At 38.7% G+C, this 136,102-nt stretch overlaps 1 protein-coding gene across 3 annotated transcripts; it reads left to right on the forward strand.

The window, feature by feature from the left end:
- Positions 1-3,509: 3,509 nt before the first annotated feature.
- NUBPL (NUBP iron-sulfur cluster assembly factor, mitochondrial) lies at positions 3,510-92,803 on the forward strand. 3 transcript variants are annotated; one of them, XM_052782575.1, is made up of 11 exons: positions 3,516-3,694; positions 4,714-4,861; positions 9,836-9,870; positions 21,375-21,465; positions 35,995-36,034; positions 36,125-36,215; positions 59,401-59,494; positions 71,877-71,962; positions 77,686-77,806; positions 81,738-81,820; positions 91,874-92,803. In XM_052782575.1, the coding sequence occupies exons 1-11, from the start codon at positions 3,569-3,571 to the stop codon at positions 91,934-91,936; spliced, it is 978 nt and encodes a 325-aa protein (XP_052638535.1). In that variant the 5' UTR covers positions 3,516-3,568; the 3' UTR covers positions 91,937-92,803. The 3 variants fall into 3 exon arrangements, with proteins under 3 accessions (XP_052638537.1, XP_052638536.1, XP_052638535.1); XM_052782576.1 differs by lacking the exon at positions 81,738-81,820 and having other exon boundaries at positions 3,515-3,694; XM_052782577.1 differs by lacking the exons at positions 77,686-77,806; positions 81,738-81,820; positions 91,874-92,803 and adding an exon at positions 73,351-76,469 and having other exon boundaries at positions 3,510-3,694.
- The last annotated feature ends 43,299 nt before the right edge of the window (positions 92,804-136,102 follow it).

The raw sequence follows: 136,102 nt of genomic DNA on the forward strand, positions 1-136,102 counted from the left end.
TGCCAAAGGGAGGAGGTGGCAGCCATCCTGAGACACAGTGCATGGGCTGAGCCAAGAGGTAATACTAACGAGCCCGAGGCTCAGAAACGAGGGCAGAGCAGCAAGGCTCCCTGCACCAGTGGTTGTTGGGTAAGAGCAAAAGAAGTCACTTTTGAAACTAGGCTTAGCTTTAAAAAAGCTTGGGAACAACTGCTCCAGTTTAAGATAGCATGGAAAAAAGGGAATGTGATGACCCCCCAAGTTTTCCTGGCTTCTCCAGAAGTGCCACAACTCCCATAACTCTTTTTTAGGGCATTGTATCTTATTTTACTGTATAACAATATATGGAAGATTATCTCATAATTAATGTATTCATCTATATTTCTTAATCATACAACATCAGTCTCATTGTCCATCACATGAGCTTTGGTAACTGGCCTAAAACTTAACTATCTTAGACTTCCTTTCTTCATGAACCAACTATTCATCACTATGTGAACAAAAAAGATAAAAAGCAACATTTTAACCTTATTTATCTTAAATGTGCCAGGGCTGGCTGACCAGCCAGGGAAAAAAAAACCAGAATTGCTGACCCCCATGCCACACAGTCTCCCTGGTATGCTATTGTATACCTCTGCGGCCAAAGACTAAAGGCTTGGTCATGAAGCTAAAATGACTCCTTAGTTTTGAAGAACATTTATTTAGCCTTTCTTTAATATAATTTCTAGTTTAACTTGTGACCAGAATGGATGACTCATATAAGTAAGAGTTTGCAGTATGTCCTTAAATTACTATATTATTATTATGGTACTATACAGACACCCAGAAATGAGAATGGAAACACACAGGGCTCCATCAGCCTTGAAAGCTTAGAGTCTTGATGATATACTCTTTTTTTTTAGCTGCCTACTTCCTATTGCACACAAATCAACCTAATTATCTACCAAGTCATTTTTCAAATGTTAATTCATTTTTAAAATTTGGAGTCATTTGGCAACAAATCTCTCCTAGCTATACCTGGATACCTTTAACTGATTTTGGGTGGAGAAAGAATACATTTAAACACAAGACAATATAATTTCAGACAAAAATCAATTCTATTTTTATGATGTTAGTGTTCAGGCTGAATAGCAATTTAAAGTCTTTGACATATTTTCTTACACTTACTTAAAGAAAATGTTATCAATTTGCATTAAAATTAAATATTGTGTTTTTCATTTTGTTGAACTATTGAAAAGTCTGGAGTGGAATTTTCTGAAAGATGCAGAGATTGCTCGTAGTTTCCATAAAGACTCAAGTCTGGCAGTAAAATCCTTGTTAATTTTTGATTGTGTTTTCCTAGACTCATATTTTAGCACTGTATGTGGACTGCAATGACATGTCAGGCAAACAACTTAGACCAATACTTTCAAATGTTAAAATTTAAATAGGAAGCCAAAAGCAATTATGAGAAGTGTATAATCCATAAAACTGTCTTCACAATTAGTAGAGATGCTGGAATACTACTCGATCAAACTGTAATCAATGTATTCCAGTATTAACAATCAAGGTATTCTGAAAATGCCTGCTTTGTTGCTGAGCAAATTTAATCCCTTTCTAACGGACAAATTCTACTTTTATATTCACATTCAGTACAACCTACTGCCATACTAGCTCCCCTACTATTAACAAACCAGTGCTAAAAGAAATCATTAAAACTAAAAATATTGAGAATTGTTCTTTCTTAAGTGACAGTTTGGAAAACTCCTTCAGCTTACTTTTCTAAAAATCACTTCGTGCTAGATCAGCTTTACAAAAAAACGAATCCACAAAAATATTTGTGAGGGTTGTTCCAGTCAGTGTCAGAGCTGTTCTCAGAACCAAAGAGTATATGATGGAACTTTTTTGCCATTTTCTTTTCTTTGTATAGACATTGAAGTGATGGATATCTAAACTGTATGCCTACCAGTGATCCTGTGGTACCGATTTAAATTCTGAGAGATGCATAATTTTTGCGCTTGAACACTGCCTCCATCTGCTCAAGGTAGGAAAACCAATTATGCAAATTTATTGCAAGGCAAAAGGTAACATGGTTTCCTGAGGCAGTGATAAAAAGGCTCTTGAGGCAGATCTATATTATAGTTTCAAAATGAAGTGGCTCATTGGTTTTCAGTATTCTTTTGCATTTTGGTTTGGCAGTAGGGTAAATTATTGGGAAACTGACCTCTTCAAGTGTCTGTGCTAACTATGCAAAATACGCTCCTGTGGATACAACAAAAATGAGAGGTTGAATGAGAATCACTTAAAGGATAGCAAAAAATTTTATCATTGTAATTTGTGTGTGGTAGCTGAGCACTGGAATAAACCTTTGAAAATGGTGGGGTTTAGCAGAATGCTTCGTTAGCACTTTTAATAATACAAGTCAAAAAATAACATTTAAAACAGTGGTGAAAATTCTGCTCACTGTGAAAGAGAGGAAATGTTTATTATAATAACCCTTTAAACCGACATAAAATCCTCTGATCCATTACTTATTGCAACAGATACCGACAAAGGACACTATCTACACTGTGTTTTATCTTTGAAAACTAATGGCCTGAAACTGCCAAGATCTGAATTACTTCTATAATACCACTTAGATGAATAAGGACTATTCGTGGAATTGTCAAGAGCAAATCATGTCAAACCAATCTCATTTCCTTCCACAACATGGTTACAAGCCTTGTAGGTGGGAGAGCAGCAGTGGATGATATGTATCTTAGAGCTTTAAACAAATCTCACATGACATAAGGAACAAAACGTGGTTTTGATGAATATTCTACAGACTGGGTGTAAACTGGCTGGAAAACCAAGTCTATAACCAGAACATTTATCAGTGCTTCAATATTAGTAGTATTAAAAAACCCCCCCAAACCAGGTGGCACCTGTCCTGGCAACAGGTCTCTTTGTTTTTTTAGTTAATGACCCAAACGATGAAATGGAATATCTTATATTTGGAGAGGACACAAGCAAAGGAGGGACCAAGCTCTTGGCCAACCGTTCTGCAGGCCAAGATGAGCAATTCGTAAGGCACCGACAAGCTGAAGGAGTGCCACAGAGAAAACCAGGACGAGGTTCAGCAGGGCCAAGTACAGCACTGTGAGGAATAACCCCAAACCGATTTGTAATGCACGTGGTCACTCGGTATTTTCCCCTTGGGCTCAGTTTTCTCGCAGACAGCGGCAAGGAGCTGTTTTTTTGTGCTGCTGCTGCTGCTGCTGCTTCACGGTGCCACCGCTCGGCCCTTTATCCGGGAAGGCCTCGGTCTGTTCCGCCAAGGTCCGCAGCCGCAGCAGTTCTTTCAGTACAAAATCCTCCATCTCCAGCAAGTTCTCCCCGGGCCTGCTGGGGCCGCCCGGTCCCTGCCGCGGCCCCTGCCCCTGCCCCTGCCCCAGCCCCAGTCCCGCCGCCGGAGCCCCGGTCCTTCCGGGCTGCGCCGGGGCCGGGGCCCTGCCCCGGCCCCGAACGAGCAGGGAGAAGCGCGGCCCGGCCCGGGGCGGCGCAGGAGGCGGGCCGAGGCGCGGCGAGACGGCGCCATCTCAGCGCGCCCGGGGCGGGGGAGGCGGCGGGCATGGGGGCTCCCGCCTGGCGTTGGGCGCTGCGCGCCGCCCGACTCCCCGTCGGCGGCGGGAGGGCTCCAACGGCGCCGCGGCGCCACCCGGGCTGCGGTCCCGCCGCTCCCTTTGCCGACTCCGCGGTGAGTGAAGCGTGAGCTCTCCGCCGTGCGGCCGGTCCGCCCCGGGGCGGGAGGGGAGCGGGACGGCCGCGCCCGCCGGCCGCGGAGGGTCGGTCTGTCTGTCTGTGTGCTTGGGGGGGAGCTGCGGGGGGGTGGGAGGCAGGAGGGCCGCCGTGGCCTAGACGCGGTCGGTGTCTTGGCGGGCTGTGTCCTGGCGCAGCCGGTTCAGCCCTTGCTGTGCGGCGTGGGGACACGGTCGCTGCAGGCGCGGGGTGGTCCGTGGCGGCGGGCGGGCGGAGCAGAGGAAGGCGAGTCTCTGCCCGGTTTTTGGCTGGAGCCGAGTCAGTTCTGTGGAAGTAGCGCGCGGTCGCTCAGCGCCCGTGGTGTTAAAATCGGGCCACCGGGCAGTAGGTGGGACGCTGCCTGTGGAGATGCAGGCTCCTGCCTGGCAGTCCATCTGTCCTGCTGCGAAGGGCCCGCAGGGTGCAGAAGAGCCGTCGCGTACCTCTTCTTCTGAAATACCCCGGCTCCAGCCAACCGGCACTTGTGCGGGTACCTCTGAGGCGGCCCCGGGGTGGGCCGGCCAGCCCTCTGGGCAGCTGCCGGTGCTTCCCCGGCGCCTCAGCACCTCGGGTTTCGCTTCCTTTGCTGTTAGCTGTAATCGTTGTGCTCGAAGCGACTGTAACGTAAAGGACCACTAGGTCTAGCCTATTTTTAAAGTTCCCAACTTTGAAAGCGGTGTTTCGGTTTACTTTAACACAAGCCCTCATTCTTTTTTTCTTTTACGTGTTAAGATCGATCATATTTAACTGTTTGTCTAAACAAAATGCCTACTGGGGTTATTTTTAAGTAGGCCCCGTTCCTGCCAGCCTGCCTGCCCGTGAGGCAGGCTCCCTTTGGGAGAGCCTGCGTGCAAAATGTTTTTTTTTGGACCAGTAGTGAAATTCTCTTGGCGTGCAGGTGGGTTCATCCCTGTCAGCTTTCTCTGCAGAAACTGCAGGTTGTTGCATACGCATTTGCTTGCTTTCTGTTTTTGTTAGTCTTCAAGCTCCAGGGATGAGGCTTTAAGGGACAAACGTGTCCGGATCCTGTCACGCGGGCTGCCGAAACAGAAGCCCATAGAAGGAGTTAAGCAGGTGGTGGTCTTGGCTTCCGGAAAAGGAGGAGTTGGAAAATCAACAACAGCAGGTAAGATTTTTTAAAATTATTTTTATTGTTTACTTTGCACATTTTATAATACTTTGTAAGGAATATTTGGGCACTTGTGTCATTACCTTGTAAGTGAGTCCCACTAACACAGCTCTTCACCTCTGTCAATCCCATTGCAGCCATTGAGAATCTATGTGGGTACAGAGGTCTTGGCTTTAAATGAGGTGCAAACTGAGCAGAGAGCTTTGAAATAGTATCTTTGTAATAGTGCCATGGTGTCCTGGGACAGTCTGCTTTCTTAAGAGGTGATGTAAGCTGAGGTGGGAAGGATCATATGCCAGTGCAGCGATACTGTTCCTCCTTCGCTAGCAGCATAGGTGTGCCTGTACAGTGCTCCTCTGTGCTATGTTGGCATAGTCATGTGCTCTGTAGAGGACAGTAACATTTAGAAGGTTTCAAATCAGGTCTCTGTCCAGTTTTCTCAACTACTTGTGTAGGCATTTCATAAACAAAAGCTGAAACAGTAGTTATGAACCACACAAACTGACCAGAGCCTTGTGAAGCACCTTGAACTCTTCTCTCAGGCCCACCATTAGGTTTTGAATTAATTTTTCTCTAACTGTGCAGTTCCTAGGTGGTAGAACAAGATAGTGCATGGGTTACCTGTACTGCAGAGATTCACTTGAACTTAAACAAAGATGACACTGAAGGTAAACCTCTTTCAGAAGATCTCTGTAAAGTGTTAGAAATTTGTTTAAGGATCTCTTCCTTAGCATCTAGATTGGAAAAGGGTCATCCTTTAGTTGAATGTTTTCTACTGTTCATTTGCTGTGAATAACACACTGATGTAGCTCTTAATTTCTCATTTTGTGGTTCGTATTTCAGCCATGCTTGAAAAGGACTGACTGTCTAATAAATACTAGAACATGCAAACATGATAGTAAGAATAACTGTACTAAAAAAAAAAATATTTTTGAAAGTATTTTTTTCTGTACATAGGATACACTTATATACTATCCTATAAATAGGACACACATTCCTGTACAAAGACATGCAAAACAATCAACACTTGCATTTCGTAATGTGATGTAGCTTTTGGTTGATGGTTATAATTTATAGGCTGGTTGTTTCAGGTTACTGAAAATACCAAATATCTGTAAATCAACAATTTACAAAATGAACATAATTTGAATAGTAAATTCAGATTATCCTCCTCATGTCTGCAAACAAATGTGCTAATTTAAGTTCTGCTAACTGGCATCTGTATGTAATTTGTACACATCTATGTAATTTGTACATGAAGTATGACACATACATAAATAATATTTAGAGCTGGGAGTTCATACCCATGCATTTAAAAATAAAAAATCAGGGTTCAACAAGCATTAAGTAAAAGAGTTGAAATGTAAAGGAACCATTCAAATACTGGTATATTGGACAGCCTTTTTTTAATGAATTTATTCATTTATAATATTGAGAAGAAAAAGGAATCTAGGTTCTTGTTTATTAAAATGAGAATAAATATCATGGTTCAGATGAACAATTGAAGATAAGGTAACTCTGATCAAAATATTGCATGGCATCATTGCTGAATTATGTCCTTTAAAATGATGTTCTTTATAATGGAGGTTTGTGGGGAACATGTTTGGTGACAACTCTGCTGACTCATTTTGAGAGAAGGAGTTGAAAAGGAAGGAGGATAGTACGTACCTCTAATTCCTAAAGCACCACAGAAAATATCATCAGTCTTATCGTCTGCATCTCTTTCAAGGACTCTTAAGGCTCTTCGTATTCTTTCCCCCAGTGTGTTTATGTTTCAGTTGCTCCGGATCTCCATTTCAGGACAACTGGATATGCATTCTGGTCAAGTTTGTCAGGACCATTCCTTAACCTGTTGAATAACTCTTTCTGTTTGTTGCATATAGCTTTCATATTGTGTTCTCTGTTGCTTCTAGCACTTTTTGGTCTTCTGAAATCAGTGTAGTCAATCATTACAAGAAGAAATTGTGATACAGGAAAAATATTTTTCAATGCATGTTTAAATACTTGGTTGTTTTTTGGTTTGGTTGTTTTTGTTTGCCTAGTGTAAGTGTTGGTTTGTTGGTTTGTTTGTTTGCTTCCTATGTCTCCTATCTCTTTCCTGTCAAGTTTCTATCTTTTACCAGCGTTCTGCTGTATTTACTCTATCTGGCCAAAGTGGTGGTTGGGTTTTATTTGTTTCTTTGTGGTTTTTTTTTTTTTTGTCTCTTCTGTCCCCTCTTTCGCATTATCCTGAAGATGAGAGTACTGTAGAAAATTGATCCTGGCATGAGAAGAGTTCAAAGTGTGGTCTTTAAAGAAGAGAAGTTTCTAATTTATTGAAACTCTTATTGTTTTCAGCTATGAAGGTGGAGTAAAATTCGTGGCTGGTGTTCTTGCTCACATTTTGCTAATCCTGCATTTTGAGGAAAATAAAACTACTGATACGACCAACTACCTTGGCCTTCAGACATTTTTAGTGAAGACTAAAGGACTGAGATTTTTCGTTATTGGTCAGGAGAGCTGATACATTTGACCATGTGTCGACTTTATCTCAGTTATATTAACTGTGTTTTAATTTTTTTTTTCCTCTCGCATGCTTCTATTCTGCATGTAAGATGTACTATTATTGAAACTCACCCTTTCAAGGTAGAGGCCAAAATCCATCTATTTGCCTGACCAACCCGGACATGGGTCTGGGCTTTGGCAAAGACGGTAATAATGTTTGTTCATGGTTCTTTTCCAGGATCAATGTCATGGTTTTTGATACTGGGCTGTCTCTACATGTTAAAATATTCTGATAAATAGTCATAAACCGGTTATTATATTTCTAAATGCCACTTAAATTCAGATGTAATTATTGAAAGTTATCTTTCAGAGAAAGTTCATCTTAGTTATCTGTAGGTATTTTATTGATGATATATATTAACCATGTCACAGATACAGACACACTCATCTGGCTCTGTACTTTGGGCGCAGAAGTTTTATTTGTATTGTTAGCTCAGTGTTCTGAGAATTCAACTGTGCTATTCCTAGGGCCAGTTTGGATTTGGAAGTTACGAAGTCCAAACTAATAAATCTTCCCAGGCTTGTACTGATTTCAAGAAGACTAACTCAGATCTCCTTGTGCATTGTGCTTGATGCTGGTTGGCTGGTTTAGCATTGGTGGAGGTATCATGGTGACTTTTCTTGGAGCCTGCTGTGAAGTTATAAAGAATAATAATAAAAGAAAGTTGTATTGAACTTCTGGAATGTGTCTGCCCTGCTCTCTTGCGTTATGGGAACTTACTAGTTAGGGCCAACATGAATGCTTAGGGTCAGGTTAGGTCCTACGCTGCATCTCTACACCCTCTTGGAACTGATGATAATACAAAGACAATGGAATGCAAGAATAATCAGCTGGGATTCAACAGAGAACACGAGGTGTCCAGCTAGATATCCAGCTAAAAAACTCGGGTTTTCCCACTATATTATTCCTACTGTCTCCCTTTTTTCCCTTCAATAGTCAAGTAGCCTTTATTGAAGAAGCGTTGCGGATCATACCTTAATTTTCACATATGGTAATTGTATAGGAAGGAGATAGATGTATAAAGTGGTTCTAAGACAGTGTGTGGAGTAACTTGCTGCTTCTTTGTGCCTCTTCAGACATGAGCTGCGGTTTTGTTTTTTTTTTTTTTTTTATTTATCATTGGTTTGCTTATTTTTTCTCCTTATCTGTGATTTGTAGATTGATTTCCAAGTTTCAGAGGATGAATTTTCCTCCGATTGATTCAGGGAACGGTTAATCAAGCATCCGTTTAAATAGCAAACTGAAAAATAAAATCTATATGCTGTATCAGCTTAGGAGTAAACAAAGGCTGTGTGCTTCTTAGGGAGAGCTGTACAATTTTCCATGTTAACCTCCTCACCGTTTTGTTTAAAGGAACTAACCTTTCTCAACACTAAGTTCTTTAAGCTGGGAATCTGGCTCCCCAGCTTGTTCTCAGTACCTTCATACTTTTTCAGTAGAACAAGGCTGACCACAGCTTATTTTTTTAAAAAGGCTCTGTGGACTGACATACAGCAATGCATAAAGAAAGCAAGAGATGTTGCCCAAGAAAGAGTTGTGTGTGTGGTGGGTTTTTTCATGTGTGGTTTGTTTGGTTTTTTTTCTTTTAAAACATGTTACTGCTTGGATTATAACAATTACTGTTTGGTTATACTGAAGCTTCTAGGAGGTTTCCCAACAGAATTGAAGCTGGTGAGCCATTAAAAGATACCATTTCTTGCATGTGCTTTTTCGTTATGGGAGTTAAGTATTGATGGAAATGTAAAAGCTGTAAACAAACTCACAGTCTTTTTAATTGCTTCATCCTGTTTTTCTGTTTCTTTAGTTGTTACAGATGCTTTCAGGGTAGATGAGACTTTGTTTTCTGACGTAAAAATCAAGTGAAGAGCATGCATTGCACCTTCTTCCAGAAAATATCCACATTTAATATATCACAAGAAATCAAAAAAAGGGGTATGATCATCTTTCTGGTCACTGTACTTTAATAGTTTAGGTCAATACTTACCTAATCTCTAGCTTTAAGAAAATTCACTAGAGACTGTGGTGAAGCTTACTGATGGGAGGGTTATTTTAGTTTTATAGTACGGTGTCCACTTTTGAAAAGTCAAAATTCTTTTCTTAATGTTATCCTTTGGCAAAATACTTAGATTGTATTTTTATTTTGCAGTGTCCTCTAGAAAGTTAGAGTTTGCAAGTTTTTGCAGATTAGCTTGAGTTTGTTAGCCTGTTAGCAAAGATGGACTGAAATGTGGGTGCTGCTGTCACTTAAGCTGGTAATATTGTAGAGGTGCAAGAAGCTAAGAACCAAGATAATGAATGCAATTATTAAGTAAGTGTGATGTATTTATATTATATTTTTTCTTGTGAGTAACGATAAAATTATCAATATTTAGGAATTAAGTTTTCTTGCACTTAATCTTTTTTTTTTTTCTTCCTCTTTCTTGCAGTGAATATAGCCCTCGCCCTAGCAGCAAATGATTCGGTAGGTGAACATCTAATTATCAGCCTTAATGTGAAACAAGCATGTGTGTCATAAATAAAATGGTTACTGCCAGGGGCAGTCACATACATTAAATCTAAGTATTTACTGTGACAGTTAATTTCTTTATTTGTTTTTCATGGACTTTTGAGTTTATATTAATTTGTTTATATTTTATCAGTACCATGAATGACTTAGTAGCTCTCATCCTTCATCTGGGTTTGGCTGTGTCCTTTTCCTTGTGTGTCTCTTGAGTGCAAATGCAATTCTGCAAGGATGTGTAGACATAGTAGAGGATGTTTGTGCAGGTTGAAGACACATAAATAATTAAAGTCTATCACTTCAGAGCACTGACTTGGAAAAAATAAGAGTAAGTGCTTTATGGTGTCCAAAACATTTTTTTATAGCTCTAAAGATTTACTTTTTCTAGAGAAATTAATATGTAAAAATTCTTTATATATAAAAGCTGAGGAAACAAAGGAGCTACATATCTTCCCTTAAGCTTGGAAATACATTTTTTGAGTGACAAAATATCATTGCCCAGTTTGGTATTGCTCAAACTGTTACTTGGACTATAAATAGACAGTGAGAACCATTCAAGTGTAAAAACAACAGGTCTTCGTTATGTCCACCTGCTGCTGTAAACTGGGAGTAGTTCCATTGTGCATGTTTATTGCCACAGAGGTAAACTCAGAAGCAAGCTTCGCTTCCTATGTAAAGGTGTATAATGCAGGTTTTGTACTCCTAAAGCATTAATTTAATACAAAGTATCCACATGTACTTTAATCTGGTGAATGCAGTATCTTTTTCTTGTTGTAAAAGATGAGTAAAATAAAACAACAGGTAGAAGGAGCGAGGTTTACATGCAATTTGCACGCTTCTGGTAGGAATTTTGTAAAAGATTAAAAAAATTTCCATCAACTCAGTCATGCTTGATATGAAGAGAGTGTTTAAAGCTGTTATATGAAATATGTACTGTTTGTAATGGCATCTGATGTTGATATTTCACAGGTTTTAATTCTGTGTTTTAAATAGGTTGCTGGAGTAATTTGATTTCAGAGAAAAATCTGTCATCTTGAAAAGCAAAACTACTTGAATGGTTTCTTCTAATTAACTTTAAAACATGGCATTGGCTGTAATACTTCTCCAAAACGAATGTGATCCTGCAATGTGATCTGTGTTGTGGCATGGTCATTGAGTAGCTCCATGGAAACCATGTCAACTAATTGCACATAACTTTCTGTATCAGCTTAAGTGTTTTTAAGATTGTGCCTGATACTTTTCAAACATACAGTTTTGTGCATTATTTAAATTTATATTTAGATAAAGCATCTCTTAGTAATTCTGACATACACAAGTTTTGGGATTATGCCCTTTTTTAGGAGTTAAACGTCTGGCTTTAAACATAATAATGTGATACACCACTTCAGTAGCCCATTAAAACACTTGTAAAGCACACAAATAAGAGAGACCATAGTCTAGAGTGATTGAAGAGCTTGTTGCTGGAATTATTTGGAAAATCAGGGACAGAGAAATAATTTTAAATTAAATTGAGCCAAGAAAGTTAAGTAAACATAGAATGTGCTAGTAATTTCTAATGCTATGGTTATGTGGTAGTGTAAAATTGGAGGCCAGCATCTGGTGGATGTTAATCAATGAAGAGCAGCTGAAACTGATGAAATAGCTGTGACTTGCATGAACTGATGGTCACAATTTAGCAAGCTGCTGCCACAGTGAAATTGCGGATTGATACAGTTACAGGTTAGAAAATATGAAATTAAGGTGGATTGAATAAACTCAACTCTATGTTATTTGTTCATGTGTTAATTTATTCTTTTTTTTTAAGATAATGATGGCATATGTCATGTTTATGTTTAACCTTTGGGCTTGAATTTGCTGGTATGTTTGTTTGTGTACTCCCATTGATTTCAGTTGACTAGTTTTGTGAGTCAAGGTTATGAAATTAGTATCCCTGGGACCTTGATCCAGGCTGGGATTGTCCAGTGCTCTGAATTGTAGGGATCATTGCAACGTTCAGTTTTGTTATAGTGAAATAAAGGTTGTTTTCCAGAGTCCATTGGTGCCTCCTGCTGAAGTTTATACTGAATTTCTTTGACCCCCCATGTGCAGCAATGGACCTCTTCATTTTACTTTTAATAAATACTGATTGTGCATCACCTTCCCATGGTTTCCCTTCCCTTCATTGCTGTTGTAAGTTCATCTTTTTCTGAGGAAGCAGTAATGATTCTGTTAGTAGATCAGAGATTCAGCAGCCTCCTGCAACTTCATTACAGTCCTTATGTCTCTTATAAGCAAAATACAGATTTATAGAAACTGATGCTTGAACTTCATGTACTGTTTAAAGGAGGAAAGAAAGGACTCGTGAAGTAAGATAGATCACCACAACAATAAAGGTCTGTGCTTCCTTCATCAGATACAGTCTGTATCTGTTACACGTTCAATGTTTGTAACTAGATTTTCAAAGCAAGTAGTATACTGGAGCTAAATGACTTTAAAAATAATGTTTTCTTCTGATCTTTCAAGTGTTCTTTTTCTAAGATTATACAGGTCACAGACTGTTGAGAGCAACTGTTTTCTGGTGAGGGAGATCAGTGGAAGATGCTTTCAGAAGAGATTGGATTAGGGTAGATTCTTGCTGCTTTCAGTAACAGCTGTGACATCTTACTGTTGTTTGATAGTGTCATAAGCTGGAAGAAGATTAACAGTCAAAGCATAAAGGAATTTTTTGTCCTCTTGATAAAAGAAAGCTTCCTTCCATCTTTTCTTAAAAGTCTACTTTCTATAGTTAAAAAACCAAACCAAACCCCCGCTGTTTCTATGGATAGATTTTTTTTTTTTTTTTTAAATGTGGTAGCTTTTTTGGTTATAGTGATTTTCTGAAGTATTAAGGCATCGACAGAGCCTTGGACATTGTCATTGGCGCACAGTGTTGTTGGCAGAGCTGGGATTAGAATTCAGGAGTTCAAGTGTTGCATGCTGGTGCTCAGTCTGTTTGGCATATTTTTACCTCATGGTTACAGAGTAAATAATTCAGGACAGGATTTCATTTAGATGCCTAGATACCACGTCCAAGACAGAGTAGGGTTTTTTTGAGTTTTGTTTTGTTTTGGGTTTTTTTGATGCAAAGCCAGGGAAACAAGCAGGGCAGCCTCTTATCCCTTTCTGAAATATTAGGCTTTTGGTACCCCGGCGTTACCAGTTGTAGATGGATTCGTTAAGAATTGTATAAGCTCTTGTGCCTGTACCAAGACCTATAAATCTATACAGTGTTCTTTTTGTGCTAAGAAATAACTTAAAGTTTCACCCTTGTGTCCTATTTTTAATTGCTTGCTTAGTTTGACAGCTGATTCTTTCGTTCTTTTGATGTACCAGCAGTCAGTTGTGCTTCTCTTGGAGCACTTGGGAAGAATTTTTGGGTTTCGTGCCAGGACGATTCATATTCAGACTAGAATGACTATTTATGAAAGCTGCCTGGCCAGAGATGATTTATTATAGTAGAAACAAGTTGAATTAATAGATGGCAGCAATAATAGGATAGAGATTGCTTGTTTATGAACAGAGTATTTTAGTGAGCAAACACCAGCTGTGCATGACTAAGGATGGCACAAATCCAGTTGGGAGGCTGCATGCTTGCGCTGTCACTATGAGGCAAACTCCCCAGTCAGATTTCCTTTGACTCTTCTTTTCTTTCCAGGAAGATTTACATTTTTCACTATAGGACGAAATGGTTTTTATGTTGCGAAGGACAGAGGAGCAAGAAGTAAAACGGTATGGAACAAATTAGCATGTAAGCATAAGCAAGCGGCTTCTGCCTGCGGTGGTGGGGGCGCGTGATTAAAGGCATCGGTTTTAACTATTCTAGCCTAACTCTGTGTCAGGGGATTATTGGGTCAAGCAGACCAGGACCAAAATTTGAAATACATCAAGCAAACCCGCTGATTGCTGAGCAACGTATTATTTTAAATAGAAGACTGTCAGTGTTTGCGTACGGAGGGTGAGAGCCGGCCGGCAGAGGGAGCGCCGGGGGGCGAGCAGAGTGCTGCGGCCCCCCCGCCTTGTATTGCAGCTAACCTCAGGCAGGAAAAGGCCAAACACCTTGTCTTGTAATGTAAACAAAGCTGGGGAAAGTTGATGATTAGCTAAAGGAAAAAACACTTATTCAAACAATATCATAGTCAAAATGTCACAACGCAGATTTTATTTATTTTTTTAAAGTGGAAAACTTGTGGATATCTGCCTATTATACACATAGGCAAGCAGGACGTCTCTGACAACTATGTAGTAAGTTATAGCATAAGAACTATGTAGTTATGAGCAGAGTCTTCATGTGCATTCATTGTTGTGATAATAAAATTAGTTTTATTTATTTCAAAATGTGTATTTAATCAAACAACACACATTCATTTTAAAACTACCCAAAATCTACCCAGCCTATTTTCTTTATACTCCAGCTTTTTTTTTTTTTTCCTCAAATATTTGGCTCCTGTAATTAAGCTATTTGTCTGCAGGATAATATTTGACTGCTACATTAATTGATGACTTCACAATGTATATACATTTCTTTCTGGTAAGGAGAAAATTCCATGTGGGGGGAACAAACAAATCTAGAAGAATTTAGACAGTAATGGGCTCCTTCACTGAATAATTACAGTGTGAAGGAAAGTTTTGACCTGTTTTGTCCCCTTCCTATGCAGCTTTCCTAATTATTAGGGTTTGATTTCTATGCATCTTTACCTTTGTTGCTTAGAGAATCAGAAGACTTTAGTTGCTATAGATAAGGTGTTCATGCTTGTTTCTTAATGCTAAAAAGTGTCAATAAAGCTGGAGATGCCAGTTAGGATTGATTTGGGTTATCTTGCAGTGACAGCTCAGCTTCTAGACCAGCTGAGAAAATGAGAGAATAAAGCTTTAAAAAATCACTGTTTTTCAAGTAAAAAATGAGTGAAATTAAAAATATTTTTAAACATAGGCCATGTAAAATGTTTTATTTTAATCAAATGACTATATGCTTAATTTGAAGAAAATGAAAATATTTACTTTTTTTTTTTTTTTGAAACATTGCATGTAGAGTTAATTACCTTCATGCTTAGTCTTCAAGTCATTGAAAGCCTAGTGCAGATGTCAGAGAGACTTATGTGAAAGGTGGAGCAGGTTTAGAATAATTTGGCATACTGTGAAAGCAGTGAGACATCTTGTAGGGATGTAGTAATGTTTGGGATTCTGTTTTGGATTTTGGTAATTTATTTTTAAAATGGTGCTGTATTGAATTTTTTTTCAATAGGATACATAATGTTGAAGAAGGACAAACAAGGTTGAATTACTGGTATCCGATTATTTAGAAATCTGACTAGGAGCTACTGCAGACTGTTGTGGAAAAAATTGCCAGAAAAGTTCTGTAGCTGACTGAAAATTAGAAGATCTTCATATGAAGGAAAAGGGCTTTTAAACCAGTAGAAGACTGAGTGTTTAAAAAGTCTGCATTTCTAGGATAGAGAGTGAGAAGACTGCAGTGGTACTTTTTTGGCTTTAATCCAATTTACAGCTAGGCACTTAAATAGTGTGCAGCTGAAAGAGTTAGAGAATTAGGGATTAAAAGATGGCTATTCAGTGTGTCAGTATGTCAAATGAGGAATCCAGAGCCTATCCTGATTTTAAGTTCCCTTTTGTCCTATGTGTTGCTGCTTGCAGTTTGGGATTAGCTCTAAGTCTATAATGACATTAAAAGGGTAAATTGAGAGTCCTGGTGGTAGATTAAGAGCACCAGCTTTAAAAATAACTGGCATCTTCACTTAGCAAAGCTGGAATTTCTGTCTTCGGAATGGGCTGCAGCAGCTGAATATTGGGAGCGCTTCTAATGTAGGGAATCCTTCACCATATAGAACAACAACAGCTCATTAACCTGTGCCTCCATCCCTCCCAGGCTGAACACCAGGGAATTGTGGTGGTCTGCAGAGTTAACTTCAAAGTAAAATATCATCCGCTAATGGCTAGTGGGAATACATATGTCTTACCAAGTATGAAATAAAGTCTCAGAAAAGATGAGCAAAAATGAAATTAATGCTGTCAAAGAGTCTCTGGATGTTTAGTGGTAATGTAGGCTATGTTGATTAACAACTATTTATAGCAGCTTTTTGTGAGCTGATTTTTTTCTTTTTTTTTTTTCTTCTTTCTCTCTGTTGGCATGAAGTCTTTTATCAGGCTTGTTCCTCAATAAAGCATTTGGCAACTTGGAAGAAGTCAGTGAATATCACTAGATTGTCCACTGAACACAGAATTGTGTGTGCAGGGGTCCTCTGTGGTATATGAATGAAACTGGTTGCATTTGGTTAAAAAATCCGTTACTTGAAAATGATTGATTTCATAGTTAATATTACCTGAAAGACAAAAAAGGGAACCTACATAAAGAAAGTGTATTGGAGAGACTAAACAACTCTGAAGTGTTTGCTAAAATAGTTAACAGGATGAGGAAAGATATGGATCATTTTGTCATTAGCATGGACCTATATCAACTGTACAAGGACCATGTGTAGTAAAACTCACCTGCCTAAGAGAACAAACATAATGGCAATTGAATAATTTTGAATTTGTGTAAGGAAAAGCAAAGGAAGCAAAATTTACTGGTTTTTTACAAGACCTCTCTCTGCCAGTATAAAGAGGGACTGTGTCTAATATGGCCTTCAACAACTTTATTTTAATTTTTTCCCCCAAAGGATTTATTACAACTAAGTTTAGAACTTGAAAATCATTAATTCAGAATACAGCTATCTTGCAAATCTCTATTGCTCACAAGGCAGTGGCCAAGTTAAAAGGCTAAACTGAACTTTAATTACGTTGAGAATCTTGCCAGAGAAATTAAAGGAAAGGATCTTTTTAGTGAGGCTGTCTTTGCCTGTAACTTGTACACTGCACAAAGTGAAGCTGTAGAATTCTCATCTTTCAAGGATGTATGCAAGAATATCTTCTTTATCTATTGATGTAGCATTTGGTTTTCTTGTAAATACAGAATCTATACCTGGTCACTGTGAAAACTTGTTTTCATTTCTTAGTGTAGATGAGAGAAGTTTCTAAATTGGAATGAAAACTTTACTCTATTTGTACTGGAGTAAGAGATGCAGTGATTGTATGGATGTACCTTATGCTGAATATTTGTCAGAAATCTTTAGAGAGGTCTAATTGGGCAAATTAATATTTTGTTGAGAATATTAATGGTAGTAAAGTAAAAAGGATGATGTAGTCAGTGATGTAAATGCAGATGGTGAAGAGGAGTTATAGTTCTTTACCACAGTCCTTTATCCTGTAAATTTTTTTTTTTTTTTTGTGGTCTTGAGCTCAGCAATGATCGGATGAGACCATGACAGCTGGCACCAGTACTGCAGCAAGAGCAAATCCTAGCACTAGTTAGTCTATGCTAGAGAGCATTTAGCTAGAGAGGGGGGAAACCTTAAAAGCATTGGTAAAAAGGTAAATTTGAACATCTGTGAGTGTTTAAGTATACTTTTTGCTGAATACACCAAGAGAGCACTTCTGTGTTTTCATGTGCTGACAATATATAGATTTCTACTTTTGTGTTCTCTCTGCCCGATGGAATATTGGTAAGGATCTTACTCTGTATGAAGAGGTTGATAATTCTGCATGTGTTAGTTTAGTATATTTTTTTTCAAAGTAGCTTCCAGTGACGTGGAAGTACATGATTAAATCATATGGGAATGGTTATATTGTCAGTTATATCTTCAGAGTTTAAGCTCTTCAGAACTTGCAGTAAGGCAACAAAAAAATTACAGGTCTCTAGAAAAGATTTTCCAAGTGTAGTAAACTTGAAGATTGATTCAAACTTTCTTCCATAGCTGGGCAGGTGGAAGGAAAAGGGCAAATGTTAACTTGAGAACAGCTGTTTTGAACTTGGTTATTGCTATGCCAGCTGGAGAGATGGAATCCTGTTTGTTTAATAGCACAGAATAGAAATATTTTTATAAGGAGAAAATGCAGCCATAAGAAGATGATGGAGTTGTATTACCTGAATCCTTTTCCTGCAGTGTGCCAAGAGTGGCTGTAGCTGTGGTGTGTGCTGTGCTCTGAAAACACTTAGAACCAGGGGGACTTTGACGTGCTTGGATGTGCTCCGAGTGCTGCGTTTCTGTCTGCGTAATGCTAGTATTATTTAAGAAAAAAAATGATTCAGCATCGACATGAGATGTATATGCGTATGAAAATAATGTCAGAGGACATTAGAGGAATCCTGGAGCTTTTTTCTTTTTCTTTTCCTTTTTTTTTTTTTAAGTTGCCTTCTTGGTCCTCCTTGTAATCTCCTGTGCTGATTTATATGAGGTGTGGGTTATATGGGTGAAAACACAATTTATTAAAATTTGATTTTTTTAAATTATTGTAACTCATGCATCTGGATTAAACTTCACTTGGCATGAGAAGTATCTGGTGCTGGTAATACTGATTAACAGTTTCATGTGGTAGCATCCAGGTGTGTGCAAATTATTTCATCTCTTGGGGATTTAAAACATTGTAAATGCAGGAAGAGATGATCTGGACTGTGCTGTGCCTGTCTTAAAAGATCCCTTGGTAGCTGCCATAATGCTTTTCCAAGATAATTAAACCTTGAGTAAAGGATTATTATTAGTATTCTAGGGATGCTTACATACTGCAAATGCAGGGATAGTTGGGAGAAACAAAAGTCAAAACCTTATTTTACTGGGCCAATGCTTTATAAGCTGCTACTTTTAGGCAGTATGAACTCTTTTTACCCAACATATTGAATTGCTTGGTGAAGAAAAAAAACTTACCTTAGGCTATCTTCAGTGAGGCTCTGCCAGTTATTTAAAGATTTTCCAAAAGACCTTTCTCCTATAATCCTGTAGAAAGCACCACGCTTACAGGAGCACTTTTGCTTTCATTAACATGAGTTGTAGAAACTGGAGAATCTGTTAATTATTTTTCTGTTTGAAGACAACCGTTTTATTGAACCATATCCACGAACAAAAGCAGTGCATCTTGGAAACAGGCATCTTTCTTACTTTTGAGGAAGTGTGTAAATTTTTTTGAGAAACTGTCAGGTTTATTGTATTAGCTTGAAACAAAGATGAGCTTTGTAATTTGGAGTAGCAGCTGAATTTGCAAAGTCCTCCTAGGTAATCGAGGGATATTTTTCTCCAGTGTGCATGTATTTATTCTTCATTTGAGGAAATTTGGTACACTTGTAGATACATTCCTGCTGACTCCTAGGAATAAGTGGCCTGTGGTGAAGATCTGACTATGCCCAGGAGGTCATAAAGTCAATCTAATTAATTTAGATCATTCTAAATCTTCAGTCCCTTTAGGCTGAAAACAAAACTGAGTTGTAAGATTATTGTAGTTACTCAGTCAGTGGATAGTCACAATCCTTGTAGGGGCAAAAACCCTCAAAAAGTTGAGGGAAAGGATGTCAGTCAGGTTTAAAACACTATGTAGGTTTTTCTGCAAATATTTACTTTCATTGGAGAAGGAATTAGGTGGCACAGCCCTTAGATGATGTTTTGATGGGTTCGATTAGCTGCTGACAGATAAAGGGACGGAGTCATGAATCTTTCTAATCTGTTAAAATATGCATTTTGTACAAGAACAAAGAAGCTCTAATACTGTTGTTGATGTCTGAAATCTAACATAAAAGTGGGTCTTTTCAATCTTTTTGAAATTACAGCTTTCATATAGTAGGCAAGAAGTAGAATAATTTGTCAGAGTAACTCCTGAACTTTTTTGTAATAGCTTTCACAAGATGTTATAAAGAAAGAAATGTTTAAAAAAATCTAAATTAAATAATCCATGTAATTACATATGCTTTGCTCTGTTTAATAAAAAAGTACATTGAATGACTGAAGCCAAATTTGGTTGTTTTTTGTAGTAAAAACTTATTTTTCAAAGTACATAGTAGATCATGTATGGTAATGCATTTTTTTACTTCTCAGTTGTAAAATTTAAGATGCATTTGGCTTATATTAGGTAAATTTAACACTTTAAATTGTTCAGCTGTTAAGGGTGTCTGCAGGGTTCAACATCAACAGCTTAAAGAGAAGAAGAAAAAAAAGAAAGCAACCCCCACAGAAAAACAAACCCCAAACTCAGATTATTCTGCATGTTATGAAAAGGGTCAGTCTTGCTTCTCAGGTATCTAAGCTTCTGTTAGTTTCTTTATCTTAACTGAAATTCAGATTTATTTAGAAGTAGTGGCCTGAATACGTAGGTTTTTAATCCAGGTGCATTTCTGTTTTAAAACAAACAAACAGATTGTGATGCCACAGAATATGCTTCATGTTTAGAAATCCTTTTCAAGGGTAGAGATGCTGTATACTTGCATTAAAAGCCTTGTTACGCTCTTCTTCTAACCACAAACTTGATAGCTATCACTGAGCCTTTATCTTTCTCTCCATCTTTCCCATCAAAACTGTGATAACAAAATGGCTTAATATTTGATATCAAATTACAAAAGCATCATCCAAAAAATGAAGCACACATTTTGAAATGCTAACAGTGAAAGTCTGATTCAGCATTGTTGGAAAAGCTCCCATTGCTGCCTTAACCCTTCAAACAAGCCCTTAAACATACTTGCTTGCAATTTTGCAAAATGTTGACTACAGTTAGCTTTTTATATTAGAGAAGCTTGACATTCAGCACTTTAAAGGGCTTGCTCTTTACTACTTAATTTGCAGAACTTGGTAATTAGTAGTGTGTCTTACCATCTGTAGGAAGAATAGTTTTATTTCTACAAAATGTGTATGTATGTCTATAAAAAGCATATAGAAATGAATCTTACAAGTCTAGACTACATAGTTGAAATAATTTTTATTTAAAGTTTATTGCCTAATGTACCATGTGTAGTTGAATAAACCCATTTTTTAGCTTTCTTTTGTGTAAATGCATTTGATTAAAATGTTATGCCTGCTTAATTGGCTTCAGAGACTTGCATTTCAGTATTATCAAAATGTCTGCAAAAGTTTATTCTGGCCACTTAAATGAAAGATAAAAATATGTTTTTTATGTTTTTCACATTCCTTGTAGTTGCTAGTATAATTCAAACAGCATTAATTTGAATAGATTTACAAACATTGCTTGTTTTTTCTAACAATAAAATTTGATACCTTTTAAAAAAAGTTAAAATATTATTTCTGCATAAATGTACATGGAGTAGAGAGAACATGGCTTATAATGTTTGTTAATATTAAGTCTGTGGTCTACATTATATGTAAGAAAATGTGCAAGTGAGGATTCTGTGTTGAAAATCTAGATTTTGTGAAGACATCTGGCTCAACTTATAGAGACATTGTTATATTTCATGCTTCAATTGCAATTTAGAGAGCAAGGAAAAGGAAACTGATAACTTATGTCTAAAATCAAGACCATGTTTTTATTTCTATAGGCAGTTTTGAAATTTTGCTCAACTAATAATTCATAAAGGAAGACAGACATTTTGACAAATACTTTTTTTGTTTTGATTCCTTACACAGACAAAAGAAGTTGGTTTACTTGATGCAGACATATATGGACCTTCAATTCCAAAGATGATGAACTTAAAAGGAAACCCAGAATTAACAACAAGTAAGTGGAAGTGATTTTTTCTGTCATCTTTGTACAGGGATGAGCATGGACCACTCATTGGTGCTTTGTTGGTGTGGCACAGAAGGGATGCAAACAGAAGATGAAGACTTAGTATATTTTGCTAGCTTGTACAACTAGGAGCATATTCAGGGTCTTCTTTCTTTCTGTGTTGGTCCACAGACTTTGGGAGTTTCATGGATTATTACTAGAGACACTGGAAAGGGTAGCTAGGAAAGGAAGGTTATTGTCAGTAGTTTTAAACTTGCTATACAGGATCCCACTATAGAAGACCTCCAAATTAAAAAACAAAAAACACTAGTCTGGGAAAAAAAAAAAAGACTATTCTAGGAAATAAGAGAAGGGTCATTACAGTAGCTTGTATAAGATGTCATTGAATTGATTGTGTTTGATCTCTCTTTCTTCAGCCAAACATGCCAGGCCACTTGATTCATTTTTATTTGAAGTTGTGTGTTTAGGAATGCAGTGGTGGTGACTTCACTACTAGAAGGTAAAGACAGTAGAGAAAACTCCTAATTTTCCTTTTGGTAGGAAGGATTCTGGTCTGGGGGAAAGCAAATTCAGGTAGGAGAGTTTGGAGAGAAATAAGAAAGACCTAAGGTAGAAAGGTTGCATCAAGTCTGTTTACCTTTGAGAAATTTAACTTCCACTCAGGCCAACCAAGTGTGAAAGTGAAGAATGGCTTTATCCTGATATCCCGTTCATGGGATGCTTGAGTGTAAGCGAGTGTGCTTTTTTGGGGGTGGTAGGGACACTGAGGTGATAGGATTTGTTTAATGCTTTGTTTTGCCTGTCCTGTGATAAAGTGCATATAATTACAAAAACTGAAAACATGTAATCACAGACAAAACCAGTCTCACACTGTAACACTTGGCCTACACATTGAGAAGTACTAGGATCCTACTGAAGAAAGTACAAGCTGGCAATACTTGTTGACAGGGAGGGATCAAGAACGTGTACCAGTTCAAATAAGACATAAAAGGGCTTGAGTGAAATAATCAACTGTAAATACCCATTAACGTTTGTGGGCAGTAATTGCTGGGTAAAATGGAATTTAAATATTCCTTCCACTTCCTTTCATGCCATGATCTTTATTTATCATAGAATCATAGAATAGTTTGGGTTGGAAGGGACCCTTGAAGGTCACCTAGTCCAACTCCCCTGCAATAAGCAGGGACATCTTCAACTAGATCAGGTTCCTCAGAGCCCTGTCCAGCCTGACCTTGAATGTTTCCAGGGATAGGGCATTTACAACCTCTCTGGGCAACTTGTTCCAGTGTTTCACCACCCTCATTGTAAAAAATTTCTTCCTTATATCTAGTCTAAATCTACCCTCTTTTAGTTTAAAACCATTACCCCTTGTCCTATTGCAACAGGCCCTGTTAAAAGTCTGTATCCATCTTTCTTATAAGCCCCCTTTAAGTACTGAAAGGCTGCAATAATGTCTCCCTGGAGCCTTCTCTTCTCCAGGCTGAACAAACCAAACTCTCTCAGCCTTTCCTCAGAGGAGAGGTGTTCCATCCCTCTACATCTACTGTGTTATAGTTGTAGAATGTCCATTTGTAACTGATATTAATTTGTGCACATGTATGGGTGTTGTGGTGGTGGTTGTTCTATACGTTCTCACTTGGTATAAAGCATGCAGAATGAAACAGCGCCAATACCTTTAAGGGGTGGCTATTGAGCTTGCAACGTTAGCCTCTGAAAAATTTGTAAGTGGCAAACTTAGGATTTCTCATATAATTAAAATTCTGTCTCCTTATGCTTATACCCTCTACTCTGGATAAAGTAATGTATTTTCATATATGGATGCACTGCATGTGCTTATACAGGCGACTGTCGAGTACTCTCTACATTTAAGTACATAGCTTACAAATACAGACTTTATTTAGATTAATTTCTAAGAGAGAAGGAGAGTACTTGGTTTGATTTGTTAGGTTTCTGTTTTATTTTTTGAAGTCAAAGGATAATTCTGTTATGTAATAAATAAATAACTGAACCCTTTCATGTATCATCAGTAGAGTTTGACTTCCTGATACAGATTGAAGTATTCTCGCATTCTCTTGTATTTTGGACCCTGTTGAGGTTATATGTCATACAGGCTGTGTTTTCCCATAACAGATTTTTTGCTATCAATTTTGCATTTGAAGTGCATTATGCAATATGAACACAAAAGGGACTATGTTGTGGTGTTCTTCATATCTCTCCTCTTTTCCTTTTTATGTGATGTTGACTTTTTCCTTTCCAAAGGAGATTGGGTAAAAATTTGATTCTCCTTTTTTCTTTTTTCTCATTCTCTGAAAAATTGATTAGATAACTTTCAACAACTTCTACATTTTGCTGTGTATTTTGTCAATTCATACCAAATTTAAATCCATGTCATGAGCCACAGATAAGCTAGTTGCCCAGTCTATTTCGTATGGTCATAAAAATTAGCTTGCTAGGAATGCAAGAACTTAGGATTATATTCAGTCAGATATTAGGGCAGCTCAATTTTGTTTGTATATAAGTTTCAGTGACTGTAGGTATTTTGGGTATACAGCTGAGAATTCACTGTAAGTTTTTGTCTTAACACATTTTGAGTGTTGTTAAAAATATGGAATTCAATGTATAGAAATTGGAGGATTTCCCTCAATTGAAATGGCTGCTGTTGACTTGTAAGCACTGCATTTTGATTGCTAAAATGTATTCTTTCTACTTGTGTGGAACGTACAAGCAAATATTAGGATTTAAGAAGATACCTTATTTTTTAACTGACAGAAAATAAATTTGCGTATTTCAAAAGCTTGGCACATTACACAAGTCTGCTGAGAAACTCATGTAGTAATTCAGTATGAATGATAACAGGATAGAATTTATATTCAGGAATTCCGTTCACTTCTCTGTGCACTTTTAATTCTTGAGTTGATGAAGCTGTAGAGTAACAACAATGAAACTGTTGGCAAAGTAGCTGATATTAAGATGATTTCATTGTGAAAATAGGAATTTGGAAGGCCAAGGAAGCTTTAGTTGTGAACTTCAGGGATTCCTTTAATGAGTGACAGATAAGATAAGCTTGCAAGGAAGTGATCCATCAAAGGTGTATGTTATGTGGTGTGGATACATAGGTTTATATATACAGGTATAGGTATAAAAATATGTGTGACCCTTGTATTTTGGTATAATGAGGTTTAGTGTTATTTTTTGATTTCTTGCTACATTTTCAAGAGTAAAACATAAACTCTGAACAAATATTGTTTTGTACAGTATGAGCAAACCCAGGCAGTTCTGTGTTAGAGATGTGCATTAACAAGGTATACGTAACACTAAGTCAATTAAAAACATTTTTTTAATAGCATAGCAATCAAAAATTATGTTTAAAGTCTTCAGTGGGAGGCCTGGATTTGAAAATGAATCTGTAGAGGCATCCTAGGAGGTTCTGAGCACTCTTGCACTCTTTGATTTCTATTTCTTTTCTCGCATGTAGCAGTTGAAAAGGGATTAGGGATGCCTGGTACCATACAGAATAAATCTGTGCAGCAATTATTAATTCTGAATAGAAATTATTATAGTTATGCTATAATTTAAGTTTTCAAAATTAATTAGGAGTTCTTAGTGAGGAGAGAGTCTGTATAAATGGAAGATACTCTATTAATTTTGCAAACTAGTACGCTGGAAAGTCTGCTAACATTTAATGGGGTGTCATTCAAAATACTTTAAATGGTCAGGGAAATATTGGTTAATAAGTTCAACACTGAATTTAATTAGTTAATAGAGGATTATCTAACTATGGAATAAATATTAAAATCAACTACAATATATACACAGGGTAACGCTTATAACACAAGTAACAAAAGCATTACTTCTATTCTTTCCCCAAATAATTTACTATAAAAGCCATTTTCTGGCTTAGTGAACTGCATAATTTCATTGTTTTCCTTTTTTTAAAAATCTACCATTGAAACTAGTTGGTAGAAAGTAAAAGGTATTATATTGCCAAAAAGATACTGCCATTTTGCCAGATAAAGATAATGTTTCTTCACTTAATTTAAATGATTATGAAGTTTTTGGTGGGCTTTTTTCTTTGACAGTTGAGTGCTCTCTTAATATTTCAAAGCTTTGTTGCCATTTTATGATATCCTCAGTGTCTTTTTTATTTCTTAATAAAATAGTAAATTCAGAAGATCTGTAGTGGGCATCTGTCTTCAAAATCTGGAATAAAAAGTAATTTCTGAGAGAATGCTAACAGTAGTTGTGGCTGGCCCCATTGAGTCTATACTGCAGGAGCTATGGAAATCAAATTACTGAGAAAATTCTAAAGTCAGAAATGGACACTTGCATTTTTTTACTGGGACACACTTACATGTCTGCTATTCTGTAGACTGTGATAGCAGAATTTTGTAACAGAAAGTGATAATTTAAAATAGAATCTGTTGTGACTGCTTAAAGATGTCTGCTGGAAATAGCCATATCAAGGGATTGTGGTGCATCCACTTGAAGGTTACAAATAGAAAATTTGGAGTGAACTAGTTAAATAAAGAAAATGTTACATAGGTAGTTATTGAGGTAACCATGAAGAATTTTCTTGATCTTACATAAGAGTTTAATTTTAAAGATACAGCTTGTTTTCTCAAAGTTGTCTTTATCATGCTTTACCAGTGGAACTGCATCACGATTAATTTAAATAAAAACTAAATTTGATTCTTTCAAAAAAGTCGTATTAGCTACTGCCATTACCTCTTGATTTGTGAACAAGTGATTCTGAGATTGTGTATAGTCTGATGATATGCTTTACGATTCTGTTTTGAAAGAAGTCTGAACTGAAACCCTGTGGTTTACTTTTCGTGATGTCTTATCCCAGTTTATCTGGATGGCTGAGGTAGAGTAGTCCCATACACCTTGCATGTTACAACATTCTGAATTATTATTTTGTCAGTAGTTGTGGTTTGTATTTTGGAGGCTCTTTCATATGTGATGAGGTAGTTGAAAATGAGAAGAATACTCAAGTGTTAAATAATTTTTTTTTCTGGACATTGACTATTGCCCTCAAGCCTGTAACAATTAACTTCAAACTGGATTAATTCAGCTATTGTTGAGTTCACTTGTGGAAAAAATTTATGACCTTTACTTGGAAGGGAAAGGAGGTGGAAGATACCCAACTCTGTGAGGAATTATTTATAGCCATGCAGTTGTTAGCTGCTGTTTAAAAAATAAAAAACCTCTAGATGGTTAATTTATTAAAATTTTATTCTTTGTTATACATACTTTTTTTTGTAATTTTAAGTATGAATTTAAGGCAAAAGTTATAAAATGAGAAATATAATGTAGTAATTAAAGCCTCTTACTGAGAGCAATCTTTTTTGGATAAGTGGCAAATCAAATTTTACTAAATGCTATTGCAATATAAATTACTGAAACACTGTAGCCTGAAAAAAATACATTTCAAGTACTTTAAAGCGGAAGTGTATTACTCTTCATGTTAATCCTGCAGTGCTGTAATTATAAATGTTTTGCTATGGATTATGGCTAGCAAATATTCATTATGTTATGAAGTTTACTCTTAGAGATAAAAGTGGTTTGTCTGGTTCAACTTTTATACAAATTGGAATTAAATTGCAAAAGGGTTTTATTATAGTAACATGATAGTTACGCATTTCATTGTACATACATAAACAAAAGAAATTATTCATTTTTTGTTTGTACACTGAACACATTTACCTTTTTGCTTATTTCAGAGGAATAAGTGTTTCCATCCCTATTCTCTGCTAGAAGTAAAATTAAAGAATTGTAAATAATTCTGAATTTTGTCAATATTTTTACCTTGCAATTTCATTTCATGTATTTTTCTCTGTGGGTTTCTTGCGGTATTTTCACTTTTTTCCTTCCCCTTCTCTACAGCACAATGGAGTGGCTTTTCAGAATAAAGAAATGAAGCGGAATACATAAAAAATAGAAAAAATGTATTTTAATCCTTTCCCTATAGTGACCAGAGGTTAAAAGTGACAGTAAGAGTTTAAAAGCTAGCATCTCTTTCCTTTGCTTTAGTTGATGGTTGCAATCTTGCAAAGTATATAGAACTTCATTTTACAAGTGATGAAGTTACAATAAAATCACAGAAGGATGTATGACGGGATTCATGTGAAATGCAAAAGGGAGTATTTAATGTACACAGAAACACTTTAAGTGGACAATCAGCAAGTTGACTGTAGTGTTCATCTATGTCATCAGTGTCCAGGTGCCTCTTTTTTTTTTTTTTTTTTTTTTTTTTTTTTTGAAATTACACATAATCCTTTGAACAGTGTTTTCTTCCATGTTTTTTCACCTACATCTCTTTTTTGGGTCTTGATTACAATATTGAGCCTAAAAAGGCTGAATTGACTCAAATGTATTGAGTTCCATAGTTTTGCTTTGAAAGCAATGAAAGTCCTTAGTTAACTGGAATGTTTTTTTAAGTTAGATCTTGAATTGAAGGTAATGCGTAGGGAACATCTGCTCTTCAGGTTCCTGCTTCTCCCTGTTCTGCTTTACTGTTGTCTGTCACATTGTTATTTGACTGACCTGGGCAGTCCCGCTCTCACAGAACCAAGTCAGTGCTTCAGATAACATGAGCCTTCCCAGAGGTTTTGTGTGTCAGGACAGAAGCCTTGAACTGGATGTTGTATTGGTCTATTTCATTCCCACCCAAATTAGTCTAATAAAGCTTTTGATCCACTATAAATAAAGTTTTTTGGTTCCATGGGGGTCTGAGGGCTTTTCAAAATGCAGGTTATTTTAACAATTGTAAGGAAGACATTTGTGATGGAAGGTAACTGCAAGATACTTAAAACTAGTCCTGTGTTACTATTCTAAACCTAACAAGTCAGCAATGCTTTAAAATGTAACAAAGATATGACTAGATCACTGTGCTGATCACTTGTGCTGGACTTGCTTTTGAAGTATAGTCTTCCAGCAAGCAATTAGTTCTTTTGCTTTTAGGTAGGACTGATGAAGTCATATCTGCAAAACAGTTCCATTAATGAAAAAGCTTTTACAGAGCTTTGTTTCCTCTGCAGTCTATCAGGAGGAAAAAAAAGTGGAAAACCTACTCTGGTAATGGGATTGGTAGACTGACTGAATATGAGAAGCAAATCTTTTGGGAAAAGCTGCATTTCTTTATGCATTTGTTTCTTAAAGTTGAACTGTGAGCATTGAATAATGCTCTTTGAGTCTCATTGCTAGTTTGCTTTGGTTTAAGTTATTTGTGATGTGTTCCTGGTTAGATAACATTGTTAGTGCAGGGTGTAATGGAAAATCACAGCCTTCCTTGTGTGGAGCTCTTCAAGCTTAAAATACAAATTGCAGTATTTCTGGGGCAATACTGCAAATGAACTTATAACAAGGTGTGAAATCAAGCTTGAAGTCTCAATTAGTCTGTCACTTGCCATAGAATATTCTGGGCTTCTGGCATAAGCAGTTAAAACAATGATTTAAAATTTGTGACTGACAAACCTCCTTTTGGTGACAGCATCCTTTCCTCTCTGACGTAGGTTGGTGTCTCTGTGTTTTATTGTGGGATATCCTGGGGCCCTGTTGCTATTTGTCCCCCTCCCCTCTACCGCATTGCCTTTCCCTTTGCTGCCCTGTCAGTGGAATTCACTTGCCTTTGCTTAGGAAACTAGTACTGCTTTAAACACGCTGGACTATGGTGCCTGCATCTAGCAGCCCCTTCAGAAGTTGTGGCTCTCTCCTATGTCCTCTGTCAAATCTGCTAACCCTGTACAAATCTCAGCACCCTAAGGTATCCAGAGTGGCAGGAGATACCTATATTTATACAAGTAAAGCCCAACCTTTTTGCTACTCTTCCTGTCCTATGTCTCCTCTCTCTGCTTCCTTCCTTCCCTCTCTTTGCTTCCCTCTCTTTGCTTCCTTCTCTCCCCCTCCTGTTGCTGGAAACCCTGTATAGTCTGAAGCCTTTGTGTCCTTGACTGGAACCTGGATCCCCCCATTACAGAACATTGAACTTGGGAGGTGACTTCCAAAATAAAGAGCAGGTAAGTTCCTCATACTTCTACATAGTGACAGCCAATGAGAATTACTGTTTACTGTGATTAACAGAAGGTGCTGTGTAAGTTGGAGTCCTAACTTACATTGTGATAGAGTATTCTGTAGTCTCTGCAGCATGAAATTCTACACAATTAAAAACCATATGATGCAAAAATTTTTGAGATTTTTACAAGTGACCATGCTGAAAATCTGTTTCAGCTTGCCTGTATGTATGGCACATTAATTGAGTTTGTCTCAGATAATCTTGTTTAATGTACTGGAATCCGCAGACTATTCTGCAGTGTCTCTCTGACTAGCATGGTGACTGTGTGTTTTGTTGTGCTATACATCTGTGTTTCAGGCAGTGAGATGCCACTGAGATGTGAGGAGGTGGAAAATAGCAATTTGTCATGAAAACCTCAGGCAATGATGGGCTGTGCAAACAGCAGCAGAACCTTTAGCTTTTGTATAAACTATGAAGAAGTATCAACTTGCTCAAATTTTGATAAATGTATGCAGGGGAATTACAGTATGGGTTTTATTTAAATAACACACTATGAAAGATGAAGGAATACTTAAACTTATGTGCTATTCAGAAACACACTTTTAAATCTGCTGCTTTGATGCTTAAATGTAAGATGGTAAAATTTTATTCAGAGAGCCAGGTATTACAGACAATATGTAGTGTAACTTTCTACAGCTTTTTCTGTTGTACACTGTTTGTGCCTCAGTTTGCTTTTTAAAATTTTAATTCTTTCAGACATATTTGGGAATTTCAAGGGAAAATACATAACTTCAGCAATGCACCTAAACTGTTTAGATCTCCTAGATGTTTATCAGTTGTGCGTTACATCCTTTCCAACTTTGGAGATACTGTAAGTGGAGCCATGGCTCTGTTAGAGCATCAGACCTTGGGGGAACACAGCATAGGTCTCCAAATCCACAGGATTCTTGAATAACCTAGAGCAAGTTTCACAGTCCAGGTCTTGATTCCCTCATCTGTAACATGAGATAATAATTCCCCACCTCAGAAGCATGTTGTTAGGTAAAAATGTTCATTTTGGGTGCATGGGTGTTATGGAAATGGGGCTCGTATAAAAATTAAGAATCGGGAAACAGACACATTCAGAGCATAGCCCAGAGCTTGCAGTGGCATCTGTGCTGGCAAACACTTCTGCATTGGTAGTGTCTGTGGAAACACTTGGAAATCTGCATGCAAAGGTCAGTAGGATGTTTCTAACTGGAAAATCATACAATTGTTCTACTTTTTGATAGATTTAGCTATTGATGTCCCATCTTAGAACAACTTAAAATTGCCACTTTCCTGCTTGATGACCAAAGTCCAGTTAGGACAGACAGGTGACTTCCACTATTAAGATTTATTGAAGATAAACATTAAAATAATTAGTTGTAATTCTAGGAAGTCTCTGATCTTCCATTATATTGGCAAGTTCCAAAAATAGCTGAGTACAACAGGAAATCTTTAACAAGGAGAAAAATCTGAGCTTCTAGTGTTCTCATCTCATGTTTGGGTATTTGTTTTGCCTTTGAAATGGTAGAAAACCCCCAACATACCCCTTATCTGAGATACTTGAAAACTCTGAGCAACTCCTCTGCATTAGTGCTCACTCAGTCAGTGAGCTCAAAATAGATTTGCTAGGGTGTTGCATGATCCACTATACTCATATTTAATAATTATAAGCTACCTTTGCTTTTCCTAACCTAAGGAGGTGTAGTGTAACATCACGATCTCCTGGAATAATGATCTTTACTTACCTGATGAGATAAGACTAAATGTAAGCCTTTGCTTGCTATAATGTATCAGTCAGCAGACCTCTTCTGAAAACTAAGCCAAGAATTGAAATTGTCTCTTTGGGGCTTAACCCCAATGGGCAACTGAGCACCACACAGCTGCTCACTCACTCCCCCCTATGGGATGGGGAGAGAATCAGAAGGGTAAAAATGCAAAAACCTCATGGGTTGAGATAAAGACAGTTTAATAGGTAAAGCAGAAGCTGTGCACACAAGCAAAGCAAAACAAGGAATCCATTCACCACTTCCCATGGGCAGGCAGGTGTTCAGCCATCTCCAGGAAAGCAGGGCTCCATCACATGTAACGGTCACTTGGGAAGACAAATGCCATCACTCCGAACATCCCCCCATTCCTTCTTCTTCCCCCAGCTTTAGATGCTGAGCATGACGTCATATGGTCTGGAATATCCCTTGGGTCAGCTGGGGCCAGCTGTCCCGGCTGTGTCCCCTTCCAACTCCTTGTGCACCCCCAGCCTGCTCGCTGGTGGGGTGCGGTGAGGAGCAGAAAAGGCCTTGGGTCTGGGTAAGCACCGCTCAGCAACAATGGAAATATCTCTGTGTTATTGTCACTGTGTTCACCACCACAAATCCAAAACATAGCACCATGCAAGCTACTATGAAGAAATTGAACCCTATCCCAGCCAAAACCGTATATATAGCTCTCTACGTACTTTCTGTGCTGCACTAACCTATGGGCACTATTGAATGGGCTATGTTAGGCTTTCTAGAGAAAAAGAATGGAGTAACTCACCTTGTCAGGACAGTCTGCAAGGCTTGATTTTTCTGGAGGGAAAAAAGTTAAAAAAAAAAAAAAATTACAAAACTCAGAAGATCCATACTAATGACTTCAACATCGTTCTTCCCCATGTGAGTAGCAATCCAGCCTTCAGACCAGTCCTAGAACTCTTTTAATCAGCAATCTGCTGTAATGCTGTCATGAATTTGCATGTGCCTGCCTTTTCCAGTGCCCTACTTGTATCCTACCAGAAAAGGCATTTGATTGACATGTCATTGGTGCTCTGTTGATCTTACTGGTCTGATTTTGTATGTTCAGAGAAAACACAGCACCCTTTTATTTAGGGCCATCAAGCTTACTGAGAAGTTGTAAGCAGGGATATTTTGTTGATGTCTTAGTGTAGGTGGCATGGTATTTCTCTGTGTTGCGATTTTAAGAAATCTGTTTTGTTGTGTGTTGGATTTTTGGAGCTGTATGGTAGGCATCTGATAACAGAAGAAAGTGTTAACTGTACTCTGAAAGCAATGGAAATTAGAGATGTTACTGAGATCTCATTAAGCTAAATCTTCTTTACATGTTATGTTTTAGAAAATCTTCATGAGACCCAGGGCGAAGGAGGAGGAATGCCTGTTGCTTTTGATGAGACAAGGGTGATTACCAGAGCCCACTGAAGCACTTTAGATTTGAGATAGTCTTAAGAATGCTTTTTAGCAGTAGGCAAACAGTGGGGTGCTCTGCAGTATTTTGTATTACTTTGAGAATATGCAGAACATTATAGCCAGAATATACAGCAGGTTGTGAATTGTTGTTGTGCATTGTATAAATTTGATTAAATCTTGCTGCTCGGAGCAGTTTATAGTCCTTGTTGTTAACCAAAGAAAATAAGATCCAGTTTTCATAAAATGAAACTCTACTGTTGAGAAATAAACAGCGCACGTGTTTTAACAACAGAGAGGCCCCTTTGGCTACTCTCTAGGTCAGTGTATGTGTACTCACAGCAACTTTTCTATTTTGCCTACTGAGGTGGAGAGGGAGATCTCTGAAGGTGCGTCTGTTCTGTAAGATTAGTATGTCTTCCTGGGCTCTATACAGAAGAAACTGTCCATGCAGGTAGTGGATGTTGAGATGTTAGCCTCTGGATATTTGACCGACATACTGTAGAGCACTTGGATTGGACTGAGAAGTGGCATAGTATTTTGGTGAACTTCCTCAGAATAAATGCATCTTTTCCATTCTTCTTACCTTCCAGTTCCTGGTCCTAATGTGCTGAGCAGTCAAGGATTGGCCTCACCTTTTTGTTTTCTTTTGTTTTTTTTCTTAAAATCATTACTATTTCATGGTAAAAATGAAGCAGACTGTGAATCTGCAGTGATACATGCTGTTGCAGATACTTTTTTTCCTGTTTCTTTTTTTAAAACCCTCTCATAGGTAAATATGTAGTCATTTTTCTCAAGACTTCTAACAGTATTATAACTTGTGGTGGTACATATGTTGTTTACAAGGACAGCAAAGCAGTGACTAGAGATGGCTCTAGGCTGAAGCTCAGATGTCATCAACCTCTTCATAACAAAACTATCTTACTGCAGGGGGGAGAAGTAAGACTGTGATTCCTAGAAATGATGTTAGACAGTGTAATGCCACCAAAATAAGCCCTAACTAAACACTGAAAAGAGCTGCACAAGTAGAGAAGAATTCCATTACACTGGTGCAGTGCATCAGTCCAAGGCCATCTCTTTTCCAGTAGTACTTCCATACTCATTCTTGAATGCAATAGTCATGCAAGTGATTTATTTAGCTTCCTATTTTGTTCTTTTTGATTTGTAAACCAAAACATCCAATTTATTTTCAGCCATATTTCTACAAAATTACATGGCTTGAATGCTGGCTTACTTGATTGCTTGAAAGCTTTCATCTGTAGAGTTTAACTGTTTAATTTGCGTGCTCTTGGGTGTTATTTTGTCTGAATTTGGAGTTCAACTTTGAATGCACTGCATTATATTCATGTTGTTTTTATTTTACTATATATATTTTACTTCGGGTGCGTCAAAAGTTTCTGTCAAAGTACATATTATAATATATTTTTTATTGCTTAAAGTATTCTTTCTGTTTTCTGCTGGTTCCTGCCTGTGCATGCTATTAAAATAAACCGGCTAGACCAAATAAAATTCCTGTTGTTGTTTTGTGTGTGTGTGTGCGCCATTTTGAGATAAACTGTGGATTTAGATGGCAGAGACTATAAAGTGGAGTTTTTGGCTTTTGCAAGGTTTTCTTTGGAATGCACTCTTTTTTTGTTGTTGTTTACTTTCTGCTTGCTTGCCCCTTTGCCAGCAGAACAATTACAATATTTCTCCCCCCGCTTTTTTTCTTGACACTGGAAAGCATAGGAATATGGAGCATCACAAGGACATTACCTCTGCAATGTTCAAATAAGCATCTTTTGCTCCTACGGAAATTTTAGAAGTCCTGCAGACTCCTGCCAGTCTGAAGAAATCCAGGACTTCTTACTCGGACCTGTTGACAGCATGTAGTTTAGGGGTGGCTTTATTTGGTACCTCTCCTCTGGGGTTCCAAAGCAGACTTAATACAAGAAGAATTCCCCAAAACACTGGTGTGTTAATGGGAACCATAGAATCATAGAATCATTTCGGTTGGAAAAGACCTTCAAGATCATCAAGGCCAACCATTAACCATGCCCCCTAAACCATGCCCTGGAGTACCCTGTCCACTCGCTTTTTGAATACCTCCAGGGATGGTGACTCAACCACTTCCCTGGGCAGCCCATTCCAATGTTTGACAACCCTCTCAGTAAAAAAATTTTTCCTAATATCTAACCTAAATCTCCCTTGCCTCAACTTGAGGCCATTTCCTCTTGTCCTATCTCCAGACACCTGACAGAAGAGACCAACACCCACCTCACTACAACCCCCTTTCAGGTAGTTGTAGAGAGCGATAAGGTCTCCCCTCAGCCACCTCTTTTCTAGACTGAACAACCCCAGATCCCTCAGCCGCTCCTCATAAGACTTGTGCTCAAGGCCCCTCACCAACTTGGTTGCCCTTCTCTGGACACGCTCAAGCAGCTCAATGTCTTTCCTGTAGTGAGGGGCCCAAAACTGAACACAGTACTCGAGGTGCGGCCTCACCAGTGCCGAGTACAGGGGAACAACCACCTCCCTGTTCCTGCTGGCCACACTGTTCCTGATACAGGCCAGGATGCGATTGGCCTTCTTGGCCACCTGGGCACACTGCTGGCTCATATTCAGCCGGCTGTCAACCAGCACCCCCAGGTCTTTCTCTGCCGGGCAGCTTTCCAGCCACTCTTCCCCAAGCCTGTAGCGCTGCATGGGGTTGCCGTGACCGAAGTGCAGGACCCGGCACTTGGCCGTGTTAAACTTCATACAATTGGCCTCAGCCCATCGATCCAGCCTGTCCAGATCTCTTTGTAGAGCCATCCTCTGATTCATGAGATTAGTGATAGCATAGTTTAAAAAAAAAAAATTAAAATCCCATTGTGTTGTAGGACTTTGATTTTTGTTCTGATATCAATGACTCAGCATTTAGCAAAGTATTCCAAAGGTAGAGGGCTGTCCGATAGGGGTTTTATGCCTCGCAGCGTGGGGATTTCATACAAATAGATAAGGTTGCTTTCAAGAGCACAAAGTGACATTATATTATGGGCAAATGCATTGTTATTCTGGCAGAAGCTGAATGGTATCAGTAAAATGTAACAACCTAAGAAAAAGTGAGGCCAGGTTCTTGGGTAGAATAGATAAATGTATATGTATATTGAAGGTATGAGGGGGGGAAAAAAAATAGACAAATGCTTTTAACAGAGAGAGAAAACTGCTCTTAAGAGGAAAAAAAAAATGTGTAAGCTTATTTCTTAAAAAAAAAAATAATCTAAAACCAAACTGTAAAACCAACTCCCCCCCCCTCAAAAAACCCATTGTTTCCTTCTGTTTTAGAAAATCTAATGAGGCCCCTTAAGAACTATGGAATTGCATGGTGAGCATATGTTTTAATTTAAATCAAGCTTCTTTAAAGGTGTACTTGGTATTGTGCTGGAAAGCTTAAGTTTTTGCTTTGTTGTTTCAGCATGTCTATGGGTTTCTTGATAGAAGAGACTGCCCCTGTTGTGTGGAGAGGGCTCATGGTAATGTCAGCTGTTGAGAAGTTGTTGAGACAGGTAAGGACTTAGGTATGTATTTGTGTTTCAAACTAGTCAGTTATTTTAAAACGCATTTAAGTGATAACATTAGTGTCCATGACATTATTTCATTTATTAGTGGTGAGCATTTTTGTATCTTGGTGGTCATAAATTCTTAAGAATTTAATCTTAACTTCAGGTAAGAGGGAAAGTTGACGCTTTTTGCATTTACCTATCCCCTTCAAATAAAGCTGTTGTTCCATGCATTTGATGAGTGAATCACCCCAATTTCCCTTCCTTCTCATTCCTTTCTCTGTTTCTTTGTCATTGTTAAAAAAAAAAAAAGGCATTTTGAAGTTGTCTAAGGATTTGAATATATAGCTGTCTATGCATATTGACCGCTGTATTCCCTTATGTGCTTGTTAATTCACCAGCACTAAGAATTCTTGGATGGCATTTAACATATGACAGGTACACGAAAATCATTAGATACCATCTCTGTGTAATGCAGATAGATTGTTAGTTAATAAATTTCCTGGCATATGGAAGCAGGGTGGCTTTTTTTAATTCTTGACAGATTTTTTTTTCCCCTCTTATTGTGAATAAATCTGTGAAGTGCTAATGAGACAAACAGCTGAAAAAATGCATTCGGTTTGCATGTTTAGACATTGAAGTGACCCAGATTGTTCACGACTGACATCCATTCCAACGTTTTAATGTATACAGCTTGGAGATCACTACATTTCTGTATGTCTTTTGTGAATGCCTCCAAGTCTTGTGCTCCCTTAATGACTGAAAAGAAGATTTTTTTTTTTTTTTTTTTCCCCCAGCCTTTTTCCATTTTTACTGAATTCTCCTCTAACACAGACATTAGAATAGTGGCAATCATTGCCCTAGTCAACAAAGCCATGTATCTGCCAAAATTTCAGGAAGAACATCTTTGTCTAGATCTGGCCTTTAAATATAAGGGGTGTCCATGCCAATAGCTGTGGAAAGCTGTTCTGACCTCTTTGTGTGTTGCATTGCATTGGCCAGGCTCACAAAGACTAGAGCCTAAAACCTCGAAGGTAGAGCTAAAGTTAGCACCTGCTGTATTGGCATACTCCATCCTGGGAGACTGGAGACTGGCAGGCACTCCAGTGCCATTACTTCAATCAGTAGTATCCCCAGATGGGAAGCATGTGCCAGTATCCTTGTGGAGGGTGTGGATGATGCCGTGTAATGAGCTCGTTGCTCCCTAGCAACCAATGAAGCAGTAACGTGCTGGCTGATCGTGCTGTAGAACGAGACAGAGTCCATTAATGCTCGGGGCATCAGTGATTTCCCTGAGAGTGGAACCTGAATTCTGAAAGACGAAGGCTTTACAGCTAAATTTCTTCTCCCCACAAGCATTTTGCTTCTGCATGATGACCAGGGTAGTCTTAAATCTGTGCTGGAAAAAGTTGTTTGTATCTCCTCCTTCGAAGAAAGAAGCTCACAGGTCACACAGAGAAACAGCAGGTTCTATCTAATGTACATATACCACATGTAATGTGGTTTTTAGAAAATAACTGGTAAATTTTCCAGCCTAACACATGCTACTTTTGTTTTAAAAACTATAATCTCCCTTCTGACATAGTTACTAGTCAGTCTCAGGAAGGGGTTAACTGTAGAACCAATAGTGTTATAGCCTTGGACACCTAAACAAGAGATGACCACAGCATGCAATGATGTTTTTAAAGATACTGTCATTCCATTTTATATTAGAAATAGTTTTGTGATCTGTTGGGAGCTTTGAAATTTTTCCTTATTTTTTCTTTATCTGTTCTGGTTGATCTTAGCTATTACCTTTTGTTTGACAGGATAAAGTTGCTTGCAAGAGTAAAATGCTTCTGCTTGTATTTAACTTTCTAAAACCATGTTCTTAAGAAATAGCTGCTTTACCTCTATAGCTACATATAAACCACTTAAATTAGCTCCCTAATTTAGATTTATAGTATAATGTAAGGAGCTTGTGTGCATTCAGACAAGCTGATAAAATATTAAGTTCTTAAAATAATTAAGTCAACCAGAAGACACAGAGGTTCCCAGACTTTTGTATCAAAAACTCTGGTGGTATTTTATAATGGTGTTTATTGTTAGATGGTGGAGGGTTTTTTTGTTTAAGATCATCAAGACTATGTGTTCACTCTGTAAATAACTGTGGATGCTTGTTTGGTTTTTTTCTGTATGAACAAATCTCTTTTCCAGAGTTTATCATGCTTCAGATACTCCAATAAAGCATTGAAGGGCCTAGCTTCCAAATTCATTAATGGGGACTTGTTAACTCATTAACTTGTTAACTCATAATTGGTCTGTGCCTGTAATGAGTATTTAAATACTTCTCTTACACTTGCAACTTAATTAAATTTCTGGAATTCTTACTTTGGAAAATACATTTGTTAAATATATACATTATGTGCTTTCTTATATACTTACTGCATGTAACCTCACTCTTTGTAATATGTGTATATTTGTCCTTCTCTAGTTTTACTTCTTTGGCAGATGAATGGCTTTTCAGCACAGTCCAGATTCCATCCTCATTTTTGTCTCTCTTCACTTCTACTTGCATATGGCCAGGATGTACATCACTTTTCAGATGTAACACCACCTTTTAAATCCAGGCTCTCCTTTTGCCACATGGCTAGTCTGACAAGCTACCTTTGTTCTTGTGTGTTCTATGGTGTCAGACTGGTAGATAACAGGCAATAATATTGAAGACCAAAATTAGTGCTTGCTGTTTGTCTGGTAATCCATATCTCATGAGCAAATACAGTTTTCTGGAATACATCATATCATTTTCCTTAAACAGAGTTTGAAGGAAATGTGCCTTATAATACAAAATAGAGTTAACAGTTTAGTATACTGTACAGCTTCTTTGTTCACATTATTAGATGTACTGTAGGCCTGTTCATCCTGCAGGGTGATTTTTTTTTTTTTTTTCTCTCTTATCTGGGTTTTAACTCTTCCCATGTCCCTGCCATAGTTACCTTCATGTAAAAATTCTTTCACCTCTGTTAACACTTCCTTTGAATCTTGCTTGCCTGTAGGTGAGATAGAAGAGAGTATTTTTTTGTTTACTTCAGTTTTTTAAAAGATAGTTCTTTTCTCTGAAGATATTGTTAAAGCCCAGGTAGGGAAGTTTTGATAGTTCTCCAGTGTTATCTGTAGCACTAGCCTTTTCTATTCAGTTTTCACTTAACATACACTTCAGAAGCTGCCTACTCTTTTGTACAGTCCCATTCAGCACTTGTTCCTTTACTCTGTGTGTGTCTTGACTCAGTGCTATGGTACTTGGTTTAGATTAAACAAGCTACCTCAGAATGCATCGTCTTGGTGTATTTGTTGTGGGAGTGACTTCTGATTAAACTTTAGGCTAAGTACAGTAAAGATACAAATTTTTTTGAGTTACCTAAAGCCAGTACTTGAACAGTAATGTGTCTGAGAAGCTCTGTTGAAATAAGTATCAAGTAGACAGCTAAGAACCTTAGAAATAGAAAGATTATTAAAAAAAAAAAACAACCCAAAAACACCCAAAAAACCAGGCAAGCAAAACTTGTTTGCTGGTTTAAACTGCTTTTGCAACAAGGATTTTAAATGGTCATCACCACTGTCCCATACAGTCTGCATGGTAAGTTTTCTAGCACCATTCTCATTTTTGTCTGAGGACATCTTGACAGCTCAGTGGCAAAGGAGCAATTAGAAGGGTGCAGGCACAATTCTGAACTGATCCAGGAGCAGCATGACTGGCTGCTGTATGTCCTGGAGTATAATGTGGCAATTGTTCTGCCAAAAGGTTGGGGGAGAGGAAATGGCATGGTGTTGGCTGCCAATTTAATAGCTGCTATAGTCATAGCAGCAATACGAATGGAGGGGGTTTCTTGTTTAGGCAGTAATCAGTAAAACTTTTAATATGAAGGATAGTAAGTGTTGGTTTCTCTGATCTTGAACGCTCTATCTTACTTTACGTGCGTTATCAAGTTGAAATACCAGCAGAGAAGGAAGAAAGTTCGATATGTAGTGGACATGTCAGCTTTTCTATTAAAAAAAAACCAAATTAAAAAATGGGACTACAGGTAAAATATGAGTGCATATTTCAGCATGTAATGTTCTCCTTGTCTTTGTCATATCAATAGATAAAGTTGTATTACTATTAGAAGCAAGCATTACCTACACAACATGGATTACAGAAGTCAGCAATTCTGTTAAGTGCAAACAGTCCCCTTGGAACTAGCCCCCAAATCTGCTCTCTTTTCAAGGTGGGGATCTGTGGTTGGTTAACATCCTTAACAGGATTTCTTACGCTGACATGACACTTTAACCTACGTTTTTGCAGGCTAGTTGGACCTTATATGGCAAGACTCTTGTATTTCTTCCTTATCATGCTCCTCTAGAGTATCAAGAACATTTTGTGCATTGGCAGCATCCTTGGTATAGTATGGCTATAAAGTAGAGCCTCAGCACTGTTAAGTGTACTGTGAGCTCTAAAGGTTCCTTAGATGTACCTGTCGTGGTTTAACCCCAGCCAGCAACTAAACACCACGCAGCCGCTCACTCACTCCCCCCCCCCCCCCAGTGGGATGGGGGAGAAAATCAGGAAAAGAAGCAAAACCCGTGGGTTGAGATAAGAACGGTTTAATAGAACAGAAAAAGAAGAAACTAATAATGATAATGATAACACTAATAAAATGACAACAGCAATAATGAAAGGATTGGAATGTACAAATGATGCGCAGTGCAATTGCTCACCACCCGCCGACCGACACCCCGCCAGTCCCCGAGCGGCGAATCCCTGCCCCCACTTCCCTGTTCCTATACTAGGTGGGACGTCATATGGTATGGAATACCCCGTTGGCCAGTTTGGGTCAGGTGCCCTGGCTGTGTCCTGTGCCAATTTCTTGTGCCCCTCCAGCTTTCTCACTGGCTGGGCATGAGAAGCTGAAAAATCCTTGACATTAGTCTAAACACTGCTGAGCAACAACTGAAAACATCAGTGTTATCAACATTCTTCACTCTGAACTCAAAACATAGCACTGTACCAGCTACTAGGAAGACAGTTAACTCTATCCCAGCTGAAACCAGGACAGTACCTGATAAGGATGAACACGTTTTCCCAGAAAGATGATGAAGCTTTTCCTGGCGTGGCTCAATTCTAATGAGTTCCTAAAACACTTTTATTATTATCTAATTGTAATTCTTCCATCTCTTTCTTGCTGCTTCTTTTAGAACAACTTTAGTGCCTCTGTTTTATAAAAGGTACGTATTGAAAGAAAATTAAAATAAACCAAATTTTCACTGGGAGGGATATAATTGGAAAGGAAAGAATACAGGGAAATTAGCAGGAACCAGATTTCATAAAACTTCCAATGCAGAGCAGTTGCACGTGAGCAAAAGGAAATGGGACCTTGTACTTTGAAGCAAGGACAGGCTTTATCCCCTGTAGATTCATGTTGAAAACCATAAATTCAGCAGAAGAATGATCAAAATTATTTTATTAGCTCAACCCAAAGTTGAATAGGGCTGTAGTCTGAAGATCCAGTCTTGTCCTTTAAAAAAACTTTAACTCGGTTTATGCAATTATAACAATTGTATGTAATTTTGAAAGTTTGGCTAGAGATGGAGATTTTGTGTGCTGCTTTCCTTCTGAAGCTGTCCTCTACTAAAAGAACTGCTTCGAAACCAGCACTTGTCAGAGGTAATGGTGATAGTGTGTGTGTGTGAGTGTATATATATATATATATATATTAGAGTGTGTATATGTGAGTATACATATATGTACTCAAACCTTTTTTGTAGCATAATTCTCTGATGCTTAGTTATCATACATAAGTAGTTGTAGAGTATCATATGTTATTGGGAATAGGGAAGATGCAGACAGATGGATAAATTGTCTTTGAAATATTGAGCAGACTGTGGGTTGTGAGGTCTAGGATATTTCAAGAGCCTCTGTGAAAAAGCTGCCATAAAAGCAACAGTGGAGTGAATGGAACAGTAAAAAATTATGTTTAAAGCTTTGGGATTAGATTAACTTGGAAACAGTAGTAGTATTTAATTCTTGGAGAGCAGAGACTATGGAGGCTATATTGTTGTGGGTTTTTGATCATTGCCTGAAGTGGCCCATCTCTATAGAGGAGAATATAAATGTTCAATACTATTTTTGTTTGACATACATTAGTTAGTAAATTATTATGTGCAGTTGCTACTGTTTGAGAAGTGTGTATGTAGTTATTGGTATTCTCCTTTCCACCATTTAAATTAGAGAGGTTGCATATGTGGATTCGGGGACAATTTTTCTTTAAATGTGGTTTATTTTAGGTATACATTAATGCTACACTTGGGAGGACCAGAAAAATACATAAGGTATTGAGGGCAAATAGCAGGTATTTATACCTGGTAAAATAGCTACCATGCTGACATTGACTGTTTTACTGTGCATGCTCAATGCAGCAGAATGTTCTGTATCTGGTGTCTGTACACATCAGTCCAGTGTCATGTATCATGTGTGTTTATAACACACTGTGTTAAATCGCATAAATTCTTCAGCATATAAATTTTCACAGTTTTGTACCATCTAGTTTGCCTGTGTGTATGAATAGATTTCTTACAAATGGAACAATGGAGAAATTGGGGGAAACCATTCCAAATTAGAAGGAATGATGTGCATTTGATTTGGAAGCAATATACGACAAGAACATTGTCAGTAAGGTAGTTAGGTACCACACGCTAAGCTGTCTGCCTGATTGATTAGTGTAGTTTACTAAGAGTTGTCCTTCAGCTTCTGTTTGTGTCTACATACTCTCTTTTGCCTTACATTTTTGGAACCATGCAAATTTCATTCTGTTTATATACCATGTTCAGCACTGAAGTGAGTTATCGCTTCTGAAGAGATGCACAGAAATAAAGACTAGTATCTACAACTTCCAAGTAAATCTAAACTTCTTCCTTTGATACTTTTTTCATATTTATAAAATAAATTTATTATACATTTTTTTCTATTGAGCACAATATATTTTGAGTTTCAGGTTCCCAAAGTATGTGTGTGTATCAATGATATAAAATCTGTTAAGAATGCCTAACGTGAATGTAAATGTGTCACTGGCATTCACCACAACTGGTATTCATCAGAACCTAAATGTCTTTTGCAGACGTACACACAATTGCTTAACTTCTGATGGTGCATGCTACCTTGCATATATATTCTCCAGCAAAGAGCCATCCAGGTGATAAAGGGGATGGAGCATGTAATATGTGAAGAGACACTGAGAGAACTGGGGTTTTTTTGGCTTTGAGAAGGTTAAAGGGAGATGAACTGCTGTCTTGAACTACCTGATGGATACGTACAGAGAAGATAAAGGTAGATGCCTCCTGAATGTGCAGTGATAGCACAAGAGATAATGAATGCAAGTTGCAGTAATAAGAAATGTGAGGGGGTAGGGGGGATTGGTTGGTTGGTGTCGTGGTTTAACCCCAGCCAGCAACTAAGCACCACGCAGCCGCTCACTCACTCTCCCCCCACCCAGTGGGACGGGGGAGAAAATTGGGAAAAGAAGTAAAACTCGTGGGTTGAGATAAGAACAGTTTAATAGAACAGAAAAGAAGAAACTAATAATGATAATGATAACACTAATAAAATGACAACAGTAATAATAAAAGGATTGGAATGTACAAATGATGCACAGTGCTATTGCTGACCACCTGCCGATTGACACCAAGTTAGTCCCCGAGCGGCGATTCCCCCGCCCCCACTTCCCACAGTTTATATACTAGACGTGATGTCACATGGTATGGAATACCCCGTTGGCTATTTTGGGTCAGGTGCCCTGGCTGTGTCCTGTGCCAACTTCTTGTGCCCCTCCAGCTTTCTCACTGGCTGGGCTTGAGAAGCTGAAAAATCCTTGACTTTAGACTAAACACTACTTAGCAACAACTGAAAACATCAGTGTGTTATCAATGTTCTTCTCATACTGAACTCAAAACATAGCACTGTACCAGCTACTAGGAAGACAATCAACTCTATCCCAGCTGAAACCAGGTCAGTTGGTTTGTTTGTTTACAGTGAAAGCAATCACACATCAGAACAGGGTGCCCGGAGAGATTCTAGGATCTCTCTTTTGGAAGATATTCAGAACTCAGCTGGGCAAGACTCGCTGAGTAACCTGCTCTAAGTTGGTCCTGCTTTGAGCAACAAGATGGACCAGACAGATAACCTCCTGAGGCCCCTTCAAACGTAAGTAGTTCTGTGAATCTGGGATTAGTTCTAGAATTGGCCTATTTGACTGTTGGTATATAACTCCATTAAAGCCTAGAGGTCAGAGAGAATGGTTCTGCTTTTCACAGAGATCACTGCTTAGAGCACTCAGTCAAAACCTAAACTGAAATGCATGTGTCTCTCTAATACAAGTGCCCTAATCACCAAGCTATACAGTCATGCTAGCTCATCTCTCTTGCTCAAATTAATATACAATTAAGTCTTGCAATCAAATGAGCAAGTTTAAATGTAATGACTGAGAGCATCCTTTCCTCACTAGCATTTCCAGTCATTTGGCCAGTCTTTTTAGACTTTAGAGGTGCTGATCAGATCCCTGTAGGCAGAGACATAAATGTTGAACTCGAATAAGCCTGATCTCTTGAATAAGCATCCCTAATATGAACTATGAAATAAATTTTTTTTTTCCTGTCATACCTCTTGTTTTGATAGAAGTACCTTGATCTAGGAGAGGTTTAAAAATGGTGATTCTAGGCTTGTGTGCATTGATATGCTCTCAGGCATCTTAGAATTGAGTAGCAATGCCATAAAGAAGGTTGTGGTGGAGACTTATGGCAATTTTTTGCTTTAGCTTTAGTAGCTTACTGCCTAGGATGCAGACCTTTATGAAACTCAGTCTAACCATCTGGCCCTCCTCTGTAGTGCATGGAGAACCATAGGTTGATTTTTTTTATTTTTTTTAAATCCTGCTATCAGTGTTGGCCTTGAGTATTTTACAGTATAAATTGGACAAAGAAAAATTAAAAAATCGCAGCAAAAGACATCTTAAAATAAGTTACACATGTAGAACATATTTTTTATGTCCAAATTTTTTAGAAGAAAGGTTGAAGAAAGGCATTCAGGAATGAGTTCAGGAATGGACTCTGGAGACACAGATTTGAAGGCTAGCATGTTTTTAAGTGTTTGCTAACAGGAATACTGGTGGTACTTATTTACATGAAAAATTTCAAAATGCAGACTACAGTAGACACCTAATGCCACTCTTCTACTTTCTCTATTCTTCTCCACTAATAAGAGCGTCTTTCTTTCTAGCTGCTGTAGGTTAGATGCAAAAAGGGACGTGGGTATTGCTGTGCTGAATGTTGCAGTGCCTAAGAGGTAGGTGCCCTGCCTGCAGGAATGGAAAGCTAAACTAAAGCCTAGGCTGGAGCCACTGCATACCTGGGATGGTGGTAATACATCACTTGGCATTCCCAGTGGTACTATCTGAGGGGTTACTTTCCCCTCCTGGATTTACCTTCATACTCTTTCGCACTGTCTTAGGAGAATAGGTGCAAGCCTTGGATTTTAAGGGTAGCAAAAACTTCTTATCCTTTGGATCCATCACTTAAGCAAATTGGTATAGTTCCAGTTTTGCTGTGTTTTATCACTTACATGGTAAATGTTATAGGGGGCTTGCTCAAAGATGAACTTATTATTAGTGTGGGCAAAAACCTGTGTCTCATCAGTATGAAATTAGTGAGAGAGTGTATTGGTGGATGAGAGGGAGCAGCGAAATGGGATTTAGCAGAGAATGACACGTATTGGGTCAGGAGGAAGACGACAATAACAAGTTGATGGCTCTGATTTTTTTTCAGCTATATTTTGAATGCATTGAAAGGATCCCCAGAATAGTAATAGTGAGTCAATGATGAAAATTATTCTTATTGTAAATGTAAAGAGCAAGTGAAGAAAAAGCACTGCAGTGAAGCCAGAAGATTTTTTTTTTTTTGAGTCTAGATTTTATTTTTAACGCTTTTTGGTTTAGGAAGGGCACTCTATCAAGAGATTACCATTGAAGGCATTTAACTCGCATTATGGCAGTAAATTTTCAAGACTGGAAAAGAGTGAGATGCTGCAATGGGAAATTGTAGCAAAGATGGTCAGAAACATGAATAGCTCTTAGTATTTTTTATTTCAAACTTTTATCATCTTTTTGCCTTTTAATACACATTTAACAGTCTGTGCACACTTGTCTGTTTATCAACAGAGTAGATGTAGCTAAAGTGTATGTGCTAAATGCATATTAATATTGTTTTCCTCTTTCTATGTTTTGTGTTTTGGCAACATCTTCCATTTGAGAATTTTCGCTAATATCAAAATTGACTTGTATTTCACAGTATTCGTGTATTTATCCAGTCTGTAAGTAATTGAGGAATTGAGGCAGATAGTCTGTAGCAGGATATTTACAGTTTACGTTTCATAGAGCTAAACAAAGCTGTGCTTGTATTATAAACTACAAAGATGTGTTTATACTTTGCCGTGCATAATTCTAAAATACAGTAGTCTCACCAGGTGTCACTACAGTGAAAAATTTGCCAGCATTTCAGCAATTACAAAAATATTTCTTCTGTTTTGAGTTATCTTAGCCTGAGGTGGGCATAGAGGTTGCTAGTTCATGCTAAAGTCTGCTACTTTCCAGTTTGGAAAAAAAAAAAGTTGAGACATCAATGTTCTTCAGAACAGTAAGAGCAGTTCCATTTTCAGGGAGTTGGGATGCTTTTCGATTTTTCTTTTTGTGATCCAAAGTACGAAAATGAAAAGATCCAGACATTTCATCCCTACACATAAGATCATTGATATTATGTATTTGTTCTATTTAGAAAGGTCAAGATCTGCTATTGAGATATTTTGAAAAGAGGAACAACACTCAATAATAAATAGTGGACAAACTTTGCAGTGCTAAGACTGCACTTTCATATGCTACTAAGACTATGTCTACAGCTGGCAGGCAGTAAACAATAACTGAATGCTTGTGAGATTTTTTTTTTCTTAAATCTTTAATAAGCTTTCATTCAAAGCAAGGAGGGTCAATTAGCATCCCTCATTTTATTGCTGAAATTCAGGAAACTGTTTCAAGGGCAAGATAAACAGATGACCCACTCATACCTTATAAAAGAATTTGTTTTAAAAAATGCTTATACTGATTTTTTGTTACATTTATTTTGCTAAGACAAAAGGACGAATAAACTAATTTCTTCTCATCCAGAGCCCACTGAAATCAATGGAAATCTTGACACTAACTTCTACACCATACATTAGTCGTGATGTTGAAGTTTAGAAAAACCTCTTACAGGAATTCTTATAATCATCACTGATTTGCTTAAATGCTAATAATCACCTTGAAAGGTCCTGTCTGTCCAGAGAGAACCGCCTTAACTGGTCCCAATCAGTATGTACATATTTAAAGGAAATGATTGTACTTCCTGCAGATTAGAAACTAAACATAGATTCAGAGATGTAGCACCCAAAAGTGTGGGAGATGACAGAAAGCTCCTTCTTTCCATCCCTCTGCCTGCCAGCTTAACTCCTTATGGAGTTAGAGTATTCCTGCCATAACCCTTTGACTCGAGTGCTCCTGTATGTTTTGGGATGGGTATGATTGAACAATTATGAGCTTGATTCTTTCTTTTCATTTCTGGCTGCAGCTACAAAACCTGTTCTGTTGCCTTTCTTCCCTTAATGAAGGAAGCAGGATCTATACGGATCCCTGTTGCTTTATTGGCTCGTGTTAGCAGCTGATACGAAAAGGGATTATAGTCTCTGAAAGGAATTGACAATCATAGAAAGAAGTGTTAGGAAAGCCAAAAGAAAACAAAAACATTAGCCGACAACTTACTGCTGAACTGGAAGCATTTGCAGTAAATGTATTTTAACTGTCTTTGAGGATTAAAAAAAAAGGCAAAAAAAAAAAAAGCCTAACAGCATAGTGAGAATGTATTTACAGCAAACATTTCTTGGCCTGGTTCCTCAGCTGTCATGGTTATGACTGTGCAGCTACTGCTGCTGTGGGAACAGGCTGTGTGTTTTCTTTGCTCTGCTTCCAGTAGTCTCATCTCTCGCCCAGATTACACAGGTATGCATGTGTCTGCCCTCCTTTGCATAAAACAAAACAAATGCAAAACATGCAACTGTTTTGCTGGGTTTGTTGACTAGACAGGAGGCAATGGCAGAGAGCTCATGGTGTTTCAAAATGGCTGCACTGGGGCTAGAACTGATTCCCCCCCCCCCCCCTTTTTTTTTTTCCTTTTTTCCCCTTGAGCTTTTAAGGGAAACTGTGCTGACGTTTAAGGTTTCTCTGCAACAAAGTTCAGAACTTTGTGCCTAAATGGCATGCAGCTTCATTCTTGGAAAGAGGTGGTGATTTAAGCGTGTTCTTAAGTGTTTGCTAAACAGGAATACTGGTGGTAGAGGAAGTAGGAAAGGAGATGGCACTATTTGTTTTCTAAATGAAGTTTCCATTATTTACGTGAGACTTTTCAAAAAATAGTAGACACCTAATGCCACTCTTCTACTTTCTCTATTCTTCTCCACTAATAAGAGCGTCTTTCTTTCTAGCTGCTGTAGGTTAGATGCAAAAAGGGACGTGGGTATTGCTGTGCTGAATGTTGCAGTGCCTAAGAGGTAGGTGCCCTGCCTGCAGGAATGGAAAGCTAAACTAAAGCCTAGGCTGGAGCCACTGCATACCTGGGATGGTGGTAATACATCACTTGGCATTCCCAGTGGTACTATCTGAGGGGTTACTTTCCCCTCCTGGATTTACCTTCATACTCTTTGGCAGTGCCTTAGCAGAATAGGTGCAGTATCTTGGAGTGCTGAAGTTAAGAGCTTGGTGTGGAGTAAGTGGAAATTAATGGTGTAAGTCATAGGTTCACTGGCTGGAAATGAACAGTACTGAAGGTGTTGAGCAAGAAGGCTATTAGGAAAAAGCCTATGGGATGTGTGTCACTTTCTGTCCTGGATTTCAGCACCTAATTGTAGCCTGTATCGGACAGCTCTGTGGAGCAGAGATTTAGAGCCAAAATCAAGTATCTTCTGTTACGTGCCAAGACCTTTCTTTTGGTTTAGCTTGACAAACTTATTCTCTGTTCATAATAACAGCCTGGGAAGTTTCCATAACTATTCAGCCAGGACATGGGAGCTGCAAGTTCAGTTACTTTCTTAGTTTAGCATTTAAGCCCGTTTTTCCTGCTACCCAGGAGAGTGCTCTGAAATCATGTACAGCAGTCAAAACCTTCTGCTCTACAGCTAGGGATGCAAGATTCCTGGGGCCAGGACTAGACATGTGAGCAGGGAGTGTGACCAGTGCTATGCAGCAAATTCAGTTAATCCGAAGTTTCAGCTTTCCAGGTGAATATCTCAGCTACTGGCCTTATATAGGGTCCTGGTTGCTTCTATGTCTTTTGCATTCTTGGTTGTACAGTGGCCCAGGTAGGTGCCACCTGCCTGAGAAATTGAAACTTACATCTTCCAGTTCATAGATAGGTTCTGTCATATGTCTAATTATGATATTAAACATCCACAATTATAACAGCAGAACCACAGGCTTTGGTTGGTTTAGGGGTTTTTTTGTTGGTTTTTTTAATGGCTACAAGTGCTCAGCTTTGTGTTGGATTCAGTGTTATCACTGGCAGGTGCATTTAGAGCATTGGGCCTGTAAGACTTGCTCCTTTCTCGCAAATGTGTTTATAATTAATGGATCCTAAATGGGCTTCTGGTTGAAACTTGGTGCTCAATGGAGATTTTGGTATTTCCCTTCCTGAGTAGTCAAGATCTTTGAGGGAATTTTTAGGGATGCTTCTGAATGTGTAGGTGGAGCTCACCAAAGCTGCTTTTTTAGGTATGTTTTTCCCATTTTTTAGCATTTCTTTTTCATCTTTTTGATCAAAACAAAATTGGAACCTCCCCACCCTGAACATTGATACATTATTTAGCATTACACACTAATTTTACTTAGTAAATAGACTATGAATATAACTATATGAAAAGCTTTTTAAAATTAATATTGAATTAATTAGATGTTAAACTGATTGCACAGATTTGGTGTTGGTTTTTTTTTTTTTTAATAATCCAGCTTGCATTCTGACTGTTGGAAGCTGACAGGCTGATCTTTCACTCACACCATCCTCCCATATCTCTTTTGCTCCCAGAAAATAACTGCAGATATCCAAGAACAGCAGCAGTTTTTGTACCAGTATTCTTTGTAGGAAGTGATTATTTCTCACATACCAAGTGATTGACACAAATGTAAAGTAATTGTGCTTAAGGTACCAGAAATTAGTGTCTGTGTGTCATGTCCTGCTCCCGCCCGCCAAGAAAAACCCACTTTTCTGTACTATTTATGAAGCTGCGGTAGATGTTTTAGATGTTTCTCCTCTTAACAGCGTTTTGCTCCATCAACAGTATCTTTTAAAAGAAGGAATATGTTGTCCCAGCAGAATGATGCCTTTAGAATACTGCTTTTTTGTTATGCAACTAAAGTGGGTGCCTATTTTAAGTACTTTTTCTGCTAGATATAAACAGTTTCTTCTGTATAAAAACCATTAACTAAGAATTGGAGCTAAACAAAAATCTGGGAAGCAAATGAAAATATGAAGACTCTTCCTTGCTTGGCAGTAATCACTGAATGTCCCCGAAACTCATGGTATTGGCACCTTCAGCAAATTATTTTAATTAGGTTTAGAATACAAGTTACACTTTTAATTTATTGTTACAGATTCATAACTGAGGGCACTAGTGAATGCAAAAGCATGGTTCTGTGGGCACAGCAATTATTTTGGCAATCTATATGCGATGCTTTCACAGATTATCTGTTGCCTAATTCCTAGTAAATGCTTTTATTACTCTAGGAATAAGACATTCAGCACATCTTTAAACTGGGGGAACGTTACGTGTGCAACTGCAAAATGTGTACAATATTAAAATCGTATTTATTTTCATTTCTACATCTTGTCTGTGTCTTTAATGAACTTTCTGTGTTGCACTTTTCATAAGGACAACCTATATGCAGTTGTTCTTTCTCCTTTCTGACCTAAAGGTGGCTCTTTTAACAGAGAACGTATACCAACCTCACAGTCCCATGGTGAAGAATCCCAGCAAGTCACTGATCTGCTTTGCTTGCTCTTGCACATGCTCTAGCTTACATTCTTTTTTCACACTCTCTCATCCTCTTGAATCTTCCTGTGGAGTTGAAAGGTTCTGTATTTTGTGCAGCCTTGTTGTGACTTCTTGTTGGGAGTATTGATTGTTGTGCTCTGAGGTAATTCAAGCAGACTCTCCAATGCTGGTTTCATTAGCAAGGGTAGACTATTTTGAATTCAGTGACTGGAGAGGATGTGCTTGTGAATTTTAAGTACGGAAAGTTTGGAGGATGTATTATTGTCCATATGTGTGAAAAACAGGTTATTTAAAAAAAATAAAATAACATTTTAATATTGAAATTTAATGTTTCACCCCAAGGCTACTTACTCTGAAATCTGATAACATCTCACCAGGCAAAAACCCGTCCTGTATTGAGATTTACTGTCTTTTGGCCTCAGTTCAGTGGTCTACATCTAATTGATTCCATTCCAGTTTTTATATTGCACAATTTATGGTAAAATTGGAGGGTTTTCTTCAGCAACATTTTAAGTGACTTGAATAACATCTGTCATGTTACTTTTTTCTGTAATTCTTTTTCTGAAGGCCTTAGACTGGCCTCTGTAGAAGTTCCCTTTTCTGTACAAAAAAGTGTTACATGTTGTACTTAAGAAACTGAATTTTCTGACCTTTTTAATCTAATGATTTTTAGTTTAAGCGCTAATTTAAAATCAGTGTCTTGATGATGGGTGTGAAATGATGCATATATTAGTCTGTTGGTACCCCAATAAGGAATTGATTAATTTTCTTATTGTACCAGAATATGAACTGAAGCTTAAGGAAGTTAAATAACTTGTGAAGAGAATTAGGAACAGTGCTTTCCGTTGCATAGTTTCAGCATTCAGTCTTAAACTATATATCAGCTTTTAACATCATGACAAAAATATAGGCTACAATACATATGGGGAGTGGGCTTAATAAGCTTCTCCCTTTTGATATTTGTCATCAACACTTGTAACGTTTCCTTCTGTTATTATTGTAGGGAAAATCTGAATCAGGCAGCATATATAAATTGTATGAGCTTAAACTGGGTCCTGATAATACTGCCTTAAAAATGTGTTGTTGGCTTTGGGTTTGATAGCTAAATAATGCTTTTGCCTTTGTGTATTAGTTGGGAGAGCTCAAAGAGAATTTATAGTTTAGATGATGTGCTTAACATAGCTGCATCAACCTGGTGATTAGTTTGATGATGTGATGCTAGCCCACTTTATTCTGATTTGTTTACCTTTATATTACCTTATTTTTGTGCTTACTTTGATTGTTAAAAGACATAGGAATAGAAAGTTGCATCGTTCTGTATTTCTTTTCCAGATGTCATTATTAGGCAGCTGAACTACAGACAGTTCTGTATTATAGAACAAGAAAAAAAGGATGTGTGTTTCGAAGAAAAGTTTCTGCAAATTATGTAGTGCAGACTGTTTGTGGGTCAAGGGTAGAGAGCAGCAGATCAATGATCAGTCTCAAGACTGACTGCATAATAAAAGTTTGCTTCTCAAACTGTTGTCTTTTAGAGAGTAAGTGCTTTGAATCCCTGAGAAATGGGAATCTCAGCTCACGAAAACTCTTTGTAGTAACAACTTGAACCTAGTGGAAGAGTCTTTTAGACATGGTAGTGCTGATGCAAGCTCCATCAGTTGTGCTGGGAATGCACAGAAATATTCCTTTTCAGTCATCCCCAGAGATTGTCCCCAGAGTCTTGTGGATGTGCCCCACAGCTGTCTGCTGTCTTCCCTTCAGGATGACATGATGTTGACTGGGCTTTCTGAAGGTAAGTAGGAGCCCAGTCTTGAGTGCTTTCCCTCTGTCTCCTAGAACACCCCGTAGAGAATAACCTCTTTATTGTGGTCTTCTGGGAGTTGTTTAGCTTTGTAGGTTATATAAATGAAGGTGACAGAAACTTCAGGCTACTACATTTGCCTTCAGTTCTTAACATTATTAAAAGACACCAGGGAGGAGGAGGCCAGTTTCTGTTTTGGTTGTTGAATTGAACAGGACCCTGGCTTTCTTCCTAGGCACTTATTTCTAAAAGTTACTTTTAGCCTATATTGAGAAAGAATAGGAGAATTTCCTTCTTTTTGTGGAAATCTTTGGAGCAAACTGTTCTTATGCTTCACCTCAATTTTGCTCTGAACTTTGCAGAACAGGCTGCTCGGAAATACTTTAGAGGGAGTTTGAACCATTGCAGTGCATCTGTTTTTTATGGTGTTAGATTGCAAGGCTTTGAGATTGGTTAAGCATCAGAGGACAAGTCAAAGGGGCAGTTGTCTTTGTTCAGAAAGTGTCAAGTTGTATTAAGCACTATGGAATTGTCGCCTTTATCTTAGCGACGACCACGTCCGGCTGAGACGGCACAGAGGTACTACATCCCACCTCTGGGCCAAAGAGCACAGACACCAATATGAGGATGCTACAAATGGCGTTTATTCAAAGCAAACAGCGTCTTATATAGGGTCTCACTTCGTTTCCACCTACTTGCGTTACGCGGTAGCTCTGTCATGAGGAGGGTGTTACCCTATCTTCCCGTACCATTGCGAGATCTTCCGTGCGCCAATCCCTACATCGGAATATCCTTCTATGGTATAAGTAGTTACTTCACTACCAGAGAGCAAGTTTCCATAGGGACTAAAAATCTTCTGGTTTATGTCTGGGGAATGTCTCCTTTCTTTATCAAATATTTGTGAAAATAAATAATTTTTTTTTTAATTAAAATGCCATGTTTCATTATACTATTCCTAAATTATCTGTTTTCTGACATCATGAAACTACTTATTTGTTCCTAATGTCTATGTATGTTTAAGCAGAATCTTTAAGTAACTTTTCAAGGAAATCTTTTAAAATATTTGTTTATCTTGCACTAAAAGATGTAAATATATGTGAACAGTTATATACATATAGATATTCCTTGAACAACAGCATTTCTTACCTTTATTTTGTTCAGCTGTTTGCCTGTGTTAAATCATTTATATACGCAACAAAGTAGTTAGGAGGAGGGGGGACCTGGCAGGAATAGACCTTAAGCTGCCTGCAATGTAGCTCTTGGTACTTCTCTGATACTGGTGTTCAGAGTTTGGTTGGCTGCTGCCAAGTCTGCACCTGCAGTGCTGCTTGATTGAAACTCTGCATGTATTCTTCTTAAGAAGAAGAAATAAATAATATCTCCTGTTATTTACCAAACACCAGGATTACTTCAAAACCACAAGTAGCAATCCTTCTGTGCTAATATTCTGTCATTTCTGCCTTGTGCACAGAGGATGCTCAGGCTTCATTCCTCAGCAGAAATGCCATCTGTATCTCTATGTTCTACCTTGGGTTTAACTTGCTATTTGGAAACCTTACTCAAAATGTGTATCTGGTATTTTGATTATGAATTGTCACATAAACAGAGTGATTGATTAAAGTAATTTGCATAGAAGTGTTCGTGGTGTTTGAGCAAGCGAAAATACACAGAAGCACATGGCACTTAATTACATTGCTTAACAATAAATGTCAAGTTAAACCTTTTTAAAAAAAGATGAATGCTATAGTTAAGGAAAGTGCAATTACATTTCTATGGTTTGAAATGTTTTACACACTGTATATATTAGAGGGGCAAAGATATTAACACTTCTGTATGTGCAAAGGTGCTGACAGATTTCAGATGCTACAAGGCAGGCTTTTGTAACTGCTGTCTGCTTATTGCTTGCAAAGGGAACTCGTTTACTGTAATGTGCTGTTAATCTGAGCTCATTTACTTGTATGCAGCCACATTTGCATACAGACACTCTCAGAACTGATTGAGAACATGAGGACTGGTGGTCCTGATCTGGTAAATTGTTGCATATAAGCAGGATTTGCATTCAAATTAGTGTTTTATATCACAGCCTGATTATACGTCCCAGTTTAATAAAGTTGAATGAATAGCAATAGTAGATTTCAGAAAGCCACTCCTCTGATTATATGTTCCAGTTCTAAATTTAATTTAAAAAGTCTTTCCCCTCTTTTTTTCCTCCTTTGCTGAAATTTAGTAACAGACCTGGAATTTCTTCTCCCATTAAATAATATGTACACTTCTATAACAAATTGTTATACCTTCCAAATTACATTCAATAATTTGTTTAATAAAAGACTGTCATATTGCTTTTGTGTTTCTCTGGGAGGGTAATGGAGGAGCAACTGAACTCCACGGTGTTCATCATCTACTTCTTGCAGAGTAGAAGAGAGTAAAAGGGAGTCTACAGAGTGAAATGGGATGAGGTGCAGAGTTCCCCACCCCAAGTCTGAGCAAATCCATGTGTCTAGAGGACACTGCTCGCTATTGGGTAAAAACACTAGCTCAATTCTTTTCAGCAACTATAGCTATGTCATTGTGGTGCAGCTCTCCATTCTCACCCCGAATTACAAATGAAAAAGAAGAGAATAAAATTGTGAGGATAACTATTCGACTACATCCAAAATAAACAAGGTTAATTTTAATGAGGAGCGGTTTTCCAATCTAGTTTGCCATCTGACTTTCTCCAGTTCAGCGCCACAGCAGTGGCATAACTGAGAGGTGTGTGCAGGGTAGTTCTCACATATGGACATCTTCACTGTTGCCTCTTCTGAACTGGTGTGACAAAAGCCTGTCTTCCTCCTACTCTGCACAGCAGCAACACATCCTATCCACTGCTGCTGGGATGGTCTAGCTTCTCCATTTTTCTGTGCTCAGATTTATAAGTATTATAATGGAGCACAATTCGTTTGATAAAGACAGCTAATTTCTTTTTTTCAATCCATGAATTTAAAGAAAATACATGAAATAAGATGGTTTCAGTGCCATAAATTGTTATAATTTAATTGCACCATGTATTAACAGAGTATTTTTTCCTGTTGCCTAGCAATGAGATTAACCATGAGATTCACCATGTGCTTAAGATTCCATTGTAACTTCTGTTTTCAGAGGTTTATAACTTTAATAAAAATGATTACTCATAGGACAATCCAGAAAGTGCATGTTGGAAGTTCTTTTTGGCGTTACGGAGTCACCCACTAAGGAAGCTTGAGGCAGAAAGGTCTGGTGCCCTCTGATTTCTGTACCCATTCTCCCATGCTACTATATGTGGTAAATTTTGAAACTAACTTCTCAAGGAACAATTGTTTTGTGTGTTTTTGAAGCAGTAAGCTATTTATAAAACTGTTCTTTTACTTTAAAGGTTCTACATGGAGACGTTTTTACCAAGGCAGCTACCTCTGCTTAGAAGAGCAGCAACTGCTTTGTGCTTCCCCACAAAACTGAAAGCCTAGGAAAGGGTTTGAGCACTGGCGTTTGAGGTCTTCTCCGTTAGTGTTCCACATAGTAATGGAGTAGGTCTAGACCTTTTCTTTGGGGAACTGTAATGTTTGCTAGGTAGGAGGACCACATGAAAGAGACTAGTGCTTGAAGAGGTTGGAGGAGCAGAACCTCTGGTAAGAGTGAAAAGTAAAGCTATAGGTCAAACCCGGAAAGTTGCCTTGTTCCACAAGAGCTAGTTTAAAGTTAGGGACAGCAAGTATATGCAAAACCAGACAGCTTTTAGCTATGGGAAAGAAAAAACCAGTTACCTCTGATAAGGGTGCAGTTTGGATTGTCTTGTACTACTTCATGAGGCAGCGCTGTACCTAAAAGGACTTGACTTTGAGTTCATGGAGAAAAGGGCTGAAAACTACTCATATCCAAGTTTCTTCAAGAACAAAGAGTTTTTAGCAGACAAAGTGATTGGAAACTATGTCAGAATGATAGTAGTGCAATGGCACTCAGATGTGTTTCTGAACTGCGTCTTGCTGCAATGCAGAAAGTAGAAAAACCAGTTTATTCATAGTTGCTGTAAAAGTATTTAAGGAAGGAGAATATGATTACTGAACTTGTAAATTTGGACTTAACAAAAGATGCCAGGATCAGCCTTTATGAAGACATTGGGGGAAAAAAAGGTATTTTGAGTTAATCCATTTTAAAAAGTAGAACTCTATATACCTTAGTGTTTCAAAATGGTTGTGATTGTTATGAAGGATTCATTTTTGCATATTAAGATTTACACACTTAACTATTTATAGAGGATCTGTGTGTTTAGTTGTGAATCTTTAAGGAACTTGACTTTACTCATGTTGTAAACTACTGCTACTTTTTAACATCTATGTAATTTCAATTTGTCACCTTTATAATGGTTAATTTTTAATTAAGAAACATAGAAATATAAAGTTCATGCCTTCAAGTAAGCAAAGTAATTTTCACTGGAAAAGGAGGCATTCATCAGCACTGGCATTTATATTGCTTTATAACTAAGCAAGATGAGTTAAGAAAAACAAAGTAAAAGGCATATTTTTTTTAGATAAACTGGCTTCTCTATCCCGTGCTTATGTTTCTGTACATACATTTTTGCACATATATGTAATTTTTCTTTGGGGTCATATAGTCTCAGTATGATTACGAATGATAATTATTTTCAGAAATCTGCTAGGTATATGTAATTTTTGTTGACAAAATATAGATATTATAAAATAATGCAGATATTATAGGTAATACAGATCAATATTAAATGTGAAAAAAGTGCAGTGTTTGCTGTGGTTAACATAAGTAGCATTTCCTATTTAGCTAGACTATCTTAGGCACCATTTACTGCTTCTGCAGCCTTTGTATAGAAAGTGAGGAAAGGGAGGTGTGCCAAATTCCATTTCTCACTGGAGTGCTACATTGGGTTAGTGGTCTGGATTTCACATCGCTTGTGCTTCCCCAGAACGTCATCATCCCTACAAGAACTGGGTGAAAATGAATGAGTGTTCCCCTGACAGGGTCTAACATTCCAAGACAGTAGCTGGGGGACTGGCAGAATGTTAGTTGTTTTTGCTGTTAAAGTGACACTGAGGGAATGTGTAAAATAAAAGAGAAAGTAAAATCCTGCTCTTGTTTGGTATTTTCCTCTATTAAAGCAGCTCATACTGTTGTATCTTACTTATTTTGCATGAATCAGAAACATACCATGTAATTGCATTATGTCTGTGTGGAGAGAAAAGTGAGGAGGAGGCATTTGTGGGTCTTTATTTTTAACGTGGTTATGATTTCTAAAGCTTCTGTACTGCAGAGACAGAAGACCTCACACATTACTGCTGGCTAGTAAGAGCATGCTGGTACTAACCTGCACCATGTCAGAATTGAATCGAGGATTTCCCGAAGCCTAGTTAAACTGTTGGGAAATTGTTATGTGAAGTATAGCTTGGCTTTACATTATAGGACCATTTCTGTTCTCAGGAAGAGAACCTTTATTGCGGTACACGGTGCTCTGGAGAGAGTTATTTGGCTCTCCTGGAAATCTTTCCTAGTAAAGAATGTAAATAATCACAGCATTCCAGCATTCTCATACTTGAGCCTAGTATCTTTAATGGTCACTCTTATCTGATGCCCAGCAACCAGTAAACTTTTAAAATTGTGTGATGTCTTAAGTACGTTGTAAGTTTGTATAATTATACTGGGTGATTTTCATTTAACAAATCTGTTGTTTGTTTGTTTGTTTGTTTTCTCCCAACAGTTCTTTTTCCTAGAAAAAATTCGGTAGTGATAGCTCTAACTTTGCAACAGCAAACCAGAAAAAAATTGCTAAAGATTTATATGTAGTTTCAAACAAGTGATAAGAAGCAAGCAAAATTGGTTTTAAATGAATGGAAACAATTCCTAAGCTGTATTTGAAATGTGGAATTTTAACCTGAATTTTACCTAACATTTGCTTCTAGCCTGCGATTAAGCAGCTGCAAAGTAAAAGTCTTAAGTTGTTGTTGCTTTTTGGGGGGGAAAGAATTCAATAAGGATTATGTTAATGAAGTTAACAATAAAGTTGCGCTCATAGTTTGAGTGATCAGCAAAGATTGCATCTCTTAGAAAAATAATGGCTTGATCCTGTACTGAAAGTGTGACTAAAAGGCATCTCAGTAGCAGTCTTTTGAGGTGTCCTTGGTTCACTTGTTTTACGTTATAGGAAACAAGGACTGCCATAAAACACAAAGTGCCTTAAATAAAACCACTTCAGACCTCCAACATACATTTTTACTGTTGTCTTCTAGGTTGACTGGGGTCACCTGGACTATTTAGTAATTGACATGCCACCTGGGACTGGAGATGTACAGTTGTCAGTCTCACAGAATATTCCAATTGCAGGTATGTGTATTACTTGACTGCCTCAGAGATTTGAAGTTAGTTAAGTCTGGTAGCTTTAGAAAAGTCTTATTTTAAAATGCTAGTCAAAAATTCTTTTGTCTTTCTAACACACTAAGGAACTGTCCTGTCAGTTGTGGGGTGATGAAAAACACTATCAGTCATTTTTAACATGTTAGCATGATGATTGTGTTACTTTCTTTTAAGCTAAGTTTCAAACAGATTGAGAAGTCTAGTATAGCAGTACTCTTGAAAAAGGCAGTCATGCCAAAAATTGGTAAGGTTAGTTGTAGAAAATATTTTCTTTGTCTGTACCTACTGCACAGTAAAGCTAATACAATAAAATAGTTTGTCTTCATGATTGCTTTCTAGTTAGAAGCTAGCAACACTGTTAATGCACAACATTTATTTAGATAAACTATGCAGCGCTGCAATACGCTAATGCATTCTTTTTTCTCTAGTGTTATGAATTTGACTTTTTGTAGGGGATTTAAACTTCAACAAATCAATCTTGAGATGTGCAGGCTGCCCTCTAATCTCATTGGTTTCAGCAGGAGTTAGAAATACTGCTTTTGAAAGCAAGCTGAGCATCTCACAAGACCTGATAGACTGTTTATTACCTGTCTGACATACTTCAACAGAAGCAGTTGTGAATAGCCAACATAATCAATGTTAGGAACTCAGTGGTAAGAGACAAAGCAATCCTTACAGTTCCAGAAATAATTTAGTAATTGCTTTTCACCAGGAGGGTAGTGCAGTGCTGGAACACGTTACCCAACGAGTCCATGGTGTCTCCATCCTTGGCAGTTGTCCAGGTTGTACTAGACAAAGCCCTAGCTGGCCCTACCTAGTGTTGCTAGCAGATGACCACCAGAGACCTTTTCCAACCAGAAATTCTGTGATTCTGAGTTATTAAGGAATCAGTGGGACTGCTTGCTCCACTTTTTGGTGATACCGGATAAATATGTTGATACGAACCCAGAATGGTAGCATCTTTTACTGCTCTCATTCCTTCTTGAGTGCAGACTGGCTCACGTGCACGGGGAGGCCCTGGTTCCCTCCAACACTCCTTTCTCTCTGCCCTTTGGTGGCAGTAACGCACTGAAGTGAAACAACTAAATATTAAATTTGTAGAACTATTTCACTTTGCATGTAGAACTCTTACTAGGCTGCCTGACAAGTTTAATGAATAAAGAACTGTGTATCTGTAAGAGTTCATAGGCTAGGATAGAAGAGTTAGCTACAGGTATAGGTAGAAAGACTGGTGGGCATTACAGACATACCCATTTATAAAGGCACTAGAGCTAATGGATTTTGGGACATACATCCTGGTTTCACAGCAAAACCATCACCACTGTTACAGCACAGTGAAGTCTACAGGAACAAAAGGAACCCTTTAACAACCAGACAGCACCTTGTACTTTTTCTGTAACACAGTCATGTATCAGCTGCAATCATACATGATAACCACAGTTACTCATATATCTACAAGCCCAAATTTTTGACAGATTTAGTGTTAAAGCTGCACGGTGGTATCTCATGATCTTCCATGATGCCAAGTTCAGAAAAAATTAAATCTTTTGACATATAAAACTCAAATGTTAAGGCACATGCTAAGTCAGCCATAACACTATCGCCCCCAAATTGTTAATAACCACAGGAGGTTCCCTCTGCTGTCTGTGATTGTGTTGAGTGGTGGAAGGGAGCAAATCAATAGAGTTGTGATGAAGGATTTAATGAATTTTTCCTGTAAGAAGTAGAAGGAGGCTTCTAGTGCCTTAGCTTCTCTGTGACCTGGAGCATATGATGAAAAGCAAACCATGATTCATACCCATTTTCTTAAATGCAGTGCTTAGTAGGTTGCATGTGTGAGTAGCAAAGCAGGAGGGCCTTTTACTCCTAGGGTTTTAAGCAATGAGGTGAAGCATGACAGTGGTATGGAAGTTTTTGGTAAAGTAGAATTTCACATTAAATCTTGTATGTAAGGGCAATAAAATTATGAAATTAAAGAGATGTGGCTTTATCTTAGTGGATTATGTTTTTTTTTAAAGTATGGTGGGTATTGATTGCTATCCACTACAGTGCACCTGTATGTCCTAATTTAACATAGAAAAGGTCATTAGACTCTTGATCTTCAGGGGATTATTGTGCCCTTTTCCCACCGAATTCTACACTGTCTTCAGAAGTGTGAGTGGTTGTGGTATTGGTGCATGGTATTGGGACAGAGAGGTGATGGACAAAAGTATTTTAATCCTGTATTTCTTCTAAGTTTTGCTGAGGTCTGTTTGTGGAAGGTCACAAGATCTTTCTAACTGGTACACTATATCAGTAAATGGAAACCTTAATTTAGATAGTTTTTTTCATAATACTTACATTTTCTTAGAATGTAATACATGTTAACAAAAGCAAAGGAAGTTTAAAAAAAAAAGCTGGATTTTTTTTGCTAAGGACAGCAATGTCCTCATTCTTGTGTAGTTATAGCAAAGTGAAGAATTAAGAGTAAATAATTTTTATTCAGTATTTTCATTAGTTTTCCATATGCTTGTCAGAAACCTGTCGTTCTCATACCTGTTGAATCAGGTTTTGAGGCAAGTCAAAGTAGACAAGATGTTGATTTAAAAAAAGAAAAGGAAAACAGGCTTAAAACAACAACAAGCAATGTAGATTTTCTTGATATGCCATAGAAAGGGATAAATTCTTGCCCATGTCTCTCCTTAAACTCTTTGCTATGGCTTTCTGGCTTTTTTTTTTTTTTTTTTTTAATTTGTACAAGTATGGGCTTTTACAACTTCCTAACTGAAGACAGCATTTTGATTTGAATTCTGAAATGGCTTCACGTTGTTACCACAGTTGCTCAGTTCAGTTTATTTCTTCGTCAATTCTAACTCCATAAAATTAGGAGTGATAGCATCACTTGACAATTGTCCTTCTCATTAGCTGGTGGTGTCGAGCACGTTGAGGTCTACTTCTGTGGTTTAAAAAAATAAGTATATTGTGCTTTTGATGAGGACAAGCACAGCAGACAAGGAGTGGTAAGATTTGTAATTCCCAGTGTTCTTACTGGCTCAGTGAATTTTAGTGATTTACAAAGAATTTTTTCTGTTGTGTATTGTGGGTATTTTTCATTCTCATTGGAAGGGCTTCTTTTTGTGTATTACATCTTGAACTGTACTTTCTTCTTTTACTCTTGTTACTTGGTTTCTGTCTCTTTGACAGTCCATAGCCTTGTTTAACATGCTTTTATTTTTTTCAACCTTGTTCCTTTTAAGGGTACGGAATAGAGTGTTACAAATATCGAAGATGATGTCTTTGGAGCAGTCTACAGAATTCTGCTGGCTTTGTGGGCTCTGTCTTCATTTGCAATTCATGTTTCTAAGCTGTGTGTTGTCTTTTATTTTTTTACAGAGAGTATTTGGTGTTGTGCCATTCTGTTCCTTCTCCAGTTTTCTTGTTTTTTCTTTATCCTTTGAGGATGTCTTGGACAGTCATGGTATTAGTGGCATAATTTCATTCTTTTTCCTCAGAGACAGCATATATATCTTAGTTAAGTACATTTAGAAGTGCATTATCTAGTTTGCATGAAAGTTGTACTTTGATTTGCATGCATGCATATGTGAGATACAGTATTTGCCTTACGGTTTCTTCATTATTTATCTGTGGCTTCCTAGGGATAGACAGCGTAGAAAATTTCTACTCCGTCTCTAAATAAATTTACAAGCCTGCATTCATATTTTTGCCAGCCATTTACAGATTTTTCTGTGAGTGTCAGAAAGAGCACTGGTAAAGGTGTTTTGTTTGGGACAGGTTTGCCCAGATGGGTCATGAAAAACTGTAGCATTGCAACATCTGACAATAAGAGAGGGACTGATCAGATGTGTGAAATGGTATTGGGTTTTAATTTTAGAAGACTCTTTTTTATTCTGCATCACAGGTACCATAATTTTCTTGAGTCAAAAAGAGATTAAAGCAATACCCAATGCATAAAAGCAAAACAACAAAATACGTCTTGTAATCCTGGTTGTCATTAAAGAGAGTATCAGCCTCACACAACTTCAGCTGGAGTGACAGTTTTGTGTGGGTACTTTTCCTTCTTTAAAAGATGAAAAAGGAAACTACTGTGACTCCTGTTTTTTATTTTAGTATTCTTAGTCACCTTACAAGGAGATGCATGTTATTTAGCACATTGTTCTTTAATCATCCATAAGTTTTCTCATGTTGGAGTCATTCTTCAAAAACTAGTAGGTGAGAAATGATATGGTAGTTTGAAAATGTGATATATATTTCTGCTCAACCACCACTTCTTTCTTCAGATTCAAGTCTGCTTTCCAAATAGAAATCCAGGGTCAGTCTGGAGAAAAAGGCTTTGTTTATGGTCTGTTGTCACTTAATTTGTATTTGGTTCTGCTGCTTCTACTTTGTTCTTCTGTTTCATCGTTTGCATGGGATACCCAGAAGTGAGATCTTTATCATGTATTGATCATGCGTGCTTGGGAAAGTTCGAAGCGTCCTTACATGTTTTCCAGCTTTTAAAACATAAAGGGTTTCAGATGACATTATGATGTTTGATATCAAGATATAGTGTAAATTAATGATATTATGAAGTATAAGGCTTGTGATTCCTTTGCATTACGTAGTTGCTAAATTGAGAAGTCTTAAGTTTGTGTATTTTTTTGATTATTTAGGTAAAGGAGCCATAAATCAAATTTATAAATAATATTGGAGGTGGAGGATTAGCCTCCCTAAAGGCTGGGGGAGAAGTTTATCATTCTCTCCCTTTAAAGTGTGAAGGCTGCGTGGGCAGCAGCAAGGGCATCTCTGTTAGAGAGGCAGTCCCAGAGTCCTGCACAAGTGTTTCTTCCTCATGGAGGCTGACCATTAAATAAATTAGGCTGTCTACTGCCCTTTCTTTATTAAAGTGAAGTCTGCATTAGTAAAGTGTGACAACTTGACAGCTCTAGAGACTGGCACTCTGTCTCAATTGACAGAATGGACTCCAGGTTAATACTGGAATTGTTTCATTTGCTAAACTTTGTCATATCGCTCTTTTCTTTGGATATCGTGATGCCATGGCAGTGAAAACCATTAGAAATATGTACCTGTCTAGTGGGAAGCTGACTGAGACAACGAAATAATTTCACATCTTACTGAACAATCTTTTAATAATTACAGTAGTGAGCATTGGACTGAACTGTTTATACAGGACACCTAAAGGTAAAAGGCTTCGTGTTTTTATTTCAGTGCTCTTAATTTTCCCACCTTTCTGAAGTAACGTATTTTGGGTTTTTTTTGCATAAAGCATATATTATTATAATCTTATAATAATAAGGTCTAAAAAGGCTGTTAATAAGAATCAGAAAAGACAATTAGTCAAGATAAGTGAAGTGAAAGCAATGTGAATGCTATTTTATGTTTGTCTCAAGTTCTATAAAAGCAGAAGCATCGCCATTGCTAGTCATACAGGGAGTGACTTTCGTCACCTTTTAGATTTCAAATCAACATAGTACAGAGTTCCTACCATCTTTTTATTGCCCTGTCCTATAAATGGTGTGATTTTTTTCATTATGATTGCATCTTTCAGCAATATGTAGCTTTTAATTATATCCTGAATGCCTTTTGCATGTAAGGCTGAAATATTTACCAAAGGAATTTTTGTTACTTCAAATACGAATTTTCAAAGAATTTTAATTAGTAGAGTTTCTTTTGATGGCAGCATTTTGATAGATAGGTGTAAATAAAAAAAAAAAGGCATGTTTCTGTCTTTACTGATTAAGTGTCAATAGTCTTACTTCTATTCAGATATGTACATTGAAGAAGAAAGTGTAGAGGGATGCCACCAACTTGAAGACACTTGGCATTTCTAAATTCTGAATGGAATGTGACATACCAAACTGGTGAACCAAACTATTTCCTCATATTTATGTCAGTGTCACACAGACCAGGGTGTAGCCTTGTACACAAGTGTTTTATAGCGATGTGTGGGACTTAGGAGAACTGGATCCTGCCTCAACATATAATAATGTACAAGAACAGGAAGTTCCAGGTGATGAGTAGACTGCCTGTTCAGAAATGAGCATTAAAAACAGAAAAAGAGAATTTCAAATCAGATTTTTAAAAAGAAAATACTGATGATGTTTTATAAAACTATGCATGAATTAGCGTGAAAAAGAATTGTGATTTGTGAGATAAAGGTGTCTTTTAAAATTAACCAAAATTGCAAGCTGAGTAGGTATGGTGCTGTTCTCTTGTCTTTTCTGAAGAGAAATGATCAAAAAACCCCCAATGCTGCAGTACAAGTTGCATGTAGCATACAGTTTAAGATTAGAGGTGTATCTGTATTCTGTCATTGCTCTTTGTGTAAGTGTCTGTTTGCCCCTTGTTGAATATCTCTTACTTTGATGCAAATCACAGTTGCAAGGCATCTGATCTTCTTTCCTTTTAGTTTAACAATAACACACAATGTTTTTCTCCATTTCTGAGCTTGCTTTCTTCTTGCATGGAGGAGGTACATCATTAGTTTCTACAGTAAATTTTTGAAGATATTTTATGAAGGCCATCTGGGTAATAGTAAATTTTACTTGATCTATTTTTGAATGGCAAATATTTTTAATACCAGATTTTTATGTGGATTTACTCTTTCTTTCATGCTGTATTTTGATATTTTAAATAACTGTAGGAAAGGAAAGGCACATAGGTTTAGGATAGATTGAAAAACAAAAAACCCTTAGTCACACCGGTGGGGATTTTAAAATAGTTCTTTGTATTCATCCAAATATAATTTGTATGCTGAAATAGTTTGCTCTGTTGTCAGAAAAAATGTAGTTGACAAATGCAAATTATCATCAGGGTTATCTTAGCTTTGGACACTCCTGGTACTTCATTATGAAGTCTCAGACTCAGTAGAGTCTGTAAACTTAATTTAGAGACCAAAATACAGTATGAGTTTACACATTAATGCCTTGCACTCTTTCAATATAAGTTTAAATTTAACTCTTGGCTCATGGAGATAGATTTAACACACATTGCCTGTCCAGGCTGAAGTGATAGCATATTCGGTGGAATTTCTTTAAATTTTATCATTCCTGAAAAATAGTTTCCAGGTATTGAGGGGGAAAAAAGCTGTTAAGTACAGAGGCTTTGAAAACTGAGGTTCTCTGAGGTCTGGCAACAGTGGCTAAGTGTATGTTAAGTACTAGATTAGCTGCAATTGCCTCGTTTTTTTTAGACCAATTACTCTGAACAGGAAGAATAAACGAGCATAGTGTTCAGCTGACAGTTGCACAAGATGAGAGAGATCCATGTGAATAGTGGTATTGCATTCTCTCCTCTAGCTATTTCTTATGAAAAAAATAAATGTTTAAATCTGCCCCTTACCACCCCCACCTCTGGGGGAAAAAAGTAAAACACAGAATGCTTTTGGAGGTGATAGAAGTAGTCTCAGTGTTGTCTTTTTTCTGTAGTAGAATCAATCTTTTACCCAGTTCTCCTCTTTGGATTAGGACCTCTCATTTAAAAAAATCATATTCATTTGTCAAAAGAGACTATTTGGACTTTGCTCTTGCGTAGTACAATGGTCATTATAATCTGGACATGATTGGCAAATGCTCTTGAAAGCAGGAGGTGGAATGGGGCAGAGCAGAAAAATGCTAATTCAGATAGCTAAGGAAAGGTGGAAAGTGGCAGAGTGTCTGTGAGGGAGTAGCTTTTTATTTTATGCCTATACTTTGCAAATAATGCTTATTCACAGATGTTATTACAAATGTTTTCAGTGTTTTCACTTTGCTAAATAAATATTGCGTCGTTAATTGCTTGAGTGTGACACATAATCAGTTTTGCCATGACCAAACCCAAACATTTTAACACAGCAAGTGTTGGTTTCCACATCTTTCTCCACATGGTCTAGTGTGAAATGGATGTTACAATACTCACTGATCAGTTAGATGAGGGCAGTTTAACTTCAGGGTGACAGCTTGGTCCAGCTTGTGATATTCCTCTGCTCAATGGTTTCATCACTGACAGTTCCTCCTGCCAGGAGGGAGAAGCTTGGTCTAAGATTTATGTCCTCTCTTCACGTGGGCAAGGTGGTAGTGTCCCAATCTCTAATTACCCACTAGTTCCTGGGCAGAAGAGGACGTGTGGCTGTTGGAAACATACACTCTCTGAGCAGTTGTTCAAAGACTCCTCCAAGAAGAAGGTAGCAAGCAGGCTGGAGGTGCGATGCAGCCAGGATCCATCCTTTGGGACAGTTGTGAGCTATATTATGAGTCTCAAGTAAGGATCTGTTAAGGGAAGATCACACTGATGATTCTTTTAAGTTGCTAGCTGTGATGAGATGTCACACATAAAAGTTAAAGGACATTCTTTACAAGGTTTATCCAAGGAGATAGACAATTTTTTTAATGTTAATGTATCTGTAATCATCACCAGCTGAAATTTCAGCAAAGACAGAAGTCTTTGTTCTTGCAAGATCTTGTTCTGCATCTTCAAGTGCAAACTGTATCCGTAATTGCAGGCACATTTTACCTGTGAAGTAACAAGAAATTTAACGGAAGGTGAGAGGAACTCTGAAGACATACACAGGAGAGAAGATTCAGATTCACCAGGCTATTTATAACTTGAAAGTCTCGCCTAGAAGTTTGAAATTGATGCAGTGGAAAAAGTAGCAAAAGCTACAAAAGGTGCATTGGTGGTGTGGTCGGATCAGGCCATCCACAGCTGCACTGAAGTCTGAATATGGTTCCTTGCAAGAGCGTTCAGTGCCTGTCAGTCAGCAGATGCAATTATTAGAAAAATGCAGTATGTCTTTCTGTGTCTTTATCCTCCAGAACTCTTATTTATCAGTCTTTCTGGTCAGTTACACTTCACTGCTTTTGGGGTGGCATTATTTGCTAAGTTAATAAGAATCAGGGTGATGTAAGACACAGTCTAATGCTTGTGTGTGGAGGGGTCCTTAATCGTCTGTCTGGATGAGATGCATGTAGCCTGGTTTTGAAGTCTGACTTCGAAGACACTAGAGGGAAGAAAAGAATATGTTAGAGGGCTCCTTTCCATCCTTCTAAACTGCTGCTTATCAGCTGCTTTTTAGACCTGCCTGTTTTTCGCTTGGGTACAAACTGACTATAGCTAAGGCTTGGAGAGATTCCACCTTATGCCTTGTAACCCAGAGCATCTGATGCAAACCTTAATGATGCAGTGAATGTAGGTGATATTTTCTATACACAGAAATTATAGGACCTTTCTTTTACTGAGGGTTAAGGACCTGGGATTAAGCCAAACATCAGTTTTGTCTCTCTATATTATGTATGCTAAGGATTAAAAATATAGTTAGCATAGTTTTTACTAATGCAATGTGCATCGGCTTTTTGTCAACTGAAATACGGTGAAGTTACAAAAATAAATGGAATGCATGAATAAGTAGATATGTCAGTTAAACCTAAATGTGCTCAACTTAGATATCCTTAGTATGCTCAAGGCACAGAAATTATTCTTCTGCACACAACTGCAAACATAGAGTTTGTAGTATGTTTTAATGTGCTATGTGATAGCATTACAGTTTCTGCAACTTCTCTGTTTGATTTGTCAGCCTTAGTTTGCCTCATTCAGAAAGAGGCTTGTGTAAACATTGCACGTATTGCACTTCAAGAGACGTGCTGTGTGCCTGAATTCAGTCATATTTCATTACTTTCTTGATCAAAATAACTCTTTACTGTTTGATATTCCTGTTAACCATGTAAAGCCAAGATAGCAAAGAAAGCGTGGGATGTGTTCTTTCTTGCTCGTCATTTGAATCACTTTCTGAAATAAACATATGCAAACTTATTTGGGAAGGGGAGCACCGTGAAAAGTCTCATTTGCCATATTCAGTTGCTAGTGAAGGAAATAATGCTGCTAATAATTTGAATTCTTGAACTTCAGGTTGGGTTTGCTGGACTAGCAGTTGTACCAAAGAAAGAGAAAAGATACTTATTTTAAAGGGCGTTGGTGTAAGTCAGTACAAGCTGCTGTGAATAAATTTTGGCTGTAACCCAGCTCAGAGTGAAAAGAAAAGTAGGAGACACACATCTGTTACACCCTCAGCAGCAGCTTTTTGAGCATGTTGGCTTTTATTCTGTGGAAGAAGCCATGCAAGTTGTCCACGAGCCTAATTTTAACTCATGTATTTCAGAAGACGGAGTTTTTTGTACAGGGAGTTGGTGTTTGTGGCAGTCTAAACTCTGCAATGTGCCATTGGGTCTTTTTCCCTTTGGATGAGAATTTGTTAGTAAAAAATATCTCTCGGATAAGTTGCTTGTGGTTCTAGTGGGTGTTTTCATTGTGCATGGTCTCTGTCCTTCACACCATGCCAATTATTGGATTCTTAAAAAAAATTAATAATGGACCAGCAAATGTAAACTTCAGTTTTGTTTCCTGCATATTAGCTTCTACCTGAAGATCCAGGGAATACTGAGCCAGCAGCTTCATAGAAGAGTGTGAACAAAAGTGTGAAACAACTAACATGAGTATATACACATAAGACACAAATGTCCATTTTTGTCTGAAAAGAAAGCAGTAATAAGCATTTTGTCCAAGTATTGAAAGATCTTTGTTTTACAAATATGCAGAAAACTTGAGGACATTGAGTCTAAATTAATTACTTCTGGACTGTGCTTTTAGGGAAGGATGCATTCATTTTGTGGAATTAGCCCTGCATTTCAATGTCAGCTGTAAAGCATAACCCTACACTTAGTGAAACGAGGAGCTAAGGTGACTTGGATGTAACTGAAAGGCTTCCACTTTATTCTTTTTGATGCCATTGGAAACAAGTTGGCTTGGGTAAAACAGCAAATTACTTGGATGCCAGAGTTTTAGTGAACAATAGGGAAATTGCGTTTGCCTAGTACGTTACATATGCTGTTCAGTTTTTTGGACTTGTGTCTAGTATTATGTAAGGCAGAGATTGGAAGCTTTTCAGGAGCGAGGTGCCAGATTGTATTTTTCTTTCACAAATTAGAGGTTAAGAACGCTGGTTGAAAACATTCAAACGTGCTGTCAGGCGGTGTTTGGAAGCGTCTGGCTGTCAGGCAGGCACGATGCCACCCGGCAGTTGGTGGACGGCGTGGGGCTGGTGTGAGGGGCAGGGCTGCCTGTCCCAGTGCTGCCGGAGCCGGGAGCGCTCTCGGGATGCCCAGGCTCGCGGTGCTCCGGCCAGTGCCAGCAATGCCAGTATTGTGTGCCTCTGGAAATCCACCTGCCTCTTCCTTTGCCGCGTACATCAAGGGTTGGGAGCTGCAGGCCCAGTAGGAAACTCTGTCCCGTCCGTCTAAAATTGTCTGCTGTAGTTGCTATTAGTGTGAAGTTTGGTATAAATTTCTTGTGCGAGGTTGGCTTGACTTGGCTCTGCAGAGACGTTTTATAACAGATGCTTCGGAGACTGGATGGTCACGGTGAAACCAGAGCTAATCAATTGACCGATAATGTCCTCTTTTACATTGCATTTTTCTAAAAGAGGGACAAGCATGAGCAGATTCTTGATGCAAATTTTTAAGAAATAATATTTGAAACCCCTGAGCATATGCAAAAAGATGCTCTTTGTGAAGCAATGTGGAATATTATAATGTCTATTTTTTGCAGGCTATATTAATCAAGGAGTAATATAGGATAGTGTGGGATAGTAAGCTGTAGGCTTACTTTAGAATCTAACCTTTGACAAAGAGCTCTACCTGTTTTATATGCTTAATAATTCCTGGGAGTACTAATTATCAGGTAGCCTGGAGCCGTGTCTGAACAGTAAGCAATACTATTTTTCAAACCTAGTGCAAGTGTGCATGAGTTGGCCTCTTATTTTGTGGTATCGTTCATACAATTGCGCTGGTGTTGCATCTAGTGTAACATGTTTCAAGACTGTGCCTGTCAACGCTTGTATCAGCAAGTGTAGCAGGTTCAGAAAGCAACAGTCTGATTACAGGCAGCTGCCTCATGATTTTAGAACAAGGCTTATTGTTAAATCAAAAGCTTTCAAATGTAATTATGGCATGGGACAGTTACTGTGTAGATATTCCCAGAGTACCACCTCTGCAACCTGTCAGCATGTGGACCATGTTGACTTCTAGCCATGGTCATATGACAGCTAGATCAATTTTCTCATTTAGAAAATATAAATTGTTTCTACGTAGAAGAACATGATGAAAATATCTAAATTATTTCTATCACTCCATATCATATCTCAGTGATTTTGGTCATCACATAATAAAAAAACTAGCATCATTTTCCTCCTTAAATTTTAAAAAAAAAAAAAGCATCTAAATGTGTGACTACTTTGAATTTAGTAGTATGTATTAAATAGTCAAAATATTTAACAGTAGAATTAATAATACACATTTTAATGGTATTTCATGTTTTCTTTTCCCAGGAGCTGTGATCATCTCCACTCCGCAAGATGTGGCTTTACTGGATGCACGCAAAGGAGCTGAAATGTTTAGAAAAGTCCATGTACCCGTAAGCCTCTACATCAATAATACCAGTAGATTGTTTTTCCAAAATGCAAAAAAAATTCCATATACTGCAACAGTAGGTGAACAAACCATTCAGGAATCACTTGAATTTCATAAATTCTTGTTCAAAAAAAAGGATTAGAATCCATCTTATATCTGTATCAGGAGCTTGCTTTAGCAGAAAGGAAAGAATTTTCTCAGGCCGAGGTCAAAATAGTACTTAATTTCTTTTAAATCAGTTTGTTTAATCACCTGGAATGGATCAGACTGCTAAACAGAGTATCTTATGAAGTAATGTGTGCTTTCCAATTATACTGTGTTATTATATCCTCATTATGTGTCCTCTTCAGCACTATCTGTGCTGGAGCTTAAAATCTAAAATTTCTTGAGATGTGGAAAAACCATATATTGGTACATTTTAAGAAGGAAATGTAAGTTTTTGGGGAGATAAGTGCATACCTAATTGTCACTTTGCCATTTGAAGGGCTCTGTGACTGTCAAGACAAGTAGAAGGCTGTCTATATCACTTTGTTTTTCATGAGGTTTATAGCTTATATGGTAGCTCGCTTGTTTGGGAAATGCAAAATTTAAAAATACCGACAATATTCATATGGATTGGGAGAAAATATTAAACAGGGTGACATCTTTGACTCGATATTTTCTGTGTGCTACAAGTTGCTAAGTAACTGAATGTTATACTCTAGAGTGTTCATGAAGAGATGCATTTTTCATTTGAAATGTGCAGTTGATGAGAAAATATAAACTGAAATGCTTCCTTATCTTAAACAGTAAAGGAAAAACGCCATTTACTATACTTTAAAAACAATGTTTTCTTGCTTACCTGTGTGAAGGTTACTTCAACTCTTAATTAAGAAAGGAAATTTCTTTCATAGCTAGTGCTTTGTTAATTCAAAAAATGCAACAGAAACCTTGAAGTGACTGCTTTCCCCTTTTGTTTTAATTTACAGAATAGCTTAACAAAAGAAATACATTGATAAATTCCTTATTGTTAACTATTCCTTAAGCATATTTGCACCAAAATGAAAGTATAGTAGCATTTATCATTTGCTACTAGAAGAAAAACAAATATATATAACAGAAGAATAACACACGGAATGTTATGTTTTGATTTTATGTATGGGTTTGCTAAAATTATGCAAAATTATTTTCTTCAAGTGAAATTGTGTTCAATTTAGTACTTTGCTGAATTTTCCTTTTGGTTTAATGAGAAATTACCAAGATTTCTTTCTAAGTCTGTTTTGTTCAATGTTCTTTGAAGAGAATGGCCTCTAAGAAAATTGTGCATTCTAGGATAGGCTTGGCTGCTATTAATTTGACTAGTGGTAGATAAGATATTAAATATGATCTATTTTGATTTGTTGGAATTTTCAGATCTTTCTAAATCAAATGAAAAGTCACAGCGAAGCTGTTGCGCCAGATGCTGAGTTTGAATGTGCTTGCACCAGTCATCAGGTCTTACCTTTTTCATGGCGCTGCTTCATTTTATTCTAACCTTGTATATACATCAATACAGACGTGTCATTTACTTCAGCATTAAAGCAGCTCCTCCTGCCTATGTATTACATTTCTAAGTGTCAACTAAATCTGAGGATCTAAAGAAAGTTTAGTTACATAATTTTTGATGGACAACTTCAAACCTGAGGTTTACATCAAAGAGGTGGAATCTGTGGGACTGTGCTAAAATTGCATATCCTGATTATATAATTGACTGATCTTTAAAAATCTAATCTTTAAAATCTTTAATCTAATCTTTAAAAAAGCGCTTGCAAAGAGTCTACTTTTCAAAGAAGCAGAGAGTCTGTAGTTTGCTCAGTTCTGAGTCTTCGAGTATGCTTGCTTATATTTAATGAACTGGAGTCTCTCCCTTGTACATATAGGCATAGATACACCATCTTCCCCTTACCCCCACAGTCATTAGTTACCAAAGACTCAAATGACACGTGTAGTATTACCACAGCAAAGTCACAATGTCGTTAACATTGTTTGTGTGTCCTTTACTGCATTGAAATTAGAGTGGAATGGCTGAAGGAACTGATGAAAAGCTGGCAATAAGAGTCAGCGTTAGAACCGGGATTACAATGCAAAAGTCTTATTTCCAGTCTTAGGACACAGTCATTAGAAGAGGAGTGCCATCTCTTGTGCAGTGGAGCACACCTGGTAAGGAAGGAGTTTGCAAAGTGATGCTGACTCCTATCACAAGTTTCAAGATTCTTGCCCATTATGTGAGTTTGGCCATTGTTTTCATGCATCCCAGAGGCTTGCTCTGGGCAGATGACAAAAAAAAAGTGAATAACTTTTAGCGTTTAGGAAAAAATTGCCTATTTTCAACTGCTGAAATTGAGTTCAGTTCAGTATGGTTTATATTTTCAATCACATCCTTGAAAGAAAAAGAGAGGATTTAAATTAAATCTGTAACTTTCCTGGTAGTTTCATTAAATTGGAAGGTTATGTTGTGGATTTCACAGTTTTCAAAAAACTGCTTATGTAAACTCAGCTATGTATTTCCTTCTAAGATTTTTATTGTCTAAATTGTTTATTTGGCTATGTACTTACTGGTATTTCTGTAGCATCCAGAGTACCCAGCCAAGATTATGGCTTCATATTGGGAGTGGATGTTAGAGCCAAAAATTGCTCGTTATAAGATGAAAGGTAGGAAGACAGAAATACTAGTGTGCATGTTTTCTTGAAGCACTAAAACGTCAAGTGACTGATTGATGGTTACACAGGAGGTTGATGGCAGACTGCGGAACTGTAACCCTGATCACTTCAGTCCCCATCAGACTGGAGTTGGACCTCAGCACCATCCATCCTGTAGTACAGTGAACAACTTCACTGGGTTTCTCAGGAATTGTTTCCTTGTGTAAAGACAGAGGGTTTTAGTTTTGTCACTGTATTTTATTTAACTTAGAAGGTAGTATATTTGGATTTTGGCATGATTTGTTACGGAACCAAAAGGTTAATTGAGCATAAGAAATATGTACGCATTCAGAAACAGTCTGTATGGAGATAATTCATAATGAACAGTTTCTTCTTTTCCTGTTATTTCTTGATAGATGTCTGTTCACTGTTTAAAATAATGATTTGACTAAATGGAATTCAGTTCCATGCATTATAACTATCCTCTCCTCCACTACCATAGGTTAGCTCCTGTATTGTGGTGCATCTCATCATGCTCATTTTCATGTCATTACTGAGCCAAGCTCGCCAAGAAATGTACAGGGAAGGGAGCTCACTAAGGACTAGAATAGGATTCACGCATACTTACGGGATAGTTTGTGTAGACAGTAACAGCTGCTTTGAAGCTATTCCAGATCTATTATTTGAGCAGGGAAATGAGAGTTATTACTGACTTCATTAGGAAGACCTATTACTTTGTCTGTAGATTTAAAAGCTCTGAGGATCCTAGTGAACTCTCTTCCTTCTGTAATTATATCTGCTGAAGTATGCATGTTAAAAATACACTTCAGCACTAAAGTTGTGTATGTTTGCACAGATTCTATATTAAACTGGGTGTTTATAATTGGCAACTTAATATTCCCAAAAATCTCTTCATATTCCAAAATAATAATTTATATATTAATAAATATGCAGTACTCATTGGCTGACAGATAGGAACAACACTGAAAAAATAAAAATGATTGTGTAATGCTGAAATGTCATTTGCTTTTACTAAGATTTGCTGAAAGGAAAACAAAAAAGGACAGTGAATAAGCCCTCTAAAACTGCTATAGCATTGAGGATACAGCTGTATCTTAGCATTTGCATTAACTGTGGCAGAAAGACTTCTTAGTTACTGGTTGTCAAAGAATTAACAAAACTGCTGTAATAGTCCTTAACTATTCACAAAACAATAGTAGACTACTTTTTCTTTGATTATGAATTTGCTGAATCATAAATGTTGTATGACTACTTTGAGGAGAACAGAAAGTTCAAACCACAAGATACCTGAAGGTGAATTAATTCATTTAAAGTATAAATGTCAAGTTCTCTTTTTTTCCCTGTGCTGCAGAAAATGGCTTCCCTGTATCCTAGTTAAAATACTATTTTTCTTTTGTCAAATAATACTCCTTCCAGTGTTCTCCAGATTGCCAACACAGTGAAAATTCCATGACTTTAATTTAGAGAAGAGCAGGATGAATGCCTGCTCAGAGGTCATCAGTAGAAGACTGGCTGTAGAGAGCCCTTTTTACCATCCCTGCACCTTGTACCCTTTGACACATAGTATTTCATGTCTCTCTCAGTTTAAGAACTGGATGAGAAAATTACATGTAGTAATGTGCCAGTAAACAGAAACTTGTTCCTCTTGCTCTTCTGGCAGTCCCCGGGAGAGAGTAGAAAATGGGAAAAATTTGTGGTGTTAAATTGAAAGTAGGTAATCTTTTTTGTTTGGTTGGTTTTGGTTTTGGTTTTTGTTGTTGTTATTACTGTTTCTTAAAATGTTCCTTGCTTTAAACCCTCTGAAAGTTTTACATAAGTAAAGGAAGACTACTTAGAAAATAGTGTGAAACATATTACATAATATTACATATTATGTGAAACATATTGATTTTTAATTAAATAACTTAATATTTGTTGTTTGCATTGAACACTGGTATATCCTTTCAGATATACTTTGTTAGCATAGTGGATATCTTACTCCTCTAATAACTAGGCCAGTTTGTTCAAGCACAAAACTAGAATGCCTAGGGAAATTTAAAAGTACAAAACGCTACAAAGTAAATAACAGCTTTTTGTACTTGAAAATATATATTCATATTTTTAAAACTTAGCTCTAGTGTATGTGACGTATCTAGATAACATGTAAATCTTAAAGTGAAGTATTGTAACATGGAACCTCTTAAAGCAGGTCTTCTGTTGATTAGCAGATGGGTAGAAGCTTTCACCCTGTAGTGTTTGAATGCTGTTTTCATCAGTTTTGAGAAATTCTGCTCTGCCTCAGTGAATAGTTTTGTTTACTAAGTGGATAAAATGAGATCAATGCTATCATTAGCATTATTATACATTGTGAAAGAAGATTTTTGTGTGCATGATTTGGCAAATTTTCATTTGACTTATTTTGAAAGGATGATGTTGAACACCTGGCATCAACAGAAAGGTACCTAATATGTGTGTATTAGATTTTTATGCTGTGGTTTTTGCCACTTAGTTTCACATAATTATTTCCTTTGTTTGATCTTTAAAATGTGCTTCTGCTCTTCAGAAGAATAGCAAATCTGGTTCTTTTTGAAAACATTTCCCTACAGAATAACTTACAAAAAACTATCTTGAAAGCATGTCTGATTATGTCATTTCTTGTAATGGTATGTTTTTATTTTGTGTTTCCTGAAACTGCAAATTACAAAGCTATAAAACACAACATGAAAATTCTTCCAGTATTCATAGTTTGAAAATGAAATACTGGCACGGAGAGTTCTTGGAAAGGTAGGCCTGTACAAGAGATGCTTTTTGTAACAAATAAGTTTGTTAATCTTTGAGAGCTATAAATGTGAAAAACTTGAAATAATGCAGAAATGATAGTGCAATGGAGAGGACTAATAAGAGTTGATAATGATGTTAATGAGTCTGATATTACTGCTACTTCCCATTATAAATGAGTACTCTTTGTCAATTCTTTGTTGATAATCTCTTCTTTATTGTCAGAGATGATAATAGAAATACCGATGCTTGAATCCCAGGTTTGAACATTCCTTTCTTTTACTTTAACAGGTTTTAGGACTGGTTCAAAATATGAGTGTTTTCCAGTGTCCCAAATGTAAGCATGAGACACACATTTTTGGAGCTGATGGTGTAAGAGATCTAGCAAAAACCCTTGGATTGGATATTTTAGGTAAGAATGTAGAAATAGTTTTATTTTTGAAGAAAAATTTAATGGCGTGCGTGAAGGAAGCATTGACTGAAGTATGAAACTGCATAATCCTAGATTAGTCTATATTCAGACAGCATTCGGGTATAATAGAAATAATAACTTAAGCAGTTGAATGTCATGATTTTTTTATGCTCTGTTCCTTATCAGGATCATTCTTGTAAACGGGATGTGGACTAGGTATGAAAATTCTTGAACTGCATCTTAAATGTCTTTGAATTTATAAACAATCCAGAACATAATTTGTTTTGATATCGATGTGCTATATTACCTGAAATTCATTATCTTATTGATCATACAACAATTTTTACAAATAACCAAGAATTCTATTTGGTCTTATAAAGCAAATCTGAGCTCTGTCCATTAATGTCAATAGAAGTTTTCTCATTTATTTCATTTAAATGAAATGAGTTGTTACATACTAAAATAAATACAGTAATTTCAAATGCAGTCCCTTAAAGCAGTTGTTTTTATGCCCATATGAAGATACCTCAATTCTTGTATGGAAGCAAGCAGACTGTAACAATTGTATGTAAGTGTTGAGATTAAAAGAATAGGCTGAATTGCAAAATGTTGTTTCAAAAGAAAATTTATCTTTATTGAAAAAAAAATTAGCCATGATTAAACAATTTGGCATGCCTATAAGCTAAAATATACATTGATCTTTAAAATATACATTGCTATTTTAAAAACGCATATTTCAACCTGTGCTGTCAGTAAAAAAAAAATTACAGAATATAACACAGCGTAATTAAGTCGGTAAATGGGATAATTGCATGTGCTAATGATGTGTTTCCATGTATTACTATAATTATCTCAATGATTTTCCATAGCTAATTCATTAAAAAGAACCAGGAAGCTCACTTAGAAAGATCAACACAGAAACATCAAGGTCTGACATAAACTTAAGATAGGAAGGCAACACATAATTAAAGGCATGCTTTTGGGCTATCTTTTAGTTTTCTGAATATATAATGAGTTGTGATCAGAGCTCAAGGGGACTTCTACAGCCTTGGGTTATGTGGATGGATGCAAATCTTCTGCAAGCAGTTGAATCAAACATGCATTTAGATACACAGGCTCAAATGATGTACCATGCTATTGGTCCCATAGATGGGTTTTGTTATTCCCTAAGAGGACAGAACTGATTGTGATTGTAATTAATTAGGAGTAATGTGAGAGATCTACAGGTTTAGCAGGGTATGGATGAGATGTATGAAGAAAAACAGAGTGAAGTTTACCTTCAAACTGTCAGTGAAAGACCAGGCTAAGATTAAGAATAGTGCCCAAGGGTTAAATTTAGAATCACAGCACTTGATCTGATTAGTATGCTCCTCCTTCCAGGGATGACCATTATATAATAATACCATATGGTATTATAAGAATTACTGCTTACAGATTTTACATTAATCTATCCCAAATGGAAGTTTTATCCCAATGTTATTTGAATTCTGCCCCAAAACCTCGAGAACTTTTTTTTAATATATATATATATATGTAAAAAATGGTATATACTCGAAATTAGTATTTCTAAATTTATTTTCCTTACATTTTGCAACACCTATGGCTTTTCTGTTTGTTCAACTAAGCACTTAGGCCTCTTGTGAAACCTGACTAGGTTTTAGTTGCCATGATAACATCTGACAAATTCTGCATGCTAACAATGTGCAGGATAGGAAAGTATCTTCCTTTTATTTGCTCAGAATTGGCTGCCTTTAATATTACTGAATACCTCCTTTATTTTTGTTTATGACAGAAGACAATTAGTAGTTGCCAGTATACCTTGGAGTGTAGTTCATTATTTCATATACTTTTGATTGTCTCGTCTTTTTATTGTTCCCTAAAGGAAAGTGTGCCAAAGTTTGTGAGAGAGACTTTGTACTGCTGACTGTCTCTCCCTGTCTCTGAAATACCCCTATTTTGCTTTCTTTTTTCTGAAGTTCGATGACCATAACTGTGACCAGAAAGCTGTGACCATCGATATGTGTAATACTAAGATATTTTCTGTATACTCCATCCTGACCTTTGCACTTCTTAACTTTTTAAACTGTATCTGCTAATAGAACCAGCAACAATGACTCTCAGATTTTTAAAATTCTTTTTGTTTTTACTTCCTACAATAAATTCAAATTATTCTCAGCGCTTACCCTTTCTTTGCAGTCAGCAATAATTGTTAGTATCAGAAAAATGTACGATGGTAAGTTCCCATCAGATTCTGTAGTGAAGAATAGTGCAAAAACTTCATCTTTCTCAAACCCTTATCACCCAAACAGCTGTGCAGATGCTTTTGATGTCTTTGTGCTTCTGCTTAATTTATAAGGTTTTGATTTTTTTTTTAAATTAAGATTGCATTTTGCTTTGTCTTCTGACTTGCACTTCTGCTCATACAAGTCCTGTTGTGCTCCTGTAGTACCAGCACATCTTTGTAAGTATGAGGAAGAAAAGAGAGAGGCTACCACTTTGTAGCAGGGCAGTTCTTTTTGTAGTTCTCTGAGATTGTTACTAAGCTGATAGTGAAGAAGTATTTTTTCATTAACAAAACATCTTTAGGGAAAAAAGTGAAGATTAGTCTCTGCATAAAATAATGGTGGGAACTAACTTCTGGGAGATTTATCAAGTTATTTTATTAAGAACATTTAAGGTTAAAAAAAGCCTTTCAAAGGACCCCCTAAATATTTTTTTTAAATGAATAAATGAACAGACTTTTATGCCTAAATAAATTTATTCATGACTGAAACAAAAAATAATTAAATTTGAAGGAAATGGACTGTAATCATAATAAATAACAAGTTGAAGTTCTTCAAAGATTCAGCTCACTAATCATGGAGCCACAGCTTTTGTGTTTGCTATTTGTTTGGGTTTTTCTTTGTATTCCTGCTTGCTTTCCACTCTGCTTTTTTATCTCTTAAGCTGTGTCAATTTTCATACAGTTTTTTTAACATCTCTTTTCCTGGTTACATTGAACTTCAGTAATTTACACTGGCCTTGGTTTGGTTTAAATAAATGTTGCTAAAGTGTATGAATTAAACTGATATAGTTTCTAAGACCAGTCAAGATTGAACTAAGGTAGGCTGTTCTATGTCCATCCATGATGTAAAATGTAGCTGTATCTTCCATTAAAAGAAAGGTGGTCTTCAATTCACTTCATAATTATCTATGTAGCAATGAACTAAACATGGGAACTTCTAGTGTTCTTTAGTGCCGAAAAACTATTTCAGAAAGTGTGTTTCAGAATGGAATAGGGCTGCTGATTGATAGGGCTGCTAATGCTCCCTTAGAGCGTTCCTTTCCTCTCTGACTGTTCCCTGCTCATTATAAAAGCAGAATATAAAGAAGATTTCTATTGGAAAGAAGAATGAACAGAATAGTTGCCTACCTTTTAATTGGATCCAAGGCCTAATAAGGACAATAACAAATGCTATTATTTGGAAATTAAGTATTCAAAGAAGTCTTTGAACAGTGATTAAAATCTTAAAACAGCACTGAAAAGAATATGCAATGAGGAGATAGGCTGAATAATAAGTTGCATGATGAGCATTTGCCTAACACTCAAGCAATTTTTTTATGTACGCAAAATAATTTGTATCTCAGCCTGTGTTTTTCCGTGTATTTGAGGCAAAAAAGCAAACTGCCGTCTCTAATAAATGACTGCAAAGCATAGTCCTTCCTCTTCAGAGAATGAAAAATCTAAAATATGTTTGGCATTAATCATTATGGATGTACAGAAACTGTACTGCAGCCAATTTTCATTTTAAGTGCTAATTTTTTGAGATTAAGTAATTCAAAGAATATACCAAACTGGAATTTGACTTCAAGCTGCTTTAGGGCTATTTTAACAAAACATTTAAGAAATATTAGGTCTTCACATATGTGTGTCTTGGTATTTTTGATACAGGAGACATTCCACTGCACGTTAATATACGGGAGACATGTGATTCAGGTCAGCCTGTTGTGATCTCGCAGCCTCAGAGTGATGCAGTAAGTTTGGTGCACTGCACTTAAAACAACAAAAAGCCCTCCTCCAAAAGCGAATGGAGAGTACTTCTCGTTATTGCTGTTTGGAAAGAAATGTGTATCTGAATGTAATTTAGGGAAATAAAGTAAAAGAGGGTAGTATCATCAAGTAACTCAGGCCCTTCATTTTGGAATGCTGGTCATCCGTTCTGCTTCTGTGGGTTTGGTTTTTTTAATTAGTCTGAATCATTCAGAATAGCAAAGATTTGATCCAGGTTCTGGCATGCCAAGAAGAGGAAGGTCAGTGTCAAGCCTCATGAGACCTTGCAGCTAATGTAGGTCCTCTAAAACTGTCAGTTGAGCCTTTGGTAGTTGAGCCTGGAAACTGTCAAAGGGTCCTATTCAAAGATGTTTGGAACAAAACCTGCGTATCGTCAGTACCTGGGTTGTTTTCAGCAGGAAGTGGAGCAATTTACACACAACAGGAAATGGATTTTTCAGTGCATTTATCATAACATTTTATTGCCAAAGGAAAATATGAGTTGTTGAGGTGGTGGGAGTAAAAAATGCAAGTCTGTAAAGAAAAGCAGTTGCACATATAAAGCTTCATTAACAATGATAGAGTAAGATTTTCCTGTCAAGTATTTTCTTTCTCCTCTGCTGGAGTGTCTGCTGGGTTCTGTAGGGCAGAGTGTTGTCTGCCACATTGTGTTTGCACAGTATATGGCATGATGCAGCCTCACTCTTGACTGCTGCTTAGATGTTACTGTAAAAAAAAAAAGTGATTAATGCTGATAATAGATGGTAGAATCAATTAGAGGTAAAGGTAGAATGTACCTACAGCACATTCTAGTATCAGTAACCTTTCTAATACCATGATTGCTAGCCACATGCTGAAATATTTTTTTCCTTCCCGCTCTTTTAAAAGAGAAAAAAAAAGGGGGGGGGGGCTGTGATTAACACTGTTAATCCAGTGTTATTAACATACTGATCGGGATTCCGGAGGAACAGTGACAGTCTTAAAATTGTAGTACACCGTTTTGTTTTGAAAGAGAAGCAGCAGCACTATGGCATGTTGATTTCTAATTTAATGCAATATTTTTGCTAGGCTTGGGCAAAGCCCATGCTGATCCTCTGTGGAATAATGTCGTGATCTTGAGTCTAGATCCTCGTGAAAAGGAATCATTCTAATCAATATGGTAGTTTCTATCTGGGAAGTTTGATCAGCAGTGCGAAGGTTTGAATAGATGCATGGCTTAGGTCAAAGTTGACACAAAACAGCTGAGCAAACGAAGATGGAAGGCTCACAGCTCACTGTATCTGAAATCTATAATAACCAAGAGTCTGTAGCGTGCAGGACTATCAATCTAAAAATTCAGACATGTAGGATAGCATTCTGAAAATTAAAAAAGACAAGGAAGTCTGTTGTGTTGCCATCTGTTCCTCGTTGGACTATGTTCCTGGTAACGAAAGGAGGGGTTATAAGCACCATTTGTGGCAATTAAGTTAAATATGAAGAGGAATAAAGATTGACAAATATGTGTGACTCTGGGGAAAACTTTTAATATTCTTCTCTGCCATTGCGTCTGTGAGATAATCATTCTCCTCAAAGAATGAGGTTTTTTTAGATGTCACTAATCTCTACAGAATGAAAAAGAATTTCCCTTTATCTGTGGTTTGTTTCTCATTTTAAAGACAGAGAAAATTATTGTTCTTCTCTTATATTTTAGAAGAAAAATTAAATTCTTAGCACATAACTGAAGGGGGGAGAGGTCATATAAGGTCCGATTCTAATCTTTAATACATGACACCCATTGCCATGTTTCTCAAATAAACTAAAATTGTGGCTATTCATGCATGAACAATCGCAATTTTTCAGATAGAGAACAATGTGCTCAGAGCTGCTGAAATTATCTCTGCTCTTGTCCCTTAAATTTACAGGGGTTTTTAAATGCAAAAATCTGTGCTGTTTTTGTTAGAACACACTTACAAATCAAATACAGAATCACGGAACTGAAATAATAGCTAGCATGTTCAAACAGTGGGGAATAAGGATGGTGATTGACTTCTCAGAAACCCAGCAAGCTGTCACACCTTCTAAGCTCTGTCAAGACTAGAATAAATGGTGTTTCTAAAATATGTTAGCTAATACTTTTTTTGCTTACACACCTGCCATGGAGTTCAACTTGCCTTGCTGATATATAAAAGTATAGCTCTCACTCTACACTAGAATTTTAAAATGTGTAAGCAAACTTGTCTAAATTTGTTATTTTAAAGCTTAGATGTAGTTGGTGAAAAGGGAAGTTTCCTTTTCACAACTGGCAAGGAAATTACTAACAACTAAAACAAGCCTTCCAGAAAAAAGAAAATTAATTGTAGAATTGTGCATGTGTGAACTTAGAAAGTTCATCCTCAGCAAAGGCACAGAATACATAAGACTCTGCTAAAGGATGTGAAGGTTTAATGGTCAGAGTTCTCTTCTGGTGAAACTTGAGACAGTCCCCATGGAGAAATAAACAGTGCTGGTAAAATGATTTTGCTTTTGGTATAACATTGTCTATGTTAATGTTTCTGTCAGCTTAGTTGTTTAAATTGTGGCCTTTTTTTTAATAGTCTTCACTGACAAAACTTTGTTACGTGCTGTAGCAATGGAATATTGCTGTACTCGCATGTTAGCCTAAAGCGCAGGGGCTAGTCTAACAGAAATAGCAGACACACTGCAACAATTGGGAGTGATCTAAGATCCTCTACAAGAAGCTAATAATTTCTTAGTTTAATCAACAGTGAGGACTTACCAGACCCTTCAGGAGATAATTGAGAGTCTTGGGAGCATTCTCCTCCTCCATCAAGCTGTGGAGGTGGATTGGCTGACGAGGGTTTCATTTTTTTGCTCACCCAAACATATGAGAGAGTCTCTAGACAGCAAAAGCTTACTAGGAGAATCAGGAACACTGCTAAAATGGTAGAATAGGAAAAACGGTAGGGAAAAAGCTAGAACAGGGAAAACAAATGAGGAGTCACTGAAACCAGGTGGAATTGATCATGCTGAGGTGTAGGGGAATCTCTTAGGGATCATGAGAAGGAACCAGCAGCAAAACAGGTGTTTGAAAGAAGCATCCTGAAACTTGCGGATAAGAGGGCTAGAAACACAGCAAGAAATATAGAACATGATTAATTGCAGCGGAGTCATTCTTCTACCAAATGAGTTGTTTAAATGCCCAGTGAACTCTCCGTCAACACTGGGGGAAAAGGTAAGTAGAGGTTCCTAAGAGCTCTTCCATCTGTGAGCACAAAACCCAGAGTGGTATGAGACAGTTGGTGGTTATCTTATGAGGACTTCCTGCTAGAAACTTTCGGGTATATCACAGCCTTGATGGCACAGTGGATTTGTTAATACCTTGCTAGAACAGGCAGGCTAGCTGTGACCTTTGAACACCAAACTCCCATCTGTCTCAAGATGAAAGAAGCAGCTCAAGCAAGTACAAAATAACATTAGCTGTACCAGTGTGTCCATTTACCTTCTAAAAGCTAGGGAGTCTTCTTGAGATAGACATTTCAGGGAGGAGACATGCTGGAGGCTGAGGCAAGCAGTAGGTGGTATCTCTGATCTTCTTGTCTTGGGAATGGGGTGATAAAAAAAAAAAAGAATTGGGGAGGAGAGATGATACACCTCTAAGGTTTAGCAGAGATAATGTATTCAAGGCAGCAGAGAAGTCATGAAAGAATGAAGTTTAGATTTCACCTTCTTCCCCTTCTCCATTATTAAAGAGATAGTGAGCCCTCATGGCAGAAAGTATAAAGAGGATGATTGCTTTTGGAAAAAAAAAAACCAAACAAATTCGAGGAAACACATAATGGTCAGTTAGTTCCTTAGTGTTTTCTTGCCACATATTGTTATGGAAAACCTTTTGAATCTATTAAGGAAAAATACCCTCTTGTTCCTTAAAAATTGAGCGTAGTATATGGGGAAAGCAGGGGAAGATGAAAGGGAGCAAATCCAATGAATCATATATAGCTTAGAGGGTTGGATCCCCAGATCACACAGCCTTTTGCAGGTATGCACAAACTTACATGCAGTGGGGTCAGGAATTTATGACTTGGGTAGGAGAAGAGCCAGACTTGTCCTGGAACAAGGAAACCAGGACCTGTGGCTGGAGAACATGCTTAATGTCATCCTGACCAGCTTGTAATAAAGACCAGTGTATGATACAAACCCCACATACTTCTTGGGGGATGTTCTGTTACTGTCTAGTTCACATTTAACAATGCGAAATATATTCAGCCCTCTTGCAGATTTCATATACTCATATCTATTGGTGAAGGATTTTAAGGCCAGTAAATTGCACACAGATCTATAAGGGGAGAGAAAAAGCCCAGTCAGGTGGAAAGCAGAGGCACAAGGCATCAGCAGTCTGACGTAACAGAGGAAAGTTAAGTCTGGTTAAAAATCCCTTTTCAATTAAATTAGAAATGTTACAGACCTTGCTGTGGTATTATCTGAAGAGACAGGTGGAATTTGTATTCAGAAGGACTTTTTTTGTAGAACTCTATGAAAGGGTGATGTGTAAGTAGGGTAAAAATGTACAACCTTTTAAAGCTTGCAAGAAATAGTTGGAGAAAAATTGAGGTAGTGGTAGCAAATAATGTTTGCTGTTGTTTAGCTGTCATCAATAATTCCATTTAAAGAGTGGTCTCTCCAGGGTGTGATATCTTTAAAAGTAAAGCAAACCCTCAAGAAGGCTGCATGATATGATTTATAATATGCCTTATCATCAAGGCTTCCTTTGAATGATCACAGTAATATTTGGTATGTGTAGGTTCGAATCCTTCATTCAGGGTGTAGATAGTACAATGCATCATCAGACCCTCATTTATGCTTCACTCTGCTGAAGAAAATGCTGAGTGGTAGGATAGTCTGTTTGAATGATGCTACTGTATTGCATTTGAATTGTAGTGTTCTACTTAACTGTTTTCTGGGCAGGATGTCTTTTCTGATGTACGTAATGGCACCCGAGTGATGTACATGCATAATGGCACCTTGGGGCTAGCAGTGTTTCCCAGCTGAGTCTCCCTCAGAGGACGGCTTGGCTTTGCAACTGCTGATATATAGGATTAACAGGAAATTTCCCATGAGCACTAAGGATCTTTTTTTTTTGAGGGATTAGATTCAGGAAGCATCCAGTTTACTTACCCATCTCCTCCATTTCATGTTGTAATTTATGGATTGACTTTTATCGTTTCATTAAGTCCCCTTTCTGGGCTGAGACTTCATTGCAGCTTGGCAGGAGTTGCCAATACATGCTAAGAAGAATCTTATGGTAGAACTGCCCAGAGGAGGACAGAGTGGGAAAGGCTCTGGGCCTCTTGCAGCTATCAAGAATTTCTCTGGGTGACGTGAAGCTTTTATCTGAAGTGGAAGCTCATTTAAAGCTGTGTTTATCATCATGCTTTTAGTGCCTTCTGAGTTGACCACAGTAAAATACAGACATCGTAGGGCAGCTCCAGTCATGCACTGAAGGTTGGAGTTGTGTCAAAGTAACAAGCAATTTCCATGGAAATTAAAGCTATTTAACAGTCTGATTGAACTGGAAAATGGACAAATGGACTGTGGTTGAGCAAAGAGAGTGCTAATAAGAACAAGAGCTATCACCTATCATTATTTTCATGCAGATGGTAGCTGAGTCTAGTATTCGTCCTTGTGATAGTCCCTATTTGATTAGTTGCATATGGTTGCTAGTTTCCTTTAGCAATGAATAAAGTATAAGCCCCTAACAGCTCAGTTGAGCAGATTTAAATACCTTATTCTTCTTTACAGGTATAGTAGCATCCACAGCATTTGATATTCCAGATGGTTGGAACTTGCATAGATTCTCCCTTGGATTGCTGGGCTGGATAAAGCATCTTAATAGTCTTGAAGTCTTTTAATCACAAATAGAAGCTAGAAACCATGTCAGTACTGGGATTTATACTCTATGGTATACTTGGCCTACAATCAAGTGGTGGGATCAGTATACTTTTTCTGAGTTGCTGTTCTGAAGCTGTTTGTATGCAGTGGTTTGGGTGAAGGCGAATGTGGTGTCAGCTCATACCTGTTTTGCCTTTGTTGATGGGTAAATTGTATTCTGTATTTGTGTGGTCATTGCACCAGACACTGGAAGCCACTGCAGTGAGCTGTTTGCAGGCTAAGATCTGCACTTCAGTGAAAGGCAAACTAGCAGGTCAAGCCAAGCCAATCCAATCCATGAGAACAGGGCAGAGTCAGCTATGACCTGTACGGTCAGTTTGCAGTAATCTTAGCAGCGATGCATACTTCCCTCATGGGTAAAATTTTTAGGGAAAATGGAATGCCATAACTGAAGGGCTCACATTTCTCTAGGATTACTGTAGGGCTTAATTAGATGAGCTAATAAAAAGACTTGCAGTTTAAATCTACCCCATGTCTATTATCCCATGACAGAGTAATGAATCAGGATGTTCTGATTATTTAGGCTAAGTAGGACTTTTCAGTCCTTTCCCTGATGAACTTCATTACAAGTTCTCCATTTCCTAGCCCACGATCTATGCTGTCATTAGTCACTTCATCATCTACCATGCCCTCTCAGTCCTAAGGAGGTTTGTGATTTAAAAAATGCTGTGCTCTTCTGGCAGTGTTTGTACTAGTGTTTGAGAGGTAAGCAGTCTCTCACGTGGCCATTATCCATCTCTTTCGACTCTGAACGTCACCTTTCACCTCTACCTCTGCCCTCCCCAGTGCTGCTCTCGGACCCCATCTAGGCAGCGTTCATAATGAACAAGCCTGGTCTGGTCTTAGGGCATTCTGTCCTCCTGTGCGCTTCTCCTTCATCCTCTCGAAACAGGGGGAATGTTTGGCTTTGAGCTAACTGATATGTTACTGTTAAATATAAAGTTGTCCATCTGCAAAAAAAATGCTTTCAGAAAGATTGTCTATAAGCCATTCCTTTAGAGCTTCCAAACCATAAAGGGAAATACTGATCTGTAAAGCACACTTTTATCCTATTAAAATGAAAATGGTTGTGAGTGATGAGTAAGAACTCATCCTTTACTTTTTCTCCTCTAGCTTTCCACCCAAAAAGGAAGTAAAAAACCCTCTCCGTTTTCAGTTGCAATCCATTTTCTTTTGCTTAGTAATGATGGAGTAAACAGCTGAACTGAGCTGTGCTTCCCATCTACAGATGCCCCATTGAAAAGACATGAGTAGGAGAAACCATTCAATACATGTAGGGTTGTTTTTACGTGATGAAAGGCGTATTGACAATCACTGACATTCCATTTAGGCCTTTCACATATGTTGATTGAGAGACAGGTCCTCACTCATAGCTGAATGATTTGTTCAAAGATAGGAAACTAAGGCTCGAAACAGTTGATTTTGTCAAACACAGGTTACTGGTAGAGTTCTGTAAGGACATGTATGGGATGCTGGTCTGTTCAACATATAAAGTAGTGGTCTAGGAAAACAAAAAAAAGGATGCTTAGCAGGTAAGACCAATTGCTGATAACGCTAGGGCTAGGTACTACTAGCATGCTGGTTACAAAGAGTTGCACCAGGAACCTCCTGTTACGAAGCGACAGATCAGCTACTTGGCAAATGAGAGTCAGTGTACATTGCGAAATTGTTGCCCAGATACTCATTCGCAGTGTTTTGAGGGGGGGGGAATCTAGTTTATTGGGATTTTGACATAGGGTAACACACAAGCAGTCAAGTCTTTCAAGCAGGATATCTCATTGCTCTCTAGATGGTTACGGAAGTCTGTGTTCCAAGGACTCTTGCCAGTGGTGTCTATGGCTGGATCAAATGAGACTCCCTGAACTGCTGTATAGCTCAGTTTTAACAATGCAGCTAGTCCATGGTCCTATATGACTGCTTCAGCATATGCATGATCCGTTGCTGCTGATTATCTTGATTTGTGTATAGAACATCTCCCATCTTAACTATATACAAAACCACTGTCCTGTGTTAGTATTTCTGCACCTACAGGAACAATTTCTATGGTGTATTTGTAATTCTGTGTACAATTTGGTCAATTCTGGAGCAGAAACAGCCTGGGCAATCTCTAGAAGGGGCCAGATTTTCTATGCAGGTTTTTAACTGACTCCTTAAAACACATGAATTGATCTACACAAAGCGGGAGCTGCCTGTGGGACTCTTCAAGACAGTCCAAAATTCCCACCTGGAGTGCTCCTACACCAACTAGTCAAATATTTAGCTGCAAAGGCAGCTTGACTTCAGTCAATCACCTTATTCAAGTTGGTCCATTATCTCATCTAGGCAGGTGGCTAGCTGGGGAGTAGCTAGACCACCCAGGGAATTAATAGCTAGCGTGTGGGCGTTGCACACGGGCACAGCTGTGCTACCCAACTGCACTGCAGTTATACCCATAGGAGAAGTTTGAATTTCATGCTTGTGACATAAGTTCTGTAGTTCTTGCCACAAAGTCACGCATGTGGGAGGACACAATTCTAGCTTGGTGTCTGCATTCCTTACAAACTCAGAAAATTGTGACATTAGTTTTAAGGTGATGTGAGCACTGAGGCTGGGAGTGCCAGAAAAGAAAACCCTACAAGTCAGAAGCGAACCCTAGAAGAGAGGAGACATGTTTGGGCTGCCTGGCCCTGCAAAAGGCTGGCACATGGTTCAGACCAGTGGCAGTTTGTGCAAGTGGCCCAAGTGAGAGACAGACCTTCTCTTCCTGCCCCTCAAGCTCCGGCCTCAGGCGCTTGTCAGTTCCTTCGCTATTTTAAAGGCTCATCAGGATAAACAAGGTCTAACTCGAGGCTAGAGCCATCCAAGAGTGCTGCAGGAGGCAGGAGAGATCGGTGTGATAGGGAAGGAACACTGTGGTGATTTCTTCTAGTAAAACAGGGATGGTTGTCAATGTTGGCTCCATATGCAGACTTACTTGAGAAGATGAAGTAGCACCTTCAAACAAAAGCAGAAGCAAGCTGAATAGCAGGGGAGTTTTCTCTTGTACTAGACAAACACAGAACATGATGCACCAGCTGGAAATTGAAGCATGACATTCAAATTATAGATAAGGTGTACATTTTTAACAATGGAATTAACCTCTGGAACAACGTACAAGATATATAAATATACACATACACAAAGATACTCTTTTAGTTGAAAATCTTTATATCAAGATTGGAGACCTTTCTAAAAGGCATGTTCCATTTTAACTACAAATTGTTGAGCTTGGTACAGGAATTCTTTGGTTTCATTTTGTGTTTTTTTTCTGTGTTGGATTTAGGCAGTGTTTTTATACATGTCTCTTGACATTAAATTTATGAATACTTGATGTTAGACTGATCATGGTCCTAGCTGTGTCATGGTTTTGGAGATGTTAGAAGAAGTATGCTTATTTGGGTCACTCCCAATAGTCTTTACAGTTCTGTGCTCTTCTGCCCTCCATTTGATGGTATCTGACCAGATGCCATGGGTTGGTGTGAGAGGCAGATTTTGCTGTATGGATTCTAGTGTTGCAGAATTAGTTTTTTCCAATACCCACTTCAGTCTTTTGGAAAGATGGGTTTTTTTGAAAATACTTTAATTTTTAATGTCTGTATAGGAAATTCTGTAGTGTAGTCTAGTCCATAATTAATTAATTATAAAAAAAAATTTTTTTTAAAATGTCATTGTTTTCTCTGATTCTCTATCTCAAACCTGTGCACTGTGCATCTCAGTCTTCAGGGTGAGGAAAGTTTATAACCGATAGTATCTTTGGGACTAAAGAGTCTCCTTCCTTCTCAACACTTCTCCTCCAGAATGTTGATTTTGTTTGCTGTTTAAGACAGCTTGTTCAGTCAAGTTCTATTCTTGGAATAATACCAAAGTTAAATTTTACATGCCCTTCCTCCCAATATTTTAAATAATGCTTGTACTTATTTTATTTATTAATGCATCATTTTTCCTGAACACAAAACTGGCTAAATCGAACCCATTTTTTGTAACATTTTTCTTTTTCTTTGAAGGTGTGTCAAAGAACATATACCTAACGAGATGTGAAATACTCCTTTTTATAGAAAATGAAAGGTGCTAAACATATGTTTCTGTTTTTACAGGCTAAAGCCTATCTAAAGATAGCTATGGAAATAGTAAGACGACTGCCAGTACCTCCTGCTTGAAGTGTTTATCACTGAAACTTACCAAACAAGCAATTTTTTGGCGTGACCAATGCAGAAGAGTCCTGCTACCTAATTGTGTGGATGCCATATTGTAGTTCTAAGAACTTTTTTAGGAGTTAATTTACCAGAGGTTAAATTATGATTGTGATATTTACTGTTTTTCAAATCATTGTTTGGCCATGTCCAAATGGATTGAAGTATGCAAAAGATGACAGACGGTATTTAACTGCTGGATTGTAACATCATGAAGCAAGAAGAGATGAAGTATATTTTTTTTTTTGCATGTGTCCTGTTTTAAGGTCAAGATAAACAGCTGCCCCAGCCAAGCAGAATGATGAGAGGGATGCCAAGGCATAAGTCCTCCTTAAAAAACAACATTTGCCATACTCTAATTTCTGTCAATTTTGGTTCAACTTTTTACTTGGTTAACTACCAAGCTCACCTTAAGTGCTGCAAAATTTTAAGAAGCAAATTCAGTTATATAACTGCAATACTTTTGTGTGTTTATCTTAAAATAAAAAAAATTCCACATATACTCTGAAGACTTCTTGTGATGGATCATGAGCAAATTCATTCATTATTGGATAATGTTTGATCATGAGGCGATTCACAGTTTAATGGAGAATGGATTACGTGACCCTGAGGCTTATTTCTTGACTGCTTTGCATTATAATGGGCGCAGACAGAAGACTAGGTAACCAAGGTCTTCACTGAAAACCACATGGTGTGCCTGAGCTCAGTTTGCCAGGGGATGCAAATGATCAAGATAAATTAAATTTATGATTGTATATTCCTATTACAGTGCAGCAACTTGGAATTTGAATATAAAGATGTATTTTTGAAGTAAAGAAAAATTTGGTCTTCAAACTGCATGGCCTTCTGGTTTGTTTTTTCATTGCCTTACATTTTTGCGATCTTTATTTTTGTGTTGGTGTGTGGAAGTGGAATAATATGCCTTCAGGGAATGAGTTTCCATTTACAATTAGATGTTTGAGTTGACATTTAGGCTTTTTCATTTACACAATCAAGTATGGCTATCTTAAATGTACATCTTAACCATACAGTATTGGGAATTTAACCATACCAGAGACTTCTGCTGTTGACCTCTGTGGGACAAGATTTTCCCTGTAGTCCAAATAATTATTCATAATTTTGGATGTTATTGGCTTTTCGTATTGTAGTGATACAACATAAAAAGTTGGTATATATTTACGTATTTATATTTTATATTTAAGTAATATGTACCCAGAATTTATATGGGAAAGCTAGACACAAATTATGGGTTGAATTTCAAGCTTAGGTGATTTTGTAAACATGTAAATTATATAGTCCAAAACTGTTGATTTTTTGCTTCAAGTCTATCTCCAAACCTCCTCACCTGCACCCTCCCCCATGAGACGTCATATCATTGTTCAGCTTTTTCAGTAGCATATTATCCCAGGCCTGTAGACTTGCCACAAATATTCACTTCCTTTCAGTTGTCTAATACATTTTACAAAAATGAAAGCTGGCTTAGTGTTCTACCCTTTCTTATTGTATTGATAATGTATGTGTTTTTTTATGTGAGTATGTGAGTTTTATCTCTACACATATTATTTATTAACTTCTGCTTTACATACTGTAATCATTGATATGTATGTCTATAAGTAATCCTGTGGTTATTTTGGCATAGTATAATCATAAATTTCATAGGAAAAACTGGGATTTCTGACTTTTTTAGCAAAAGACTGTGATGCTTTCTGAATTTTGGTATTTATTATTTTCATTCTGTCAAAAAGAATGTACCTGACACCCAGTTCATGTTGAGACTGGGTGAACAATCAGTATACAGATATAAGGTTGGTTGTTTTCTGTTCCTTTTCTTTCTCATTATTTCTTGGGTTAGTTGAGGGATGAAATTTGCTTTCAAATGTCCTTTTGTTTTTACTCCTTTTTACATATTTTTTTCCTTTTAATTAAGTACTGCGGTTTTGCTCTGTTGAATCTTTCACCTGCAGAACTATTTTTGAATGCCTTTATCAAGAAACTGGTTATAATGATTAAATATAGTTTCTAAGCCAATCTGAAAATTCATACTTAATTAACATTTTTGTGGAAGGATTACACAATGTAGTAGGTGACACCTGATTTATTGATTAAAAATTGTCACTCATTTAAAAAAAAAAAAATGTAATTGTACAGAGTAGGAAGGACTTTTCTGCATTTAAGGACAGCAATGGTCAAACCAAATTTAAAATGAGAAGGTATTTGCTTTACTTTCCTCATTCTCACGAGTGAAAAAGTATCTGCTTCCCAGCCCTTCTCCTGCAAAGGAAGTGAAGGGCACTGACACAGTGTTATTGCTACTTAATGTTGTAGAAACACATACTCATATTTTTTTTTATTCTACACTACACTGTTAAATACATATTTATGAATTCTAGTCAACATACTAGATTTGAAATCGTAGTTCATAAAACCCGTGGTAAAAGTTATTGGACTGGGGGTGGTGGTGGTTGGATCAGTCAGAGGTTGAGCAGGAGACAGTGGCATTTAACCATAGTTTATAAATACAGATTATAGACTTGACACACAGGGTTGTTTGCTCTTTTCAGCTCCAGTATTTTACTTTCATCTCTGTGATATTTCCTAGTGTACTAGTATGTTTTTTCTAAAAATGCTAATCCTAACAATAGGACCTGGCTTTCCTGAGCTGTATGGGTAGATGCTCTTTGCTCAGGAGCAATGGAGACTTACTGCAAAATTACTGTGATCGTGGGTTACCAGCACAGAATTATTAAAGTTTGTAGCAGTGTAAGCTGCAGATACATGCTGCAAAATCCTACAGAGGAAGAGAAAGAGGAAGGCTGGGAAGGCACGAAGCCAAGCAGGCAGTAGCGGGTACAGAGGTAAATGTCAGTCCCAGGTTACCTCCTGAGTAGGTTAAGAGCAAGATTCCCAAGATCGCCTTGCATCACTGTTAGAGTTATTTTGGCTTTCACGATACGGCCCTTTGTATAGTGACCACAGTTCTTGTGTTTGCAGGTAGTTCCTGTTGTTTCTTGGGTGAGGAGCGTATGGGCTGTGTCTTAACACAGTGCATTTCCTGGCTTTCACAAGTTTCAGTTTTGATGAAAATGAAGCTGAAAGAGGGTATAGAATTGTTTGTGGCAGTGAAGTATTTTGCTATAAAATTTTTACTGCTACGTTCAGGTCATTGTGAACTGTTCAGCCTTTGAGACTACGATTTGTGCAATCCTTCAGATGTTAAATTTCTCACAACAGCAGCAAAATTTTTAATTATTTGTAGCGATGAGAGGGAAGTAGTTTGCAAATCAGTTTTTCTCTACCAATTCAATTTGAGTTTAAGCTACAGCCCGTTTTAGTTGCTCTGATTGGTGATCATGGTGATGAAATAACGTTAATGCAGAGAAAAAATGGCAGAAGCAGGTCATCTTCAATATATTAACAACCCCCCCCCGTTGGGTCCAACACAGCACATGAATCCCCCCCATAATATCTTTCCCCTAGTAAGAATATGGTTTCCACCTGGACCTACTCAAACTCCCTGTTGGGTTTTTCCCGCTTGTGGTGCGGTTAGTGCCGATTAGAGCAGGCTTTGATCCGAGGCAGGTGCTGCATACTGGCTTGTTGGTAAACTTTGTTCAGGCTGTTATTGGGCTCCCTAATATAAACCAAAGGCTGCAATCAAGGGGGGAAAAAAGGGAGCAAAGAAGGGGTGAATCTCATGCCAGTAGGAATATCTCCAGGTTCCCAGAGACACTGCTGTAATAATACTGGGTTTGCAGGTGCAAGAATATATGTGGGAGAATAAAAGCAGGAGAACAACAAGAAAGGAAAACCCTTCTGTTGATTAGGTGAAAGATTAAAGAACTGTGAGAGGCTCTGTGGGCTACAGAACTGATTTGCAGATGCTAAGGCACCAAAGATGCTGTGTGAAAATATAAAGGGGATTTTGGTACTTCAGCTGTGCAAAGCTTCTATCAGAGCATCCCCAACCCCGAGACTGGCACACGAGTTCCGCACCCGAGTACCCAAGTTGCAGGGACTGCTCCCGTCCTTCCAGATGTCATTGGTGGGGGTAGGATCTCCACGCTTACTTTTCCGCAAGGTTTGCAGTATTTGCCCAAGGTGCAAGGGACTTGTTCTATGCCTGGCATTGGCTGAGAAGGTTCAAATCCATAGCTCCTAAACTTAGGAGAGGTCCTCAGCCCCTGGCTTAGTCTTTGCTAAGGACCATCAAAGAGCATTTATTGCTGCTTCTGATAAGGCTGTATCGCTTGTGGAAGAAATAAGGAACATTGTGGTACTGTATCGCTTGTGGAGGAAATAAGGAACATTGTGGTAATCACAGCTAATTATTTTTTAGCCTACTGACTTGGGCTGGACTTTGATCCTTGCTCCCAGCTTTATTGAAGATTTTTACCTAATGAGTCAGTGAATAAAATGATCAATTCTTAGGCTAATGTCTAGCATTGTAGCTGCTTGCAGCCTTGAGAAAAGGCTGGGAGGTTCTGCATTTGGATTTCGATACCCGCGTATTATTTTAGTTTCTCATGGCCGCATCTGGGCCTATATTGCTGTCATCATTCTTACTTAACAGGAATGCTTCCTAGCAGAGATGGGTAGGTGGAAAGGCTCCTGCTTAAGGATGCTTAACAATAAGATGGATCTAAATTGCTGATTTAATTTCAGAATTGATTTATAATGGCAGTTATAATGATGATTATATTTTATTTTGGCAGCATATCAGCCAAGGCACCGGTATGTCAGCCACATATCACAAAAACACAGCAAAAGAAAAAATTCATTCTGAAAGTAGTTTTCAGACTAAATTTAAGACTTACCTTTTTTTGTGCATTCTTTTACATTATGCAGATATTAAATCTGAAGAAAAGGTATATTCAAAGGTCTGTATTTTTCCATTATCTTCACATATTCAGGGAGGCTTTTTTTTTTTTTTTTCCCCGGCAACAAGAGGACAGGCACAGCTTGTCATTCCTTATGCACCTATTCCTCTCAGTTTCTCCATTTGCATGAGTCTGGATCTGAATACTGGCTTTAATCAATGCAAATAAATGACTTCTCCTAGGGAGTACGTGAGTCTTCAAATGAGCTAGTGGGGGGAAGAACATCTGTTGTCCTTCAACATCGTTTTGAGGGCTTACAGATTTATTTGAAGTGTTTTCACTCACACCACTGGGATTTTCTAAAAGTTGTGTTATTTCCTGTGGTCCAGAGGTTTTGTCTTTTCTATGAGAGAAAGGCAGGAGACTCCCCACACTTGCCTCCCTTACGTATGCTTCCTGTTACTAAGCGAGGTCTGTTTTAAGAATACAAACTTCTGGTTACTTTTTCTGAAAAGTGTTAGCTTACTTGTAATGACTTTCTAATGGTACTTAGGAGTACTTTTTTACTTTCAGGGATTTTTTTTTTATTTTTTATTTTTTCAAATTAAGCTTGAAGAAATACTATAATGTATTTTTAAAGCCCAGTTTGGCTGCATATCTGGGAGAAATGAACAGGGTGAGAAACTATCTTATTAAGCCAAGCCCATATTCTCTACATTTAATTTTGGAGTGTTCCTCCAGTGTGTAAATGTTTCAAATATTTTTACATCTCATTAAGGGAAACTTTTAAAATGAACAGAAGTTCAGGAGCCTGAACACTTCCCTGCTCTGCAGTAAGCACTGTGAGGGTGGCGTGAGATCTGTCTGTAGGCTGGTCAGACAGGCCAGGATGAGTTTACATGTTGTTTTATCTGATGAATCAGGAAGTTTCTCCATGTCTCTTTTTAGAGGAGGAATTTCCATATAAACGGGCTTTTGTCTGTGATACCTTGAGGCCTCTAATTAATTACATTTCAGATGGAGTCGGGAGGGTTTGAGTTCACACTCCCCACTTCCTCCTGCAGGATAATAGGACCCAATGGCTATTTTGGAGAGTTACTTTTTAAAACAAGTGTTAAAAGGCTGGGAAAATGTGCCTTGTAAGCATCTAGGCTTTGAAAACTTAGTCTAATAAACCCACATTTATTCTTGAGTGCCACCACTACTGGCATCTCTTTTGTAATGCCTTAATATCCTAAGCTTTTAGAAAGCCTGTGAATTTGTTGCTTGTTTGCACGTTTTTATAAATGCGTGTTTTACAGATGCATTTCTTACTAACACAGACACTGCTACTTCACTTTCAGCTTAATTCTTCTATAGTGTAAATAAAACTCTTTTTGTAAAGCAGTTTTCCATGACTGTTGGTAATGCATCTAGAAAGTTATTCCTCTAGAGAAAGAAATGACAGGGCTGTTTGATGCTGAATGCCTTCTTCCCTGTTGGGTTAATATAGGAAATTGTAGTCGCTGTCTCGGTGAATGTTGTTGGTTTTGTTACCCTGATGGGAAATATATCTTCACTAATACAAAATGAAACAGCTGATAAAATGCCTTTTAGTTATTAAGAGCTTGTAGCTCATGAACATTGCAAACAGTACACGCTAGGGTAATTTATTTAAAATATTCCTATTTTTACACTTTTTAAGTATGGTTTTTAAGAAAGCAGTAGCAATAAAGACATTTGGACAAACTCTCTGCTGTTGAAATGGATTGCTTTCCACTGGCTGAAAAGGTCTGCCATTTTCACAACAAATGTGACTCAGACAAGTATTATTCAACATCAGTGCCTGTGCACAGGATCCTGTATATGAATCTGCAGTAGCAGGTGACAGGAGGGAAGAGGGATGATGTACCAGTATTTGCCTGGAATGACCTCATGCCAGGAGGCAATAGGAATTTGTTTGGCATAGCAAAAATACAAGCAGAATTACATTTTTAGGGAAAGCAGATGGGTCAGGGCAAAGCAGGGGATGTCTTATTAGTTTGTAAATGTGACAGCCATATGAAAGGAAATAAAACTTTTTTACTGTCAGAAATAAAACTGGGAACGTATCTGTCCCGCTTCTGCCAGAAACGTACGGTTGGCGAATATGTCACCTGGGGTGCCTGGCACCCTGGGGACGTGTTGATCCTGGTGGTTCGGAAAGGTGTCAGGACAGAATCATCAGATCTCTGCAGATTATCTGGAGTCCTCATTTATGACACAATTTCTGCATGTTAGGGAAGCTATTGAAAAATACGTTTACAAGCGAATAGTTGAAAACAGTTGCCACAGAATGTTACTTGAGAAACAGGATGTCTTAGTTCTTGGTCAGTCTGTTTTATATCAGGTAACGTGCCATCCCAGGGTGGTTGTTTATTAAACTTAGCATTTTAGCTGTCTTTACCACAGGAGCTGAAGTTGAATACAATAGCAAGATACATAATCACTGCAAGGTACTTTTCCTGGCACTTGGGTGATACCAACAAGCAAGGAGTAATTTTGAATACCTTACTGAATTACTGTACCAGAGCTTAACATGCAATAACCTGAAGTTTCATCCTATTCCAGTAATTTTTTTCTTTACAAAGTGTTTCACATTGCCTTTTCCAGCAATTTACTACTGTCAGTTGGTCAGATAAAGATAAAAAGATTTATGCACAGGGGCTCCTAGAGGGAGTTTCATGCTTTGAAGTGAGATTCTATAACTTTCTTCAAAACAAAATGGTTGTTCTTTATCTTCTGTTTAGTTTTCAGGAACTACAGTCACCATAAGATAAGATACCAGTTGGACATAATTTTGGATAGTCAAATTGGAACTCTTCTAACCAGGTGCTAATCATATCTCGAGAATACAAATGCAGAATCATCATGAAGCTCTGTTTTTTTTGTATATGAATGTCTGTTATTTCACCGTATCTGCATTGGCATGGGATCAATAACTGTGGCAGATCAAATGCAAAGGACGTTTGAGAAGCACGTGAGTTAATTGTCACGGTTAAGGATCATGAAAACATACCTGTTGAACCCAGATTTCTGATGCAGCACGTGCACGCGCTGACACTGGAGGAGCCAGCAGCATTCAAACAGTGCCATGGAAGTTTTCACCTCCTAGGTGAGCTCCAAACTCATGCTGTGATTTGCTATTGAGAAAAGTCACACCCTAAACTGTGTCAGTGTTGAACCTTTATACTGTATGTTCGCACGTCCCAAACATGGGAAGTGATTCACCAAAATGTTTATTCTTCACATTGCGATCTACTCTTCCCAGAAAAATGGGGATCTATTTACTCCGCAATGTATCAGTGCTGCTTATCAGACTGTACAATATCCCTGCTGGGGCTGGTACTGGTCAATATTTGTTGGTAGCTGGTGTTGTTTGTAGAAGGACAGTAGCTGTGTGTAATACTTGGGAACCACATTCTTACATTGCTGCACCTGGCAGTTGTTATGGGCTATGATGGTTGCTTTGATTTACTTTCCATCTGAGTAATGCTGCGTTATTTGTAGGCAATGTGTTGCCCTGCATTTCTAAAGTGTTACCATTCCCAGAATAAAATCCTGCACCGAGAATGACCCTCTAGCAATGACATCTTACCCTTGTACCTCCACTATGTGGGAAGAGTTCTGCGTGGGCACTGGGAGAGTGTGGCAGAGCCGTCCACTCTTCTCTTTGCCGTGAAGGACTTCTTTGGGCCTGTTGGGACACAGAGGTAATTGAGGGTCAATAAAGTGGTATGAGGAAATAGCCTTCCATGTTATGTTTGAACATGAAACTAGTAAGGGAGGAAACCTGGAGGAAAGCTGGAACCTCTGCTGTTTTTCCGGCCTTTTCACAAGGAAGACCCCTCTTTCGCAGCACTGTAAATTAGCAGTTTTAAGTCACATGGCTTTGATAAACTGTATTTTTACTATTTGTATTATTGTAACCTTAAAAGGTATGTGGGCTTTCTGTGCCCATTTCATCAGTACCTATGTTTTACTGCATCACTTTGTAAAATAGAAAATTATTTTCCCCCATATGTATAATGAAAATGCCCAATTGTGCTTTCATGCATTGCATGCAATACCTCTCCTGATTTCCACTGGGGCTCAACTGCAAAAACAGGAGAAGGAATACACATGTGATTGGTTTCTGTTTAAGTAATTGTATGTTTTGAAAAAACCTTTACTATTCTAATGTGTGCTTGTCAAGCAATACTTAGAGCAAAATGTGAAGACGTTTCTAACTAATGCTTTTATTGTTCTCCAAGTTCTTTTGAAAGTGTGTTATTCATAAACTTTAAAAAGAACTGTTTTCTTTTAAGAAGCGGCCGTGTTTAATATGTTCAACTAAGAAACAAAACTCAAAAAACTGTTTATGATACAGTTTTATAGTTTCTGATGGGGCATATGAAATGCGTATTTTCTATAACCTCTGCTCTGTAGCTTAGTGCCACTAAGATATAAAATAATAGAGCCTGACATGCATGGAGAAGAAGTGGTCAGCATAAAATGCAAAGGGGATCATTTGTTGTTTGCATTTCAGCATACAGAAGGTAAGAAGTTGCCTGCATCTCAAAGCCAAGCTCTAAGAGTAGTGATCTCTCTGCAAATTAGAAATATTATGACTTCTAATCCCTAGTTGTAAAAAAAGAATTCATTTCACTCCTGTGATGTGTTGTGGAGAACCGGATTGCTGTCTCTCTGTAGGAGGCCAGTTAACAGCTTGACAAGACTGGCAGCAGTGAAGTTTCCTAGCAATGAAGGCCTCACTCTTCAAGAGGATTATTGCATTTTGATTAAGATCAATATATTTGCGTTACTGTACACAAACAGTTTGATTCAACCCTTGAACTTGCAAAATGTTGACCTCCAGGATTTTGTCCCACGGGACATCTGAGACTTTAATTTGCCGGGTGGTCCAAAAATCATCAACTGACCTCCACTCTGAGGTGCACAGCTCTGCTTATGCGTGGGGGTGGCACGCATTGCAGAAGTTGCACTGATTCATCGCCTCTCCCAGGAAACCTCTGCCTGGCTCACTTCAAGCCTTACTTCCCCTAAGGGAGTTTTGAGCATTCATGCTCTTTTAATGAGCTACGTTGGAAGATACTCTTGTGAAGCAGCGATTCCACAAGAGCAGAAATACTGTCAAAGCTAATTCATCCTGGAGCTTGTATTAACTGCTCATTACCAGTGTTTGTCATTATGTTTTCTTCAGCTGTTGTTTTGGTGTAAGCAATGTCAAGTGATCTGACAACAGCAGAAATCACACTGCTTTCAGAGGGTTAGATGCAGTTTAAGTGCATTTCTAGCAGTTAGCAATCATCTGCAGACGAGCATCTCTTTGTGGGGGACGCCCATTCTGCAAACCGATCCAGATTTCAGCCCAACGGCGCTATTTGCTGCGGTACCGACGCTGTCGTTTCACTTGCACGGTGCAATGGACTCGCCCCACTTCATGCAACGCAAGCGCGGCCTAGCGCTGCTCTGCTGTGGGCCCCCGGCAGCACGCTGGCTCATCGCAGTCTGGGCCAGCGTGGTTCCGAGGGCCCTGCTAATACGGACCGCAAAACATTGTGCCCGTGTCGGTGTTTGTAATATGCACCCTGGACCAACCCCCGTCCTCGCGTTACGGGGTCTCAAAGCACTAATTCTCTCTGGAAAGGGGAAAAGCAGCCCCCTTAATTCACACTTTAATTCTCTGTAGGTTGTAAATTAAGTCCAGGCATTACAGATCCGTTTTACACCCTGCCCAGCACTGCCTGCCCGTTCCTCGGGGTTGCTGAGAGATGCGTGTGTCAGGTGTGCTCTGCTCGGGTACCACACCGATGGAAGGGGAAGGCGGTGACAGTTTTCAACAAGGGACGAAGCTCTGCATGCAAAGGCAAGTACTGGGACTGCGTGGGAATACAGGGATACACATAAGTCTGCGTGTGTTTGCAAACTAACCGCAGGCATTGTTTAAAGAAAGATGTCCCGTGGAAGTGTGGTTTTCACTAGGAGGCAAGGAAGAGGGAGAGCAGAAGTGTAGAGCTGTGGTTGTATAGGGAAGCTCTCACACATGTAACTAATGCAGTAATTCTCCAATTCAGAAATTTGACCCACGTCCTCTCTTCCAAAGAGAAAGATCACATTTTTTTCTCACAGTGACTGTGAGAATCACCCTTCCTGCCATAACTTCCCCAAACAAGGGAAATGTTTCCTTTCGTAACTTTAATCTCGCTATTCCGTCCAGGGATGAAATAACAGCCTTTACTAATCTAAGAGAAAGGAAGTGGCTTGGGGGCAGGTTTTTTACCCCTAAGGCTCATTGTACATTGCAAGCAGCTTACAAATCACAGATATGTTTAGCTGTTGTGTCATGCAGAGTCACCTATTTAACTTCAGAGTAAAGTCACAGCACTAAACTCTTCAGCAGCTCCGCACAAACAATTTTGCGGTAGGATGACTACCGTTGCCTAGTCCTTGTGCTCCATCAACAAGGTTTTTTTCATAAAAAATTTTCTCCTCCAAAAGTCAGCGACTTTCTTTTCATTGACTTTCCTTTTGCCTTTCATTATTTAAAGTCCCCCCCAAACCCAAACCTCCCTGGTTCTGACCTTTTTCTGCTTGCTTTAAATGACTAAGTTATTCAATGGAGAACATTGAGCTAGGTCTTAGGTATAAGTCCTAAATAGCAGGAGGCTTTGGAGCCGGCAGCAACATTTGGGTGAAGACTTTCAGAATGCACCAATCCAAGCAGTACAGTCATTTGAGGTAGGTTCCATTAATTTAGTTCTTCACAAGAGAACACCCTTTTTTCTTGGCTTTATCTTCATGACAGATACCGAGAACCTTATGTTCCTTGATAATTTCATATTTAATGCTTACCCATACAATATCTTAAAAGAAGCTTTTTTAAAGACATTTATTTATTATTCTAAAATATGTATATGTTTTTCTTTACCTTTTCAAAACAGAATAAGTAATATTAAGGCTTTGGTTTTCAAATTGGAATGAATTGCAGCTTATTTTCTAAGGATTTTTATTCCAAACTTTAGTATGTTGTATATGGGGTCATTGTTAAAATTATTTCTGCAGTTCCTATTATGTGCATGAATTTGAAAGGCTTTGAGAAAAATAAATAGGTATGCAGTTGCTTCAGATCTTTTGCTAAATATATAATGATAGGATATATACCACATATAATTGCTTCTAAATCCAACTAATTGATTGTGACTATGTTTTTGTAATGTTCTCTTCTAAAAGCATACAATTTATATTTTAGGATATGCTGCAATTTACATTTATAACAAGATTATTTTGACCCAGCTTATGCTAATATTGAGATTTCAGAAAAGAAAAGGGAGCGATTCTCCACCCCCATTTCAAAGCACAGTTGGTGTGGCTTGGTAAAGTACCACACTATGTACTGAAGAAGAGTTTTGCCTTGCAACCTCTGGGTTTCTTTGTCTAGTTTTGCGATGGTTTGATCAGATGCCCCTGGAGTCTTCCCCCGAGATCTACGAAACAAATAGATTTGTCACAAATGTTAGCAGCAGAGGCAAGGAAACTTGGTAGATGTGTCATATGAGAAATCCGCTCTGTTATATTGCTGAAATAAAATACAAGGAGATGGCATAGATCACAGCTTGGATTAAGTAGCTGTCACCAGGAGGAAAATTGGGCTTTAGCCCAATTTTGTAATGTTAGAAAAATACACAGAAGGAATGGAATTATCTCAGTCTCTGATACAACTACCTTAAGTACAGTTTGTACAAAGATATCATTTTCATTTGCATCTTGAATACTTGATGTCTGCATACCTAGAAGGTATAATATTTCTACAGAAAGTACCCACGTACTCAAATTTGGCATACAAAAGAAGCTCAGCTCCAGGGAACAAACAGGTCTGAACTAACTGAATGCCTGTGAAGAGATGTAAACCCGTCTCTAGGAAGAGATGCAAACCACACTACCAAAACTATTTGGAAGCTTTTTCAGTCCAGATTCCTCTGTGCCTATAATTTCAGCATTCGTACAACAGTAAGGCATTTGTATAGCTACTTTTATGTAAGGACACGATACTTGGTACATTTATTTATGTATTGTGCCTAATAATACTCCACCTAAAACCTGTATGCTTTCATATTTACTTTGCATATAGGCCTGACTGTAAACATCTGTGCTAAACGCCTGCACTTAGGCGTTGCTGGTGTCACTGCCTGCACCTGCCTGCCGTGGAAGTTCCTGCTGTTCCTCACGCTCCTCTGTGGTAACCCTGAGTTTGTTTTGGGGAACAAAATGTACTTCCAAAAGAGCTGTAATAGAAGAGATACCTTCTTCAGCTCTTACGCTACAATAACCAAATGAAGGCCCTACTTCAACATTTTTGAAGAATTCGATTTTCCTATTCCTTTAGATGGGAGCACTTTTCTTTCTCCTCACCACCATAACTCTTTCTGTTATGCCAGAGATAGTAAAAGAAGAAAAAAGTTTGTGATTTAATATTGCTTTCACAGAACAATTAAAATACTTTTTCTGTTAAAATGATATTATTTATATCGATTCAGCTGTCTAGATGTGACACATGTAAGGATGGAAATGCATTTTTATAGAATAGGGGGCTGCCAAACAGTTGGTTTGGAAAATGGTGAGTGGAAAACACTTCTGAAGAGGAAAGGTCATCTTGAGTGTGTATGAACAAATACTGCCAGATATTCTTTAAGAACAATAGGTAACTATCCATCCCTTCTATTTCAAAATTGCTTGGCACAGCCTTATTCTAGTATTTTCCCCATGCAAACAAACATCTAAAAATGCTTCTGCTTATGCTCATTAGCATAAACACCTTCAACAACACATTGAAAGTGACTTCTACATCTGGTTGCCTTGTAATTTATTAATAAGCACATGCTGTTTAATAAATTATTATTTTTTGTAAAAAGCATTAAGAATTTATGTTTGAGATTTATTTTCTTTTTAGAGAAGTGAGAAAATAGTCTGGAGTTTGATTTCCCCCCCCCCCCCCCCCCCCCCCCCCCTTCATATCTGCTGTAGATACCTATGTTTTCTATCAAGATACCAGGTAGCGGACAAAAGGGGAAACTGCAAAGGTCAAGGAAAACATCTTTTCAATACAGTGAGACGGTGAAATGCTGAACAGGGAACACAACCCTGGAAGGTCATCATTGACTCTGAATAATTTCAAGAAGCAAAACCAGTACTCAGTTTTGCTTTATGATTTTGCATTAGAATGATGGCCTTAGACTGCAACAGTCCAGTCATCCAGATTTTTTCTGATGGCTGTTACTGATTTTTTTTCTTTTTCCATACTGAGATGTGGTTGGTTAGAGCTTACATTTTTACCACTTGGATTTGTGTTTCAAGGTTACTTCCTTGTGGCTTGGGGCTTTGATGCACTAGGTATAACCTCTCTGTTTCCAGTATGCTTTTATGCGTGATATACCTCCTTATATGCATGGCATACCTACTAAAGAAATTATAATTATCAAGCTGGCACAGTCTGTATATGGCCTGTCAGGGCATCTGGACATTTGCTGAGTATTGATTTTTCTGCACGATGTGAATTAATGGAAAATTTCAAATCCTGAAGTCTCTTCTCTGACTTACTGCTTTAAACAGCATTGCAGAGGGAGCATTATCAAAATAGGGATCTGAGTGATTGATGAAGGAGCTGACCGTGTGAGTGCTCAGTGTATTTGCACAAGTTGGGACAATTAAAGCTAAGCAAGAAATGAGAAATGGCAGGGAAGCGCAAAACACTGTTTTATCTAACTTGAAACCAGATGACTTCAGACACCAAAAGGTTCCTTTCCTGTGGCAACTTTCAAACAGCCCTCACAGACTTCAGCTGGCACCAGCTGATGCTCTGAAGAGAGAATTCAGTCATCGCTGGCCTTTTCTGGCTTTACGTCCAGGGGAGAAAGAGGTCGGAGTGGCTAAAATGAAGTCAGTATAAGGTCTCAAAAAAGTTAATACTTTAAAACATGTGTTTTATGTTCCTTGATGTGACCTCCAGTTCTAGGCAAACAAAAATGGAGGTGAGAACAGAAAGTCAAGAGCTAAAATTGACTCGGAGCGATCTCAAGTTCAGTACTGCCAAAACTGAATTTGCAAACCATCAGGCTGTATAAAACTCATGATCTGCTTAGGGAGAACTAAAACACCCGCCAGCCAATCAACCAACCAAAAAACCTTTTGACTTGCCTGCGGTTTTTGAGACTCTATTTGACACTGTATTCACAGGTTTCTGCAACTGTGGAGACTAGAACCTTACTATTTTGTGTTAATGGAAGTCAACATAATGAACCCCCAGAGCTGCAATATAAGGGGAAAAAAATTAGGAGTATTTTAATGAAATTGTGAAAGTTGGTAAAATTGCAGGTTGCGGAGATACAGGGCAAAACCCCATTGCTGTTAAATTATTGCTTAGATACTGACAGGAGGGAATAGCTTTCTGTAGCCCTATTTTAGTGCAGCTGCTCTGGCCATTGGATGAGTAAGGTTGTAAATAAGGCTAATCTGTGAAAGAGGAAATCCTGTGGCAGCAGACAGTGGCTGCAATGTGACAAACTATAAATACTAAGTGAATGGAGATCTCAGACAGAATGACTCTTGGAAGGAGCTCACCTGTCTCCAGAATTAGATGGACCAGAGTGAAAAAATGAGGGACTTTGCTGCATGCAAACATCCTCCTCCTCTCTGACATCAGACAAACACAGAAAATTGCCCTCCTGGAATACCACCCCTTACCGCAAGCTGTGTATTTACTTTTGCAGGAGGCCCAAACCAGCATGGGTGCTGCAGGGGGACCAGGCAGGGGCAGGATGCTGGATGGGTGGTTGTTCCCAGTACTGCGTCTAACTTCTTACCGACCCTCAAATGAAATGGCTAGTGAGGACTCTATGCAATAACCTAATTGCTCTGATTTCTGCTCTTTTGTACCAAGCGGATCACTACATATGACATTGAGACTGAAATAAGCTGCATCCCTGAGGCGTAAGACCCCAGGTCAGCTGGTTGCGAACCTTCTGGAAAAATAGTGTTTCATCAGTAAGTGGTGACTGAATAAAACCAAATCTTCACATGTTAATTTCCATTTCTCTTCCTTCTCTCTCTCCAGCTCCTGTCCTCCCCTCCTTCCTACCTTCTTATCCCTTTTGTTCCTCCAGTTACCAGTACTGCAATCTTCCTGTGCCTATAGCATCTCTTAGTCCAAGCTTCTTGCTACACTAACATCAGGTGTTCAGAGACCCAGGAAGGAAAACCTACCCTGAGACCTAGGAGTGACTTTATGTGGCTTACACACAACCTCTACGTCTACCATTTTTGTCCATGTAATTAAACTTTTTTTGTTCCAATTGAAAATATCTACAAACAGGCTCTCTGCCTTTGTTTCCCCAGTCCTGGGCCCTGCTTCTGCTGGGCTTGTAAATATTTTAAATTTAACAAAATTAAATTTGATTATATATTATTAAATTCTGAGCTTTTTACCTTCTCTTAGAATCCTTCATCTTGACAGTGCTCCTACTGCCCTCAGATTCAGGCATTGTCTCAAATATGCACAAGCAACTGGAGAGGTGAAGGGATGACTGATCCATATGAATTTACTTTTTTGAGGTTTTGTTCAGGGTTTTTCTTCATACGTAATGCTTTCCTATTTGTACTTCCTCTCGCTTTCTTTTTCCTTGGTCTGATGAAAGAGCGCCAGCACAAAGAGCTCCTCAGTAGCAACAGCCTTTGTGTGCGGTGAAGGGCAAAGAGGTGAGATATTCCCATCCAGGACAGAGAGAGAGATGAAAAGAAGGCCACACAAGGAAGCAGATTCACAGCATGAGCATTAATAACTGGTGTCTACTAAACATGTAAAGGTTGGTGTTTCTGGCCAAGTAAAATGTCTTGATGGCAGTTGCCAAGTGAGTCAATGTGTTTTCTATATAAATTTAGAGGTATGGCCGAAAATTGCTGCTTGTGGCTAGTGACAGTTCTTAGAGCTCACCACCAGCTTCCCGTACTGTTCATACATATGTCACATGTCCCTTCCACCCTGAGAGCCTGGGGTGACTGACTGTTCACACAGACTAGAAAAGCACCCGTTTTTAAAACGTCTAGCTGGTTTCCATTGCCATTAGGCTTTGGTGCACCTAGTTTTGACCATACTTGTTACGTGTCACCAATCCCTGGGTGCTCCTCAGTCACGGTACCCCCAGGGTTTCTGGAGATTTTGTAACTATTTAATAAATTGTGAGATAATGGCTATTTGAAATACTGATCAGATCAGTGAGTAAAAGTTGCTTTGGGAGCGCAAAGCACCACTTGCTCCATGCCTGCGAGGAGCAGTGCTGCTCCCCTCCTCAGCTCCCTCACAGGTTGCATCTGGGATAATAGGCCTGCAGTGTTTTCAGACTGCTAAAAGGAGTGACCCAGAGCTGCACGGAGGGAGGAGAAAGAAGGCACTGCTGTTAACCACTTTGGGGCTCAACTGGGTGTTGTGAGACTGGGTCGTGATGCTCCCAATGGTGGTAGAAAGAGAAGCAGTGATGGAGGGAATCACGTCTTCACTCCAGTGTCCTTTAATGAACCATAATCCAGTTTGGAAGCTTATTTCTGTATGCTAATAAAATGGAATTGCATTTCTGAAAAGTGTCAAGACCAGCACAGTATGCAGGCTTTTATACAGACTTTTATAGTGCAAAAAAAAAAAAAACTTCATAGCCTCTTTTACTCTAGTAATCACTGCTGTTTATTAATAAGTCTTTGTTGTCTATAAATTGAAGTAATACTGTGAGCTACTTGTGCTTGCTGCTTAGTTCACTTAATTGTCCAGACATTTGACTCAGCACTGACTAACCTAGATGCCAAGTCCATATGCTGATATGATCCCCTGCTCTTGGGGGACTATGAGTTAGCAAGCTGCCCATTTAATGCTGAACATGTGAGAACTGCTGTGTAGTGTGAATATGCTGGCCCAGCAGACTTGTTTCAGTGCCAAAACGCTTCACAATTGGACACAATTTTTCAGTGTCACATGCCCTTTCAGGGAACTCTCCTGGCACATACAGGTTTTGTTTTCTTCTCTCTGAACCACCATCGGGTGCTCAGAGGTCCAGGAAGTAAAACCTGCCCTGAGACTTGGGAGTGCTTTACATGGCTTGCCCACTGCCTCCCTTCCCTTCCAATGCCGAGGTAGAAATGGCCATGAAAGCATTTAGTTGCCCCCTTTTCCCCCCGCTTCCCTTTAGCTTCACAATGGTCTCTGAATCTGTGTGTCAGAGATTATACTAGGAGCTGTAGGACTGAATTAAAGTAAGATGAAAAAGAAATGAAGAGAAACCCTAATTCTTTAGGTAGGGCAGATGGTATTTGGCGTGCTAACAGTGAGATGCTGTGAGTATGGTACCCTAACACAAAATACAGCGCCCTGCCCCTCTGACCCATAATTCACGATGGGGTGTAACCAAGGAGTTTCATTCAGCCTGATCAGGTGCCAACCTGCACACACGGCTATCTTGAGCTGTAACAGCAGTGCACCGTGAGGCTGCCTCTGCTTGAGGTAGCGCTTTGTTGCAGTTGTGATAGACCAACGACCAACTTGACAAGCAATGTGAAGTTTGCAGGTGGAGGGAGTATGTTTTAGGAGATCAGCTGGGAGAGCTGGAAAAAACTGATTAAGCCCTCAACGCCAAAAGTTTGCCTTTGGGTTGGAAACAGAAGCTTCAGTATAAACTCAACACAATGGTGTTGCAGTACTGCTGTAGAACTGAAGAAACTCAAAAACTTGTCCAGCCTTTCCAACTTTACCAGTTGGTCTGACAAAAGATGTTAGTCTACCTTTAAACTTTACAAGCATTGCATTATCCCTTCTAGGAGCTACACTGTTAAAAGTTGTGGGCCAACTTTACTGAAAGGAGTGGTACTGCCTAGCATCACTGGTTCACCGGCACAATGGACTTGATCCAGTCTGTCACGTTCCTTCGAAGCCCCTCGGGTGGGAGGACAGAAGCAGCTGTATCTCCCACCAAGGTGTCTGAGAAGCTCAGCATACTAGAAAGACCAAATTAATGTATTTTCTAGGCACTTACCTGGGCTCTCTTCCCTCTCGGCACAGCTCACTCTTCAGGCTGCAGTGGGCAGTTCAAGGGTGACAGCAGACTCCCCAGGCTCCTTGATTATTTCTGGGTAAATCCAGCTCTAGATCTTTATAAAAAGCAAAGAGTGAACAAATATGAAATAATAAAGTGAAAGGTGAGAACAGGGCATTGGTTGTATTGAGTCATACCATCACTTCTCTCTTTTGCCTATTCTATTTTTATGGACAGTATTATTAGCTCAATATATGTATATAGATGTTACTATAGCATTGCACTGACCCATAACTTCCCTCACTGTTTCGTGGGGCTCTATCGCGGTGAAGGTTGCAGGAGCTTTCCTTCTCTTCAGTATTTGTATCCATCTTTATTTTGTTCCTCGCTTGCTGAGGATGGAGCAGCATCCACTGTTGGTGCTGTGCTCTGGTCAGGCAGAATGAAGTCTGTCAAAAAAGAAAAAAAAGGGGGGTGGGGGGGCATTTCTTTCCTTCCTGGGGGGGGGGTCAGCAACATTTTGAGGCTTGGGCTTCAGTAGGGCAGTGAATGGTACTTGGTATTTTAAAACTAAGCAGAGTGCATAGTCATTTCACAGTCTGTGGTATCATGGATGATTGCACATTGTGCTCTTAGCAGTTTATTAGTCTGACGTTTCACTTACTTTCATATTTTTGAATGGAGATTTCTGCATCCCCAACAGGCTAGGGAAGCCCCAGAAACAGGCTTAGTATTACATATGGTTGGAAACTTTTGGATAGACCTTTTTCTTTCGAAAAATGCTTTTTCATTGAAACGGAGTTGTGCAGGGGACATTGATTCTGATTTTTTTTTTTTTTCACTTGCTTTTTGCTGTAGATTATACTATTATCAGTTGGTACGAAATGAAGTGCAGAACAAAAAAAAAGAGATGAAAGCAAGAATGAAATGTTTTGATTCACTGATTTTTAGTGCTGTTTTGTGGGAAATTCCAATTTTTCAGTCCACTCTGGAATGAAACAATTTTTGCAACATCAGCCATTCATGCGAGAGACGTTTTGAAATTTGACCAGCACTGTGTGCTGATCTGCATTGCTCGTCCCCCTCTTTCCAGTTGGCTGTGCTGTGCAACTTTTGCTGTGGTCAGTGGTGTGACCTGGTAGGAATCATTAGAGAGGTTGTCTGAGTATCAGCCTGGAGAAAAGAGTGTGGCAGCAGCGAGCAACTTCTGCTGAGGACAGGCAGAAGGATGCCTGGCTAATGGAAGGAAAATGGAGGAGCCTTGCTGGCTGCAGTCCTGGATTGGAAAGTCTGAGGGGAGAGTTTCAGTAACTTTATTTATTATTTGCATGGCAGTGTCCTCTGCAGAAAGGAGACAAAGAGAGTCCCTAGGAAAAGCAAGCAGAAGAGGGGAAAAGAAAAATAAAGAAGGAAAAGATGGAAGTTTTCACAACAAAACCGTAGCAAAATAACTGAAACATCATAAGAGGAAGAAGAGGGGAAAACAAATTCTGAGCAAATGAAGGTGAAAGAGCAACAGGTGACTCAGTGCTGCCTTAAACATGCTGACAGAAAAGACAGGATGGCTGTGATTGAGAGGCTACAGAAACTGAAATTATAGAAAAAAGTGGGGGGAAAAAGAAAAGAGGAAAATCAAGTAAGGACAAAACCAAAGAACATTGTGAGATTCCCTTCCTAGTAATTTTGTGGAAACGAACAGTGGTTCTGGGTATAAAGTGCTATTTTCTGTGTATTGAGAGAGCGGTAGGCGCCCTGACTTTTGGTACATTTTCCTGTCTACTTCAATGTCTTCAGAGGCATGGTGTTGCCCTAAAGTCTGATAACAGGAACAGGCTATGCCGTGAAATTCCATCAGTTTTAATTTATCTGGCCGTCATGGATGTCACAGGGCAGGAGTATCATGCAATTACTCTTTAATTATATGATTAGTTAATAGGTTTTCCTATTAAACACCATGTAACTACGTGGAGATTACCATGTAATTACCTTTAGTAGATCCAAAACTAATTAGCATATAACCTGTATTCTTGCCTTGTGGTTCAGAAGGCTATAATCTTGTAATGATATGGTACTCACTGTGTTGTTAGCCTGCCACTACACGCTAATTTCCATGTAGTTAAATGCACAGTAGTTTTCATACAAGTAGTATTTGTGCCCTGTTACCAGTTGTCCTATAAACTTGTGCCCCTGTTGGCTTTGACAATGACTTAAACCAATTACATTTTCAAATTGCCTTTGTGAAATGCTTTTGTTATACCCCTTGCTTGCTGCTACGCTGTAAACTCAGCTGGATGTGAACTGTAAAAACAATCATGAGACAGGTGACTTGATTAGCTTCATTCATTTGCTTCATGGCACCGAATCTAGTGCAAAAGGTACGTGCCCATGTTACTGATGTTTACTGTTTATTTGTGGGAAGCAATGAGTTCTGGGTAGTAAATGCTGCAGGTGATGCACCGGTTCAATAATCATAATAAAATTATGTGTACTTTAAAGATAAGCATCCCTGTCCAAGTTTTAGTGGAGGTAAATTCTTTCTGTGTGTTGTTTCTCTTTAAAAATTGAGCTGAAATATTGGTGAGCAAAGCTAGCTTGCTTGATAAACAGAGGCTAGGTTATATCTTTTCGTAGATGAATAAAAATATTTAAAAAATATTGGCTCTATGTTTTTGCATATATAAGAGCAAATTAACTGTGTTTGTTCTGCAGTGTATTCTTTGCTATTCAGTTTCTAATGAAGGGCTCCATCATGCCTCTCAGCTGGGATAGGACAGGAAAAATGACCACTGTAAATACAGTTGGGTTGATTTTTCTGGGTTGTTGTTTGGTTTTTTTTTTCTTTTTCCTTCATTTTACCCACTCCCATTGCCTTCACAGTGATTTTCCCTGGCAGAATAGAACTACAAATCATTTTTCCTTGGCCAACAGTTGAGCAAACCTAAATTGTACATAGCAGTACTTGGTCTGCGTATGACACAAAATTTTCACATCCTATGGGCTATAAATCTGTGTCACTTCACACAGGAATGGTGCGAGCTACAACCGTTCCTCCTTCAGCTTTGAGACTTACCCAGTAATTTGCCATTAAAATGAATAGTGTTTTTCAGGGATTGCCTCTTAGCTACAATAATAATTTCTGCACTGATAATTTTTACTGTGCCTAGTATGTGATTTCAGAAGCTAATGCCAGTTATTAGGATGTCAGTATGTACCTTGTCAGTAGCTTTTTGCAGAGCTTTAGCTCTCCACCCCATCAGTCTTCCTGACTGGTGCCTGTAAAGACTGTTTGGTCAATCAGGCAACAGCAACATTTTCATTGGATCATTTAAAATATTAAAAAGAGTAGGAAAACATTCAAATTAGTAATGTGGGGGGTCGTCCTTGCTATATTTATGCATTATTTGCAAGCAGGAGTTTGGACATAACCACAATGAAGCAGTGCCCCAAATCCCAGAGGTTATATGTGTATCCACCAGCAGGACTTCTATGACTCTCAACATAATGCGGTATGAAATCATTCTTGGACACAGCATAAACAAACTTCTCAAACTCCCATCATGGAGAAGTTTCAAATGTTACATTTTTTTATCAGGATCTCTCTCACCAGAGATCCCTGGACCCCCGGAGGGAGAAGAAAAGGATTGCCATGGCCCCGAGGAGCATGCCTAGGAGCCAGCTGGGGATTTTCTTGGCTGAAATACAGGCAAGAGCAGGCACGCCGGGAGCAGACTGCAGCGTCAGTGATGGACTTAACCCACAAGGGTCTGCGCAGGTGTCCCCGGGGCCGTGCAGGCTGGTGTCGGGCCGGTGCTCACGGATGGCCTGGAAGGAACCGCCGGCCGCGACGGGCACGGCCGCGTGCGGTCAGACCTGCAGGGAAGTGGTGTTCAGCCGTGATCTCTGTCTGCACGCAGGCACCCAGCCAGAGCTTGAGGTACGTCCGTCTTGCGGCCTATTGGTCTCTTGTTATACCCACGCACACACACGTGCTCCTAGGTGACAGGATTTCAAGTGGCGATTAATTACAAATACAGCGATTTGCTGCCTGCACCCGCGCCTGGCCTCCCGCCATGCTGCTGTATGTCCTGCCCCTCTTCGCCTCCTGGTCTAGCTCCTCTCCAGCTGAACTCAGACTCTCACCTGGTTCATGTCTATCTTCCCAACGCCCAGCTGCCCAACGTCTACCCTCCTGCAATGCTCCCGCAGTGGTTTACAGTTTTCCTTGAACCCAGAGTAACCTCAAACGTGTAAATCCAGTCTAAAAAATTGCTCTGTTGTTCCCCCTGCTTTAGTCAGAGGGTCTGCTAAGCCCAAGGACCGGAGGACCTTGAAGACATTGGCATTTTTAGAGTGGTGGGTAGGCCATGTTAGCAAGGTGGGCTGGTTGTGGTTTGGGTCTGTTTAATTCTCCTGTCACCCAAATGGCTTGTGCCCTGTTAGAATTCTGTCACCTGTGGGTGCAATAAATGCACTTCACATTCCCACGTTCAGGCTGCCCGTGAAGATATTCAGCAGGAGCAGACCCAGGCAGAGGCCTGCAGATCGCTGCAGATCTCACTACCCAGTCTCTGTAGCCTTCACTTTGGCAGTGACATTCTGCTGGTTTTGAGTGTGTAGTTGTTTTCCCAGCCAGTTCTGCACCCACCTTCGAATAGTTTCATCTAGACTGTATTTCCCTAGCCTGTTTGTGCTAGGGAATGTCATGCGAGACAGTGTCAAAAGCCTTAATAAGTCAAGATATATGACATGCACTTATTCTTTTCTGTCTGCCATGTATGCTTCTTTGTCAGAGAAGGGAATTACAATAGTTTGACGTGACTTGTTCTTGGCAAATCCATTATTGGCTTTTACTCATCTTTGCCTCTCTCTGCCTCTCTGCCTCTCTCCCTCTCTTTTCTTCTAAGTTCTTTGAAGCAGTTTGTTCATTTGCCCCATATTTTCCCTGACTAATATAAAAGGGGGTTTGCTCCTGAAACCGTCTCTGATTTTTTGTTTTATAAGTTACATCAGGTAGCTTAATAAAATGCATGGCATCTCCCTATTAACCATTTCTGGCATGTACCTCTACGCTACCTAAGTTACAAAACTCTGCTGCTGCTACAGTACTTACACAGACTGGTCTGAAATTTCCTAGCTGCTACATTCACCTCTTTTAAATAAGAGCACGATGATATTGCTCTTTTTTTCCCCCTTTTCCTGGACCTCATAATTTGCTATCCATGAGCTCCAAGAGGTAACTATTTCACCTACTTCAAGTATCTCATGATGAAATCGGCCTGGCCAGGTGAACTGAAAACATCCAGCTACTCTCTACTGTCTTTTCCCCTCTTGTAGGCAGAGGTATTAACCCATGCATTGTTGGTACTACTAGTGTTAACAAACTGACTACAGCTAAATGAATTAGATGCTTTGACCTCTTACAGATCTTCTACTGAGAGCTTTCTCAGTGAGCAGCAACCTGACTCTTTTCTTCGTCTTCTTTTTACTAATAACCTATTTATAGAAATAAACTCTTGTTGCCATGGTTGTTTCTTCCTAATTGTATCTCATTCAGTCCTTTCCTGATTTTGCCCCTGTCTTTATTTTATATCTATTCTTCTGTGACCTAGCCTACACTTTTGAGTATGTTTCCTTCTTGTGTTGAGGGCAATGAAAAGCGTATGATACAGACAGATGAGGAGATAAGCATGACCTTGCACTTGAGTATTCTGAATATTTAATAAATACATGAGATGCATAAATATAAAACCACGTAGGAATTCAGACGTGCAAGTGGACACAGGTTCGACAGAATTAGAGTTAGAGAAAATCTTCCTGAGCTATGTGTGATCTTTACAGTGAAGTGGTTGGTTTCTGCAGCAGTTAATGTCCAGCTTTGCTGCATGTGGTTACTTGGGATTGACAATGTGATTTATCATTTCAAAGTAGCTCTAGGAACTGAGATGAGGCAGCAACAGTGGCGAACAGAAAATTCTCTCGCCTTACAGGAAAGCTGCAGGATAAACTTGGAGGCATCTTTTATCTTTCAGCTTGTTTGTATCAGTCTTCATTTTTCTCTGTCATTTTTCTCTATCTCATATTTCCACTTTTCTCTCCTCATCTATCTTGAGGTGTCAGAAAACTGTGGAAATCCATGTGGAAGCTGAGAAAGCCCAGCATGTCACAGGCAAAGGTAGGGAGCAAATGGCAGGGAGTTAGCAGGTGCTCTTGGCTGTGGTGCCTGTTAGTGGGCTGAGAATGGGCCAGTACCTGCGAGGTTATTGTGGTGGAAGTGGGATCACTGGTGGAACTGGGATTCTTATTAACAGAGGGCTGGCAGTTAGTGATAAGGGCTGCTGTGAGGTCCTCCTTGACATTTTGTGTGAAATCAGGAGCACAGCAGGACTGCATGTGATGCCTGAATCTGGGATGCCTATATTAATCTTAGGGAAACAAATGAGGAGGGGAGCTTTGGCAATTCAGTTCTGACCTTGCTGCTTCTGTTTTTTTGAAATCTCTAAAGGTGGCAAACCTGTGGACTCTTTACCACCATTGAAAAAAGATCAGAGTTCCTTCACCTGGGGATATACTTATGCTCTGATATCTACTTTGAAATAAATGATCTGTAATGAAGCTGGTTTCATCTGGGGTGCCTGACTGAAATCTGGTGTCTGATGAGAAGGTGAGTGCAGCATTGTCCATCTTTGTTTCCCCTCTGGTCTGTGATGTACTAAGTAACTTCAGGCACATGTTGTGCAGCTTGTGCTGGCATTGAACCAGAAGAAGCTTTGTGTGTTCGCTAATGAGATCAATGCTGTTGGGGGCAGGCTCGGTGCTAACCGTCAAGTTTAGTTCATGATGTTTTGTGCTGTCTACTTTTGTCCTGTGTGCCAGTAATAGCTTTCTGCAGTACACAAAATCTGGCTGCCTGCAACCTTTTTTTTTTTTTTTTTTTTTATGTTAACTTCTCTCCTTCTTTGGAGAAATCCTTGTGATTTAAGTTAAGACGATGCTGGTCCATCATGGGGCGATGACTATAGACATGGTTGTCTAGACTTTTAAATGCAGGAGAGGGACAAATCTGTGGGATATACTAAGTTCAAATCCGGGAAGAGGTGCAGCCTCTTTCTGGGGTAGCAATGGGGATATTAAAAGAACAATGTCCTAAAAATGACAGAAGTTTAGTGACAGTGACAGTAAGAGCAGGTGGAGTTCACTTTTCAGCAGAATATGAAACTGTCAGTGGCATTCAAAGTTTGATTTCTTTAGACTTCCTGTTCTCACAAGAGCTCTGGTACTTCTCCCTATTCTGAATGGAGATGGTGACAACATCCTGGAAGAGTGATACCACTTGCATTTTACTCAGGTCTTAACTAGAGCTGTGAATTGACCTATTGACCATGTACTGGTGATGAAGCTGAAGGACTATCCTGGGTCTCGGTTCTCTTTCCCTACCTAAGAGCAGAGCCATTTGGCAGTGTCACTCTCGGACAGGTTCATGTGATGGCAGATAAACTGAGGGCAGAATCTGTACTTTCAACTTTGATTAGTTCTGCTCCCGGATCTCAGACTTTCATATGGGACCAGATACCTTGCCTTACCTCCTTCTGGATGGGGTGCTGTGATTTGGATAACATAGCAATGGTGGTTCTTGAATATTGTTTTTGAATTGTCCCATAGAAAAAGGAAAAGTTGTTTGACACATATTTTAATTTAGTTTGGAATTGTTTATTCATCAATATCAAACTTTTTCTCTTTTCTTTCTTAAAATGTGGATTTTAAGAGTGCATTTTTTCCATCCATCTCTCTGAATATCAGTTGTGAGCAAAATACAGTTATCTATGAGCAGCTGTGCATGAAGAACTTTGCTGAGGAGCCAGTCTGCCGTTTTCCAAATATTTTCTTGTTTTCTTTCTTTTGCAGTGACTCAGTAGACACAAAATCACCCTGAGCACTATGGTCTCGTTAAACTCAATGGTTATTTTGCCACACTTGGAATAAACAAGCATAGATTGTTTAGAAACTTCTGTTACCCATCTTTTTAAATAAGTCTTTCCAATAACTCACTTGAATATTCACCCTGCAGATGTTAAAAATATAGGTGTCAAAATCATCATCTTCTTGTGCTACTCCCTCCAACCCTGTTACGGAATTATTACTAAATTATGTCATGCTTATTTGCAAAGCTACATAATTTAAGTGAATAAAAATCTCAGCTTTTGATAAACCTTTCAACTATAAATCTCTTACTTCTCAAATTACTATAGAAATAACTTCTGGGGAAAAAAAAGGAGAGTCCTAACAAAGAAGAAAAAAAGGCCACATAAATTCCAAATATATAAGGTAGTACTTGTACTTTTCAAACCAAAATTGACACAAGACTGTTATGAAATGTACTCTGACCAATGCGTAGATATTCATGGACAGTGTAAGAGTTTGGCAACAGAAAATGCACTATTTGTGTACTAGTCATGTTTTATATTCATACGGCATCGGAATTTACCTCAATCTGCTATCATACAAAGCTATTGCTGAAACAAATAATCACTAGAACCATTATTACATTTTCACATATCTGCCACAATGTTTGAAGATGTACAGACATAATATAATGCATTTTTCTAATCTGTAATGGGATGAACATATGCCTTACCAGTCTTTGTCACAGACATTTCACAGCCTAGATATCCCAAAATCATTACAGTGTCTCAAACAGATCCAGAGACAATTATTTCTCTCATCTGAGCAAAATAAATTTAAGTTTTCATTCAACTTGCTAGTTACATGAACCTAGTTAAGTACCATCATTTCTATCTCTAGGGTTTTTGTTTATAAATTTTCCAAGGGTCATGTCCTTAGGCTAAGCTCACAGTTATAAAGGCCAACTTAAAGTTCCTCAATAAATTTGAATTAATTTCTCAGTCTTTGCTGTTTCTGTAATGTGCATTTGATAGAAACTAAGATAGTGCCCTACTGACCATATTAGAGCTTCAATTTCAAGACAGACTTGGACTGTTTCCACTTGTGACTCTGCTACATTATATAGCAAGACAGGACAAATGTGCTTTATATTGATGATTTCCCTTACAGAATTGGATTAATGCGGTTCCAAGTATCATTAAATAGAAATCACATTTACATGAGAGCACAGACAAAGGGGAAAAAAGTGGCAAAATAGCAGATCAAAGGAAATACTTTTTCACAAAGGTGCAACGTGATTTTGGGACTCTTAACCAAAATAATTTCCAAGTGCAGAGTTCAGCAAAAATTCAAGAACAGGATTAAACATACAAATGAATTTCAAGCATAAAACATTCCTTGAATACAATGATGAGCAACAGAGCATTATGATTAACAGAGCGTTATATATGAAAGCAAATATTTGTGCTTCTGTATTTGGACCAGAGTCTTAACAGCTTGGATGAAAATCCTGTCCTTTTTCTTTACCTCTCAAAAAGCTGGGTGTTTAATCTAAGCTAATCTTCTAAACATTCTGTGTAGTGTCAGGGAGAAGGAGAGGCAAGGAACTATTTCCCTGGCATTTTAAAGCTGTGGTTCGGCAATGAGCTCTCTGTTTATCTGCACCAGACCAGTACTTCATCAGGTCCAGAAAGCAGGAGCTCCACTGCTCGTGCAGAGCTTGGGTAACTACTTCCATCAGCAAGTGAGGAGAGCTGCATTCAGTACTGCGGGCCAGGGTAGGTACAGAATCAAACCACACAAAGCTCCTTCAGGACTGGGACATGAATATGATCTATGGTGATTACTTTTCTAATATCATCTGTGTCTAGACAGATGAGCATGTTCTTGTTAGCTGATGAGTTGTGTTAATGGCATTGGTAGGAATGTGTCTTCAGACAACCATTTACTTCCTCTGAGAACTGCATTTATGATGTTCCACGAAGACTGTACACAATTCAATAGATGCTGAAAAGCCTCTGAATGTTTTTCATAGTCTCGATGTTTTATTTTAAATGGCATGTCATTTACAAGACTCCCAAAGACAGATAGCTTTCCCTGCTAGCTTGCAGTCACTCTGCAATTATATGGAACAGACGTTGAAATGATGATGGTGGCGTCTCCCTGCTGCATTTTGCTGCTGCTATGATCTAATGTATTTCAGCAACAAGCAATTCCCCCTGCATTTTGTATTCATCAGATGTCGACATTAACACACTGTCACTTCTATCAGCTATACTCAGTTTTTTTCAAACTTGAAAAATGGTTTTTAATCTAGAAAAAGTGCCACTATATCGCTGTAACTGTAAAGGTGGAAGTTACCCAATGCAAAGGTAGAATGATGCCTTGCCATTTAAAACCTTACCCTGAGTGTTAAGATATATATATTGGCCTTTATGGAGCTAAGTGTGCTGGGCCAAATTTGGCATGCTGTATGCTTAGCCTGTGTTGTTCTCTGTAAGCATCTGGTTTTGGCAAAAACACCCACCTGATGTGCATGCTGACATCTGTAGCTATAGTCTTAGTTTAGTTTATTAATGATGGTTTAAAAACACCTGTTGAGGTCCCGTCCATCCTTGATCAGAATAAAAAAGGAATGAAAAAAAAAATATATATACACCAGATTTAGCTCACAGATAGCATCACACTAATGCTACTGAAAAATTCTCTGTGAGGTTCCAGCCTTTCCTAAATATGCTGCACCTCCCTGGGGGATATGTGCTTGTTTATTTCACAGCGATACCACTTATCCTGAGAGAAGTTCACAGTACATTCTGTATCTTCTTTTTTACCTCTGTGATATAAAAGTCTGTCAGGTTGGTTTTTATGATGGAACAAAGCATGTAGTTCTAGAAAACAAAGGAAAGGTATTTTTTTGGTTTTCATCCCCATGACTGTAAATCAAGAGATCAAAGAAATATTGAAAATGCATCATACTAAAATGGTGAGTAGCGAGAATTTTCTAGGGGTGATTTGGATATTAATACATGTGAAAGAACCTGAAAAAATATGACCATTTTGCTCTATCTATCTATTTATTTCTCTCTGTATATCTGGTTTACAAACACTGATGGCTTCACATTGCAAAGAAAGTTCTTTTCACACTTCCTGCTGGTTGAAGATTTCATTTCTTGTACATTTCTAAAAATACATAGAAAGATAAAAAAAATCTGCATGCAGCAATTTACCACCATGTGGGGACTTCCTCTGCATATGCTCAGTGTTTTAAAACTGCATCAGCAATGGGAAACTGTGCATGCAGCATTTATTACTGACCTGCACTAACTCTTCAGTCACCAGGCAAAACTCACCACCGGAATCTCTTCCCTCTGCTAGTTTGTACTAAGGCAGCACCTTTGTGCACTGTACACAGCTGAAGAATCTTCAAGATCAAAGCCTCATGCCTGAGCACAATCTTGCTCCTGGCATGTCATGCCAGGCCCTTTTCTCTGTAAGTGCTTTGATGCAGCAGCGGTAGTCAGGAAAAGTAACAAACCATGAACAGAGAGAGGAAGGAGGCAATACAACGTGTTCTCATGTCTCTAGGCTTCTGCATTAAAGCTAATACCTGTAAAGCCCCTGGTTTTGGTAAGCTTCTCTTCATTACCATTGTTTTCCTTAGTTACTGTTTCCATCGGTCATGCCTGGAGACTTCATTCTCACACTCTTGGAAATAGACCAGTGAAAATATAAAGGATTCAGGCTGGGAGCAAAAGCCTGTTTCCAGCCATTCCCAGTGTAGGAAGAACGGCACACCCGTTGATTCACTCAGACTTGCACCTGGCCATCAGCAAATGGAAGTGTTGTGCATGATATTATGCAGTATCGCCAACCTAGGAGGTTTTCAAGAACTATGAAAGCACTATGTTTCCCTTCTGTGGAGCTCTTCTTTGCTCAGGAGTGGCTGTTCTCTGTGACTGATGCTCAGCTCTGAATCTCCTAAGGGACCCTCATCTTACTCTGTTCTGCCAGAGGAGGCCATGGCACAGGAGTGAGAGTGGGCATCACAGATGAGGCAACTCAGAAGAACCTCTAGGACTTGTGGAAGGATAGACATGGTTTCCAAAGAGAAAACTGTTGCGTGCACAGAGGAAAAAAACCCCTTATGTGAATACCACAAAAATTCAGTAATGCCAAGAAACATGGGGGGAAAAACCAGCCACCTTTGAAGTCAATGAGAGGCAATACAGGAAAGTACGATGCAGATCATTTCTATTTCAGGCACAGCTTCTGGAGGGAGACAGACAAAAGCTTTCTCCTTTTTTCCTCCTAGTAGAATAGGACTGCTAGCACCCTGGCTAGCAGTTACACTGAAATACCACGTTCCCACTGACACTATCTCTTCACATCAAGAAGGTGGCAGTTCTGCGGAGGAAGTCTGCTTGGTTACCTCTCTGTAGAGTGGACAGAGAAGAATGATTGCAAAGAGAGGGAGGCTTTTCACTAGAGTCAGGGGGTGGTCCTTCAGGTCACTTCTGGGAATCTATTTGTGCAGCTGCAGCCAAAGCACCTGAGAAGGTACCACAATAGAGCAGAAGACACAGTTGCCCAGTTTGACAATGGTACTGCAACTTCTGCTCCCGGGCCCAGCTGCAACCTGGGGTGTTGCAAGGTGTGTGTTGGCAGGCTTTCAGCTGCAGACACCTGAACCCCAGGTAACAGTACGGGTGTTTCATATCTTTGGCCTGTCAAACACATTTTTCTATCCAGCTTCTGCAGGCAAATAGGCATTCATATAAAACCACAAGAATAATGGTTTGAGATTAAGCAGATTTATGATCTCTTTCTGCCTTCAGCCTTTACCTAGGGGAAAGTCCTATTAAATTCAATAAAAATTTGCATAAGCCGAGATTTTAGGAATGAATAACAATGTGGGTTAAAATTGCTTTTCTGTGTTTATTTGTGGCAGAACTCTTTATATGCTAGACAAGCTACAAACGCTTAGAGATGATAGTGAGGAGTTCACTCTATGAAAACAAACACTGGATTGCATTTGGAGGGACATACAATAAGCTAAACAACTACTCCACTTCAAAGTTGTCTTCTGTACTTGCTTCTACTGGCCTGTCCGTCTGGATCTGCCAACCGGTAACCAGTAGGCTGAGAGCCAATAGGGAATAGTGAGATTTTCTTCCTCACTTGAATTGATGCTTTCTTTACCTTATTGTGAATTACTGTCAGTAGCTGATTTTACCGAGTTTGCTTAGGATCACAGCTGTCTGACTGTAAATGCATGTTCTTCTTATTGTTTCCTTTGTATCTCTTAGTTCTTTAGGTTGTTTGCTGTGATTACTTAAGCTATCTGCTCTTAATTACCTGTCTATAAGCAGATGTCATAAGGAGCCTATGAGCAGATTTCGCTTTTTCTAGGTTTTTGCATAATCCAGAAACCAGTATGTGACTGGGGGTGTTTCTCTAGCACAGTTGCTTAGTTCCATTTTACTACCATCTTTAATTTTATCAGTAAAACCCCTTTTGATTACTCCTTTCCTAGATTAGCAGAAAAATCCCATGAGCCACAGATCATGTTACTGGGTGTGGGCCATGCCAAACTTCCACTTTTGCTTTCATTACATTAATAAGACTTTTCCGTTGTCATATCAACAGGAATAAGTGTTGATAACAGATAAATAGAGGATGGGTTAAATTCCACAAGTGACTTTAATGTTTGTACTTTTACAGATGTTGGCTGTAGTAATTGCACTTAAACTCCCTATCTGCTTTCCAGCTGCAATTATTAGCTGATGTCACCTGTGTTGTAAGGCTGGAATTCACTAAAATAACATGAACTGGATCCAAGCACCCCCAATTACTATTCTTTCAACTGAAATTTCTCTCCACTTGGACATACCAGTTCTTCAAACACTGACCCAATAGCAGGACTTAGTACCTGCATCAGCATTTAGAAAACAAGCACGAAACCCGAAGCAAACAAAACCCCATAATGTGTTGCTATTAGAAGATCTAAACCAGAAAGGTGCTACACACACTATATTCTCTATGAGCTGGCTGCATCATGTGACTTTTAAAGTATTATATTTGCAGTGTTACCCATTAGTAGGTCATTGGAAAAGGTTGGCATCCTTCAAGCGATCACATTAACTGAGATGGGTATATGCTTCTGACTAGAAACCATGGTAATGAATTGATTCAAGCCAACCGAATCAGTCCATTTCAAACTTTGGGAGACTTCTGAACAAAGATCTGTCTAACACCCCCTCAATATGGATCATACTTAAAAGTCTTCATCCTGTGCCATGAAAATTCAGGGGAGTTTTCTCTACTGTCTTTCGTGGGAACAGGCTCACACATGTTATCCTGCCCACAGTGAAGTCAGCATCAAAACTGGCAGACTCTACGTTCATTGCAAGAACATAATTGTCAACAATTTAGCATCTGAGAAAGCTGAACAGAGAAACACCATGTTCTCCATTGTTATAAATAATAAAAAGCAATAAAACAAAATGATTTTTTTCTTAGATTATCAATAAAACAAAAAATATGTTAAAAAATTTTAATTCAAGGGAAACTCCCACAAATATACTTTGGCTAAAGATTAGAAGTACGTAGTATAAACACTTTTTTCAAGGTCCATACATTTGTCCATTATATATTCTCATTATTGTTTTACCAACTTGAATCAGGTGTAACTTGTTGTAAAAATGCGAAAGGATTTATGAAATGAAAACAAGACTGTTTTCCTACAGACAATGATCGTAGATGCCACTGAATAGGTAAGACTTGCATAGCTTTTCTTTTTAAACATCATCCTCTTTATACAAATATTTACATTCTGGTTTAAACTCTTTATATTTTAAAATAACAATGAACATGTATTCAATGAAAGATTGGTATATAATAATGTAGTAGTCACAGAGCCAACAGAGACTTTTCTTAATCTTCTTCAAAACCATCTCCTAAATAAAAGCTTGTCTTTCAGCGAAAGGCAAAGATAAGGAAGGTAAAGCCAAACCTCTAATCCAGATGATTGCCTCTCAGAACAATGCTTTACATGCCCATTTTTCTTTTTCCATTCTCTTTCTGTTTATAGCAGGCAAGGGAAAGAACAATGTGAAATATTGCAGCCTGTGACTAGTAAATATGTGCACATGGTCTGCATCCAGTCGTGTTTCAATTATAACAGGGTCGCAACAGTCTTGGTGCCAAAGCGTTGAATGTAAACATCAGAGCAAGTTTATGTTAACTTGATTGATCTTACTTGACGAGCTGCATTAATAGTCCAAGCTTCTCCACCTCATTTGCATTAGATGCAATGGAGAGAGCAAAAAGGATGATAAGAAACATTTTTCCCTATGAGGGAATGAGCATGTCACCATATAACTCAGTAGGGTCACTGGGAACTCTGCCTTTCTGGAAAATTTTGGCCCTCTACTTCAGAAGTAGTAAAGTGATAAGCAGCAAATGCTATGTGCACATAACGTCCATTTCCTTAATGAATTGTTTCAGTCCCACTATCAGTCCTGGAATGTGTTAACTGCACAAGCTGTAATAGAAACAAGAGAAACTTCTTTTTTTAGTGGTGTGCACAGCTGCCAGACTTATTATCACATCACAGACATTCCCCACGAGTTGTGTATATCCTGCATGCTTGTGCTTTCTTATCACTGAACATTACAGCCTATATTGCACTACATACTGCTCAGCTGCTTCCCTTTCATGGAGGCTCATTTATCATGTGTTTTGGCTTGTGCAAAGATGAGGTTAACGGTCTTCCAGTTGCTGCCTGAGTCACTCCTACTTTTCATAACTTCTCAGTATAGTCAGCTGTATTTGTTCTTGATGAGTGTATTAATTATACTTAATCACCCTGTTTAGCTGAGAGAAACACAGGATCCCGACCATACATCTTTAATCACTGTTTTCCGTGAAAGCCAAACACTCATAAAAGGGTCCCCACTCCCCTTCTTCAATGATACTATCCCATTTCTTCTGTCCCATCCCTTCCCAAAGCTGTATATTCTTAAATGTTCCTGAATGTATTTGCCGTATGCATTTGGGCTTTGGTCACTCTGCTATCTCGGGCATTGTCCTCTCTCTCTCAGCTTCACCTTCTGTCCTTCCCTTGTTTTCCTGATACACCCTAAGTAATTTACCTTACAGTTTATTAGACCCACAGCTACAAGCTGTGACAATACTGAAATATGAACATGGAGGATAGATTCACTCTGTGCAGATTTTAAATCCAGGTAGGCAAAATGTAGAACATTGCTTGTTCCTCTTATATGTTGATGAGAAACAGTGAGCTGGGCCAACAGGGGTAAAACTTCTCTGGAAATGTTACTGAGACTTTGTCCTGAGGTTTTCCTTTTCCCAATGGATTTAAATACTGCACTGCAGTTATGTTGCCACCGAACATAATACTTTGCACCAAAGCTGAAGGAGAAGTATTCCAAGGCAGAATCCAAGTTTCTCCTTCCTGTGTATGTATGTTGTTTTATCTATTGATACTTCTCTGAGAGAGCAGCCAGGGGATAAAATGAAGAGCATCTTCCTTCAGAGGTGCAAAAGGCCTGTATTTCAGCAGTAGAGGTCCATCTCTTGGCATGCATTGCCTAGAGCTTTACTCTTCTGGTGCACTTTGTTTTGCTTTCTATTCTTACCATCTATCAGGCTCTTTCCTGGAACTAGTGCCTCAAAACCTTTCCCTTCTGGACACTGCTTCTACCCTCCCCCACATTAACTGCATGTCAAACTCTGCCAGCTCCTGTTTTAAGAATGAGATGTTCTTGGGAGCTGACAAAAACATAATGTGCGGTGGCATTTCATTGACGTACCCAGCTTCCCAAGGGTCAGGGTAACAGCCTGCAACAATGTGGCCTGCAAAAAAAAAAAGCCAGTAAGTTGCTTTTCAAAATCAGTAATGCACAAATAGCAAGTCATGCTCCTCTGCCTTGCTTCTGCTCTGCCTCTAAAACTTTGAGTTCCCATCTGTCAGTATTTTCTCTGGGACATCTTGTGTCCCAGTGTAATCTTCCCTGCCATTTTCTTTGGCAACATTCACCAGAAGTCTTTTCAGCCATTAAGGCAACTTGAGGTGGACAAGATCTCTATTTTATTCACACTCCATGTTCTTTGAAGAAATCTCTGGATGTCTCTTTTCATAAGGGAAAACATATGCAGCAAACAGCAGGTAGCCGTAAGCCTACTTCAGTCATGTACATGTCTTGCCTGGAGGTCAGATAGTTAGCTCAATAAAGCCTGAGATGTTAAGTTCAATACAATTTGAATGCCTAAATCCATTAGGTTTCTTTTAAAAACCTAACCTTCATTTGTGATCTATTTTAACCTTTTAGGCTAATTAATCACCTGGACAAGGGCCTTTAAAAGCCATTCACCTGGAAAACCTAAAGACATTATTGTGTCCATAGGTCTGGGATTAGGGCTGTGGCATAGTGAGCCTTTTAACTCCCCCATCTATCCCCATCATCCTTTGAAACACACTGCCTGAGCAACACACAGTTAAAGGAACAATCCAAGCCCAGAGCTGTGCTTCTGTTTCAAAAACTGCAGGGCATATGGTAACGACTGCAGCTCCATCGTGGCTGTGTCCTTGATCTCTCAGCTACTGGTTCCTGGCCTTCAGCTGAGGAGCAGTTCGGGTTGACTGGGTTAGTCCTCCTGGCCCCATTCAGTGCCAAGTCGGACAGATTAGGTTAAGCCATATTGGTAATGGTTTAACTTTGTAGTGAAGTATATTAAAGAGTTTTCTGCTTCTCATCACATCGAAACAGCAGAAATTTACTGTCTGGAGCAGCTGCGACATACTTCTTAAACTGCTACAGCTGTTTCCCAAGCTAACTGAGGAGCTTGGCACTGATGTTCCTGTACTTTTCCATTCATACAGTGTTTGAAGAGGAAGGTCAGACTCTCTTAATAAGCCTCTAGCCCTCCGAGGGCTGAAAGACTTCCTTGCCCGCTGGAGAAAAGACAACCTAGCCTAGGCAAATGGGTTTGCTGTGTGGCCGAATACCAGGTGTAGTGTGAGGCTTTGGTCTCGGTCCCAGATCTCAGATATCAATGTGTGGTCCAGAGTTGCTTCTGGCTTAAGTCACTTGACATTAACTCTTCTTGCCCTATCACTGTGACAAAGACCAACCAGCTTCTTTGGTAAAACCAGGTCTGGGAAATGGGCACAGGCTGTGCAAGTACCAGGAAAATTATAGAGCTGGCCCCCAGAATAACTGCAGCCGACGCCATACGTGATCGATTGCTGTTGTAACCTTGCAGAGGTCTGCTCATAAACCAATGCAGTGGTCATGAGTGGGATTGCATCACTAGGATCTGAGTTTTATACCTAAGATCTGTACTCAGCATAGTTTGCACAGGAGATTTTGCTGCACTGGGACACTGCCTGAGAACTCCACAGGAAAGCATGGGGGGTGACGGAGAAATGGGGCAGCGTGATGACAGCCAGACAGGACATTGGTAATAATATTGGCACAACGGCCCTGTGTGCACTCCAGAGGAATACTCTGAGGCCGCTACAGCCTTTCCACGTGAATGATTGTTTGTCTCTGTCACCCCTTCTATCCCAGGAGAGGCAAAACAATCCAGAGGAGACTGAATTACTGAGCATTTGTTGAAAATAAAAGAGGGAGGCTAATAATTACCTCAAGCTCATCTTAGGAGTAAAAAACCAGTAAGCAAATGAGCTGGGGACAGAATCGAGCCCTGTGCCTATAAAGGGACAATATGAAAAGAATAACAGGGGCTTTATACGATCATCATAATCAAGTTGAATGAGTGCACATTAGCCATCACACTGATGTTAATAAGAAGTGAAATCTTTTTTTCTGGATGTAGATTAACTAACAAGTGAATCCTATGCACTAGTAATAGTGGAACTACTTTGTTTAAAGCAAAGAAAATCAGAAACTGTAGCTCTACCACCCTTCCTCATGAAGAAACTCAGCTGCAAAGATTTTTCAGCCAGCATGGGGCAAGGCTGCATGCAGGGCAGATCCCAGCATCATCCAGCCCTCTAGCAACATTCGCAGACTGACACAGCAGCCAGCTGCCCATCCAGCTCTCCCAAGGCTTGGCAAGACTTCCAGGGTCAATGCAATGCAAAAAACCCCAGCAAGTTGTTCTGCGCAGTTGCTTGGGAAGTGCAGGTTACAGTAGCAGGGGATGGCAGAGCTCTGCAAGAGAAGCTACAAGTATTTCAGCCCACAGGGGTGTAAATCTCTCTTGAGTCAGTGGCTGCTCTAACTGCTTTGGGACAGCAGCCAGCTGGATATTGCATAGCTGCACTCCTGTCAGGGCCTGGGTGCTAGGCCTCTTTCCAAAGCCTGGCAATTAAACCAGGAAAACATTCAGTTGGGGGATAATTTAAAACTTTAACTGTAGTACTAACCAGAACAGGAAATTCCATCATTTAGCAAGATTGGTAATGGTTGTTTGCCCTACAACGAAGGGAGAAGCACAGAACAAAATCTAACACTGTGAATAAATCTCTGCCCCCCCCCGGTGAATCAAGATTCACCTTTGTAGATATTTTACTTGGTAATGTCAACCTAATCGTAAAGAAAGAGGAACAAAGAAGGCTCTTCCCTTCTCCCCCACAGAAGTGGTTGCTCATCTAATAAGCGCTTGTGGGGCCTCACTGAGCTCTTCTGCAGGATGCTGCTAGACAGTGGTTGAAGTATGACTGTCCCCTGCTAGTTATCTGACCAAGGAGGTGTGCTGCTTAGAGCAAGTACAGCAAAAGAGCGAGGATATACTTGGAAAAGAATCTCTGTCACGACATGTCAGCCTGCAGGGCTGTGCAGGCTGAAGTGAAAAGCTCCAAAGAGACTGCCAGTGGCTATTGTTCATCTCTGACAGGGTTTCAATGCAATGTTTCAGCGCATCGGTAAACTTTAGGATGTCAGTGAATCTGTCCATTAATTTTTGGTGGTTTCTGTTGGATTGTGAAGAAGCACGAAGTGATTGTAAAGTGTCTGTATGTCTGTAGTCCAAGAAAGACCTGTTGAACTTTGCTTTGAATATTGCTTTGCTATGTATAAGCACTAGTACCCCCACTGGAGAAGAAACTGAAGCCCAGGTCTTCCCAGGATGTGTCCTTCCTAAGACTATTAGACTGTTCTTTTAAGCTCTGTGGCCTAATGAATATTTAAGTATTTTATCCAGACTATTTCATTCGATCTCCTCTAGCAGCAGGAAGTGGTGGTGCTAAATGGCCAGGGAAGGCATTGAGAAGGAAGGAGGTAGTGTAGCAATGTCAAAATGTAGCTGGAAACTACTCCTACTTTCTCAGAATAATTTTTTTTTCATATGCTTTTTGCTCCCTCCTCAGTCGACTGTTTGGGCAGAGCTTGATATGAAGAGTGTGTGGTGGAGGGAAGAGGGAAAAGCAAGGGAGAGCCCTTGCCCTTGCCCTGTCTGTTCCTCCTGAATTGCTGACTGCTCACCTGAGCTCAGCTGGGCTGTGAAGTGCCAGAGGGCCTGCCACACTCTGAGTGGTTTTATGCTCTGTTTTCTGAGACAGGAGTGATGTGACATGGACACTGATGTCTAGAAGAGGATGTAATTGTGAATCTTTATGGCAGTCTAGAAAGTGGCAGCAAAGTCCATGAGCGCTCAAGCTCCAGCCTTTGTGCTAGTTTCTTGCTAGAAAGCTCAGGTTGTTGCCTGTGACCGGTTGTTACCTGTGACCGGTTGTCAACCAATGTCTGTGAACACCATTCTTAACCATCTATTTCTCTCTAAAACATGAAACTGTGGGCTTAGGACCAGGACTCACTAGGCAGCAGGATGCTTAAGATGTTGAACCTAATTCACCTTTAGGAATTAAACTCCTATTTGTTTCCTCTATACAGTATTGTTTGCAATTGGGCAAGTGCAGTTAACTCATGTCTCAGTCTCTATAGATAAATAATGCTTTTCATTTGCTTAAATCCCTCTACAAGGGCTTGCCTGTTTAAGAACTCATCAATAAGGCTGGCAGGGTGACTGCTGTATGTTTCTAATCCTTTAACTGTTTGTTTACAAACAACAGTTGGGTGTCTATGCTGTGCAGATTAGTCAACAAGAGGAGAATTTAACAAAAGGCAAATGAAAGAGGATTCAATTTTAACTGTTTATTTTTCAATTTCTAAGAAAATAAACAGAAATTCCCATTTTTTCAGGAATTTACATCCCTTAGTATTTGTTACCAATTCCTTAGCATTCCTTTTTGAGAGACTTGCTCTGAGTAGCTGTCAGAGTCCAGGTCAGAGAGATGGCATGGGATGAAAATATCTGTTCCGTACTTGGGGATATCTTGAGGGGAAAAAACCTCACAATCGTAATTTAACATCACTAATATGAATTTTGTTCTAAAGCACTCAATTTGTATGGATGGTGTTCATTTGTACACTCTCATTCGTGCACTTCAGTGAGCATGCATGCCTAGTTAAACATAACCCCATTTTGCAAGGGAAATTGAAGCACGGATTTGAGTGCCTTCTGTTGTACAGCACACACCTGCAAATCTATACAAAGTCAGGACCCCCACCATCTAACACAGATATTGGACTACACTGTTTAGTATCAGTAGTGTATACATTGTTTTTAAACTTAAATTCAATTCAATTAAAAAATCATCCATATATGAGCTCTTCTGTCATATCTCAGAGGTAACTATCAATTTATTATTAAAATTAGGTTAAATACACATGTACATAAAAATAATCTTACCCTGAAAAAAAATAATACTAGAAGACATTGATTTTTCACAGATGGCTTGATTTTGGTTGATACCAGTTTGGGGTACCAAGCTTTAATAGATATGAACATTGACTCTGTGGAAAGATGCCTCAGTGTGTTTCAAAAGGTGCAGGTTTTAAAAAACTCAGACAGTAGTAACTTGAAAATAACAGCTTATAATATTCTGTAGTGGGACTCTGTAAATGCAGTAAGTGTTGCTACATGCTTTTGGGTTATTTTTTCCTAGAACGCTGTAGTGTTTTTATAAGATTGTTTAGACAGATGTTCTTCCTCTTTTGTATAAGAACTATTTACTCTTCTGAGGCTCAGAGATATTCCTTCTGATGTTGAACTGACATCTGGTCTCTCTGTGGCAGGATGTCTGCAGGTAGAATTGCTGTAGAAATACATCTGTTAGATAATTTAAGTACACAAAGTTTTAGAGTTGTGGAAGGCAACAAATTTATAAGCTCACAAATCCTGACCAGTATTAAATGTACATCCTACTGAGTGTGCGAATTTAGGGACTTTTCAGATCAGATTTTTCTCTTAGCTGTTTCTGCTGCATCTTGAAAGTATAAGGACAGATTAATCTGATCATTAATATGACACTTAGTTCTTGAGAATCTGAACCATTATACAGTGGTTTTTCTATGAGACTCAAATCACAGACAAATTGGGGAACTCCTGAGCCAGAGGGAGCAGTGTTAGAGATTCTGAGATTTACAGTTGCTGAGCTGTGAGACTGCTCGCTGCATGGTTGGTCAGTCAGTTTGTAGGGATGGATTAGCATGAGAGAGGTCACAACAGTGCTTATCCTCACTGCCCTGTCCCACTAGGATGACGCAGTGGGATAACAGGATAGACTTTCATCAGTTCAGAGAACACTTTTGTATTTGAATCAGTCAGTATCAACAAACAGTGAGCTGGTTATCTTTGGTATCTACTGACCATTGAACTGTTTTCACTTTTTCAGATATTCAAAGTTTTACACTACTGAACTCCCCTCTTTCCAAAATGCAGAGCTGTCATACTTCTGTCCAGGATTTCCACAAAGAAAACATTTGGGTGCATGCATGTGCCATAAATCCAACTTCTGGATATGTCAGGCTCCCCATGCATACATTCAGAGTCAACCTGGTCATGTTTAGTTCTTATCTGCTCCAACCAGGATACTAGACTTCCAGAAAAATAGCCAAAGTCCTCTTACATCCAGACATGTCCAGAGTAACTCAGACACACAGCAACCAGATGAAGAATTAGACTGTGGCTCACTCTGTGAAAGAAGCAATGTGGTTTCCTCGTGCTTTTTGAACCCCTTTACAAGGACTGCCTGCAGTCAGAGATGAGAAATAATGCCATGTTTTTCTGTACAGACTGATGCTGCTATCCTTCCACAGCAAACAGGGCTACTGTATCCCACAATCCAGCAAAAGAAGGAATCCCCTTAACTGGTGTGGAAGGGCTTGCTCCTCCGTGGTCTCAGCCCCCTGCGTCCTGCAACCCCGTTCCAGCCAGGTCAGGTGTGAAGCTGCCCCAGTCCCCTTCAGATGGTTATTTGCATAAAGCATGAAGTCTGTTGCAAACATTCATCCCTCCCTTTGGCAGCTATGAGTTTCTGTTCAAGTTGTGACATTTTAGGAGCAAGTAAAAGAGATGGGAACGAAACTTAGCTGCCAGTAGAAAAGGAGAAAGGAAATACAGATTTGAATTATCCGATGTGTTACGGCAAATGCTGTCAGAAAACTAAGGCGTGTCTGTCGTAACCTAAGAATCTGCCTAGGTCTGGTGCAAGAACAGGATGTTTGATAAGCAGCTCTCTGTTTACAGTTTTGCTATCCCAGCCAACCCAAAACTTTTACCTATGTGTGCTGCTGGGACTACCTTCAACGGGATAGCTCCCTGCAGAATTCCTGTGCTTACTGGGTTTACTGGTGTTTGTAATTCTAAATTTGAATGTATAACTGGGTAGCAGGCTGTCTTCCTATTTCAAAACCCTGAATGCTAATTAAATTGAAACTACTCGCTAATGAGTTCTGTATTCACTGGACGGTTTTCACTATGGTACCTCATTATTTCAAGTCATATAATTGTCCTCTAATAGGAATTCTCATACTGAATCTTATTTCCATTATGTGAATATCCATAGGTATGCCCTTTTAAGGCACTACTTCAGCTATGAGACATTTCAAATGAAATAGTGCTATTTAAAGCCAGTGCTTCTCAAGGACAGAAGATCCTTTTTTTGAATCATCCCTAGTCAATCAGCTAAAAGCATTAAATTTGTCCTAATCTAATAGTGGCTCCAAAGAGTTAAATACATTCCTCTGGAGCAATGCCACTGAGACAAATTAGATATTCCAAGCAGAACCAGGTTCATTGTGTAGTTTGCACATGTGAGACAGTATTATTCATGGAGGTTTTATCAAGAAAAGATACTGAACTTGTCAGAAAATAGTATTTATTGGGCTAAATTGTGCAATTCTCATTCATGCTTGTGAACATTTGCACAAATAGACCCATTGACTTCCCAATGAAAGTGTTTCATTATGATCATTCCTATTACAGTGATCATTATGTGATCTGAAATAATAAAGCACCACAGCCTCATTGACTTCAGTGACACTGCTTGGTCCACCAACATGAGTAAGGGCTGTGCAATGTAGTTAAGAGGATCTCAGTAACAAAACCTCTGTTACCAAGTTAAATATAACCTCCACCACAACCCTGCCATGGAATAGTCACAAAACTGCATGGGTGCAAGCTCTCCCATCCCTGTGCGCGCGCTCGTGCGCGCGCACACACACACACACATCCCCCTCCAGTTTTTCTTTCGGAACAAAACCAGCTGTAACTAGAGGCTGAGTTTTACAAACTGAAAGGAGCTTGTAGCAAAAAGAACAAAAGTGCTAGTGTGCAGAAGCCACCCTGCAAAGAATGTTGGCAGGAGAGGAAGCCAGACCCTTCTTCCACTGCTGTAACCTTAAACTATCATTTGTTGATGTTGATGTATTTCTAATAAGTGAGGAAACGAGAACACAAGAAAAGGGAGATGGAGAACTTGAGACCTTTTGGAGACTAGGCTTTTCACATTTTTATGTAGCCTGGCAAGGCAGAAGGAACTCTTTATTGAGTGATAATGGCATACACTGCACAATTTACCCTTACGCTTATGTGAATGGGAAGTGCTGTAATCTGCAAGCTTTTCATTTTACAGAAGTGAAACCAGTAAAGAAAAAATGCTTTGTTGCTCACATCCAAAGTGCAGACAGATATGGGATTGTGGCTCCAGTTTCAGAGAGAGCTGATGCTTCTTCACTGAGTGAGCTATTTAGCTATCAGATGAAGTGGTGTGATCTGGAGCACAGCAGTGCATTGCTTCAGCACGGAAAAACACTATGAAGTTTGGTCTTTCCATGCACAGTAGGAAGGAGTCTCAGTTAAAAGAAAAGACCATTTTAGTAGCAGTACTGTTGCTTAGGAAGCTGCAGAGCCTGGTATATGGATTAGTCTATAGTCTTGAGCTGAAGGATTACCTTTATTTGCGAAACAAAAATATCTCTTAGGCATCTTCTAGTGCA

The sequence above is a fragment of the Harpia harpyja genome, chromosome 3 (genome assembly GCF_026419915.1).
Source record: "Harpia harpyja isolate bHarHar1 chromosome 3, bHarHar1 primary haplotype, whole genome shotgun sequence".
In the NCBI taxonomy this organism is placed as follows: Eukaryota; Metazoa; Chordata; class Aves; order Accipitriformes; family Accipitridae; genus Harpia; species Harpia harpyja.

Excerpts from the sequence above, each read along its gene's own strand:
- NUBPL (XM_052782575.1), top strand. The coding sequence starts at position 3,569 with ATGGGGGCTCCCGCCTGGCGTTGGGCGCTGCGCGCCGCCCGACTCCCC. Across the intron at positions 77,807-81,737 it reads CCTTGGATTGGATATTTTAG|GAGACATTCCACTGCACGTT; the intron begins GTAAGAATGTAG and ends TTTTTGATACAG. Across the intron at positions 81,821-91,873 it reads CGCAGCCTCAGAGTGATGCA|GCTAAAGCCTATCTAAAGAT; the intron begins GTAAGTTTGGTG and ends CTGTTTTTACAG.